Source organism: Ictidomys tridecemlineatus, chromosome 10 (genome assembly GCF_052094955.1).
Source record: "Ictidomys tridecemlineatus isolate mIctTri1 chromosome 10, mIctTri1.hap1, whole genome shotgun sequence".
NCBI classification, from domain to species: Eukaryota; Metazoa; Chordata; class Mammalia; order Rodentia; family Sciuridae; genus Ictidomys; species Ictidomys tridecemlineatus.
The window spans coordinates 126,078,435-126,219,124 of NC_135486.1; the positions used below are offsets into that span (position 1 = coordinate 126,078,435).

At 53.1% G+C, this 140,690-nt stretch overlaps 2 protein-coding genes and 2 long non-coding RNA genes across 7 annotated transcripts; 1 reads left to right on the forward strand and 3 right to left on the reverse strand.

The window, feature by feature from the left end:
* Positions 1-8,806: 8,806 nt before the first annotated feature.
* Positions 8,807-11,842, reverse strand: LOC144367515 (uncharacterized). 2 transcript variants are annotated; one of them, XR_013426975.1, is made up of 4 exons: positions 11,054-11,842; positions 9,782-10,102; positions 9,606-9,670; positions 8,807-8,939 (listed from the first exon to the last, which is right to left on the reverse strand). It is a non-coding gene; the product is annotated as an uncharacterized LOC144367515 (long non-coding RNA). The 2 variants fall into 2 exon arrangements; XR_013426974.1 differs by lacking the exon at positions 11,054-11,842 and having other exon boundaries at positions 9,782-10,393.
* An 18,491-nt stretch (positions 11,843-30,333) lies between these two features.
* On the reverse strand, positions 30,334-36,441 carry LOC144367516 (uncharacterized). Its single transcript, XR_013426976.1, has 2 exons — positions 32,751-36,441; positions 30,334-32,647 (listed from the first exon to the last, which is right to left on the reverse strand). It is a non-coding gene; the product is annotated as an uncharacterized LOC144367516 (long non-coding RNA).
* Positions 36,442-36,459: 18 nt separating this feature from the next.
* On the forward strand, positions 36,460-65,897 carry Nsmce1 (NSE1 component of SMC5/6 complex). Of its 2 annotated transcripts, none has more exons than XM_078024171.1 (8): positions 36,460-36,602; positions 43,604-43,750; positions 59,041-59,162; positions 59,355-59,432; positions 60,479-60,625; positions 64,265-64,381; positions 65,175-65,295; positions 65,698-65,897. In XM_078024171.1, exons 2-8 carry the CDS (start codon positions 43,615-43,617, stop codon positions 65,775-65,777), a joined length of 801 nt encoding a protein of 266 aa, XP_077880297.1. In that variant the 5' UTR covers positions 36,460-36,602; positions 43,604-43,614; the 3' UTR covers positions 65,778-65,897. The 2 variants fall into 2 exon arrangements, with proteins under 2 accessions (XP_077880297.1, XP_005323829.1); XM_005323772.5 differs by lacking the exon at positions 36,460-36,602 and adding an exon at positions 43,162-43,183.
* Positions 65,898-69,824: 3,927 nt separating this feature from the next.
* Kdm8 (lysine demethylase 8) lies at positions 69,825-90,057 on the reverse strand. 2 transcript variants are annotated; one of them, XR_005730299.2, is made up of 9 exons: positions 89,221-90,057; positions 81,628-82,155; positions 80,070-80,236; positions 77,880-78,012; positions 75,284-75,328; positions 72,578-72,727; positions 72,031-72,202; positions 71,820-71,912; positions 71,718-71,734 (listed from the first exon to the last, which is right to left on the reverse strand). XR_005730299.2 is itself a non-coding variant. In XM_005323771.5 (8 exons), the coding sequence occupies exons 2-8, from the start codon at positions 82,132-82,134 to the stop codon at positions 71,570-71,572; spliced, it is 1,260 nt and encodes a 419-aa protein (XP_005323828.2). In that variant the 5' UTR covers positions 82,135-82,155; positions 89,221-90,026; the 3' UTR covers positions 69,825-71,569. The 2 variants fall into 2 exon arrangements, 1 of the variants encoding a protein (XP_005323828.2); XM_005323771.5 differs by lacking the exon at positions 72,031-72,202 and having other exon boundaries at positions 69,825-71,734; positions 89,221-90,026.
* Between the last annotated feature and the right edge of the window lie 50,633 nt (positions 90,058-140,690).

Here is a 140,690-nt window from a genome sequence, read left to right on the forward strand (position 1 = left end):
GTGAGACGACATGCTGTGGGGACATGGGGGGCCCACCACCCTCCAGCCTTTATGTATGGACCCCTCCGTGTGCCAGGCCCCGGGCTGGGCTTCCTGGGCCTGGGGGTCGGCGGGGCAGCCCCAGGTGACATCACACCTGGGAGGGAGTGCAGTGACCCGGCTGAGTGGGACAGGCCTGGGGAGGGCTTTCCTTCCAAGAGGAGCAGGACCGTCCAGTCCAGGGGTGACCCCCACTCCCGTCCCCACCCCCACACCCCGCCCGTCGCAGCCCCTCCCCTCACTGCCCTTCACCTGTGCATGGGGACCCAGGCGGTCTAGACTGGACCCTGCAGGTCCCCTCCTTCAGATGGAATCTTCTCGGGCCCCGAGTCGGGGGTCTGAGTCGGAGCCCAGTCTCACTGGGAAGGCAGCCAAAGCCCCCCTTGGTCGTCCCTCTGTCCCCCTTGGTGGCTCAGGCTCGCAGCTGTCTTCTGAGTCTTTCAATCACCCTTCGCTACCTTCCCGTCACCTGTGTCTGGGTGCCCTCTCTGCCCCCCACTGGGCTGAGTGGCTCCGGCCCAGGGGGTCTCCCTCAGGGGGCCCCACCATCCTCTCTGTTCCGTGGAGACGGCGCTGGACCCATCTCCTGGGGCTCCCTCAGGGGGACTAGCGAGGTGCACGTGACGGTGCTTAAAACAGCGCCCACTGTGCATCGGGCCCTTGGTAAATATTTATTAGGGCAGGGATAAGAAACACTTAATCAGAGCCTCTCCTTGAGCCCGTGGCTGAGTTGTGAAATGACATTCCAAACAGACGTGGTCAGATAGGAAGACGTTGGGGAAGTCTGGGGGAAGGATTATGGGAATTCTCTGTGCTCTCCTTGCGACTTTACGGTAACCCCGAGGTTATGTCAAAATGCAGAGTCTGGGAAACAGGTCATTCGTTGTTCTGAGGTCCCTGGTTTATCTTCTCATAAACTGTTTCAGCCATCAGCCATCCAAGCTGCCTGTCAGGTCTGGAAGTAGGCCTGAGGCCTCAAAATAATGAAAACTGTCTCCCAATCCAGGGGCTTCCCAAGTTCTTGCCTCATCACAAGTTCAGCCCACTTTACATCATTACACAGTTAATCGTGTTGGAACCTATCTTTCAGTTAAAAAAAAAAAAATGATGAGACTCGCCAGGCACGATGGTGCACTCCTGTAATCCCAGCAGTTCAGGAGGCTGAGGCAGGAGCATCACAAGTTCGAGGCCAGCCTCAGCAACTTAGCAAGAACTAAAGCAACTTAGCAAGTACCTGTCTTAAAATAAAAAATAAAATGGGCTGGGGATGTGGCTTAGTGGTTAAGCACCCCTGGGCTTAATATCCGGTACAAAAAAATAATAGTAGACTTTATTTTTTGGTACAGTTGCAGCTTGATAGAATAATTGAGCAGATAGTCGAGAGCTCCCATAGGTCCATCACCCTGTGCACAATTTCATTTATTATTAACATCTTGCATCGGTGAAGTGCGTTGAGGTGCAATGTTATTATTAAAGTCTAAGTTGACGTTAAGTTTCAGTCTCTCTCTCTCGTCCAGTTCTGTATTGACAAATGCACTATGTCACGTATCTACTGACAAAGTGACATAAAGAATAGTTCCCCCTTCTTAAAAAATTCCTTTTGCCAGGGCTGGGGGCACCCGTGAGAGGTGGAGCACTTGATTATCACACACGAGGCCCTGGGTGCCAGCCCCAGCTCCGGAAACCAAGAAAATAGCCCTCATGATCCATTATGCACCTCGAGCCCTCAAACCAGTAAACGTTTTCCTGTCTCCACAGTTTTGCCCTCATTCAAGATGACTCAGGGTTGGAACTAGTCTGTAGCCTCTTGAAACTGGCTTCTTTCACGAGCTTTTAAGATTCCTTCGTGTCTTTTCCTGAGCTGTTTCACTAGCCCTGCCGTCCTGAATACTGTAGTTTTATAGTAAGTTTAAACGTACTTAAAAGATTAAAAGAAACTTTTAAGTTGGTTCTTCCTCCCATGACTACTCTAGGTCTTTTGATTTTCCACCTGATCTTTAGAATCCATCTGTTGGCACAAAATAACTTTCACAGTATGACTTTTATTCTCACAACCTGATCCAGGTTGTGAGAATAAACTTGGGAAGAAATATCAGCTGAACGATATGGAGTCTTTGTATCCATGAACATAGACTACCTTTCCATTTGTTGAGCTCTTTGGTTTCCTTCGTCAGAGTTTTATAGTTTGCCTCAGACATATCCTATAATATTTGTTAGGTTTATACTTAATGTGTTTTTCCTTTTTTTTTTGTATGTATGTTTATGTGACTGGCATTAAGTTTTAATTCAAATTCCAATTTTTTTGTCACTGGTATATGGGAAAGCAATTGACTTTTGTCTATTACTCTTGTAGCCTGAACTTGTGCTACAATGATTAATTCTAGGAGGTTTCTGGTTGACTCTTTGGGATTTTAGCATAAAGATAATAATATCATCCACAAAATGTGTGAGTTAGTCAGCTTTCTCTCACTGTGACAAAACACCTGAGAAAAACAGCTTCAAAAGAAGAAAGGTTTATTTTGGCTGGTAGTATCAAAGGCTTTTAGTCCACGGTCACTTGTTTTGTTGCTTTGGGGCCTATGGCAAGAAGAGTGCTCCCCATGGCAAAGAGAAAGAGGAAGGAGCTGGGCCCCCAAGCACACACTTAACACCCTCACTTCTCTCCAGAAGGCCCGGCCTCCCGAGATGTCCACTACTTCCCAACAGTACCACGGGCTGGGAACAAGCCTTCGACCCTGGAGCCTTTGAAGGACATTTAAGATCCAAACCACAACACAGAGACACTTTGGCTTCTTCCTTCTCAGTCTACAGACCGATTCCTCTTTTCTTTGTCTTGTGGCGTTAGGTAGGATTTCCAGTGCGATGGTGAAGCGCTGGGCGGGGACGTGGCTTTGACCTTGACGTTTAGGGGACAGCAATGGGGTTTCTGGCCACCAAGCCACGTGTGAGCAGCAGGGTTTTAGCAGATGGGTTTTTTGTCCGGGTGGCGTTCCTTCTTCTCCCCACACTCTCTCCTGGGTCCCTGAGGGTTCTCTCAGGATGGGGTTGGATGTCACCAAATGACTTTTCTGCCCCCAGTGACACCGGGTGACTCCTCTCTTCCTTAGCCTGTCCATGCGATGGGTTATATCAGCTGACATTTGGATGTCGAATCTGGCCTACAGGACTGGCATGCGTCTTGCAGGGGTGGAAGTCAGCGTTCAGTGCCCACGACGTTATTGGGTCTGACTCATGAACAACTTTGACGACTTTGGCATCTGAGTTCATGATGATGGTCTGTAGTTTCCCTTTCTTTTAGTCACTGGTTTGGGGTTTCAGTATTAAAGTAATGCTGGTCTCATGGAATCAAGTCAGATTCTTTCTGCTTCTGTTTTCTGGAAGGGATGGTAAAATAAATGGTATTATTTCTTCCTTAAGTGTTTGGTAGATTTCACCAATGAAACCTTTCCTTTTTGTCAAGTTATTACTTTTGTGAGGGGATGGAGGTACCGGGGATTGAACTCAGGAGCACTGGACCACTGAGCCACACCCCCAGCCCTATTTTGTGTTTTACTTAGAGACAGATTCTCACTGAGTTGCTTAGGGCCTCGCTTTGGCTGAGGCTGGCTTTGAACACATAATCCTCCTGCCTCAGCCTCCCGAGCTGCTGGAATTACCATGACACCGTGCCTGGCATGATTTCGGTGATTTCTTTTCTAATATTCTTTAGCTCTTCTTTTTCTATTCTCCTAGATGGAAATTTAGATCATTGATTCTAGAACTTTCTCCTTTTATTGGATATGTGTTAGAGTCTGTAAACAAGTCTGCATGGCGCCTGGAATTTTGCCAGAGGGAGTGGTTTGTGAGGTGGCGCCAGCGAGCCATTAAGTGTGGAGATTCCTTATTGGTTGACTGCTGTATCGAGTTTATGTTAATTAAGATAAGCTGTGTGGGATGTATACACCACTTCGGTCCTACAATAAACGGCTCCCTCTCCTGCTGTATCAATGTATACAAGTTGCTTGTCACCCCCCGGTTATTTTGCTGCAGCCAGACTGCGGCATATATGCATTCCACGCTACAAATTTTTGCCTATGCACCATTTTTGCTAGATCTTCCAAATTTTGAGAGGCTATATTTTCATTCAGTTAAAATGTTTTAACATTTTGATTTCATCTCTGCTTCATATGTTGTTACTTAGAAATAGGTTTTTAATCTCCAAATATTTAGGGACTTTCCAGCTATCTTTCTGTGATTGATTTATAGTTTATTATCATTGTGGCCTGGGAGCATCCTTGGTCTGGTTTCTAATATTTTAAATTTGTTAAGGTTTTTTTTTTTTTTTTTTTTTTTTTAAGACACCAGAGAATGGTCCAGCTTGTCGAATCTTCCATGAGAACTTGAGAAGAAGGCATATGCTGCTATTGTTGGATTCAGAATCTACAAATGTCAATTAGAACCTGTTGATTGACAGGCTGATCAGCTCAACTGCATCCTTACTGATTTTCTGCCTTCCGGATCTGCCAGTCACTCAAAGGGAGGCGTCAAAGTCTCCAACTTCCAACTTTATTATTATTCAATAATATTCTTATCCAAATAATCATGGATTTGTCTATTTTTTCTTAAGGTCTATCCATTTTTGCTTCATGTATTTTGAGTCTCCTCTTTTAGTCAGCTGTTTCGCTGCTGTGACAAAAAGACCCCGCAAGAACAATTTTAAGGAGAAGTTTATTTGAGGGCTCAAGGTTTCAGAGGTCACCATCCACAGTCAGCAGACTCCATTCCTGGGGCTCAGGTGAGGCTGAACATGATGGTGGAAGAGTGTGGCAGAGGGCAGCAGCTCACAGGATGATCAGGAAGCAGAAAGAGTCCACTCCCCAGATGCAGATATAGACCTCAAAGTCATGCCCCCCAATGCCCACTCCTCTAGCCACACCCCACCCACCATCGGGGTATTAACTCACTGATTGGGTTAAGCCTCTTATAACCCAATCACTCCACCTCTGAATGTTCTTGCATTGTCTCTCACATGAGCTTAGAGGGGACGCTTCACACCTAAACCATGACACTCTCTGATTTTTAGCTACATCTACATTGAAGACTTTTATTGGAGAAGGATTTGATTACTCTTAGTTTGGTATATTCCTCCTGTCACTTTTAATCCAACTGTGCCTTTATATTTACTGTTAGTTTCTTATTAACCACATACAGTTGGGTCTCTTTTAAAAATCCACTCTAGCAGTCTCTGCCTTTTACTTGGTGTATTTAGACCATTTACATTTAAAGTGATTATTGATATAACTGAGCTAATATCTACCATGTTGGCAATTGTTTTCTATTCATTGCATTTTTTTTGGTTTTGTTCTGTTTTTGAAAAACAATCTTCTCTTTTTTCCGCCTCTTCTAGTTTTAATTGAACATTTGACGTGATTCAATGTTCTCTCAACATTTCGGTTTCAGTTTACAAAATTCTTGCTCTCTGATCATTCTCAGCATGGCATGACAGAAAGGCAAGAAGTCTAAGAGATCATTCTGAAATTTGAATATGGACCTTAGTCATCCAGGAGAATTATTTTTTTCAGTGCTAGGGATTGAACTCAGGGCCTGGCCCATGCTAGGTAAGTACTTTACTAAATCCTCAGCCCTGAAAATGGAATTTTTGATTCTGGAAATTTGGGGTAACCTTCCCTAGTGAAGAGTCAAGGTTTTATTTCCTAGTTTTGCATTTTCCTATTTTAAAATAGATTCCTATTTAAAACTCATATGGGAGAAGTTTAAAGACAATAGAACCCCTGGAAATCTTAGGACTGTTATTCACGTTGAATGCTCCTAGATTAAAATCACAGCTGAGAAACAGTTCTCTTAAAGAGGTCTGAAATATCTTATCAAGAAATGCTTTAAGAAGCTGGGGTTGTGGTTCAGTGTACAGCACTTACTTAGCACGTGTGAGGAGTTGGGTTCAATCCTCAGCACAACATAAAAATAAATAAGTAAAATAAAGGCATCTACAACTGTCCATCTACAACTAAAGAACATTTTTTAAAAAGAAGTATTTAAGAAGCATAATCCTCATGATGGGCTTCATGTGACGATATCAGATAAGGAGATTTATGAATTCCGTCGCTTCCTCCTTAGTCAAGACAAGACGGCTCAGTGTCTGAGGACTGGGTAAACTCTCCTGCTCTAGGGTTTTGCTTTTGAATACAACAAATGAAGTCCACGTGAGAAAGAAACATCTAAGATGGATTTTTAGTTTATCAGTGAACAAAACACATAGTACTGACAATTTTCAGTGGTTGTTGTAGAGTTTGCGATATTTATTAACAACCTCGTCTGAAACCATTTTTCAAATAACACTATCAGGTCACAGAGTGTACAAGAGCCTTAGAACCAACTACTTCCCGTTCCTTCTTCCCATCCCTACACCATTCATTTTATTCCATTCATTTCATTCATCCATCTGCTGTAACCGCCCAATGTATTGCTATTATTATTATTTTGAATTAAAGGTGATTAGATCAATTAATTTTTTTTTTTAGAATTTTAGATATAAAATTTTAGGTTGGTGGGGTTTCTTTCGACACTTGAAATGATTCGCTCCTGGGGCTTAAACATGGATGTGCGCCTGAGGAACTTCCGGATCTGGTGGCCTAAACATGGAAGCCTGAAATGCTTCCGGATCCAGGGTCTTAAACACGGATGTGCACGTGAGGAACCTCCGGATCCATGGGCCTAAATATGGATGCCTGGGGCACTTCCGGATCCGGGGGCCTAAACATGGACGCCTGAGGAACTTCTGGATCTGAGCGCCCAAAGATGGACGTGCACCTGAGGAACTTCCGGATCCAGGGGCCTAAACATGGACATGCACCTGAAGAACTTCCGGATCCGGGGGCTTAAACATGGACGTGCACCTGAGGAACCTCCGGATCCATGGGCCTAAATATGGATGCCTGGGGCACTTCCGGATCCGGGGGCCTAAACATGGAAGCCTGAAATGCTTCCGGATCCAGGGTCTTAAACATGGACGTGCACGTGAGGAATTTCCGGATGCTACGGCCTAAACATGGACGCCTGAGGAACTTCCGGATCTGAGGGCCCAAAGATGGACGTGCACCTGAGGAACCTCCAGATCCATAGGCCTAAACATGGACGTGCACCTGAGGAACTTCCGGATCTGAGGGCCCAAAGATGGACGTGCACCTGAAGAACTTCCGGATCCGGGGGCCTAAACATGGACGCCTGAGGAACTTCCGGATCCTAGAGCCGAAACATGAACATCACCAGAGGAACTTCCGGATCCGGGGGCCTAAACATGGACGTGCACCTATCGAACTTCCGGATCCTGGGGCTTAAACATAGACGTGAGCCTGAGGAACTTCCGGATCCGGGGGCCTAAACATGAACGTGTCCCTGGCACTTCTGGGTCCTTGTGCCTATAAAGGGCAGGGTACGACTCTCACAAGGGACTGGCCCATGAAGGGGAGCTGAGTGGGGCCTGTTGGGGGCAGACTGAGCTGTCGCACCCTGAACTTGAATGTGTTGGGCCTTCCCCTGGGTGTCCCTTCGTCCCCTTCCAGGCGGTGCCGGGGAGAAAGTGAGACCAGGCGCAGGGGCCAGGCCCTGAGGTGGGACACCATCTTTCTCCTCGCTTAGCCAGGCGCCTGGCCTGGCTGGGGACGGGGATATCTTGTGACACTGGCTGCCTCCTGCATCCCTGCCCCAGGACCTCAGGGACCACAGGCGGGGACAGTCGTTGATTCCCCCCTGGCCGCTGACCCTCAGCCCCGGGGTCTGCCCAGGGAGAGCTCTGTCTCCCAGAGGGTCAGGGGGCCCCTGTGACCTGCTGCTCCTTACCCACCGTCATCCTGGGCGAGCACAGGTCAGGACACCAGACGCTACCGAGAGTGACATCTCCTGGTGGGCGGCTGGGGACTTTGCCTCTGTCCCCAGGCCTCGGACACCGGATGATCCCTCCCAGAGACAGACAATAACCCCACACCGCCCAAGACTTATTTTAAGCTTTGGATTCTGAAATTTTCCTGCTGCCACCTTCTTTGTGAAGCCAGTTTTTCAACAGAGACAATATTCCAGGGGAGAAAAAATACAACATGGAGTCCATCAAACCCAGCTGACCCATCTGGTCCTCCCAGAGAAATCTGGACTGGGGGGAGAAGAGCCATCCTCAACTGGCAAAATAGTGAAGTTCCCTTGTCCTTATTTTGTGTAAGCAAAACGAATAATCTGATGTTAACTCATCAAGTTATTTTTGATGAGTGCTTGGCTCATAGGAAAACTGATTCTGTTTTATGGAATGACGTGTTCCCTGATTTTAAAATGTAAAATGCAGCCAATTAGGACTGTTAAATTCCACTGTCATAAGTCTGTTCTTTGATAGCAGAAATAAGCAAACCTTTAAAAAAAAAAGAAAAGGAAAGGAAAAAAGAAATAATTCGCTCCTGTTGACCTAGACAAGTGTTTCCTTTTTAAGAAAGCTGTTTTTAGGTATGATTCAGTTTTGTTTGCCTTCGTTTTGATTTTCTGTAGCTTTAAACATGATATCTAGGGCGGAGACATCTTGGTACTTTTCCTGCACGGTCTTCTGGATCGATGTTTGTCATTCCTTTGGACAATTCTCACAGCCGTTATCATTTCAATTATCAATGTTCTTTTCTCCTTTTCTTCTCCTTGTGATATTTTTATGACACAGACACACCACTGCCCGCCCCCAACCCACGCAGGCAGCTGAACGAAGGTCCCTTGTGTAAATTCATGGCGACACAAAAGAGAACACAGACACAATTTACTTTGACCCAAGCTTCAGGACAGCTCCCCGCAACCCCAAGTCTGGGCCTGGTTGCACTTTTCTCCGCAGACTATGTTTTCTGTCTTGCCTGTTAGCAGGTTTTATCTTTTTAAATCTGAAATCCAATTGTGATGACTTGAGTAATAGGAAATGAGATAGTTAGGATCTTAGTGGGAGCTTTTATGTCCCTCTGGCTAGGAACTGGGCTGGGACCCCTGTTTGCTGGGGCCGGGCGATGTCAGAGGCTACAGCTTGCTCCTTGTTTCTCCTCCCCTCCCCTCTCTGTTTGGGTTTCCTGATAAGGCTCTGATAGAGTACTTTCCTCTGGAGGGAAGGCCTTTGTTAGGAGAATGCTTTGGGTGTATTTCCTAATCTCATTTCCCACCCCCTGGGTGTACTTAAAAGTGGTGATTCCCTCCCTTGTGTTTCCTGAGGCCTGAGGATATTTTTCTTTGATCTTTCACAACGTGCTAGACTCCTAGAAGTGGAAAACCATGCAAGTGGGAGGCTCCTCCAAAGAAGTTTCCAGCTTTCCAAGCTGGTTCACACACTCAGCCTCGTGCCATTTATCAAAATCGCCATTAAAGGTTTCCCACCAGTGATTTGGTTCTGATACCCTAGATTCATCTGCTTATCCTGGGTCCTCCATTCTCCAATGGATCTAAGAGAAGCGTTAGGCTGTCCACGTCAGCGTTGCTCCTGGGAGCGGGGCGGTGACCAGGGCCACCTCTGCACATGTGGGAACTGTGATGTTGTTTACACCTTGCAGTTGTGAACTTACTTGTCTTCGTTTGGCTTCCCCTGGTAGCAGACTCTGAGGTCAGGATTCTAAGGCAGGCAGCGATCCTGGGAAGACCAGTAGAGACCTGGTGAGCCTGGGGGAAGCCAGACCGGGAGGGCAGAGAGTCCCCCAAGTTGGGGTATGGATCAGGAATCACTCTTTCCCCCCGGGCTCACCTTTGCCAGAGAACTCTGGGAAACAGTGGGGAACAGGCACCTCAAACCTATTCCACCAGGCGGGACGGGAGCCGGGGTACTGAGACACCTACTTCTCTCAGTCATTGATTATTGGCTCAGATGATCAATGATGATCCAGGACGGGTTGAGCGTGGTTCTTGGCCCAGGAAATGGCAAAGCGGGTGGAATGCGGGCAAAGGAACATCGACAGCAAGGTTGCTCCGTCTCTCAGGTGGAGGAATGACGTCCCCGCGTCCCCCACCCCGAGAACCAGAGGTGGACAGGCCGGAGAGAAGGAGAGGGAGAGGAACAAGTGGGGATCTGGAGAAAGAAGTATTTCCAAGCGTATTTAAAAGCATCCCTCTTTCTCCACCCGACACGAGGCTGGGTACATTCAATTCCCTGGTGTCCGTCAAGGGGAGAGTGGCAGGGCACAGTTAACTGGCAAAATGTGTCCTGTCCTTTACCACCTCTCCCACGGAAAGGTACAGTCTGGTTCCCTCCTCTGCACTGTGCTATGGCCTCTGGGACTCTCCTAAGGAAGAGGATGCTTGGTGATCATGTGACTTCCAGGGCTGGGAAGAAGCTACACTTGTACCCGTGGTGCCCCTCCCCCTCCCCTCCCCCTCCTCCTTCCCCCTCTCCTCCCTCCCCCCTTTCCTTCCTCCTCCTCTCCTCCTCTCCTCCTTCTTGTCTCCCCCCTCCTCCCCCTCCCCTCCCTTCCCCTCCCCTCCCCCACCCCCTCCCGTCCTCCCCCGCCCCTCCTCTCCCCCCTCCCCTCCTCTCCTCACCCCCTCCCCTCCCCCACCCAGCTCCTCCTCCCCCTCCCCTCCCCTCCCCTCCCCCACTCTTCCCCTCCCCCCCCCAGCCTGTGAGAACTCAGCTCCCCTGGAGCCACCGTGCTGGACCCAGCACATTGGAGGGATGGCCCAGGGCTGCAGAGAGAGGCCTGAGGAGTCCCCGCTGTTGGGGACGGCCCAGCCCAGGCCCAGAGACGTGAACCAGCTCCTCTTCCAGATGCTTCCAGCTGCCGGCCCTGGAGTCATCCCAGCCGCCTCCGAGGGGCGGGCGTCAGAGGAGCGAGCCCTTGCACTCTGACCGAGTTGCAGAGTCCGCTGAAGTTCCGAGGAGCCGCGCAGCGGAGCCCAGACAGGCTGTCTCCGCTGCTGCCAGGCTGCGCCCAGGGCCATTAAGCGCGGCTGGTTTGGGGGCAGCTTGTGGTGCAGCCGCGGAAGCCGGGTCAGCTGGGCTCCTGGGGCGGGCTTCCCTCACCTGCCACAGACCCCGGGGCGCTGGAGGGGCAGCACGTCCTCCTGAGCCCGCGGACCAGGACTCTGGATCATGGGGACCCTGCTGCGGCTTCCTCAGCCTCCCCGGGGCCGGGGCTGGCTGCTGACCTTGTCCCACGGAGAAGACACAGAGATCTGAGTGGCGGGGGGGCTTCTTTGGGGGCGCTGTTGGCTTTCCTAACAGAACAGGTCCTCACACAGTGCCCTATCATCATGAGCAAAGGCCAAGTGACTGCAGAGGGGGACCCAGCATCGTCCCATGCTGTCATCCCAACAGCTCGGGAGGCTGAGGCAGGAGGATGGCAAGTTCAAGGCCAGCCTCCGCCACTTAGCGAGGTCCTAAGGTCCTAAGCCACTTAGCAAGACTCGGCCTCAAAATAAATAAATAAGGCTGGGGAGGCGGCTCAGTGACTAAGCGCCCCAGGGCTCCATCCCAAAATAAGACGAAAAACCAAACAACCCCCCCCCCAGGCTTAGCCCTGACCTGCGGGCCACCTGAGTCAACTGCCGTCACAGCCACAGCCGGCATCTAGCCTTCTTGTGAGTCCCGGTGTCTTTGAGCAGCAGAGCCACACCAGTTGGGATGGACCTGTGGCCTCCGCGTAACTGGAGAAAATGTAGATCTGTTTAGGCTTCTGGTCACGGAGCATTTTCAATTTTGCTTTGTAACAGAGCAGACCCGGGGTGGGGGGGCCTCCTGACGGCTGGAATCATCGGAGACCTCAGCTGACTCCGTTCACCGGGCGTTGGTGGGTGGCCTGCCAAGAACCCTGAGTCAGGCTCTGAGGACGTAGCCAGAGACTGGTCACAGGGGCCGAGGATTTGTCCCTTTTGCTGCTGTCCTTGGGACAGAATGACAATGGTTCCTATTTTATTATGTTAGGAAAGGCAGGTTCCACAAACGGGCTTTCTGTAAAGGAAATGGTGATGGTGATGGTGGTGATGATGGTGATGATAGTGATGATAGTGATGATGGTGGTGTTGGTGATGGTGTTGGTGGTGATGGTGGTGGTGATGGTGATGGTGGCTGTGATGGTGGTGATGGTGATGGTGATGGTGGTGATGGTGGTGGTGATGGTGGTGGTGATGGTGGTGATGGTGATGGTGATGGTGTTGGTGGTGATGGTGGTGGTGATGTGATGGTGATGGTGATGGTGATGGTGTTGGTGTTGGTGGTGTTGGTGATGGTGTTGGTGGTGATGGTGGTGGTGATGGTGGTGATGGTGATGGTGATGGTGTTGGTGGTGGTGGTGTTGGTGATGGTGGTGATGGTGATGATGGTGATGGTGATGGTGGTGATGGTGGTGATGGTGGTGGTGGTGGTGGTGATGGTGGTGGTGGTGGTGATGGTGATGGTGATGGTGGTGATGGTGATGGTGGTGATGGTGATGGTGGTGATGGTGATGGTGGTGGTGGTGGTGGTGGTGATGGTGATGGTGATGGTGATGGTGATGGTGGTGATAATGATGGTGATGTGATGGTGATGGTGATGGTGATGGTGATGGTGGTGATGGTGATGGTGATGGTGGTGATGGTGATGGTGATGGTGGTGGTGATGGTGGTGATGGTGATGGTGATGGTGGTGATAATGATGGTGATGTGATGGTGATGGTGATGGTGATGGTGATGGTGGTGATGGTGATGGTGATGGTGGTGATGGTGATGGTGATGGTGGTGGTGATGGTGGTGGTGGTGTTGGTGATGGTGGTGATGGTGATGATGGTGATGGTGATGGTGGTGATGGTGGTGATGGTGGTGGTGGTGGTGGTGATGGTGGTGGTGGTGGTGATGGTGATGGTGATGGTGGTGATGGTGATGGTGGTGGTGGTGATGGTGGTGATGGTGGTGGTGATGGTGATGGTGATGGTGATGGTGATGGTGATGGTGGTGGTGATGGTGATGGTGATGGTGATGGTGATGGTGATGGCGGTGATGGTGATGGTGATGGTGGTGATGGTGATGGTGATGGTGGTGGTGATGGTGGTGATGGTGATGGTGATGGTGGTGATAATGATGGTGATGGTGATGGTGATGGTGATGGTGGTGGTGATGGTGGCGATGTGCTAGGACCTGATGTGCTGCAGCACTACTATGTGCCTGGTCTGTCGCAGGCTCTTGCCATGTATCAATCCATCTCCATTTTGCACATGAGAACCCAGGGGATCTGGTTCATCCCCCACAGCTGGGCACTGTTGAGTGGGCACAATTTCTCGCTGGAACCTGACAGATTCTGGGGGTCCCCTTCGCTTGCTGCAATGGGCAAGATCCCCCCCAAGAGCAGTGCACCGCAGGCCTAGTGGTTCCGGCTGAAGGGCAGCGGACACCTGCCTGCTTACGTCACTGACTTCCAGGAGACAGACGGGGGGACGTTCATGAATTACGCTGGTCTCCTGTCCGGGCTTTCTCTGGGCCACCACCAGATTAGCTGGCACAGTTCCCAAAGGGGAGTGTGTCCCTCTCGGCTGGGAGCCGTCCTGGGGTCCTCAGCCTCAGCACCGTGGGCACCCCTAGGCATTGCAGGCCCTCCCTCCATCAGGAGCCTGGGCCTCCTCTGCCTACTGCAGCATCCCCCTTAGTTTCCACAACCGGAGTCACAAGCCGTGGCCAAGTATCCCCTGGAGAGCAAGGCGTCCCCAGGATCACAGCGACTGCGCTAAAGGCCACAGACTTTGGACCTACATGATGTCATCGACCTCAGGACTCCCTTCCAGACAGCGGGTCCCCGGGGGTGGAGACCCTGTCCAGTTTATCCCCCTTCGCGTCCCCTGGGGATCGCCTATCGCTCATAGCAGTGAGGGGTCAAGTAATAGTAGTGACATGGAACACAGAATTGGGACGGGGACCAAGCTAGAGCGTAAACAGAAAGCCTGGGAGGGCCCGGGAGGGGGACTGAATTGGGTTCTGTTATGATGGCGGCAGAGGGAGGTGGGCGCCCGCCTGAGCCAGGGTCGGGGTGCACAGGGGTATCTCAGGGAGGGTTGGGGGGGCGGGACAAGCCATGCAGCCAGGGCCTTGGTACAGAAGGTCTTTGTTCTAGTCTGGACGTGGGGTATCTGGAAAAATCTCCCGCGCGGGGCAGAAATGTTGAGCGCGGAAATGATTACATCAGGGGATCTGTAACCTGATCAGGGGATGGAGCCAGATGATGGATTAGTCATTTGAGAGGAGGGCTGTGCTGCGGGGTAACTGTAGGCAGCTGGGGTGGGGCTGGGGGAATTGGGTCGCTGGGGGCATGACGCTCTCCACCACGCTCTCCTGCCATGGTGTTCTGCCCCGGGCCCAGGACAGTGGACTTGGCTCACCATGGACTGAACCTCTGAGACTGTGAGCCCCCCATCAACTTGTCCCCCTCTAAGTTGTTCCCGCCAGGTGTTTTGGCCCCAGTGGGGCACAGTTGGCTCACAGGGTCTTGAGCGACCTCTGGAGGGTGCAAAGTCTTCCAAGGATTCCAAGCCAAGATGTGGGGTTTCAGAACAGTCCCTCTGGTTGCGGAGGGCGTGGACGGTGAACCCCGGGGAGACACGGCTGTGGAAGGACTGGCAGGTGTCACGGTGATCTAAAGGGAGAGGGGAGGCCCAGCAGAAGGATCCGAGGCATAGCCAGGCACCGGGGCTCACGCCTGTGATCCCAGAGACCCAGGAGGCTGAGGCAGGAGGATCGCAAGTTCAAGGCCAGCCTGGACCACGTAGTGAGACCCTGTCTCCAAATAAAGTAAAAAAGGCTGGGGATGTAATTTAGTGGCAGAGACTTTGCCTAGCGTGGCCTGGGCTCAGTCCCCAGTCCCACTTTAAAAAACAAAAGAATAAAAGGTAGCAGCACCCGGCGGTGGCGGTGGCGGGTGAGCAGGACTTCTCCAGCTCAATTCTGACACCAGGGACGGGGTGGCTCCAGGGAGGGGTCAGAAGCAGCAAGACCTGAAGGTGAGACCAAGCCCTGGGTCACTGATCTGAGCCTGTTATCCACAGTGAGAGATGGACCTTCTATTTTTGGCCTCCATCAATCAATCTCTCTCTCTCTCTCTCTCTCTCTCTCTCTCTCTCTCTCTCTCTCTCTCACACACACACACACACACACACACACACACACACACACAGTCCACATCCATCTGTCTGAAGCAAAGATCTACAAGGCCCTGTCTCCTCTGCCACCAGCTATTCACTTTATTTTCTATTCTGCTCTATTTTATTTTCAAAATGCTGATGATCAGGAGCGGAACAAGAGCAAATGTACGGATCTCACTGATGGGCGGTCCCCCACTCGGCCGAGCTGACCTCCGGGGGTAGAAACTGTAGGGGGGCTGCCTGGGGTGCAGAGCGGCTGGGGCTGGGTTGACTACAAAGAAGGCAGAGGAGCATCACAGGGCTCAGGCCTCATCAAAAAATAAATACATAAAAATAAATGCCACCAGGGGACTTCCTGGGGCTGTGGCCGCGTCCTCTATCTTGAGAGGCATTTGCATGGCACAGGTGAGCGCCTCGGGTCAGAACGCACCCAGTGGGCCGCTCAGGATGTGTGCAGGGCACCGCAGGCAACGTGTACACCAAAAAGGAAGAGACTGTGGTGGGCAGAATGTTCAGCCTTGGCTGACGATGGGCAGCAGACACCAGGTGGGGGCTTCTGGGTGGGCAACTTACTTTTAAAGTGCGTTAAGAAGCAAGATCGATTGAGGAACGGAGCCAGGAATGGAAGGATCAGTGGATGCAGGACAAAGTTAGTATTAGAAATGTTAGTTTATGTGAAGACAGTTCGCTCAGAAAAAAAGACCTTCCTTTTTTTTTCCAAATATTTTTATTTATTCTTTTTAATTATCCATGCTAGTAGAGTGTATTCATACATGGAGTATAACTTCCCATTCTTGTGGGTGTACATGACGTGTCATTACGCTGGTCGTGTGTTCATATACGGACACGGGAAAGTGATGTCCAGTTCATTCCACTGTCTTTCCCATTCCCATCCCCTCTCCCCACTCTGCCCCCTTCCCTGTGAGTCAGCATTCACGTATCAGAGGGAACATTTGGCCTTTGTGGGTTTTTTTGGGGGGGATTTACTCATTTTATTTAACATGATAGTCTCCAGTTCTATCCAATTACCAGCAAATGCCATAATTCCATTCTTCTTCATGGCTGAGTAATATTCCACTGCGTCTATGTACTGCATTTTAAAAGAAGTCTTTTCAATCAATGGTGCAGGGCCACGCCCACGCAGAAGAACAAAGTGGGATCCTGGCCTCATTCACTCTGAACGAATGAAGGACATAAATGTAAGAGCTAAAGTTTAAAACTCTTAGGAAAAATGTAGACATAAATCTCCCTGACCTTGGGTTAGACAAGGGTGTCTTAACTATGACACAAAAGTAAAAGCAATAAAAGAAAGTGTAGATAAGCTGGAAACCACTGAATTTAAAGGCTTTTATGCTTTACAGGACTCTGCCTGGTGGGTGTGGTTTGTCCCCGGGCTTCATGTGTTGGAGGTTTGACTCGCAGTGTGGTGGTGCTCAGTGGTGGGAACTTTATTTTATTTTTGGTACCAGGTTTGAACCCAGGAGTGCTTCACCACTGAGCCACATCCCAGCCCTTTTATATTTTATTTTGAAACAGGGTCTCACTAAGTGACTCTGGGCCTGGCTAAGTTGCTGAGGCTGGCCTCCAACTTGTGATCCTCCTGCTTCAGCCTCCTGAGCCACTGGAATGGTTTGTACCTCCATGCCTGGCCAGTGGTAGACCTTCAAAAGACAGGGTCTAGTGGAAGGTCCATAGGTCACAGGGATATGCCCTTGGAAAGGATTAAGGCAGTTCTTCTGGAGCCCTGAGTTAGTTCTTCCCAGAGTGGGGTATTATATAAGTGTTCCTCCTCACCCTGGCTTCCTGTCTCACCTTGTGATCACTTCCTGCCATGATACCATCTACCGTGATATTTGAGGAGAATCTGGCACCATGTCCTTGAACTTCCAGAACAATGAGTTAAATAAGCTTCTTTTCTTTATAAGTTACGCAGCCTCAGTTATTTTATGGTAGTAATAGAAAATGGACAAATACAGACACCATCAAAGTGAAAAGAAAATCCATGGAACAGGAGAAACTATTTTTGTAAATCACATATGGAATAAAGGACTTATATCTAGAATATAGAAACTGCTATAATTCAATAATAACAATGCAAACCACTGATTTTAAAAGGGGCAAAAAACTTGAATAGTTCTCCAAAGAAGAACAGTTGTCCAAAGAAGATACCAAAGGGGTCCAGAAAAAAAATGCAAAAATGCTTAACTTCATCAGAGAAATGCAAATGAAAGCCACAACGAGATCATATGGCACATCCACGAGGATGGCTATTAAAAACAAAACAAACAAAAAAACAGGTAATAACAAATGTTGGTGGGGAAGTGGAGAAATGACCACTGGGGTTGGAAAGGGTCTGGCAAGTGCTCATGTGGTTCAACCTGTAGTCCTGTGCTCCTGGGTCTAAACCAGGAGAAATGAAAACATACGCCCACACAAAGTTCTAAATACAAATGGCCTAGCAGCTTGACAGCAGGCGGAAGGGGAAAGGACCTGGATGTTCACCAACAATAAATAAAAGGTGATCTACACACAACAGAGATAGCATTTGGTGATAAAAAGACACATGTCATATGATGAACCCTTAAAACATCATACTGGGTGAAAGAGGCCAGAGTAAAGGGCCACCAGTTCTATGATCTTTTTTTTTTTTAATGCAAAATGTCCAGAACCGGCAAATCTATACCAACAGCTAGTAAGTTTGTGGTTACTTGGGCCTGGGAGAGTAGGAGACCAAGGTTGAGAGGTCCAGGACTACTTCTTGGGGTATGAAAATGTTCCAGCCGGGCGCAGTGGTCCAGTGGCGCACACCTGTCATCCCAGCAGCTTGGGAGGCTGAAGCAGGAGGATCACAGATTCAACGCCAGCCTCAGCCAAGTGAGGTCATAAGCAACTCAGCGAGACCCTGTCTCTAAATAAAATACAAAACAGGGCTGGGGATGGGGCTCAGTGGCTGAGTGCCCTGAGTTCAATCCCCAGTACCCACCCCACACCCCACACCCCCAAAAAAGAAAGAAAATGTTCTAAAATTGGTGGTGATGATGTGGACAGCCAAGGCCATTGAACAACCTTCAAAAATCAGTAAGAAGCGCCGGGTGTGGTGGCACACACCTGTCATCACTGCAATTTGGGAGGCTGAGGCAGGAGGATCTGAGTTCAAGGCCAGCCTCAGCAATTTAGCATGGCCCTAAGCAACTTAGAGAGACCCTGACTCAAAATAAAAAGGGCTGGGGACATGGCTCAGTGGTGAAGCACCCCCAGGGTTCAATCCCTGGCACCAAAAAAAAAAAAAAAAGAAAAGAAAAAACCCAAAACCAAACAAACACCTCCAAACTCAATAAGCAGAAAACAAAGAGTCACTTTTTTGAATGGGCAGAACTTGTAAGCCCAGACATACAAACATGGACATCCAGCAAATAAACACATGGACAGAGGCTCCACATCATCAGCCATTAGGACATTGAAAACACAGCAAGAGGGCAGGGGCTGGGGCTGGGGCTGGGGCTCGGAGGCAGAGCTGGCGCCTAATATGTGTGAGGCACTGGGTTCGAAACTCAGCACCACATAAAGTAAAATAAAGATGCTCTGCCCACCTCTAACTAAAGAAAAAATGTTTTAAAAATACAATAAGATATCATTGCACAAATATTCGAACGGCTAAAGACTTTTGAAATAGTGACAACACCAGGTAACAGTAAAGGACTGGAGGAACCCGAATTCCCATCCAGCGCTGATGCGGGTGCAAACTGATCCAGTTGTTAGGAAAAGTTTCTTACATAGTAAAATACGAGACCCTTGCCCCCTTCTAGGACTTACCCCGGAGAAAGGAAGACTTAGGCCCCTACACAAACCCTATCTGCAAAGGTGCGCAGGGATTTTAACTGTGAAGAAACGGGAACAATTCAGATGTCCCTTAGCTAGCAACCGGGACAGAGAAAGCGATCCATGCACCCAAGGGCATGCGACATGGCAATATAAGGACATTTGTGGTACAGAGGACACGCCACACGCACGCATCTCGGATGCTTGATGCATTACGCATTCCCGGGGAAGCCGGACTCACATGCTCCATACCATGTGGCTCTATTTATAGGCCAAGTATAGGGACAGAAAATAGGCCAGCAGCCGGGGGGTCAGGGGTGGGAGGCAGGGTCGGCTGCACAGGGCATGGGAGAACTTTCTGGATGCAGTCAACTCTTCTGGGTGCCCTACGTGGCAGCTGCTGCCCTGGGTTTCTCAAGACCCACAGAAAGGACTGTGCCTAAGAGGAGCACCCGGCTGTCTGCTCGCCCCACTTCAATTGTACAAATGCGCACTCACCGTGGGGGGTCCGGGGAGGGGACACGGGGACTCGCTGGACAACTCTCTTGACGTCTTAGTGGGTCTGAACACGTTCATAATCGTAGGTTTGGTGGGAAAACATCAAAAAGGTGTTGGGTGTCGGATGAGCATGGAGAAATGCCCGAGAACGCACCGGAGACCGGGAGTCACTCCGCCTTTCCCAGTCGTGGCCGTGACTTTGAAAATGACTGCCTGAGACCAGATGGTGGCCTCTGACCTTCCCCTGGGCTCCTGGTCGGTGGACTGCACTGGGCCGAGGACATCCCCCTCTCCAGGCCCCTGGATGGTGGAGGTCCCATGGGAGGCTGGGGCGCGTGCCCGACTCCTTCCTATCCTCCGAGGGGCGCACCTTAGAGCGAAATGCCACATCCTTCCTCCACGTCAGCCTGGGTGGAGCGCAGAGGGCAGGGATGTCCCCGGAAGTCACCAGTGTGGATGACAAGGGCGCGCCCTGTCCCATCAGCTAGGACAGATTTGGGTGTCTCCTCTTCTCTCTGGGTGGACAGAGGCTTCCCAACAGGGACAGAGGGTCCCTTTCTCCCCAGCCTTATCTCAGGGGACACAGGGCCAGGCTTACTTTGATGTATTGATGGAACCTGTCCCTGTATGTGCCACCTTATTGGAGGGGTGGGTAATGTCAACTCTTAAGGGGGACGTGAGCCAGGAGGTGTTCCCATTGGGGAAGCCCCCAGTGGGTCCATTTCTGCCTTTGTTTTGTTTTGGGGGTGGGGGGTGCTGGGGGTGGAACTCAGGGCCTTGCACGGGGCTAGGCCGATGCTCTACCATCTCGTTCCATCTTCAGCCCTATTTTTTTCTTTTTATTTAGGGTCAGGGCCTCCTTGAGCTGCTTAGTGCCTCGCTGTGGCTGAGGCTGGCTTTGAACCCACGATCCTCCTGTCTCAGCCTCCCCAGCCGCTGGGCAGCCCTATTTTTAAAAGCTGGTCTTCCTGCCAAGGATTTGCAGCCCGAGATAAAACCATGCCCTCCTCACCCGGCTCATCATCCCTGCACACTCCAGCCCTGAGGAGGAGCCGTACCTCTTCCCCTTCCCATAGACCTTTTCTCTGTCCCCACCCCCACCCTGGAGAACTCCTACGCACCCTCCAGTGCCCCTGCTCAAATGGCCCTCACCGTGGCATCTGGCTGGACTTCCCCTCAGGGCTGCGGCGGCGATCCTTTTTCTCTGCATCTCCACCAACCTGCCCTGGCGGCTGGGGGTTGGGCTGGGTTTCTCTCTAAATTCAGGAAACGCCCTAGGAACTTACGGCTCCAAATAAAATCAAGTCTGCAGCTAAGCCCGGGAGCCCCAGAGTATAATAAATGACTCTCGGTGCCTGGCTGGGCTCTCCGGTGTCGCAGAGGGTGAAACGGGGTGGGGGCAGGGCGTCATATTATTGAAACCCTTGGGGGGGGGGGCTCTGGCCACTGATCTGCCAAGGACACGGCTGCTGCAGTTTGGGGCCTGCTCCCCCCAGCGGAGGCCCTGCATGTCCCCTCCCCCCCTTCCTCCCTGGGAGGTTTCACTAGAAACAGACCTTGGCCTGGCTGCCCAGGGCAGGGGGCCGGGGTCACCGAGGCCAACACCCTGCTCCTGTGGCCCAGCGCTGACCTCACCACGTCCCTTGTCACCCTGCCTGGCCTTCTGCTGAACTGTGAGTCTTTTGAGGTCCAGGACGACTCATTGGTCTTGGTCTCCAAAAAGTCTTTCTCACTGTAGGACAAGGACACGTTCCATGAGGCTCTCTGGATGTCCCCTTCCTCGTGGTCAACATGGGGAGAACAATATCGGGCCGAGCGAGCCCTCAGAACCGCACAGCTCACACCAGTTTACACCACGGCTTTTTCTTTCCACGACTGTGACTCGCCGTGGTCTGTAGATACCTCCAGAGCAGCCATTCCCTCTCCCTTTCCCAGTATAGAGGCTAAAAATGCAGGGCGCTTACCTTCCCAGCCTCCCTGGCAGCTCAGGCACTAGCAGGTGGCCTCCATCTTGGGCCAAGAGGACTTGAATGAGACTGTGTGGGAGACTTCTGGGAAAGATTTTCCTCCCTGGTTAAAAAGAGACAGAGATAGAAAGAGAGACTTTGGGCATTGTTATGGAGGAAGGAAAAGCTTGGTGCTGTGGCATCCATTTTGTGACCAGGAAGGCAGAGGGCCCCGAGGGACACTGTTGAATTTCTGCCCCAACCCCGGAACTTCCTACCTTAGAACGTTTTTTTGGTTAAAAATGATCTGAAATGTCTTTATGATGAAGGCCAAAAGTATTCTTTGGAGCACATTGTCGTAGAAATTTATACTCACAAATGGTTGAAATTTATACTCACAAATGGTTGAAAGAAAGTGGTAGCACCAGGATGGAAATCTGGTCTCCGGGGGTCAGTGAGGGCCCCTGCACCCAGCCCCGCTCTCCAATTCAGGTTCCGAGCAGCACAGAGCCGGCTGCCCAGGAGTCAAGGCTAACACTTCTTGGTCCACAGACTCCTGCTTGGCCTCATGGGAAGTTCTGCAGTTTCTTCATATGAAAAGAGGGTGAATACCCCAAAAAATAAAGTATACAGCTGGTAGGGCGCTTGCCTAGCATGCAGGAGGCCCAGAGTTCAATCTCCAGGACTACAAAACATATATTTAAGAACAAGAGGCTGGGCACAGTGGCGCACGCCTGTCATCCCAGTGGCTCGGGAGGCTGAGGCAGGAGGATCGCGAGTTCAAAGCCAGCCTCAGCAACTGAAGGCGCTAAGCAACTCAGGGAGACCCTGTCTCTAAATAAAATGCAAAATAGGGCTGGGGATGGGGCTCAGGGGTCGAGTGCCCCTGAGTTCAATCCCTGGTACTTCAAACAAGAAAAAGAAAGAATAAAAGACAAAGGAGACTCAGAGACAAGCACCGTGAACCACCTGAAATCCTCGGGCTGTGTTTCCATCCAGTCCCGCTGGGCCACCTGGAACCTGCGTCGAGCCCTGGTGACAGTCTGCTCTTGGCCCACAAAGAAACCCCTGTCTGTCCCTGACCCTTGCTTGTCCTTCCTCTCTGCTGCAGACCCTGTGCCCGTGTGGCTGCGGAGGGGCTGCTGGGCTCTGCTTGGCTTGTTTCTGGTTAACTCTGTGGCTAGGAGGCATGTCACGGGAAAGACCCTCCACGGCATCTTTTTACCACAACAGCTGTGGTCCCACGAGGGGCAGGGGGTTCCAGCAATAGCCCGCGGGCTCCTTGCCCAGGTGAGTGAGGCTGACGGTGAAAAACAAGCTGGAAAGTGAGGAGTGTTTGGATGTGGTTTGAGAGTCTTGGTTGGTCTCCACCAGACCAAGGAGCAAGGGTCTGGGAGTGCGAGAACTACTTGCCTGGCAAGTTCAAAGCCCTGGGTTCCATCCCCTACACCAGAAAACAAAACCCAACCCTGACCCCTGAGTCCCTCTAGCTTCTCCCTCTTGCATATGCCATCTGCCATATTTTGATGCAAACAGGAAGGCCCTCACCAGAGGCTGAACAGATGGGGCTGCCCCAGTCTTAGACTTACAAAATTGAAACAAATCTCTTTTCTTTATAAAGTACTCAGCCTCGGGTAATTTGTTATAGCAACAGAAAACAGACTATAACAAATGGTGTCATAATACATTTAGAGCATCTGATGGGCCTCCTGGAATCAAGAAATGTCATTTCTCTGTTCTAAAATTTTCAGTGGCTGGTGTCCTCTCTTTTATGTCATCACACTTCTGTACCATGTGACCATAGTTCATCTCCTACACTGATGGGTGTCTTCCTGTCACCTCTCCTCCTGGACCATTCTACTCCAGCTGTGCTTTCTGTAGTCAATAGTGACAAGCATCACCAGATTTATTTTCAAATTCTCATCCAACCTCCTTCCCTCTGCACCCATTCATTTTTCATGAAACGGTCTCTTCTACTAATTCACACAATATGCGCTCTCTCTCTCTCTCTCTCTCTCTCTCTCTCTCTCTCTCTCTCTCTTTCTCCCTCTCTTTGATGGAGGGTACTGGGGATTGAACTCAGGGACACTTGATCACTGAGCCACATCCCCAGCCCTGTTTTGTATTTTATTTGGAGACAGGGTCTCACTGAGTTGCTTAGGGCCTCGCTGTTGCTGAGGCTGGCTTTGAACTCCGGATCCTCCTGCCTCAGCCTCCTGAGCCGCTATGATCACAGGTGTGCGCCACCGCGCCGGGCCCCCACTCCTGACCTCTCTAATCAACTCTTCCTCTTACTTCTCGTCTGTCTTCTAAATCTCATCATTCGCCACATCCTTTTCCTTTCCCTATAACATTCTCCTTGTTCTGCTCATCCGTAGGTTTACTTTTCCCGTCTTGGACACACAACCACTATCAAAGCCATCGCAACACACAGGAGATGGAGTCAGCGAGTGTTTCCCCCCCAGATCCACCCGCCCTGGCTCCTCTTCCCAGAATGAACCTCTGTGAGTGTTGGCTGACCTTGTTCTCCCAGGGCACGATTTGATGCTGTGGTGTTTGTCACGACAGCTTTGTGGGTAGTTTCTCCAGCCCCCTCAACCTCAAACCTGCCTCAGGCCAAAGTTGGTGTCTTCGCAGGCTCAGTTCTTTGTGCCAAGCCTCAGTGCAGTGTCACCATCCCATTGAGCAAGCTGGAGATAATGTTGTCATCTTTGACTTCCTTTCTCTTCCTCTTCCCTGTTCTCTCTCATGGAAGACAGTCATGGTCCCTCAGGGCCTGTCCATGATTTCCCCACCCTGCAGCCATGTCCTGGTCTAGTCCTTCACCATCTCTTACCGGCACTGGAGTCATGTCCTCCCACCTGCTTTCCCTACTTTTCATTGTTTTTGACAGCCTCTGTCGGATTCCTATGCAGTACCATGACTTAGACATAATGATTTGGGGGATGTTTGTTAGAGCGACATTACCTAGCCTATCCTGACTAACAGATACCCAATACATTCCAATAAACTCTTTTGGCTTAAATGATAAACTTTACCAGCACTGAACGGTTTTGTTCTTGAATCACAGTTACTCATGGCTTCTCTCCTTCTCTCACACTCCATTCAGGCTACGGTGGCGCCTGGGCACCTAGAGATCCTCCTGCCTCAGCCTCCTGAGCCACCAGAGTGACACTGTGCCCGGCAGAAGTTTTCAGTTCTGTTAACATCAGTAAATCCGCCTTCTCACCCACACTCACGCTGGGACAGGGGTAGGAGCCTGGGAGCTAACTCAGGCACAACATTCACAGTAGCTGTCCTGCCTGCAACGGTGGCCCCAGGTGAGTCTGGCGCCCAGGATTCACCCTCTCGGGCCTCCCCCCACTGTGAACCTGCACTGAGATACTTTAACTGATAGAACGCAAAGGAAATGCAGCTGCTGATCCGGACCAAAGCCTTCAGCAGGCCTGGTGGGTTCTGATTTCATGTTCTCTCCCGTACAAGACACCCGGCCACCTCGAGGGGACCACGCGGTGGGGAAGTGCACACTGGCCGCAGCCTTGGGGAGGAGAACCGAGAGTCCTGGCCGGCGCCGTGGGCAGAGGCTCCAGCTCCATGAGGTCATCTGAGCCATGCCCATGGGTCACACCCACTTGTGTCCCAACACCCAGAGGAGCCAGAGCCGCTGAGTGAGTCAGGGTGAAAGAACAACCGCAGGTCACCCCTCCTGCTCCAGTCCAAGAGCCTTCTCCTCCCCGCCCATGATGGCCACTCCTCTGCAGCCGCGCTTGGTGCACACTGCCCTCAGCCCGGGTCAGCTCTCCTCCCCACCAAACAGATCCTGTTCTTCAGGGACTCCTCTTGGCTGCCACTTCTTCTGGGGAACAGTCTGGATTCTGTCCACGCTGAATGCTGGGTACTTTGACCCGTTTGGGAATATTGGGTGTTTTCAGGCGCAATCCACTAGCTCGCCCTTTCTTATTTTAACAGCTCATCAATTTTGTTTGGATGAACCATCTCTTAAACTATGTATTAGTGGAACTGTCAATCAAGTTGTTCGTTTCGGGCCCTTGGGGTGGGACCTAAAGCCTGGCTGGGCCAATCAGCTGCTTTCTCTCCCTCTCTCTGGAGCAAATCCTAAGAAGAGGGGTCAGAGAACTGCAGACGGATTCCGAGCCTGAGCTGACCCCCGCGGGCTGCTGCTGGCCGGCCTCCCAGGCTCCTCTGACCTGTGGCCTTCCCTATGAGCCCGTGACGCGGTCTGGAACAGACAGGGGTGCTCCCCACGCACCCCAGTTATTCCTCTGCATTTCCCAGGCTTTTAGGTCGGGCCTTGTGACCAGTTCTGACCCATGATATCAGCTTTCGGGCTGAGGCTGTTAAAAACAAACCAACCTGGTACAAACTTGCCGTCTCCCCTGCCCCTGCTGCAGTCACGTGGGGCTGCGTGTCTGCGGTGGCGTGTCTGCAAGGTGGTGGTGGACCGTCCATGGGTGTGGGCCAGAGCCTCCTTGCTCTAGTTCCTAAGGCCTGGTCTCCACCGTGGTGCTCTCAGGAGGAGAGGGGAACTGTCAGCTGTGAGCCTCGTGGGAGATCACTAGGGATCACTAGGGGTATGTCCTTGAAGGCACAGGGGGACCCCACTCTCTTCCTCTTCCTCTCTTTTGCTGTCTGGACAGGATTCAGTGGTTTTGCTTCACTATGTGCTTCTGCCAGCTCTTATGCCTCACCATAAGTTCAAAGGTTATGGGGTCCAGAAATCATGGGTTGGGCTTCCAGAAATGTGAGCCAAAATAAAATGTTTCTCTTTATAAGTTGATTATCTAAGGTATTTGTTACAGTGAAGGTAAGCTGACCCACTTGGGCTATGTACCATGACTTACATATCATGACTCAGGGGATTTTTGTTAGAGCAGCATTACTTAGTCTATCCTGACTAATAGACACTCAATACCCTTCCAATAAATTCTTTTAGCTTAACTTATCTGGAGGCAGTTTCTTGAACCTAAAACAACAAATAAACTCTACCAGCACTTCACAGTTTCTTTCCTGATCTCACTTACTAAAGTGCATCTATTTCGTTTTTCCTTATCAGCTGAAAATGACTTGACCACAGGGGCTACTAAAGTCCATCCTCACAGGGCGGAGGATATTGGTCAGTGGTAGAGCACCTGTCTAGCATGGGCAAGGCCCTTTGTTCAGTCCGTGTATTGTAAATAGTTCTTCTTTGCATCTAACCAAGCTGCCGTAGACTTACGAGGCTCTTGGTAAATATTTATTGTGAAGAAGACAAAAAGTGAATGAAAATGAAAAATTTGATGAGTCAACTAGATACTTCCCTTTCAACTGTGGCTTCTTAATCCATTTTCAAGTGAGTTTTAATTAAAAGAGATTTAAAAATATGATTGTACTTCTACTTGTGTTATGATAAATGGCATACATAATAAATTAACAATAATTTTTTTAGTTATCAGTGGACCTTTATTTTACTTATTTACATGTGCTGCTAAGAATCGAACCCAGTGCCTCATGCGTGCTAGGCAAGTGCTCTACCACTGAGCTACAGCCTCAGTTCCCATAATAATTTTTTTGTGTGTGGGTGCAGGTACCAGGGTCACTAAACCACTGAGCCCCATCCCCAGCCCTATTTTGTATTTTATTTAGAGACAGGATCTCACTGAATTGCTTGGTGCCTTGCTTTTGCTGAGGCTGGCTTTGAACTCACAATCCTCCTGCCTCAGCCTCCTGAGCCTCTGGGATGACAGGCGTGCACCACCTTGCCTGGTCATAATAAATATTTTTAATCATTTTATAATTTTAAAGATTTTGTAAGAGATTACAACTCTATTATTATGATAGCAGCATTCATACATATATATGTATATGTACGTATGTATATGTATGTATGTATATATATTTGATCACATATAGTCATGACTTCAAAAAACTTTAAGTGCCAAAAGAGTAAAATGCTTTTGAAACATCAGAACAAAATTCACTGAGCTCTTAAATCTGTTGGACATAATATAGAGGGTTTTTTCTCTTCCATCTTCCAACCCAATCCAACTCCTAATCCTGATGACTATCTTATAATTATTGGCAAAAGGAAAAGTTTTGTTTTGTTTTTGTTTTTTTTGTTTTTTTTTTTTTGGAAAACTTTGAAAATCATGATTAAATCAGGAAACAAAACCCAGGACACTGAAACCATGAAGTTAATCCCTGGAGAAGAGGAAATTCTACATTTTTGTCCATTTAAAAAGAAGCACATGTAAAGAGGGAATGATTAACAACCTGCTCCCAGTGAGGAAAGAAGAGCGGAAAGAGACCTGGCTCGGCTAGAATAAGCTTTAAGAGCACGGGACTCGCGTCTAAGGGATGGGTGTAGGTGTGTTGAGACCAGTGCTTCCCCAGCCTTCACGGGCGTGACATTCACCAGCGGAGCCTGTTGAAACAGAGCAGGGAGCCAGGAGCAGTGGTGCAGGCCTATAATCCCAGTGGCTCAGGAGGCTGAGGCAGGAGGATCTCGAGTTCACAGCCAACCTCAGCAAAAGTGAGCCACTAAGCAACTCAGTGAGACTCTGTCTCTAAATAAAATGCAAAGTAGGGCTAGGGATGGGGTTCAGTGGTCGAGGGCCCCTGAGTTCCATCCCTGGTACCCCCCCCAAATAAAATAAAATAAAAAACAGAGCAGAGCCTCAGATTCACCTTGCTAGAAGTCTCTCAAGGTCACAGGTGAAGCCAATGCTGCTGGCCCATGGACCATACTTGGAAATTAAAAGCAGAAAACTCTTGTGATTATAGACACTGCATTCCAGGAGCTCTTCCAGGGCCTGATCCGGGCTCTTGATCAGCTTGCCCTAATTCAGCCTTCAATCGCTTTCTTCAGGTTGGTTAGGAAATCACTGATACCTTGTGTCTTATCTGCAAATTGATTCTCTGGAAACTTCATCTTTTTTAGATAAGAGGCAAGAACGCGGAAGTGGGCGAAACAGAAGTCTGAGAAGTAAAAGCAGACTTAACGAATTTTCTGCACTAAAACGTGTGCCCTTGACTGATATTGAGCTTTATTTTTTTGGCCACTTTTCTAAAAAGACCTGCCATTGGTTTGTTTCGTCCATACAGCATGAAAAGCAGGCAGATTAGTGGTGCCCCTCCCGGGGCTGAGGCTGGAGGCAGGAATCTCACTGCAGCCCAGGCGTTCAGGGCCGGCCTGGGCCACATAGTGAGACCCCACTTAATAATAATAATAAAAACGTTGTCGATCATAAGGAGAGACCAGGGCCACTGCTAGCTGGCGGAAGGAAAGAGATGGAATATTATCAGAAACTGACCCCAGAATTAAAAAGTCAGGTAATTTGGGGTATTCCCTGAGCCACTGTTTGGATTTGGAATGTCCCTCAAAGACCCAAGTATTAAAGACTTGTTCCTCAGGGTGCTGCTATTAGGGGACGGCGAAACTTTCACAGGTGGGGCCTCCTGGAGGTCTTCAGGTCACTGGGGTCATGACCCTGAAGACCATAGTGGCACTCTTCCTCTTTTTCTTTTTCACTTCCAGCTAAAGAGGTGAAGGGCCATGGGCTCTCATCAAGATGGGCTGCAGCCCCTACCTCCACCAGCAGAGGCCTAAAACCAGTAAGACCACCCAAACAAACCTTTTATCTTCGTAAGTTGATTATCTCGGGTATCTGCTATAGTAACGGAAAGCTGACTAGGACAACCTGTAAAGGCAAAATACTCTAGTTGTTTGTTCTCATCACGAAGAGATATTGTGTATTGACGTATAACATTTTAGACTTGTTAACACAGACCATTAAAAAGCTTTTTAAAATGTTGGGGCTTATAAGGGTATATGGAAAATTCACTTATGTTAACACTCAGAGGATACTAGGTAAATATGGCTGTAACATTATCCCAAATATACCTGTATCTATTCATCTATCCATCATCCATTTATCTGTGTTTATATGTATATGTACATATATAGTATCAATTTCTTTTTTTTTAAAGAGAGAGTGAGAGAGGAGAGAGAGAGAGAGAATTTTTAATATTTATTTATTTTTAGTTCTCGGCGGACACAACATCTTTGTTGGTATGTGGTGCTGAGGATCGAACCCGCGTCGCACGCATGCCAGGCAAACACGCTTGAGCCACATCCCCAGCCCATATAGTATCAATTTCTTGAAATTAAAATATATATGATCACTGACTCAATTACTTTAAAAATAACATATCTTATGATTATAAAATGAGACATGTTCTTGGAGAACAGTTAGACAATATAAAAAGGTAACAAAACATTTTGACCTAAGTTACTCTCAATCAGATAGTTGGCCTATAATATTTTGATGTATGCCCTTCTAATTTTCTTTCTCTCTTGAAGTTGCTTTTTTCTGACATCAAGTGGTTTTTTTGAAACACAATTTTTCATCTACACAGCGTTCCACAAGAATTTGACTCACACCAACCATTCTCCTTTCTGGACATTCTCCCAGGGAGACAGTTCCACTTCTGCCTGACGTGGCTAAGATGCGATGCACTTCCTTAGACACCAAACTCTGTGGGCATCTCTGATTGCTCGGATTCCCAGAAGTGAAATCACGGGGCCAAAGAACATGGGCGCATCCGGGCTCTTGATGAGCACAGCCCTGCAGAAACATGGACCCTCTAAGCTGCCTCTAGCAGTGTGCTTGCTTCTGAGCCCAGGGTTGAGCCTTCACCGACTCTCAACTCAGGAAGTGTGCTAACAGTTGACCTTGGGCCACTGTCACCATCCTTCTGAGATGTTAAGATAGGTTTAAACCAGAGGAAGTCATTGTGCTTGAGCCCTTCTGTAGCAAGGGCTTCTGCAGCCTGGTGTGGTACCTAACCTGGCAGAACCCTCTGGAAGCAAATGGCTGAGTCTAGCAGCCCAGCCCGGGCAACAGGCAGGCAGGAGGGCTGATTCAAATGAGCCCATCACCCCGTCCTAACCCGGGAGCTGCCTCTGGATCTGGTTTTCATCTTCTGGCCGTCATTGGTCTGACCTACGACCTTGGAGTTCTTTGAACTTGTTCTGCTTCAGAGGGCAGCTCGCTTTAGATCTGTGAATTCAAAGGCCTATCAGGATCTTCAAATACATTTTTTTTTTTTGACTTTTGGAAAAGACGGCAGTGCGTACCCAGGGGATAATTTCCCCTTCTTCCCATCAATTTGGATCCGTCACTTCTGCTGGATCAAATTTAAAATGTGCTGAATCCAAAATCATGTGAGTTACAGATACTGACCAGGACCGTCCTGGGGAGGGTGACCCACGCTGCAGCGAGAGCTGCTCTCCAGTCTTTCCTTTCCCATTTTCTTCTCTACTATTGGGCGCTTAGAAAATAAAAAATAAAATTTTCATATTTTCATTCTTCCTATTAGAAATTTACAACAAATGACAGAAGAGTAGAAATGGGGGGGGGGACTGAGGCTCCAATTTCTACCCTCAATACCAACTGCTGTTGACATGTTGGCCTATCTGCCTACATCCCCTTCCTAAATGCAAATTTGGAAAAATGACACAGACACTGTAAGAATAGTTTTATTACTTCAATTTAAAACTACAAATTACAGATAAGATAGAAGATATTTTATTCTTTATTCCGACTCGCAATTCCCCTAAGAGCCTTTTAGTTTGAATTCTATAACCATCTTTTCAAGCCTTGAACCTAATTTCATGTGTATGCACAAATCCACTGAAAATACCTAAAATCACTATTTTGCATTTTACCAAATTTGCATGAATGGTAACACTGCTTTATCATTTCTGTATTTTTCTGCCTCTCCACTCTGTGCTTCCAAGATTCCTTCAGGTAGATATCTGTGAGTTAACTCATTCTGTCGGGCATGCACATTTGGCTTTTTCGTTTCCTTACTAATGGGATGTAGAAGGCCCCATTTCCCCCTCCATTGCAGATATCATCACAGCAAATCTGGAGTGCGTGAGAAAGATTTTTCTCTCATTAAATTCCTAGAAATGAAATTGCTAGATGAGCCTTTTCAATTTCAATAACCCTGGATTGCAATTCAGAGTGGTTCTAAGAAATACTTACCACCCCAGTAGGTGCATATGAGAACATTGGTCCCACCTCACCACGGTGACATCGTGCCATTCTCGTGGGGGAAACATCGGTATCCTTTGTTTCCTTGTTTTATTTCCACCTAATAGGAAGGTTTGTTAGCACAAAAGGACCAGGCTGGGCACAATTTTTTTATTTAGCAAATGGAGTCACGACTCTGATGGACCCACTTTCCTTGTGGAAAATGGGCACCAGCCAAAGGGGGAGTTTATGCTTATACAGGTTACACTGAGGGGTGACTTTATTTATGAGCATGTCAGTTTGCGCTCTCAGGAATTTGAGATCTGTTCCTACTGGGCGAGATGGGGGTCTGGGGTCAGTGGTCAGCGTCTGAAAAGGATTTGTTTGGGGAAGAATCAATGCTTTGGCCTCTTCCAGGCTCGGTGGACATCTCCCGGGGGCCCGTCTTGTCACTGCCAAAGAAGGTATTGGGAAAGGATCATGTATCGCCTTCTCCCTCCTCCACACAGTTCCCCAGGCCACACTATCTGGGGGTCTGTCACTTTCCATATCCAATAAGGTTTAACAACCTTTCATATAAATATATTATTAGCCATTTGAAGTTCCTCTTCTGCAAGAGATTCTTTTGATACACTCGTCGACTCAATTTTTGGCAGAGTTTGGGATATCAATGGACCTGCCATTTCCCTTAACTTTGCTGTTGCTTGATCTTTGCAGCCTCAAGACTAGACTAGCCTCATAGAACGTACTGGAACGCTTCTCCTCACCACTCCAGGGCAGTGTGCACAGTGCCATCTCTGTGTTCGTGGATCACTGCTGTAAAACCTGACCCGGGCATTTTAGGAGTCGGCGCAGATCCTGGAAGATCGTTTCAATTTCGTCAAAGATTATGAAGTCTGCTTTTCTTCAAGCTTTGAAGTTGGTCTTTTGGTCAGAAAATGACCTCTTTAGGGCTGGGCTTGTGGCTCAGCGGTAGAGCACTCACCTTGCACATGCAAGATCCGGGGTTCAATCCTCGGCACCACATAAAAAAATAAACAAGTGAAATAAAGGTGTTGTGTCCAACACCTTTATTTTACAACTAAAAAATAATTAAAAAAAAAATTACCTCTTTATGGCTGGGGATGTGGCTCAAGCGGTAGCGCGCTTGCCTGGCATGCATGTGGGTTCCATCCTCAGCACCACATACCAACAAAGATGTTGTGTCCGCCGAGAACTAAAAAAATAAATTTTAAAAAATTACCTCTTTAGTCTAATTTGTCAAATATGTTAACATAAAGTTGCTCATAGTATACGCTCACATTTTCTAAAATTCTTACTTTATCTGGAATGTTCTCTTGGTCCTCTATAATATTGTTTGTTATTTTCTTGATCAGTCTTATAAGAGGTTTTTCATAGGCTTATTAGTCTCTAATAGAATACCAGCTTTTGGTTTCTATAATTAACTTCAGTTTTTTTTTTTAAACTTATTTTTGCTTAGTTGTTCTTACATCCTTCCTTCTGCTTTCCTTGGGTTTATTTAGTTATTTTTCTGACCCTTTACATTTTTTTTTCTGTAATAAGTACACTTCAGGCTCTAAATTCCGCTTTCATTATTGTTTTAGTTGAATCTTACAATTTTGGTGTGTTATGTCAGACTTTCATTGTTCTTCATTTCTGAGTATTTTGAAATTTCCATAATTTTGGTTTTCTTTTTAATCTGTATTTTTCAGTTTCCAGAGTATTCTATTTCTTTTTAAAATGGATGATGAGATCTTCCAACTTTCAGCAAAATAGAAAAATTAATATACTGAACCCTTGTGTGCACACCCCTGTGCTTATTACCTAGCTTAAGAAGGAAAACTCAAATGTATGCTGACAGTTTTTAGCCTTATTTTTCACGAGTTATAGATGTGCATAGAAAAACAAATCATCCTGACTTCCTGGCCCCTTCTTGAGAAGCAACTGCAGTTACTAATTTAAGGTGTGTTTTCTGTGTGGTGTAGGTTTCTCTTTGGATCTCGTCTTGTTGTTGATTTTTAACTTGGCTGTGTTGTGGTTCATGAGTGTGGTCGACGGATTCTTTGGAATTTACCAAAGCTTCTCCTGTGGCCCAACATGCAGTCAATTTCTGTGCACGTTCCAAGAATGTTTGAAACTAGATACACCAAGTTCTTGCTCTAAAATACGAATCCAATTTCATTATTTCTTCTCCGATAGGATAGTTTCTATGGTCCCAGGAGAAGGAACAACCCTCTTGGCGTATTATATGACCCTGACCTTCCTCTCCAGCCAGAGCCTTGGCCACTTCCCCAAAGTACAGCAAATTTATGTGCACGTGGCTCTGATGTTAGGGCCAGCTTTCAGAAGAACATTTAAACTATCAAGAGTTGTTCAGAAGCCGGGTGTGGTGGCGCATGACTGCCACCAGCAGCTCGGGAGGCTGAGCCAGGAGGATTGCAGGTTTGAGGCCAGCTTCAGCAATTTGGTGAGGCTCTGAGCAACTTAGTGAGACCCTGTCTCAAAATAAAAGATGGAAAAGGGCCAGGGGTGTGGCTCAGTGGTTAAGTGCCCCGGGATTCAATCCCTGCCACAAACAAACGAACAAAAAGAGTTGTCCAGGAGCAGGAGGACGATCTCAGGCCTGGTAGGTCAAAGCTCCTGTACATACTCACTGAGCCCACAAGAGTCACCGGGAGGCAGGACGGTCACCCTGCTGGAGCCACCTGCATTAAGAACTCCAATCCCTTCCCACCACCTCTTCCCACTGAGCTGGAGCCACCTCTTGGAGACCTCTGGCTCCACTGTCCCTTCTGGCGGTTTCTGCCTTCCCGTGCCCTGGGGGATCATTTCAAAAAGACATCCTCTAGCTGCTCTGCCTTCTGGAGTCAGCTGACACCCCACCGCAGTGGCTGATGAATTCAGATGAGCTCTGGCTGTGGACCCTTGGGATGGGGCCGCAAGCTGAGGGGGGCAGATAGCATCTCTGATGGCTGCAACCTCAGCTGCAGCCTCCCTTTTGCAGCTCCCCGGGCATCTGCCCCAAACCTTCCGCTCCCTCCCCTCCAGCCCAGCGCAGCCCTTTATTCAGCAGAATATGCCTGGCTCCTCTGTGGAGAAAACAAAGACACTGGGGTGAGCCTTTATTTAATCGTTTGTACCTACCTTCCTCTTTTCTCAGAAGTGTGTCTCTCTCTCTTTTTTGGTACCAGGGATTGAACCCAGGGTCGCTTAACCACCGAGCCCCACCCCCAGCCCTTTTTATATTTTATTTAGAGACAGGGTCTTGCCGAGTTGCTGAGGCTGCTTTGAACTCACGATCCTCCGGCCTCAGCCTCCTGAGTCACTGGGATGACAGGAGTGCACCAATGCACCTAGCTTAGAGGTGTCCCTCTTGCTCTTTAGGACAGGAATGATCCTGTGTCCATACACCCTTCAACCTGTCACTTTTCATTGTATCCATTTTCCCCTCTTTAGAAAGATAAGACTCTTATCTTCCTAAACCCTAGGAGTAGGCCGCACTCTCCCGCAGTTCCACTCCTCATTCCTCTTGGACTCCAGTCCAGCTCCCTCCCCTCTCTATTAACGCTGCTCTTATTGATATCAAACTCTAGATCAGTGACATTTTTTTCTAGACCTCTCCAGAGCATTGACAATCCTGACTACACCCTACCTGGGTGTCTCTGAAACTAGAACTGATTCTCTGGCTTCTCTCTTTACCTTTCTCTGGCCCTTGGATCCCGAAATGTCACTGTTCCCAGCTTTCCCTAGTCTTGATCTCAACTAGCCTCTCTCTCTACACCAAGAAAGCACAGGCTTCGAAATAAAGAAGGCAGCTTCTCCCACGCTCGGAACGAAGGCGGCCAAGGGAGGACGGTGGCCCATTGTTACCAGATTCCCCTGTTCTTTAAGAGCAGTCAGATCTCTCCAGGTTTTATGTGAAACCCCTCAACTTTAAATACTGATCCTTGGCAAACAAAACACACTTGTTCCTCCTTAGGCCCAGAGGGCAACTGGTACAGTGCTCTCTTAGTCAAGATAGTTCACACTTATTCAGGGGTCACCGTGCTCCGGACACCTAAGTGGTTTGTGGTTAATCTTCAGAACAACCTGATCAATAGGACACCGTGGTCATCCCTGCTTTACAGATGAACAAACCGGCCGGGGCTTGAGTGCTTTCTCCGGAGTTAGACATTTTGACTTCAAAGACCAGGATTCCATCTGGACCATCCAGCTCAGAGTTCCAGCTTTTAACCCACTTGTCCCCACTCAGCAGATGAGGAACGGAGGCCCAGAGAGGCGAGGGGGTTGTTGCCCCCATCACTGGGGTGGTAAGTGCCAAGTAACAACTGTCGAGCCATCCTCAGTGAGACAGATCCTGCACTTACTACCATTGTATAGTCATCTGGGTCCCCGCTAGGCTGCGTTCCTGGCTCTCAGACTAGGGTCTGGAATACATTTGTAAAAATGAATACCTTGGAAATTCAAAGCAGCTCCTTCACTTCCCTTTACAACCTTATTTACTTATTGCAACAGCCCCCAGGTAAGATGCTAGCTGACGTTTAACCAGCAACTTGCTGACAACACTTTCCAAGTGTGCGCTAACCACGGGCCACTAACCACGGGCCACTCAGTAAATCGTAAACCTCGGGGGCATCTTCAATAGGGACTGTTATTCCATTCAACAGAAGAAGAGCCTGAGGTTCAGAGTGGCTCGGTGACTTGGCAACCAGCAAGTGGCGGCGCTGGGACTCTAGCGCAGGCGGCACGACCACAGGGCCCTCAGGCTTTGCGACGAGGCCAGTGGGTCCCCAGATGAGGAAACAGAGGTCAGTTCAGCTGCGGAATCGTGGCTTTGAGGGGAAGCACAGGCAGCGAGCCTGCTTTCCCCGGCTCTCGGTCGGGGATGCCTCTGTGGTGCCGCAGGGCGATAAGTGGAAGCCTTTTCCCGTAAGTACCGGGAGCCGAGCGGGAAACCGCGTAACTCCGGACCCAACCCACTGCTCGGCGAAGCCAGGCCAGCGGCGCGGGCGGGAGAACCGGAAATGCGTCACTCAGCGGGCGGGGCACGTTTGCCGGGGTCCACCAATGGGAGAGCGGAGTTCGCGTTAGCCCCGCCTCATAGGCGTGTCCGAGCCCGCCTTCCGGCCGGAGCCGCCGGCGTAGTTGGGCTGCCTGGGGTGCTGTGGCGGGTAATTCGGGGCGCGCGAGCGGGCGGCCCGCGGGGAAGGAAGAGGGGAGGACGGAAGGTGGGGCTGGGTGGGTCCGGCGGCGGGGTCGGCCCCGGTGTGCCGTGACGGAGCGCGGGGCTGGGGGCGGGAGGGGCGGGGGCTTCTGTGCTGCGGAGGAAGCAGCCCGAGCGGGGCCGCCGACGCGGGGAGGCCCGACCGGCCCCGGTGACAGGTCGGTCCACGGCGGCCCCACCTGTGGCGCACCCGGCCGGCCGTCCCCGCCCCGCCCCGGGCCCCGCTCCTGCGTGCAGAGCTGCTGCCGGGCCGCGAGTGCGCAGCCCCGCTTGAAAGCCCCGCGGCTGGGCGTGTTCCTCCCCGGGGGCGGCCGAGGGCCGTGGTGCAAGTGCGTTTCCCCGTCGTGTCCCACCCGCCGGCCGCAGCCGCGTCCCCGCGCCCCACGCCACAGTCATTCCCGTGGCCAAGGGCCTTGCGTGTTCACGTGGTGGGGACCGAACCCTCCAGAGCCCCTCTTCAGGTCCGCTCAGGTTTTCACACAGAAGAAAGTGCTGTTGTCAGGCTCCCTGAGGCCAGACACTTGCAGATCAGGGACCTAGGACACAGTTTTATTGTTCACGCATTCACCCTTAACGTTCACCTGGACTTGCAAACCTCCAGCGCCCTCCCTGTCACCTGGGCCTCAGTCTCCTTACCTGTGAAATGGGGTCAATCGTGCTTCCCTAAGGTTCCAGTGAGGAGTGAAGGAGGCTAGGCGAGCACAGCGCTTTGTCCAGCACGCTTTGTGGCACACAAGCATTTTGATTTTTAAATTGTTTGGCTCGGTAGTACATGTCTGTGGATAGTCCCCCTGTCACAGTCTTTCATAAAGGCAGCTGACATGCGTGAACACGCATGTCTCTCCCGCTCCCACTTTGCCACCCCTTTCCCCCAGATGATAACATTTGAGCCCCGTCTCTGCTTCATTCTTCTCATGAACGTTTGTGTTGGCTGTTAACATAGTCACAACTTTTTCTTTATTATTCTATGTAACCATCTGTAAAAGCACGTGGGAGTGTCAGCTTGACGAACAAAAATGAAATGAACACCCATATACCAGATAAGGAAATAGGGTATCACATCCCCCCTTTTCTCCCGATCCCCAAAGAAAGCCACCACCATAAATATTTTGTTACTCATTCTGTTGCTTTTCATGTTAGTTTGTGTTTCTCTAATGAGTGCAGTATGTGGCTTTGCTGGTTGGGGGGTTTTATATAATGGGATCCTGATACACAGATTGATGTGAGTAGTTCTCCTTCATTCACCTGCATTGCTGTTTTGAATATCATGATATAGTGATTTTTATGCAGCCATTCTTCAGTGGGCAGCATTCATACTGCTTGCTGTCAGGCTTTTGTTGTTACATAGTGCTTCTAGAAACATATTTCCTGGGGCACAGGTGAAAGTTTCTTTAAGGTGTGTACCTAATAGCGGATTCCTGGGGGATATATCAGATTGTTAGTTAAGTGGCTATAAGAATTTGTACTCAGCCAGTAGTGGATGAAAGTTTGACCCTCAACCATTCTTTAAAATTTTTACCCAGTTGTTGGTGGGTGAGACATTACTCAGCTCTGATTTTAGTGCTCATTGGTGCGGTAGCCTTGAGATGGAGCATCTCTTAATGTGCTTACTTATCACTTGTGCATGCTTTTTCTGTGAATTTTTTGTTGCTCATTTTTCTCTTATAAGATTTTCTTTCCCATTCTGATTTGTGGGAGTCTTTTATATATGCTGAGTATAAATCTTTGTGGATTACATGTATTTTATATATCTTCTAGTTTGTGACTGTCCCCTGTTCTTTTCTTCCTCTCTCTCCTACCCTTTGGTGTTTTGGTGAACAGAGGTTCTTAATTTTAACAAAATAAAATTTTAATTTGTTTTTAGATATACATGACAGTAAGGGTGTATGTTGACATATTATACACTCATGGGGTGTGACCCATTACAGTTTTGATCCCATTCTTGTGGGTGTGTAGGATGTGGAGTTTCACTGGTCGTGTATTCATATGTGAGCAGAGGAAAGTAATGTCCCATTCATTCCATTCCACAGCTTTCTTCTTCCCATCCCCCACCCCTTCCCTTCATTCCTCTTGGTCTAATCCAGTGAACTTCTATACTGGCCCTCTCTACCCTCCCTTGCTATGGGTTAGTATCCTCTTATTAGAGGGAACATTCAAATTTATCAGCATATTTGTTTCTGGTTTGTACCTTTTCAAAGAAAATTGTCAAGAAATTCTTTCCTATTCTTGGGGCTGGGATTGTGGCTCATTGGTAGAGTGCCCGCCTATCGTGCAGGGACACTGGTTCGATCCTCAGCACCACATAATTGTAAAGTAAAGATATGTGTCCACCTAAAACTAAAAAATAAATATTAAAAAAAAGAAATTCTTTCCTACTCTTGAGACGTAAAAGATATTCTCCTATATTGTCAGCTAAAAAGTTTTATAGCTTTTCCTTTGTTTTTAATTTTCCAGAATCAATTTTTATATATAGTATGAGATCATATTTAATTTTTTTAAACATGGTTGACCAGTTGTCCTGACATTCCATACCATTGCCATCTCTATTCATTATTCCAGTCTTGATATCTTGATATCCATACAGTAACTATTGTATTGATACAATAAGTCTTGATATCTAGTAGGACAGGTCCTCCCACCTTCTTCCCCAAGAATGTCTGCTGTTTTGCCTCCAGGTGTTCCATGTACATTTTAGAATCATCTTGTCAAATCATATACTGACATATACACTGAGCCTTCTGGGATTCTGATTGGAATTTCATTGATTGAATTGTAGTGGATTAGTTTGGATTTTTAAATGTTTTCAACATTTTATGTTTACTGTAGGTTTTTTTGTAGATGTCATTCAGTATATAAAAGAAGTTTCCCTCTATTCCAAATTTGTTGTTTTTAGTATGAATAAATGTTGAAATTTGTCAATTATTTCTGCATCTATTAAGATAATTGTATGCTTTTCCCCTTATAATGTGGTGACTCACAGTGATTGATTTTCAAATGATAATCATTGCTGGAATAAACCCAAATAAATAATAATGTTTCATTTTCATGTTGCTGGAGTTAGGTTTAACATTTTGCTTAGGACTATTGTAGCTGTGATCCTGAAAGATATTGGCTATTTATGTTTTCAAATTTTTTTCATCACTTTTGAATGAGTTTCCTATGACTTTGTACTTATTTAAAATTTCAGATTGTTATAAATTGTTTTTCTTTTAAAATCTTTGTGTTATCTGCAATTACTTTTTCTTTTTTCATTCCAAATACTGCTTATTTATTTGTAAGTGTTCTCTTGGGAAATCTCATCAGAGTCTGTTCACTATGTTGGTTTTTTAAAGAATATTTTTGGTTTTGTCTTAGGTATAGGTTTATTTTTTTATTTTATTAATTTTTGCTGTGCATTATTTTCCTTTAACACTTATTGTTCTTTTTATTTTATTTATTTATTTTTTTTAGTTTTCGGTGGACACAAATCTTTATTCTATTTATATTTGGTGCTGAGGATTGAACCCAGCGCCTCCTGCAAGCCGAGCCAGCGTGCTGCCGCTTGAGCCACACCCCCAGCCCTTATTGTTCTTTTTATAGCTTATTTAGATGGATTCCTAACTCATTAATTTTTTAGCCCCCCCTTTATTAGTGCATTACACATGTTTTCATAGTGACATATTTGTAAATAATTGTACACAATAGAGGTGTTCATAGTGACATTTGTGTATACACATAATTTGTGTATACATAATTTCCTTCTTTTATTTTATTTTATTTATTTTTTTAAAAGAGAGAGTGAGAGAGGAGAGTGAGAGAGAGAGAGAGAGAATTTTTAATATTTATTTTCTAGTTCTCGGCGGACACAACATCTTTGTTTGTATGTGGTGCTGAGGATCAAATCCGGGCCGCACGCATGCCAGGCGAGAGCGCTACTGCTTGAGCCACATCCCCAGCCCCTTGTTATGTCTTCTTGATGAAACTTTTTATCACTTTGTGATGACCTTCTTTATCGCTAGTAATCTTTTTTTACCTTTAAATCGATTTTGTCTCATCTTTTTTTAAATTTATTTTTATTTTATTTATTTTTTTTTTAAAAGAGAGAGTGAGAGAGGGAGAGAGAGAGAGAATTTCAATATTTTTTATTTTTTAGTTATCGGCAGACACATCTTTTTTTTGTATGTGGTGCTGGGGATCGAACCTGGGCCACAGGCATGCCAGGTGAGCGCGCTACCGCTTGAGCCACATCCCCAGCCCCAATTTTGTCTCATCTTAAAAATCACACCAACTCTGTCAGTTTGCAGAGTATATCTTTCTCGACTGTTTTGCCTTTGGTTTTTCAGCAGTCTTATATTTTGCAAGTAGCTTGTAATATATAGCTAGATTTTATTTATTATTAACTTTAAAAGTTTTAAAATTGGTCTGATGGTCCTTTTCTTTAAATCAGAATATGTAGTCGATTTTTGTTCATTGTGATTACTAATCTAATTGGATTTATTTCGTCTATTTTTTATGGTTATTATGTATGCCTGTTCTCTGTTCTTTACTCCTTTGTTGTATTCCTTAGGATTAATTATATTTTTCTCCTATTATTTTCTTAATTTTGAAAATGTATGCTACTTCTGGTTTTTAAAACAGTTATGCTAGAAATTGTAAAATGCAAGTGTACAATTCATAAGTGTTTTGATTCTTCTCACAATCATCATAAGGATGTTAGAACAGAAATTCTGGTGGCCAGTTACCTCCCAATTTATATGATATTATTTTCATTTATCTTAATTTAAAAAGATCTCAAATCCTCTTTTTACTGTTTTATACACTTAACAATCAGCTAGAAAGTGGTCATACATTTACCACTTTCACTCTGTCCTGCATTTTAGACCTTTCAGCCGGTATCCATTTCTTCCTGAAATTTGTACTTTGACATTTCCCGTAGGGAGGGTCTGTTGGTCACTTACTCTTTCTGGTTTTTTGTTTTGGTTATTTGGAGATGTTTTTATTTCACCCTCAGTCTTTAGCTGGGTATCAGATGGTCTGTTGAAGGACACACCCTCCCAGCACATTGAAGATGTGACATACTCCCTTTTTACTGTTGTGAAGTCAGCTGTCAAGTCTCCTTGTTGCTCTTTTGAAAGTAACCTTGCCTACTCTTTGGTTGTTTTTAATCTTTGTTCTTCTGTACTTTTACTAGGATGTGCCTCGCTAGGTATTTTAAAATTCATCCTGTTTGGATTTGATGGCGATGTCATGGTTGTGATCATGATTCCTAGTCTTTGTTCCCTCTGTCAAACTTCATTGGTACCCTCGTCCCCGCTTGCTGGATGTGTTGGGCAGGTTGCTTACTGGGCTCTGTGTCTTCCCCGCTGGTCCACCTCCACAGGGTGGCTCAGTCGTCTTCCTCCTCGAAGACCCTTAGTGTGGAAGGCCTCAGTTCCGAGGTTTCCAGGATAAAAGCCCAAGTCCCCTGGCCTGGCACATCGAATCCCCGTGTGCCCTGTAAGCCAGAAGGTGCTGAACTCATGAAATCAGAACAGGTGGACGAAGGCTCCTGACCCTCTTGGTGGGTGATGCACCTGAGGACTGCTGGGTTCTGAGGCTGGGGGAAAGGAGGACAGGAGTCTGAGTTGAGGTCAGTGGACTCTAGGGCTGCGTGTCTGGGACCTTCCAGGTCAGATGATTGACAGAGAAACTCAGCGGGGAGAGGGGCTGAGGTGCTATGAGGAAAGCATGGTGCAGTTCATTTGAGGCGGAGATGCTGGTGAGGTATTCTGGAAGCCATCTGGCAGGCAGGCAGACAGGCAGGCAGGCAGAGACGCTGGACCTGGGCTGGAGGTCCAGCTGATGATGCAGCATTTTTGTGTATCTGTCACGTGCCAGATTCTTGGCAAGCCTTTGCTAGTCACCTCTGTCTTGAACCTCATCTTACGCCTTGAAAGTACTTAACTCTACTCCCTGCTTTATAGCTGAGTAGACTTAGCCTCAGGGATACTGGGCACTTAGCTGAAAATGTCTCTGTGCTGTCAATTCCCTGAAGTCACAGCGGATCTCTTGTCCTGAGTCATGGTCTCACCCAAGGTGACTGGTAGCACCTTAGAATTTTGAGTTCCACCACAGTCGCACCCTCCAGGACTGGGCCCTGGAATCTGCATTTGAATAGCATTTGAATACACAAGTTAGATGATTCTTCCAATCAGGTCATCAGGCGGGGCCTGGCCAACCCAGGTCCCAGGGCTGCCTGTCTGGTTCCAAGTTCTTGCTCTTGGTCCCTGCACTGTGCTGCCTCTTTGTGGTGGGAGCAGGTGTTTGGATCGGGCCTTGTGTCATTTGTTCTCTGTGGTTTGTGGAAAGCCCATTTTATTGGCGAGCAGGGATGTTAAGAATAGCCCACAGTCCAACCGTGACAGGTGATTTATTGCAGGTTTGTGAAGAGGAAAAGGAAGCTAACTTTTATTAAGTGTTTACTAGCAGTTTTCTAAGCAATGAATGTTATTAAAATTTTATAGGAAGAAAACAAGGCCTCTGCTAAGTTTCTCCAAGGCCATAAATCTGGTAAGTGGCTGAGCCAAGGGTCAGATTCAGAATTATAGTAAAAATGGCTCTCAGTGATTTAGTGCGTACTGTGTTCCCAGACTGTTATGTGTATGAACTCATTGAGTCTTGTAACAGTTCTTTGGCGGCTGTTTCTGACATGATTCCCACTTTGTAGATTGGAACGGAACCCGGGGAGACTCTAAATGGCCTAACTGCACACCCTAATAAGTGGCGGAGCCGGCTCTGGACCCAGGCCTCTGGCTCCAGAATCCCTGCCCGCTCCCCACCTTAGGACCCAGCCCCTGCCCCTTGTGTAGTAGTTGGCGTGCAAAGCTTAATTTCCAAAACCATAGTAAAGTTATATTAACATGAATTAATACAACCCGGACAGTGCTTGTGGAGTGCTTAGGGTGACTGGGTTCATTCGTTTCTTTCCAGCTCCTCCACACATGCAGGGAAGCACGAAGAGAATGGGCGTCATGACCGACGTCCATCGACGCTTCCTGCAGCTGCTCATGACTCACGGTGTGCTGGAAGAGTGGGACGTCAGGCGCTTGCAGAAGCACTGCTACAGGGTCCATGACAGTAAGTGTCGTCTCCCTGTTCCCAGCACATCCTGGTTCTGTGTCAGTTGGGACTGATAATACTTGTATAATGCCAGGTGACGAGTTGCCAGTAAGTCTGCCGGGAGCATTCAGGTCTCTTCCATCAGCTGTCTCTCTAATCTCCTCGCCCACTTCTCCACAGCCCCCCAAGTCAATTTGACATTCAGCTCAACAGAGGAGAACTTTTGGACTCTGAAGCCGTAAAGTTGTGGTTCACACCAAGGCACCAGCATGTGCTTGGCCTCAGTTTCCTGGACTCTTAAATGGGGATAGTAATTCTATGCAGCTCGTAGGGTGGTTCAGAGCACCAGGAGAGGTGATGCGTGCAGAGCACCACGGGAAAGTCCTGAGTGCTCTCTTTAGCAAGAGGGGAGCGTAGCACAGGCACTGGGCACAGCCTTACACCCAACAAGACCTGAAACGAGTGCCGTCCTTGCCCTGTGCCAGCTGGGAGCACACCTTCTCAGTGGGTCACTGGGAGGAGTCGGAGGGCAATGTGTGGCATTCTGGAGACAGGGCTTGGTTCATGTTCTCATCACCTGGAGAGAGCAGTCAACCATCAGGGTGGATCCTGAGGGATCAGTAGAATCAATATTGGCAGATCTCAGCCAGCTGTTCGGAAGGCTGAGGCAGGAGGATAACAGGTTCAAGGCCAGACTCAGCAACTTGGTGAGACCCAGCGCCTTAGTGAGATCCTGTCTCAAAATGAACAATTAAAAACAAAGGGCTGGCGAAGTTGCAGAAGGACATGAAGCACCCCTGGGTTCAATCCCAGCACCAAAACAAAACAACCAAACAAATACAAATGGCTGAGTGTCAGTATGAGTAGATCTTGTTGAAAAGGAAGTCGAAGAGTTATACTGATTGTGTGCTGTCAGTTTGTTACATTTTTTGTAAAGTACAAAATAGTTTTTGTTGTTTTGGAATTCATCCACAAGGGAAGGGAAGCAGAGACCAGGAGGGTGAGCGGGTGTCAGGAGGGCGAGTGGGCATCGGGGAGGGTGAGAGGCGTTGGAGAGAGTGAGCAGGCATTGGGGAGCCACTTGCTTTTGGTGAGAGGAGGGAGTGAGTGGGCAGTGGAAGTCGGAGGACTCTTCATCTTCATCCTGTTGTGTCTTTTATTAAAAAGAACACTTGAGGACAACGTGCCATCCTAGCACAGTCTAATGGCTGCCACTTCTGATTTGTGAGAATTAAGTGATCTTCTGCATTTTTGTCTTTCTGCATTTCTACTTTTCAAGAGAAAGTAGAAAAATAACAGCGGTGAGTCAAGGCAGGAGGAGTGAGAAAAAGGGGCTGGACCAGCACACAGGTCCCTGCCCCGTGGGAGAGGGCGCCAGGCTTCCAGAACTGAGTCTGTGCAGCATGGTGGGGTCAGAAGGCGGGTCCCAGGTGGCTGATCAGTGCAGGGTCAGCAGGGGAGCGGGCCTGCGGGCACAGAGACTGTTCCTGCAAATTGTGCAGAAGGAGGAGGAGTGTAAGGAGCTGGCGGAAGGTGTGTTATCCAGAGCTCTGGTCCCGCTGAGCCCCTCTGGGGGCCTCCTGGAGCTCAGCGATGCACAGGAACCTGGAGGGTCCTGCAGTAAGGAGCCCTGCTTAGCTGTGCTCACTTGTGTGTACCCAGATGTCGTTGACCCACTAAAAACATGCCTTGGGACCTGAAGAACAGTTGTGACCTGTAGGGAGGGAGTGCGCGCTCCTCAAGTGCAGGTGAAGCTGTGAGAGCCCGGAGCCGGGTAGTGGGCTGTGGCTTAATTCCTGGGGCAGTGCAGACCTCTTGGGGAACTTGAGGGAGGAGGAGGCATAACCCACGCTGAGGTAGAGAACTGTCCCCGTGAGGATCTATGCTGAATGCTGTGTCTGTCTGAACTGTGGGGGGGGGGGAGGGATTTTAAATGTGAGACTTTTATACTGAAAGAGAATATGATACTTGTCAATCTGGCTTCTCCTTCTCTTCAAAAGCACAATAGGATTTTAAAGTGGCCTCTCGGTCTTCCAGAGATAGCATGAGACTGACTCTTAACTCTTTGACAATTCATTTCTCTCCCTTTTAGTTTCTTACACAAGTCCGTTTGTGAGCTTCACTGTCGATGGGGAAGTTTCACAGTTCAGTGCAAGGAGCAACAGAGGCCTGAGTAGTCAGAATGAAAGTGTTTTTGCCTTTTCTTGACCTTTAAAATAGTTATGATCTAATTTAGGAAAGTCCTATAGACTGTGTCTAGGAACTGATTTATGGTTTGTTTCCCCCCTTATCAACAGGGGATACGGTGCACCATCCACAGTGGTGGATGCCGGAAACTAGGTGTCGTACTGAACTGTGTGTGTGAGTGTGTGTGTGAGTGTGATGGTTTCTCCTATACTGACATACACGTACACCTGTGATAACATTTATAAATCAGACAGTAGTGATGGACAACTGATGATAAAGACAGCAACTTGAACAGTACACTCCAGGGGCTGGGGCTGGGGCTCAAGAGAGAGAGCGCTCGCCTAGCATGAGGCGCTGGGTTCGATCCTCAGCACCACATACAAATAAAATAAAGATAATGTGTTCCCCTCAAAACACTAAAAAATAAATATTAAAAAACAAAAACAAAACAAAACAAAAAACAGTACACTTCAGTAAAGTTATGTCAATGTAGCGTCTCTTTCTCTTTCTCATGTTACCTGTTGTTTGTACTGACCCTGACTGTGGTTGACCTCAGGTGAATAAGACTGTGGAAAGTGAAACTGTGGATTGGAGGTGAGGACTGGGCTACTATATTTTTCATACTTTATGTTCGATTTCTCTGCCCCAAATGTGGTCATGGCGGAGTGAGCAGGACAGAGCAACAGTCTGTCTTCTCCTGTCCCTCATTAAATATTTATTCCCCTGTGGTTTTGTTACTAGAGAGATTTTAAAACAAGTAATGATGAGAGGAAGCTATTTAAAATCAAGTCAATACGTCCCAGACTCAGTCTCATTGCAGGACTCTCCTGTGTTGTGAAGAGCCGCCCTGGAAAATCCCTTCGAATCAAATGGGAAAACATCTCCCCTCTAGGAGAGCCGCCAGCCGCGGAGTGATTGAACCTGCAGGCTCACCTAAGCGCTGTTGCCCGGGGTGCGTCCAGCTGTCAAAGCACTTCTAGTTCTGGGATTTTGTAGGGGCTTTCTTCTTCCTGTCTTTCAGGGGAAACATTCCCAGATTCTTCGGGCCAGTGAAGAGTTTAGATTCTTTTCTGAAGTTCCAATGCAAAGCTTTGGGCCTGACCTTTCAGAACGGTGCTGAGGGCCTGTGTTCCTAGAGACTTTTGATTTTGAGCCAGAGCTAGCTTCTGTGCATGTGTCCCCTTAGCCAGCAAAGCTGTGTGAGAGCCTCATGTATCTGCTAGTTTTTGTTTCTCCTTGGGTCTCCTGAGTCACCAGACAAGGGGGGTCAGAGGGTTCCAGCAGAAGCCCTTGGTGGTAACAGGCCCAGGAGGTAGAGAGCAGTGGGTAAGAAGGCTCAGGCTTGGGCTGGGGATGTGGCTCAAGCGGTAGCGCGCTCGCCTGGCGTATGTGCGGCCCAGGTTCGATCCTCAGCACCACATACAAACAAAGATGTTGTGTCCGCCGAAAACTGAAAAATAAATATTAAAATTCTCTCTCCTCCCTCCCTCTCTCTCTCTCTCTCTCTTAAAAAAAAAATAAAAAGACTCAGGCTTGAGGATTTCCACTTTTGGCCCAGAGGGAATACAGGGACCAGTGTACTTACCTGCCTGAAACAATCCAGAAGTGGGCAAATGTATGGAATCCTGGACGTTAGTCAATGAAGGACAGTGGTCCCTTGAGAGGCAGGCAGTTTTCCCTCTTGACCTTAAACACACGATACCTTTTGTAACACCACTTCTCCCATTCTCCAGATACCAGCTAAGTATCCAGTAGTTTATTTTACTGTCCACCCAGAGTTACCACCAGAGTCCCCAAGTTAAAAGGACTCAGTCTGTAGATTGCCACAGCCTCAGATGGCAAGCCCTGGGCCATCTGTTCTTGTGGCTGACAATCTGTGAAGCTTGGGTTTCCACAGCCCCTCTCCTTGTGTTTGATAATTTGTTGGAATGACTCACAAGACTCAGGAGGACAGGCAACATCTATTTATTGGGTCATTATGAAGAATTCAATTTAGAAAGCTTGGAGGACTGGCACCACTGATTTCAAGACTCAGGTAGCTCCTGTGTCGTAACAACGGGACAGTGGTACAAAGAGACACATGGGTCAGTAGAACAAAATACAGAGTCTAGAAATGGTCACACGTAGTTTTTGAAGAAGTGCGAAGGCGAGTCAGTGGAAACAGGCTTTTCCATGATGGTGCTGGAGTAATGGAATCTCCAGATTTAAAAAATGAATTTGAGCCATGCTTTACCCCCTGTACAAAAATTAACTTAAAATGAACCAGAGGCCTAAAAATTAAACCTAGAACTGAAACTTCTAGAAAGAGTCTTTGTGACATGGTGTTAGGCAAAGATTTCTTAGACTCAGCACCAAAAGTATGATCCATAAAGGACAAATTAGAGGGCTGGGATTGTGGCTCAGTGGCAGAGTACTTGCCTCACAAGTGTGAGGCACTGGATTCGATCCTCAGCACCATATGAAAATAAATAAATAAAAGTATTGTGTCCATCTACAACTAAAAAAAAAAAATGTAAAAAAAAAGAACAAATAGGGGCTGGGGTGGTGGCTCAGCAGTACCGCACTTGCCTGGCATGTGGGAGGCACTGGCTTTGATTCTCAGCACCACATATAAATAAATGAAATAAAAGTCTATCAACAACTAAAAAAAAATTTTAAAAAAGAACAGGTAAGATTTTGATGTAAAAACTCATGTTCTTTAAAATATACTGTTTAGCAGATGAAAAGAGAAGCAAAATATTGGGAGAAAACCTTCACAAATTCTGTATTTGATAAATGACTTACATGCAGAAAATCTGGAGAACTCTTCAAACTCAGTAATAAAACATGCAACCCAATAAAAAATGGGCAGAAGATTTGAAGAGACACTTCTAGTAAGTTATACAGGTGGCCTGTGAGCACATGAAAGATGCTCAGCATTAGGCATCAGGGGGTGCAAACACAGAGGGAGACCCCGCTGTGCACCTGTGAGAGGGGTTGAAGTTGAATACTAAGAATTGGCAAGAAAGAACTCAACTTTCCATATACCACTATGAGGAGTGTAAAATGTGACAGCCATTTGGGGAAACACAGTTTCATATGCTCCAGCCATTCCTCTCTTAGGTATTTACTCAGAGAAATGAAGATACATGTCTGTGCAAAGTCTTTTTTATTTTTAATTTTTGGTACTGGGATTGAATCCAGGTGCAGTTAACCACTGAGCCACATCCCCACCCCCTTTTTATATTTTATATTTTATTTATAAAGGGTCTTGCTGAATTGCTTAGGGCCTTGCTAAGTTGCTGAGCCTGGCTTTGAACTCGCCATCCTCCTGTCTCAGCTTCTCAAGCTGCTGGGATTACAGGCATGCGCCACTGCACTCAGCACATACACAAAAATATTCAGAATAGGTTTACTTGTAATGGCCCCAGAGAAACGCTAGTTGCCCATCAGTGGGTGAATAGATGACAGATTATGGTATGTACATCCAGTGGTGTGCTACTTAGCAATAAAAAGCTACATGGTACCGTGTGAAAGAATCCCAAAGTGGTTTTGCTAAGTGGAAGAAACCAGGGGAAAAAAAAAACATATACCATATGAAACCCATTATGTATAATTCTAGGCAACGCATAAGGCTACAGAACAAAAAATAGTTCAGTGATTGCCTGGATGGTGGAGGGAGGCTGGAGGGAGGTGGGAGAGAGGGGTTACAGAGAGGCCCAAGGAAACTTGGGTGGTGACAGGTATGTGTTATCTTGACTGTGGTGTGGTTTCATGTATATATGTCAGACTTTATTGTACATTTTAAATGTGGACAGTTTATTTTGTGTCAGTTGTACCTCAACAAAACCGAAAAATCTGAGCTTAAACTCAGTCTGCTACTTGGTGTCTGTATAGTGTTGGTCAAGCCCCCATACATGGGTGCTTCAAGTCCCCAACTGTAAAGCAGGCAGGAACTGTCACTGGCTAGTTATGCTGTGGACAGCACTGACTGATAGAAATATAATGTGAGCCATGTATGTAAGTTTCCAGTAAAAAGAAACAGGTGAAATGAATTTCCAAAAGAATACCATTTCTATATATTATCAACATAAAAGGTTACTGATGAATTATTTCACATTTTAAAAAATATGTCTTTGGAACCCAGTGTGTATTTTATACTTCAGATCATGTCTGAATTTAGATAGGGCACATTTTAAGTGCTCAGTAGCCACATGGGATAATTCTAGAATGTCAAGCCCTATGCTGTCTGCATGGGACTCCAGGAGGACAGGTGACTTATCAGGAAATGGCTTTGTGCAGGCCCTGACCCAGGCCACCTGCAAGAAGCACCCTCCTGAAGTCTGCTCAGAAGAGAGCCAGTAGGTACAGTAGTTACCGGAAGTGCCTTCTGTTCTGTTTTCTAAGAATAAGAGACACGGAGGGCCTGGACTCTGGGGCCTTCCCAGGGGCTAAAGCTCCTTGGGGAGCAGGTGCTCAGGCCTGCCCATTCTGTGGTAGAATGTCCCTGCAGTGAGCTGTGTGGTGTGTCCCTGCGTGGGGTTTGAGTGTGCCCTCAAGCCTGAGCCCCACTCTTGATTGGAGTCTCTACTCCGTTTATCATGTGTGTTTACTGAGGGGCAGAGGCACAGAGTCACCACAACCCACAACTGGTAACAGCTCCCTCCAAGTTATTTGCCTTAAGATGTTTGGGAGCTGATCTTCCTGTTCTTTGATAGAACAGCTTGGGCAGCCAGAATTTTGTGGTGGGCATCATCAGGTCCAGTTCCCTCACCTTGCAAACCAGGAAGCAGAAATTCTCAGGGTTTGGTGTGCCAGCCAGTTGGTTCACGGTGCCAGGCTTACCACAAGTGTTGCTTCCTGCCTCCTGGTCCAGTTCTTGGGGGGCCCCCTTGCCTGATCCCTGGTGTGCTCCTCAGCTTAGGTTTGTCTGACGCTTCCTCCTGATTAGATTCAGGCTTTGCCTTAGGAGTCTGCAGAGTGGTGTGCTCTCCCTGCCCGGGGCGCGATGCTGAGGAGGATGTGCCTGCCAGGGTCCTCCACTGCAAAGCTCTTTCTCTGGGGATCAGTGTTTTGCAGGATGGTATTTTGAGACAAGGTCAAGTATTCCATTCTAAACTTGACCCACTAGTTTTAGCATCTGTTGGTATTTCTTCCTTTTAAGATGTGTTGCCACCTGCTATGAGGTGCCTGTTCATATTCTCCAGCCCTAATGTTTTGTGACTGGTTTTGCTATATTGTTACATTTCATGTTAATTTTAGTGACTTTTTTGAATTATCTAGTGTTCTAAAGACAAATTAGGTACCATATCTAAAAGTTTAGAGTAAAAAAAGTAGGATCTGGAATTTTTCCAATGAGTGTAATATGTTTGGACAAACCCAGCCACCTGAAGTGCGTGTGCACAAGAGTAGGTTGGTGAGGACAGTGTCACCGGAACATGGACGTCTGCAGATCTTTCTGGTCTCTGTGGGATCTTCCATCTGCTCTGCCCAGACCACAGATGCTCACTCGCCTGCCTGCGTTGGCTCCAGTGTCCTCGCGTGATTTTAGGCCTGTGAGCGTCATCAGGCTGTATGTGGTCGTGGTGGTGACAGTGCTGGTGACGTGCGGTTTACCGCGTCTGCCATCACATTTATAAGCACCTTCTCTTCCCAAGAAAGACTCAGTCATGATTAGAAGCTCTGTCCAAATAAAACCACCTTGTGTTTCACCATTCCATCGTTCATTTCCCCCTTTGGCCACGAGGAACACAGCTCACTACCGTCAGTGCCAGCTGCTTCTCTAGTTAATCGGGATCAAATCCAGGACCACAACTGAAAAGTGGCAAAAAATGAGCATGAAGAGTGACATCTGTGACTTGAATTTTTTAAATGCTCAATTTACAGCAGGCAGTCGTTACGTGTTGAGACGGGATCCTTTGGGTCTAGGAAGCCCTGTAAGCATGGGAGATGGGGGGTCCCATATCCCCAAGGCCCAGGTGACTTGGCTCTGCCAGACCCACCACCTACAGGTCCCACATCTCCCACGTTCTGGGGATCAGGCCTTCAGCAGTGGACCTTTGGGGGGCGTTCAAGACCCAAGCACGGGACGTGGTTGGTGAGCACGTCAGACCTTGGCTGTGCCCTGGTGTTCTCCAGGTCAGGGTGACCAAGACGGCAGCCCAGCCTCAGAGCCCTCGTGGCAGAGAGCAGAGTGGGCGGAGGGTGAGGGCTCTGGAGAGCAGGGAGGGCGCGGGTGGCCAGTGCTGGCAGAAGGCACTGGTGGTGTGGGAGTGTGCCTGGGTGTGGCCGCTGGTGGGCCTCCTGTGGAGGTGCCCTGGGGAGTGCCTGGTGACCAGGAGCAGCCTTGCAGATCCAGGGAGACCCTGTACCCCGGAAGGACACATGCAGAGAGGCTGAGATGGGGGGGAACCTCAGGCAAAAGTGACTAAAAGGTCAGTGTGGCAGTGGGAGAGGGACCCTGTGAAGGAGCAGTTGGGGCAGGTCGCACAGCAGTGTGCAGGGCTCAGGGAGCCACCGTGGCTTGCAGGCGGGATGCTGGCCTCTGTCTCTGCTTAGGCTGCCTGCGGAGGGCAGATGGAGGGGACACCCAGAGACCAGAGGAGGCTGTTGCACACTTTGGGCTCAAGGTGGGGACTCAGAAGAGGGCTGGGTACAGGGGCTGGCATGGAAGTGGCAGGCTGGCGCCATCTCTCCGACAGGGCCACACAGCTGCACTCGCAGGTCACTGCCCCTCCTGGGAACGGGCCTGAACTGGATCCTGCACGTAGACGGTGATTGAAGACAAGCAGAGGCCACCATCCTGAGCCTTCTCCAGCGGGGAGCCAGCGCACTCCTGTGTTTCAGTGGTGACAGACAGGCGGCAGGTCGGGGAGGCCTCCTAAGGGAAGCAAGGCTTTGGGCTGCTCTGATGCTGGAGGCAGGTGGGTGACCAGTGGCCATCCTGTGGGACTGGTTAGGGGTGGGCATTTGCCTTTGTCTGGTGGTCCTAGGTTGGGAACAGGGAAACGGTGAGTTATTCATCCAGTTATTATCGGGGCTCTCGTGGGGCTCCCTGGACTGGTTGCTGGAGGTGGTGGTCTGACTCCCAGTGGTCTGGCCTGGGGTGGGGAGCTGGCCTCCCGGCAGGCACTGCAGCCATGGGTACCTAGGCTGGTGCTGCGGATCGTGGGTCAGAGTTCTGTTTCTATGCAATCTGGCCATCTGCCTGTGTGTCAGTCCCTCCAGGGAACGAGCGCAGCCAGTCTGTCCTTTGAGGTGCTCACCTTCCGGCCTGAGAAACAGCCGCGCTTGCCTGGGGGCCAGGGAGCTTCTCTGACCACCTCCGCTCCTCAGAGCAGGGCCGGCCCACACCGGGACTGGAGAGCTGGTGAGGCCGGTACTGGAGTCTGGCCAGGGCATGGCTGGTTTGCCCTAGGGTGTTTCGCATTTTCAAAAACTACTGGCTGTGTTAAAAACAACCAATCACCAGGTTTCCTAAAAGCCTCCTGGAGAACCTGGGGGCAGAGCAGCCCTGCCTTTTGGGTGGGATTTGTGGCTGCTCGCTGTGCTTCCTGTCTGGCGCGGTGGCAGGGGTTGTTAATTTCAGCAAGTTTGGCGCCACTGGGATCTGAGGAGGAGCCGCGCTGCTCTGCTTTCAGCTGTCGGGGCAGCCAGGAAGCTTCTGACCCTTCACCTATGGAGTCCTCTCATCAGCTCCTTGAAGGCTCAGGGGTGGGCAGGGGCAGAGCATCACAGAAGGCGCCCAGGTGGGTTTACATTCAGAGACAGCAGGTATGTCCCTTCACCGGCCAAGCCTGGGGTGCTCTCCTACGGGCCCTAATCCAGGCCGCCAGGACGCAGGAGCCCTGCTGCGTGCTGCACGAAGTTCATGCCCCCGCTGCAGCCGGCAGAGAGCGGACTTTCCTACTGAAATGAGCTCTTGATTTTTCAACTAATGGTCTGTGTGCTGGGCTCGGAGCTCAGAGCCATGCCTCTGCAACAGGGCAGCCTGTAGGGTCCGCCCCTCCAGAGCTGTGGGCCCGAGCACGGCCACCTGGGCCCTGGTGCTCATCCTTCTCTCCTTTGACTGACTCCTGAGGGCTCAGAGTCAGCTTATGTGGCTGGTGACACCAGGATTTTTTTTTTAAGTATGTACTATAGAGAACAGTAGAGAGAACAGTACCCAGAGCCCTGTCTCCACCTCCCAGTCAGAGCCATGGCTGACCTGCCCTCCTCTGTCCCCTGCGGCTCACACCCTGGAAGTGATTCACCATTTTGCAGGAATTCCGGCATCATTGCTCATCTAAGTAAGATATTTTTTAAATGAGGGCCCAAGTCTTTGTCATTGCATTAAACCAGGGGTCATCTGGTCAGGACTGTTACTTTGTGGCCTTGTGATCTTGGGTGAGTTCTTCACCTCTCTGACACTTGTCCCCCACCTGCTGTGCTGGTGTCCCTGGGGGTCTGCTCCGAGAGTGAGGGCGGTGCTCACGTGTGATGAGGCGCCTGCTTCCACAGAGGGTTTGCCAGTGCTCAATTATTTGCCACACAGGAAGTGGCCCTCCCTCCAGCCCTGCCCCCATCACTGTGCACTAGCTGTGCTCTAAAAGTGCCAGTGGGTGGGACGCTTGCCTGCTCAGTGGGCCCAGAGTGCCCCCGCCAGCCTCTCTTCGAAGCCAGGGCTCTGCATCTTGGGGCCAGTTCTGCCCAGTACCTGAGTCCCGTGTAGGATCTGGCTTGCTCAATCCTTAGTGTGGAACTCAGCAGGGCCACCTGCCTGTCCAGTCAGATGAGAGGGCTGTCACAGCACCAAGTTGGCCTGCACGCGGTTCGGGCCCCTGGGGCTTATTATTTGCTCTTATTTTCTCTGCCTAAAAATAGCATTTTCCATTTTGGTGCCTGGTTGAGAACAGAGCCATTTTGGGGTCAGAGGTTAGGCCAGTCGGCCTCCTGATGCCTGCTCGAGTGGACGGCGAGCCCTAGGGAAGCAGGGCCCTGTTTTAACAAGTGGTTCACTGGTAACGTTAAAGTAAGGTTTGATTTTAAAAGAAAAGGAGAAAATATGTTCATAGCCAGAAAAAGCAGTGTGTCGGAGTGAGCGGAGCCAGTGCCCCTCCTGGAGGGCGCTGCTGGCACCACCCATCAGCTGCCTGGACCCTGTGTTCACTGCCCACTGCCAGGCATTTCCCCAGGCCAGTACCGCTGTCCTCTACTGGTGTGTGCTGACCACACGGGGGGTCTGACCCAGGGCTCCAGGCTGGACCCAGGGGAAGAGGACGTCACGGGGCTTGGTTTCTGGCAAGTCTCCCATCAAGTGCTGCCTCCTCCTTCTGAAGCCCTCGGGTGTCTGACCTCGCTGCTTCCCCCCCCCCCCGTCTCCCCCCCCCCCGTCTCCCCCCCCCGTCTCCCCCCCCGTCTCCCCCCCCGTCTCCCCCCCCCCCCCCCCCCCGTCTCCCAGCTGGAGTTATAGGAACCGGCTGGTGAAATGCGCCACTAATGAGTAACACCTGGCCCATGGCGAGGCAGGGCACGTCCCGTGCTGCAGGCCTGCCCGCTCCAGCCTGGTGCTGCTGCCCTCCAGGTGGTACCCCAGCCGCATAGACCCCGTGCTTGGCTCGGGCCCAGTGCTGGCTGCCCTAGTTTTGGTCTCTGCTCCCTGAGAAGAGAGACACAGTGCTCTTCTCTCCTCAGCTGGACCTGCAGGACGCTAGGTATTTTGGTACTTCCTGAAGCCTGGGTGTGTGTGCACTTGTGTGTGTGTGTTTTGATTTGGGATTCTGAAGAGAGGAGCAGTGTTACTAATTAATTCTCTTAAATCCCTCAAAGTGGCGTTTCTAGGACTGGAAGCAGTTGCCCCAGGTCACGTGACATTGTCTTTGTCTCGTGCGCTTGACATCTCTGTGGACTCGTAGGATATCAGGGCCAGATGCCGTTAGCCCTGTGTGTCCTTGCAGATCTGTACCCTGTAGCTTCTCCACCAAGGCCTCCAGGAACAAGGAAGCAGTGGGGGCCAAGCAGGGGACATTGGCTGGTCTAGAGACTGGAGGTTGGGCAGTGCCAACCTGGTGTGGCCTTGACATTTGTGGGCATGCCATGGATCTTGCTCACAGCAAGAGACCCCAATGCTGGCCAACTTAGAAAGGAATTTGCTGGGGAGGCTATTGGGCAAAGGACGTAGGGCTGATTGGCACCTGGGTGACAGGCTGAGGATGGACAGGAAGCATAGTGACATCTCTTTCCTCTCCAGCTTTGAGGCTGGAAGCAGCTCCAGGCAGTACTTTGTCCCTTGCTCAGGGTGACCTGGTTCGGAGCCCACTCCTGGCTGATGCTGGCTCTGCACATCTCGGCTCCAGCTTTCTGGGACCCAGGTGTGGGCGCTGGGGATTGCTCTCCCAGCCCACAGGTGGGGGAGAGTTCAAAACAAACCCAAGAAAAGCAGCCAGGTTTGTTAGGGCGGGAGCTGGCTGTCAGGCACCTGGATACTGACCGCCATGGGGGACACTGACACGGGGGACCTGGAGTGCCTGTGATGAGAAGGTGCTTGCCACCAGGGGAGGGCAGAGCTGGTCTGGGCAAGAAGGCCCTGGACAGGAGGAAGCTGAGGATTGGGAGATTGGGGTTGGGTTTCAGGGAAGAGGTTTAGACCCAGTTGAGGTTGGAAGTAGTGAGTTTGTGGCCTTCAGAGGTGACACGGGAGAGACTTTTCCAGGGCCCACAGAGGGAGGGCAAGACCAGGCTGTGCCACGGCTCTGGTGCTGCCCGCAGCACAGGCTGCCAGGATTGCCACCAGAAAGCCATCCAGGTGAGGGGCTGGGGGCTGCGTGGAGGAGCTCGTGCCTGGGCGGGGTCAAGGGGCAGTGTGGGGCACTAGGGCCTCTTTGAAGAGCCTCCATGGGTCACCAGCTGAGGAGGACACGGTGGACTGCGGCTCTGGCGTGGAAGGAGGGGCTGGAGCTGGAGGAAGGGGGCCTCTGTGCTGCTGCGGGTCTTGTGCAGGGCCCAGCCGGAGCTGCCGTTTCTTCTCTCTAATGAAGACGCAGTAAAAACCTTCATGCGGCAGACCTGGGGCTGGTCGTGAGCCAGAGGCGGAGGGCAGGGGCGAGGCCTGCGGCTCCTCTGCATGCAGACGCGAAAGCCCAGTGCCTTAGGTGCCTCTGATCTGCCCACGGAGCACATGTTTCTGCCCGACACCCCGGAGGGACCTCTTGGGTGGAAAATGTGAATTGCTACTCAGGATTTGCCACTGTGTCATACTGGGTGGACACGGGTGCTTCCTGCTTTGTGTCCAGTCTAGGTGGGTTGTGAATGCCTGGCTGCCTCTCTCCTGAGTTTCCAGAGCTGGGCGCTCTGTGGCCTTCTGCTCACCGAGGGGCGGAAGCTGTGTGGAAGGCTGCTCCAAGGAACGGCTGGGCACTGTGACCCGGACAGAAGAGCCACTTTCTGGACAAAGAGCCATTTGTGTGGCTTGTGATGAGGAGCAGGAATGGGCGCTGGAGGGGAGGGCAGCCCAAGGGAAGGAGCCAGAAAGCAAGGCGCACGAGGGAGGCGGGAGGCGGGAGGCGCGGCATGTGCCTCCGTCCCAGCAGTGTCCATCTGTGGGGCCAGGGGGTGTCTTCATGCTTCCTGCTCAACTTTACTACATCCACGTCCCACCTGTTTATTACTATCACCTTGAAAACAAAAGCAGCAAAACAAAATCAAGGCTTAGCAACTGTGCTGGGTGGGGCAGGTGAACTCCGGTTGGGAGCTGCAGTCCTAGACTGTGGGGAGCCGCAGTCGGCCCATGCTGGGGCATCTGGGCCTGGGCTGGTCCACTCCTCTACACGGCTGCGCCCTCTGCCACCAACATGGTCTTTTATTTTTTAAACTTAATTCACTTTAGGTATGTAGGTAGCTCAGAGACCCCTTCTCTCTGTAAGTAGCCAGATACGGACAGCGCTCAGGGTCCCTGTGAGGACCCCCATCGCAGACCCTCCCCCATGGTGGCCCAGTCATGGCTGCCCGCAGCTGCTGTGTTGGCGGTCCCTGTTGTGGCGGGAATGGGAGATGTCTGCTTTGTCCTGCGGTTGTTTTCAGAGGACCTTTTACACACAGATCTTTTTAAATGGCTTTAATACATGAAAACAGTAACGCATTCAGTAATGCGCCCAGTGTAACAGGGAGCCCTGCGCCAAGGGGGACTCCACGACAGAGCTGGCCAGCCCCCTCCTCTGCTGAGTCTTAAAGCAGCCTTCTGCCTGCAAGAGGAAGGGCACCTGTCCCGTGGCCCTCCGCAGCCTCCCTGTCCTTCCTCTCCAGCTGATGGATGTCCATCCCCCTCATACTGGGTGCTGGGGACCCCCTTCTCAGGCGCGTGGGCCCCGCTGGCTCTTGCTCCTGCACGCGGAGGCGTGGGCAGGCCAGGGCTGGGTCCAGACTCTCTGTGCTCACTGCTGGCTCTGTGGGCCTGGTGGTGTGACTCTGGACTTGTGTCTCCATCTCAGCCTCGTCACCTGTACTCAGGAGGTGCCAAGGCCTACCTGGAAGGGCTGGTGGGACCCATCGGTCACTGCATATGAGAGACGCCTAGAACAGGCACCCGTGCGAGCCTTCTCCTCACTTGGCAGCTTCTCTTTACAGTTGCACCCCAGGACGCAGCTCAAGCCCGGCCTGCAAGTGCTCTATGCATGTTTGGACGTTGAAGGAGGGGACAAAGGGATAAGGAGGTGCCTACCATGTGTGTGAGAATGTGCAGCGACACAGGCTTTGTGTGGGGACATGGTGACGATCTGAACACGATGCTGTGTGCAGTGGGAGGTCACTGCAGGCTCTGCACACACTGAGCAATGTCTTGAAGGGGTGCATTGGGGACAGTAATTGGGATCAGGGGACTGTGAGGGGATCACAGCTGTTGGCCGTGAGCAGAGACAGGAAGACCCCAGCAGTTGCGGAGGTCTCAGATACCAACTCCAGGCCCTTCTGCCTCCCTGCAGCCATCGTCCGGCCTCTACTTATCTGAATACTCCAGGAAGACAGAAACCACAAGGTGTGGGCGTCCACCCTGCAGGGCGGGGCCTACGCTCTTGTCTGCTGGGCTGCCTGTGTGTTCAGGTGCCATGGAATGGCGGAGACGGGCCACACATTTTGATGAAGCCCTCCACCTCTTGCGTGTTGATTCCCAGGCAGTGCCACCGTCGAGAAGCTGGAGGACTTCATCAACAACATCAACAGTGTCTTGGAGTCCTTGTATATTGAGATCAAGAAAGGAGTCACTGAAGATGACGGGAGACCCATTTATGCCCTGGTAAGTGCAAGGCGGTGCCCTCTGGTGGCGCTGCGAGGAGCTGGAACGGCCAGCTGGACAGGCTGCTTCCCCTGGGCGCTGGAGATCTCCCTGCTTGACGGGGCTCAGGGGGAGGGACGCGGGGAGAACTGACAGCACGTCGCCCCTCAGGTGATGGGCACAGCCTGATCATCGTGCTGACTTATTTTTTAGGTCAATCTTGCTACAACTTCGATTTCAAAAATGGCCACAGATTTCGCAGAGAATGAACTCGATCTGTTTAGGAAGGCTGTAAGTACAGCGGCTCCGTTGCCTGTGCTGCTCATGGGAAACTCCAACTCCACCTCTAGAAAGGGGACGACAGTCTTTGAGGGTCACTGGGGGACGCCACAGGCCACCGCAGCTGCCTGGGAAGGAAGCGCTGGCCTGCGTGAGCAGGGCCTTGCGGGAGTGACAAGTGCCGCCATCTGGGTGCTGACCAGGGATGGCAGCACCTGCACCCGGGGGCTTGGTGGGGACTCTAGACCCCTGGTCCACTCACACTGACAAACCTGAATTTGCCTGGTAACCATTGCCCACGGAGCCACCTGCACAGCCACACTTGAGAGGTGACATTCTCCAGGCCATGGAGCTGCTAGCTCAGCCCTCTAGTCACACGCCTGGCTGGGCACCTGGCTGAGACAGTGGTTGTCAGCCTCGAGCCATGGCGGTCACCGGGGAGGTAAACAAGGCCACAGTCACCTCCCTCCAGCTCTATGGAGTCCAGCTCTCTGAGGACGGGGCCTGGAGCCAGTCCTTTACAGACCTTCGGGGGGGAGTTGCCAGCGGCCATGGTTGAGAGCCAGGCTCTAGGACGAGAGGCACACAGCTGCGTGCGTGGGAAGCCACTTTCCTGTTGGCTTCTGTCCTGCTGTGTGCAGGAGTTTCACAGTACTTGCCTGGCCCCGAGTCCAGGTGGCCAGTGGGCTCCTGCGTGGCCTCTCGCCCTGGCCAGCTTGGCCCGCTTTCCTGCCTTTCCTGCCCACACACCTTTAGTGAGGAGAGGCGCTGCCCCATCCAGCACTCCTCCTTTCCTGCCTTTGCTCCTTCAGGGAGGTGGGTGGGGCATGAGAAGGAGGCGACCCTCCTGGGTTTCTGGACACGGAGATCATTGATTTGGGATGGTTACAGGAGTGGCCCTGAGTCCGCAGGACTGGACCTGCTTCTGGCTTTGGATATTTTGGAACTGCCTTCCTGAGGGCTGTGTGCAGGTGGCAGGGACGGAGCGGTTGTCCTTCCAGAACTGAGAGTTGTTCTTCCAATTGAATCTGTGACTGAGGTGCCTGGCTCTCTTCCAGCTGGAGCTGATTATTGACTCGGAAACTGGTTTTGCATCTTCTACAAACATCTTGAACCTGGTTGATCAACTGAAGGGCAAGAAGATGAGGAAGAAGGAGGCGGAGCACGTGCTGCAGAAGTTTGTGCAGAGCAAGTGGCTAATCGAGGTACTGCCCGTGGCCTCCACCTGGGCACTTTCTACACTAAATGACGGTTTTTTCTTTAAAACCATATTTGTGTCCAGCTGATGTCTGTTGAGCCTGGCCCTTTTGGGTCCCTTGTTGCTCTAATGTCCTCGGGGGCCCTGTGGGAGGGACTTGGGCCCTCATGTTCACTTGATGCCATAGCCAGAAGTGCTGGAGCAGGGAACTGCACCCAGGGTTTGGGATCCAGGGTTCATTTGAGTTTCTGGTCCACGGACAGTGAGGTGGGTAGGTCAGGGACAGTGAGGTGGGTAGGTCAGCAGGTGTGAGCACAGTTGTGGCGTCTGACCTGAGCCTGACCTCTGGTCCAGGTGACTTACTTTACCACTTGTGACTGGGTGTGGTACAGTCCCCTCCTGGGAGGACAAGAGCAAGGCTTAAGCAGGAACAACGAGAAGGAGGGGCAAGAGTAAAGGGCGTGGCGCTGGGAGCAGGTGCAGGGTCCTGTTAGTGTCATCGTTGGCGTGTGCAGGGCTGGCGCTCTTGGCACTTTTATTGAAGCCGGTGGCTCTGAAGGAGTGGAGAGGAAGTGTGGGCACGCTTTTGGAGGTGACTGGACACCTGGGAGAGGACGAGTCTGGTACTGAGGCCCCCTGGGGAGAGCTTGCCCATGTGTCACTTCTTTTTCTCGGAAGGCAGCACGGTTTCCCAGGTCACCTGAGGGGCTCAGTGGCCAGTTGCCACAGCTCTGCCACGCATGGCCTGCCCCGCATCTGGGGGCTGAGCCCACGCAGCCCCCGCTTCCTGTCTGGTGGGAACTGTGGCTGGAGGCTGCCGTGGCCTCCGCAGTCCTCCAGTTCCTTCCCACAGAGCCGCCCGTCCCGTCCGAGTGCCTCACTTCTTGGTGGGGAGTGGCCATCCTCGCAGTCCGAGCTGGTTCCATCTCTCTGGTGCCTCTGGAGAACAGGGCAGGGGAGGCCCCAGGGGCCGAGGGCAGGGCTGAGGGTTCCTGGAGAGTGTCTGGGTCTGCTGGGCACGTACTGTGCGTGGCCCCGAGAGTCCTGCTGCCCCGACAGGCTCGTGAGCTCAGTGCTCGCGGCTGCAGCTCTGGGCTGGTTGCGCTGGCACCCTGCCAACAGCAGCCGTGTTCAGGCCTGGCCTGGCGGGTGCAGCGCTGTGTCACAGTCGTCCTTCCTCTCTGGGTGGATTTGGCAATCAGAGATTGTCATGGGTGGCTGGCTTGTGACCAGCGGTTGTGTCTGGTGTGGTTTCTTTTCTGGTCAAGCACTGTAGGGGCAGGGCTGGGCGTCCTCGTTCCCGCCATTGCAGAATGCACTGCAGACGCTCAGGAACTGCTGCTGAGTGGGCGAGGGGACAGGTGGTGAAGTTCCAACTCACAAACCTGGTAGGCAGGTGCCCGCTCGCTGTGTGCAGCTCTGCCCTGGCCTGGCCTGTCGCCTGGCAGCCTGCGGGCGGGAGCAGAGGCGTTGGGGCCGCACTCTGGACCGGGCTCCTGCCCTTCCTGTGCCTTCCCCCGTTGAGTGGAGGTGGCTCCGAGCTGGGGCGGGCACGCGGGGAGTTCTGTGAGCTTCCAGGTGGGGCCTTGGCCCCGGTGCCCCCCCAGCCCCGGCACTCTCCTGGCATCTCAGCTCCTTCTTGTCAACCTGGCACTGGACAGTCCAGGTGGGGCTTGCTTGTTCACCGTCTGGCCTGCAAAGAAAGCTCCAGACCCCGGGGATGGACGAGCTTGTAAGGGACCCTCCAGGTTCCTCTGCCGCCTCTGGGCCTGTGCTCTCACTTGGACGGCCTGGCCAGGGTTCTGTGGGGACGGCTGAGGGGCCTTCATGGGGCCACATTGGTCAGAGGGACCACGCTTCACAGCCTGATCCTCAGCCTCAGAACTGGGACTCCCCCCAGGAGTAGCCTGGCCGGTGCTGACTGGAGTCCTCCTGTGGGGGGCGTCTCTCCAGGGACACTTTATCCTTGGTGACGGGAGGCTCTGTCCAGTGCCAGGAGAGTGCTGTCTTGTGTGGAGGCCGCAGCAGCCGGGCGGTTGAGCAGGCATCTGGAGCAGGGGGAGCCCTGGGAGGAGGCCCTGGGGGTGAACTTGTGGACCGGATGCGTCTCTGAGCCCCCGGAGCCCCCCATCTTGAGGTGTTCTGAGGCCAGGGAGGTCACTTGGAGTTCGGTCTTCTCTGGAGGGTTGGGGTAACCCCATTATCCCCCCTGACTGGCCCCCGGGCACTGCGGGGAGGCGTGAGGAGGCGGCGCCGGTTCGCCACGTGGTGGCTCCAAGTTAGGCATCAGGTCATGTCCGGGGCCTTGGGCGTGGCTCCTGGGGTCCAGGCGAGGTTCGCTTAACCTTCTGCAGGTGTTCCTCATCCCAACTCGGCTGTGGCCCTCAACATGGCCCCGCCCAGGTGCCAGGTGCCAGGAGTGAGCAAAACCAGACCGGGCCATGGCGCTCAGGGGACTGTCTGGCGAGGACCCCAGAGACGCTCGCTGATTGCCTCACTGAAGTAGTGACAGGTGGAAGGGGGCTAGGGTTCTCTGACAACTCTATCTGGAACTGGCCCTCAACTGAGGAGTGACACTGGTGCTGAAGTCGCTGCAGTTCCCTGTGGGGCGCCTTGCCAGCCTGTGCCAAGGCCCTGGGGTGGGGGGTGGTGGGCCTGTCTGAGCCTAAAGACCGGGGGACGGGCTCGGTAGGGACTAGGCTCTTCAGCCTGAGCATGGAGGGCAGCTCTGGGAGGCAGAGTAGGGCTGCTGCGGGGTGGACAGGGGTGCTGTGCCCCTCCAGGTGTGGGGGAGCTACTGACTGACCCCCAGGCCTCCTCAGTCACAGGCTTTTCTTTCCTCAAACACCCACCCGCAACGCCACCACCCTCTGCTGCCCCCTCCTGCCATCTGCAGCAGCCTGTCGCTGGGCCATAGGCCCTCCCTCAGGTTCTGCCCACCCAGGGCTGCCCTTGTGCTCAGGCTGAAGAGCCAGCTCCCTGCAGCGCCCGCCCCGGCTCGCCTTGCCCCCCTGCAGGGCTCCCTCCACCTGGCCTCTTCCCCGTGCTGATGCTGAGCTGCCACACCTGGCTCTCCCGGGTCCTCGGGCTGTGCTGTGTCACTGTGCCCAGGCGTGGGGCCCAGGCAGCCTGCCTTCTTTGGAGGTGCTGCCATTGTGCTTGGGGCCTGGATTCCTTCCAGCTGCATTTGTAAAGTGACACGGCTGGGAGTGAGCCCAGACGTCCCTGAAGCGGTCCTGCTTTCAGATCGTGAGGCGGGTGCTGGTGCGAGGGTGGGGGCAGCAGGTGCTTGGCAGGGCTGGTCTGTGTCCATCCCGGGGAGACGCGTCCCTCTGCCCAGCCTTGTTCTCCCCTGCCGGAGGCTGCCGAGACTCTTGTCACAGGGTTCCTGCGAGGATGCTGTGTCTGAGCACAGCAGCACGGGGACCACACTTCCATTGTCTTGTGGGTTCTTGGCCTCAGTTTGCCTTTCCTGTCCAAAAGGACACCGCTGACCCTGGCCGGCTGGGTGGTGAAAAGCTGCTGTGGTCACGGGTGTCTGACCTTGGTGTCTTCCTGGGCTGCAGGCTGTGGGCGGCAGAAGGACAGAGACACTGAGCCAGGCAGGCCCTGGCTGAGGTGGCCGCCACCCCCTCTGTCCCTGCAGAAAGAAGGGGAGTTCACGCTGCACGGCCGGGCCATCCTGGAGATGGAGCAGTACATCCGGGAGACGTACCCCGACGCCGTGAAGGTCTGCGACATCTGCCACAGCCTCCTCATCCAGGTACCAGGGCTCCAGGCCCGCCCCAGGCCCTCCTGTCCTCCTGGTGCCGGCTCTGGCACTGCTGGACCTCCTCCCACAGGAGTGCCCGGAGCTGAGGGAGGCCGCCTCCTGGACGGGGCGCGGTGGCCGTCTCTGCTGCCCGTGGGAACACAGCTCCTCCCCCGTCCCTTGCTCTAGCCCAAGGGCTCCTGCTTAGGTTTCTTTCTCCAGAAAGGCTGTCACGATTCTTGGGTGACAGGTGCCTCTTGCAGGCTTTTGGCAAATGTCTTTCTGTGTCAGCGTCGTTTTCTGAGTTGTCTGTTCCCGCTGTGTGCGCTGCAGGGCTGTCCTGCCATCGATCTGGGCTGGACGTCGGTGCTTCCTGCCCTCTCCTCCAGCATCATTCTCAGTGCAGTCTGTGGTGCCGCCTGCTATCTGTCCACGGCCCTGGGGACACTGCCAGAGCTCTGACTCCTGCAGTGTCGTCTCTGGGACAGAGCATTCTTGTGTTTTGGCTGTGGACACACATCGCCAATTTGCAGAGCTGAGGGGACAGGCCTCCCCTGCGGGATCTGCGAGCAGGAAGCCCAAGTGCCACAGGTGGCCTGCAGGGACCTCAGCCCTCTGCCTGGGTGTATGTGCTCAGAGTTCCCCCGTGGAACCCCGGCAGGACTGGGGTTATTTTCAGTATTCTTTTGGGGCCTGGACGCTCAGACTGGACAGCCTGCTGGCCGTTCGTGCACAGCCTCCTGAGGTTGGTGAGACTGGAGGTCTGGGGGGCCTGGGCTCCATGGAGGCTGGTCTTCTGTTGCAGGGTCAGAGCTGTGAGACCTGCGGCATCAGGATGCACCTGCCTTGCGTGGCCAAGTATTTCCAGTCGATCTCTGAACCGCACTGTCCCCACTGTAATGACTACTGGCCCCATGAAATTCCAGGTTTGCAGCCCGGAGGGCCCGTACGGAGGGCTGGGCAGGCAGGGCTGACCTGGCGCTGTAGGCCTGCACTGGGGGAGCCCTGGGAGGGCATGTGCAGGGCGGGGTGAGCGGTGGGTGGAGACAGCAGGTGGAGGCCCCTGGGCACACATGTCTCTGGGCCAGGCCTGCTGCCTGCAGCCACCTCAGGCAGGGATGTGACAGCAGTGTCTGCAGCTCCCTGAGGCGGTTGCTTTGTGAACGGGGCTAATGCCAGCCTGCCCCTGGGCAGGGGGAGGGACGCAGGGAAGTGCTTTGGAGAAACAGGCGGCGTCCTTGGAGTGGGAAGCACAGCGTAGCCGCCGCTGGTGGTGACCGCGGCCAGCGTTGCCGTTCACCGTGCCTTCTGGTCTCTTCTGTGCACAGAGGTCTTCAACCCTGAGAAGGAGAGGGAAGCTGGCGTCTCCAAGTCCAACAAAAAGTCCCTGCGGTCCCGGCAGCATTAGCTGGCACATCCTGCTGGAGGTCCCTTCGAGGCCCGGGTCCGTGGAGGGCATCAGCGTTTCCCGGCTTCTCTGTTTTTTATGTTCGTTGGTGACAGGTTTGGAATAAAATTGTTCCCAGGAGTTGCTGCCACCTTGCCTGTGGCTCGGCCTCGGTGCGTGGGTCCTGCGTTCCTGGCCTGTCCTCTCTCAGAGCTCACCTGCCTTGGGTTTGCATTCCAGCTGGTGAGGATGGCCGGCTTCCCCGCCTGGTGGCGCACTGTCCAGGGCCACCCCTGCCTGGCAGCTCTGTCCTTGCTCGGGTGGCTTTGCTTTCAGCCCCCGGCTTTGGCCAGTCACCCCTGCCGGACTGGCCAGCCCCTGGTCTGCACTTGAGTCTTGGCGACCCGGCTCCCCAGTTTGGACCCTCCTCTGACCTGGGGTGTGAGGCCTGCGGCCTGGCTGGACTCGCTCTTCCCCTGGGGCTCCTTTGTCCCCTCTTGGTGACTGGCAGTCTGCCCTTCCTGTGCTCTGAGTGGGCCCACATGCCCCCTCCTGCGTCCGGCCCCTCGCCCCACCTCAGCAGCTGCTCTCCCCACCCGCTCTGCTGGAGCCTGTGCTCCTGTCCCCTGCGCCAGACCAGCGTGGTCTCCCCGAATGACAGGAGGGCAGCTGGAGGCTCCAAGGTGGCCTCTGTTCCTTCCTCCCGGTGCCTGTCCCCTGCCTGCTGTTCAGGGTGTGCCTCCCGCCTTCTGGGTGCCCCCTCTGCTCTCCTCCTTGCCCTCCACCCTTGGGTCTCAGTTCTCCTCACCACCATGATGCTTTGTTCCCTTCCCTGCATTTCCTTGGTCACCACACTGGCCACGCTGCTGTGACTTCCTGTCCACCTGCCTCCTTTCTACCCCAGCAGGCCGGGACCCTTCAGACCGGCTCCAACTAGGAAGGGCTTGGCCACAGCAGCCCTTCAGGGGAGGCTTGGTCTGTGGCCTCACTCTGGTGGCCCAGGGGCCTCACTTGGCCCCTTATTTCTACTTCTGCTCTGTGAGCTGGCCTCGTGCCGCGGGCCTGCAAGGTGCTCTCCCAGAGCAGAACACAGCCACTTCATGGTGGCAAAGTGCGCGCCGTGCTCTGCCCTCCCACCTCAGTGCCCCGGTGCCAGGAGGGGGAGAGAGGGTCCCATTCAGTGGCTCTGCGCCTCTGCACATGTCCTGGCTCCCGTGTGGACACTGCTCAGCTGGGATGAGTTCCAGCCGATGGGTGTGGGAAAATCCAGGCTCACCTGTGGGCCATGGGAGGGCGTCCTGCCAAGCCTGGGGCAGAGTGGGAGGGACTCCCTCAGCCAACACCAGGTGCTCTGCCAGACCAGGGGAGAGGACGAGGACACCGTGTACAGATGGCCTCCCCCAAGGCAGAGGGAAGCTCCGCCTTCTCCCTCCACAGAGCAGGCACCTGGACCCGGTGGGAAAATGACATGTGGTGGGAGAGGCTCGCGCTTCAAGTGCCAAGTTCTGTCTCCTGGGCCCTGTGTCCCCTCCTTGTCAAGAGGGAGCCGGGCTTAGTGGTGCCTCAGGCAGCAGGGCAGGGGCCACTTGACCAGCAGGGGGAGGGGCTGGGGGAGACGGGGCTGGGCTAGAGAGAAAGGCCTTGGCCTGGCCCCTGTGGGGAGGGGGCCGCAGCCAGGGGGTCACAGCCTGCTGCAGAGGCGGGGACGGCACCCAACATGCATTGGCAGGAGTTTGGTCACACGGTTCCAGTGGTCACATTCCTGCGACAAAGGTCTGGAGCACCTTGGCCTGGGTCGCTGGCTGCCTGGTTCGCTGGCCCTCTGGTACCCTGCCTGCAGCCTCCCCCATGACGCATTCCTGCCAATGTGCCCGTCCCCATCCACGCGGCACTCCCTGGCCAAGCCCTCAGTGACTCCCAGCTCCTGGCTGACGTCCCAGGCCCCGCCCCGCCCTTCGCTGCCCTCTGCTCCCCTGGTGCCCTGACTCACTCCAGGAGTCATGGCCGGGACCAGAGTGACTCACTGCTCTCCTGGTCCCCAGCCTCCCCCTCTGGGCCTTTGTGAGGTGCCGCACGATCAGGCTGTGGTACCAGCTTGGCACTGGCACTTCCCTGCTGGGCCTTCCCAGCCCCTCCCGTCACCAGCACCGTCACCCACCGGGCTGGGCTTTCCTTCCCACCATGGCTCCCTGCTGCGCCCGCAGGCCTGGGTCTCTGCCCACTCCAGCCGCTTCCTGCTCCGTCAGCCACCAGTAAACCTGTCACCCAGTGCCCGCCTCGTGCTGCGTTCTCCGCTGCCCTCTGCTCTGAGGTCTTTGTGGACCTTACCACCGACACTCTTGATCTCCGTGGCCACTGTCCCTGTGGTGGGCAAAACCTCCACTCACTTGTCGCTGTGTCAGTGAGGTCCTGGGCAGCCCGCCGGGATGGGTGACGGTAGGAGGCCAGTCCCCGTGCCTCCCGTCTCTGAATGCTCTGTGGCACTCTGCTTCCCGGCCAGCCTGAGGCCCTCTTCCTCAGAGCTGAAGCCCACCCCGCGTGACTCCAGCCACCCTGCGACTGCCCCGACCTCTGCCCCGGGCAGGGCTTCCTCTCCCAGCCCGCTGTCCGTCATCCCCCGTCCCCGCACATCTGCCCCGCCAGCCCCCACCTGCGGCATCCGCTGGCCTCCGGTGCCCGACTGTGAGTCCCACTATTACAGGCTGCTCGTCCTAGCAGGGGCTCGGGACAGCCACAGGCCTTCCAGCCGCAATAGGGGACGCCGCAGGTTGGGCCACTGGTGGGAGCTGGAGTCCAGGCCTGTGTTCCTCGGCTAGGAGGGGGAGCCAGGTGGCCACACTGCTGCCGCCAAGCAACCGCTGTCCCTCGAAATGGTGGCTTTCCTGCCTCATTCCTCAGGACCTTCAGTGGCCACGTTCGGTGTAAATTTCATACGAAAACAAAGAATTTCCTAAGTCCCAGGTAGGGGATGAAGAGTCTCCTTGGGAGCAGCTCATCAGAGCTGTGCCAGTGTCACCTGATGTCAGGTCGCATGCCTCCCCTCCCCCACGCCCACTCTGCCTGCGCCGCATGACTGTGTGTCCCCCTCACGTTTCCCTCGGCCTCGGAGGCCTCTGCCTGCTCCCCTGTTTCTGGTTTCTAAAATGCATATTCTGATGGCCTCTGCTCAGAGCTCTGGGGCCCAGGACCTGCTGACAAAGTTCAGGTCCCTTGACCCTCACTGTCCGGTTTCCCATTTCTCCTAGTGGCCACCAGTGGCCTGCGAGCTGGGCCAACCAGTCAGTGGACATCCTGTGGCTCGGGGTTGTGCCAGGCTGGGGTGGGTCCCGGGCCTGGCACAGCTTCTTCCCTGGGTCTCCTGGTTAGCAGGAGCAGCTGCTGAGCCTGGTATCTCAGTGCCGAAGGGTCAGGGTGTCCACCCTGCTAGGCCACCCTCCCTGTCGAAAGGGAAGAATGGCACCGAGGAGAGAGCCGGAGAGGGGGAAGCCGGGCGGGTGGAGGCCTTGCGCCAGGCCTGTTCCCAGGCGCCCTGCTGGTCCATTTTTCTTTGTTTTTGCCTAAACCAGTTCCAGTTGGGTTCCATCCCGACCAGATGGGTTCCAGACCCCTTGGCGCCCGCCCGGCCTCGCCATCTATACTTACTGGACCTTTAATTGCTTTTGTGTTTATTTTTCAGTCCTGGGAACACTGCACTTTCCCACAGAGCCGCATCCCAGCCCTTTTTATTCTGAGACAGGATCCTGCTAATTTGCCCAGGCTGGCCCCGGACTCCTGATCCTCCTGCCTCAGCCTCCAGCTGCACCCCTCACCATTTCGATCACCCTGTCCTGGGCTCCGTGGTCTCGACCCATCCGTCATTCCCTCGGCACTCCCTGCCCTGGCCCTGCTTCCCGCCTTCCTCCCTCTGTGGGGCTCTCCTGTGGCTCCCCACCCAGCACTGGGGGCCACAGACATGCGGGGCTCCCACACCACGCGCCCCCTGGTGGCTGGGACCGGCTGCCTCTCTTTCCTCCTGGGGCCTCCTACACTGCCCACGCGGGAATTTGGTTGAACAAATGATTTTTAAAATATATTTTTCTTGTTTATTTATATTACTGAAAAAAACTGAAATCACCGAGAAATGTTATAAAAAGTAAACACCCACAGCCTTCCTGCCGGCCCCGACGTGCCCACAGTTCACCTGGAGCCTTTCCCTTGGGACACGCGCACACGCACACTGTCATGCCCGCAGACACACGCCTAGACAGGTATGCACGTGAGGTCGCTAGCTAAAAGTGAAGAACACTGCATCTCACTTAACATGACGCCTCTCTCCATGGCCTTAAAAATTCTAACTGTTCAGAACAAAAAGCAAAAATCAAAACCAAAAAAAAAAAAAAACAAAAATGGGGGGGAAAAAAAGAAAGATCAACAAAATTACAAAGAAAAGAAAAACTGTCCTAGGTTCCAGGGGTGAACAACACTCCTTCCCTGAAGGCCACTCTCTACCCCATGATGTCAGGCGTCTCACGTCACCGCAGGATGGACACCTCCATCCTCCTGCTGCTTCCTCAGGTCGGGTTCCCAGCGCTGGGCGGGCCGCCCACGGTGGGCCTGAGTGTTGGAGGCGCTCGCTTTTGCTGACCTGCTAAGGCCCACCACGGGCACTGTTCCCTCCCAGCACTGAGCTCGAGGTGCAGATTTAGTCTGTTTTAATTTGCCCGTCTGAGTATTAGTTGTATTTCTGTAAAATACATTTTTAGATGTATGGACCTTTATATATTTGTATGTGGTGCCGAGAATCGAACCCAGTGCCTCACAGGAGCTAGCCACGTGCTCCACCACTCAGTCACAACCAGCCCTGTATTTTTTTAACTCCCCCCACATATTGCCACCAAAAACTTAATATGATTAACATGTTGGCATCACACCTGGAGGTTTTTAGTGGAAGGAATGAGATGTTTTACATAAAGGTTCGTTGGCTTTTAAGTTTCCTCTTATGATTGGTTTGGAGGGGATCCTCCACTTCATGGTCACCTGGTGGACGGATGCTGCGAGACGCCCACCCTCTGCCCTTCTCCTGTCTGAAGTCAGAGACAGGAAGTTGGTGGTGAAAGGAGTCGGCCATCGGCACACACAGGCGGGAGGCCCGGCTCTGCTGACCTGCTGGCCCGAGGGAGAGCAGGTTCTCCTAGGGGTGTGGCCCTGGTCCTTCCCTGGGCACCTGTCCTGGGTGTGTGCTCAGGAAAACCCTCCACTAGCACTGAACTGGCAGCAGTCTGCTTCAGTAAGGACACAAGTCTCCCACTGGGTTTAGGCTGCTATGTACCCAGGGCCTCGCCCACCTCTCCAGAGCCTGCAGGCTGTGGTGGTCCCCGGGCCTGGCCATGATGAAGTCCACATCACAGCTGAGTGCCAGAAGCTCTGGCCACGGCGTGAGCCTCTGCGGCCTCTGGAGGAGGCCAGTGCCACTCTGTGTTCTAGAGGGGCGGGCACCGGGGCCAGGCGTCTTGGCCACCACGCAGGTGCAGCAGTGGGACCAGCTGGGACCCTACAGCTACACTCACCCCCACGCTTTCCACCAGACACACCGCCTGCCCTTTCCTAGACGTGTCCAGCTTCCCAACATGGGCAGCTCCGTGTGGGTGGACAGCCCAGAATGTCCTCCTGGGCTCCTCCCGCCTCCCGCTGCCACAATGGGCCCGGGACATAGCCGCTCATCCCAGGTTCCCGCAGCTGGGCGCCCTCTGCTCGTCCAGAGCCCGGGGCTGGAACCACACCAGGCCCAGGCCCAGGAGCGAGCGAGCGGTCAGCGGACGCCGAGTGGCTCCTGACTACGACCACCAGAAGCTGACGGAGAAGCTCAGGTCCAGGGCCCGCACGTAGTGCCAGTGTTTGGCGGGGATGAAGAGCATCTCTCCAGGGGACAGGGTGCAGGCCAGGAAGGGCGCCTCGGCAAACCGGGGGAACCTCTCCAGGTCGGGATCCTCCACGTCCACCTGAAGAAAGCAAGAGATGTCATTTTGCTGGAGTCTGGGGACCGCAGCAGGGACCGCCACATCACCCCGGTGCCCGTGCGCCCACCTGGCTGGTGTTGTGAAGAAGGTGCGTTTCGTGTGGGTACAAAGCCGCCGAGTCCCGTGGGGAGTAGAGCCGGATGTACTTCCTCCCCATCACCTGGAAGAGGCCCAGGGGCTGCTGGACGGCCTCAAAGCGCTGCAGGCCCCTTGGTCCCTGTCTCCCTGACCCTCCCCGCACTGCTCCCTGGGCCTGCACTGCCCCTCCTGACCCGCACCTGCTTAGGTGCCCAGAGGCCAAGAGCTGTTGTCCTCGGAGCACACGGTGGGTGGCAGCTCGTGGCTGTGGCTCAAGCCTGGCTGCTGCTCACAGCGCGTCACCTTGGCTAGCCCACACAGGCCTCGGGGGTTCTTCTGCGCCCCCGATTTCCAGGTGAGGAAAATGAAGCACTGAGAGATTAAGCCAACAGCCCAAGGTCACAAAGCCGCCTGCCTGGGGATGGCGCTGGTGGCTGCTGGGCAGGCTGTCCACCTCCCCTGGGCAATGCCAACCTTCCCACCCATTCAGCCCGTCAGAGCCAGGGGGCTTCCTGGGCAGCACCGTGTGCCCCTCCCCTCGCAGGACCTCCCAGGACCAGCCCCTGCACCAAGGCCCCAGGTGGAGGCCATCCTCCCTGGAGGGGACCCTCCTCAGGCCTGCAGCTCTCGTCCCTTTCAGGGCCCCTGCATCTCTTTGAGGAGCTGGAGTTTGAAGGTGGACCCTGAGGTCAGCCCCATGCCTGGGCCAGCAGGAGGCAGAGCCACTGGTCTGGTGGCAGCTCCTACCTGCACCAGGAAGTTCTGCTGCGGGTCTTGGTGCAGTGGGGACACGGTTCCTTGGGGACCGAACCAGGCATTGATGGTGATCTCGTCCTCCTCCCCGTCGCCCAGGCAGCAGTAATCAGGGATGCCGATGTCCTGTTTCAGCTCCGGGATCTGCGGGTGTCAGAGCAGAGATGGGGGGTCGAGGAGAGGCCGGCACCTACAGCCGGAAGTGACTGACAGGTGGGCACACGCCACTCCTAGCTAGGGCCATATTTTAAAGGAAAAGAATTTAAAAACAATGAAAAAACAAATATGTAATCAGCAGATAATAGTTGTAGTCTTATTTTCATATCGTTTGCCATGTCTATGGATTTCTTATTTATTTCTTTTTAAAAAACCTGATATTAATGCTTTATACTAAAAACAAAAAACACACAACAGCTTGTCATACTCTAGCATTAAAGTTAAAAAAAAAAAAAAAAAAAAAAAGAAAATAGTTTTAGGAAATCCAGAGAGGATTTCCTAAAATTCACTACTGGTAAACAAATCCCTATTGGCTAGGTGCGGTGGTGCCTTCCTGTAATCTCAGCTATTCAGGAGACTGAGGCAGGAGGATTACAAACTTAAGGCCAGCCTCAGCAACTTGGTGAGACCCTTTCTTAAAATAAAAAGGGCTGGGGATGCAGCTCATTAGTAAAGCACCTCAAACAAACAAAAACCCTATGTTACATTATATAAATTAACGGCTCTAAAGACTGAAACGCCCGAGCCCCTCCCTGCTGGCTGAGGTGGGAGGTCAGGACACAGTGCAGAAGACACGGAGACCTCAGTACATATGTCACACAAATAAATCAAAAGCCAGAAGCAGATGGACACAGACATGACAGAGGGCTTCCGTCTCAGCAAATAAATCCAAGTGAAACTAAGAATGAGTCATCGTTCCTCGTTAATCAAATAAGAAAGATTGAAAGCAGGATAACCCAGCCGTGGCGGGACGTGGTGTCTGGTGTGTGGGCAGGGCGCGGGCACGGAGTGGAAAGAGTGGTAAACCTGTGTGACGGCGACAGGCTCCTGATGAGGGCTAAAGAGCGTCTGCATCTGACCAGTGAGAGTGGCTTGGTGCCCGGCCCCTTGTGGCCAGCGGGACCTGGAGGAGCCCGTGATGGGAGGGCTTCCAGGTGGACGGGGCCACACTGTCAGCGCACCTGCCTGGTGGCCCCAGGACAGGCAGTGCTGAACACGTCCCAGGCAGAGCTGGCTAAGGCCACATGCTGTCCCTGTGGTGCTTCCTCATGAACCCTGTCCCCCCCAGTCCCTGCGCCCTCTGGGACAGCGAGGCGCCCCCAGAAGAGGCCTGGCCTCCAGGGAAACGGGCCTGGGGTGAGCACAGCGCGGTCGGGGTGGACCTCCCAGAGCCCCACAGGACTGTTGCCAGCACATGGGGTCACCTCGCAGGCCCAGGGTCTCAGAGTGAAAAGCCACTCGCTCAGAGGCAACCGCAGCCTGACCAGCCCTCAGCAGGCACTGGGCCAGCTCAGGGCAGGGCCCAAGGGAGAGGCCAGCCGACCCTGGAGGCTCCGACCCCAGACCCTGTGGGAGCTGCTGGTATTTTTCCAGCTTGAGAGGAATGAAGCAGGGCCGGGCCTCGGCCTCTCCAGGGAGCAAGGCGTCACCTGCCACTTCGCCAGCAGCACCTGGGAAGGCGGGAATGGCCCTCTGCAGGGAGCTGGGCCCAGACGCTGCCCTCTGTCCTGTAAGGGCCCATCTCCTGGGGCCAGCGTAGAGACGTGGAGTAGTGGTGTCCCATGCTTTGAGCTAAGACCCAGATTCATGGACTGAGGCCCCCCAGTGCCACAGGGGGGGTCTTGGGCCATTTGCAGGATTCTCAAATGCTTCCAGGAACCTCAGGCTCCCTGTCACATCACACTGCTGCTTCTGACTGGGGTGCCATCAGCCCTGGCCCTGTGGACACTCAGCAGAACTCTGATTGGTTCCTGATGACATCATCAGGATTTCTGAGAGGTGATTGGTTGAACCCATCCTGCAATCGAATCACTGACCAAAGACTCGGAGACCCCTAGAGAACCAAGCAGTTGGAGACAGGCCTGCAGCGGGGGCCAAGCTTAGAAACCAGTCCCTGCGAGGAAACCAGTGAAAGGTCCTGAGGCAGGAACCTGGGGGAGCTGGGCCTGTGCTGCTGGACTGCCAGACACCTCTCGGCTGGCTACTGCTGGCCCTGGGCCCCGCTGCCCCCACGTGGGGGGCATCTGTCACTGGGAAAGTCCTGCCCTCCTCTGGTCTTCAGCAAGTCTGCGCTCAGGGTCTATCTGGCCTGTCAGGGCTGGACCCAGAAGCAGCAGGCCAGGTGCAGGCAGATGGCCACAATCAGACACCTGAGGTGGGGACGGATGAAGGCGGCAACTCGCCCCCTCCTGGTGGGCTCAGGTCCCGTGGCCTTGTGGCCTCGCTGGTCCTTTGGGATGTGTTCCTCGGCTCTGGCCTCACCTAGACTTGTGACAGTGTCCCACCCCCGGGGACTGCCAGTGGCTTCCCTCTCCCCTTGCTGCAAGCTGGAATCCTTCCTCACTGGGGGTCCTGGGACTCAGGCCTGCGGCCTCACTGCCTCCTGCTGGCCCTGGTGAGGAGGGGCAAGTGGGCAGCAGTGAGCCAGCAGGCTTCTCTGGGGGGAGGGGAGAGGGTGAAGGACAGGAGCGCAGCCTCACTCACCTGGTCAAAGAGCTGGTGCTGCGCGAGGTACCCGATGTCACTCGCCTGGACAGACATGGAGGAAGAGAAAGCGCTGTTAGCAAGAGCCTGGGGGCTTCTTCCAGAGGCTGCCACTGCTTCTAGAAGGCTCCTCCCCGCCCCACGAGGCTCCGCCCCGCCTGAGCGCCTGGTCCCCAGGGCGGCTGCTGGTGGGTAAATGGAGGCAACCATGTATATAACGATTTTTGTTTTTCTGTTTAAAAAATCATTTAAAAAACGGATAAATACACATAATTTCCTATTTTAATCTCTTTAAGGCCCAGGGTCCTGGTGTTCAGCACACCCCATGGCTGCACAGCCATGGCCACCACCCGTCTCTGAACCTCCTCCACCCTGCCAGGTAGAACCGCATCCAGGGAACACTGGAGGAGTTACTTTGACTTTTTTTTTTTTTTTTTTTGGTTCCGGGATAGAATTCAGGGGCACTAGACCACACACGGGCCCCATCCCCAGCCCTACTGTGTGTTTTAGAGTCAGGGTCTCGCTGAGTTGCCTAGTGCCTCATTAAATTGCTGAGGCTGGCTTTGAACTCATGATCCTCCTGCCTCAGCCTCCTGACCTTGACGTTTCCTTTTCACAAGTTTTTTGGTCTGCTGATGAGAAGCTGGGGCCCCCAAGTGAATCTCTCCCAGGTCAATACGCAGGCAACTGCTCCTGCTCTTAAAGACTCCACGATGTTTTATAAACAGGATTTGAGGTCATGAATTTGGGGACATCCAGGGTGTTTTGCTACAGCATTTCGACTAACAGCCCCAAACACTGTGCTTATGTTTATGGGACACGCGCTTCCAAAACTACCGTTAGTCACACGTGCGTGTATTTAATTTTTCACACTTCTGCCAGGTTCTTTCCCCGAGTTAGACCCTTCCTGCTCCTGTTGCCCTCCAGTCGGCCCACGCTGGGGGCCATCACACTGTGACAATTTTGCCAATGAGCTGGAGATGAGGGCTTCACAGCCTGGGCCCCAGGGCTCGGGGTTCTGCTCAGATGCCAGGCTCTTCAGGGGTCCCACGGCAGGGGAGGGACGGGACTCAGGGCACCTCTCACCCCGCTGCAGGCAGGGCGGAGGCAGGGAGCTGGCAGCTGAGGCCAGGCAGTGCCACAGCAGGGAGGCCCCTCTCCAGGAGGCCCAGGGAGCCTCGTCCTTCCGTCCTTCCACCCTCTGCTGCATCTGTCCTCTCCACAACAAGCCAGACCCAGGCTGAGCACACACAGCAGCCCTGACGCCATCTCCATCCTGGACAGCGGGTCAGGAGGACACCGGGTCAGTGCTGGCCACGCACTGTGCTCTAATCCCCACGGGGACACGGGCATCGCCACCCGCAGCCCTGCGTCACCCACCACACTAAAGCCGAGCTTCCCAAAGTCGGGCCCTGAGGACAGGTGAGGCCCAGGACACCGCCAAGGCCCAGGCCAGCGAGGGACAGCCTGTCTAACCCTGCGCTGCTGCTGCCTCTGCCCTGGGCCTAGCCACGGCCTTCCCGGCCAGGCTGACCCTGAAACATTGATGGCCACGGTGTCACGGGACTATTCTAGATGCTCCCTCCCAGGCCTCAGGGATAGCAGGAGGCGGGCTGCCAAGGCGGCCGAGCCCCCGAGTGCCCACGGATGAGGCTGGGGCCCCGGTTGAGGAGATGGGGCAGGAAGGGCACCGAGGAGGGGCGCTGGGGTCCCCCAGGAGTTCACAGTGAGCAGCGGAGATGGACAGCGGGGATGGGGACGGGCGGCCACAGGTCTGCAGGCTTCTCTGAGACGATCCATTATCCAGTCTGCTCGGAGGCAGAGGCTGGGCCCCTCCGTGCAGCCAGAGGCCCACAGGCCACAGCTGTCCCCTCACTCTAAGGGTCTCGGCCCTGATCTCAGCCACAATGAGGCCACAGTCACACTCTCTGCCACCCATGGGCCTCACTGCCACGAATCTCTAGTGGGAACTGGGGACAGCTGGCTGGGAAAGCTGACTGGTCCCTGTGCGAAGCGTCACCTGTGGGATTCACTGCGGGAGCCTCAACTCCCCTCCTAGTGCACGGACGGGGATGGAAGTGACAACCCACGGGAATTGGCATGTGAACGAGGAAGGGACCCGGCCCAGAGCCCAACAGTGGGCGGAGGGCGAACCCGACGTGGCTCACACGATGGGACTCCCAGCCGCTCACAGGGACCACGGCTGGGAACGGCACGGCCCGAGGGCCTTGAGGCGTGAAGGAGAGGGACAGAGGCCACCCCAGCGGCCACGCGCTGTGCCATCCCTTGGTGTGAAGTGCAGAGAATGGAGCGTGCACAGGGACAGGAGCTGACTGGAGGTCACAGGGGTCGGGGAAGGGAGACGGGAAAGGACACCGAAGTGCAGGGGTGTCCCCAGGGCGGGAGACTTCTGGAAGGGGACTGGGGGGTGGGGGTGGGCACCATCACGCACGTCCTCAAAACCCCCAGGACGAGGCGGCCTGCAAAGAGGAGCCTGGTGCAGCCATCCGCCTGCCCACCCGCCCACTGTGGCCAGCCGCCCCACAGCCCAGGGACGCCCCCCCCCCCACCGCACCCCAGGGAGAGCCGTGCACACCTCGCTCGCGACGTGCTTGCTGATGAAGTCCCCCACGGTCATGAGCCTCTGGGACCATTCCTCATCTGTGTACCGGGAGCCGACCTCCACGGGCACCGTCCGGCAGCCAGCCACCTCCTGGATGTACTCCAAACTGTCAGACACACAGGCATCGTCCTCGTCAGGGTCGCTACCGCCCGCTGGGCATGGAGAAGAGCGAGCTTCACCTGTGGTTTCCTTTAGTTCCCACGAAACCTCATGAGGCAGAGACTACTCAGGCACAGAGAGGCGAGGTTAATTGCCCAAGGTCACACAGCCAATGCACAGAGCCGGGTCTGCTGGGCTGCTCCGCTCCCCTGTGGGCTGTGGTCCCTCTGAATCTCCCTCTGCTCATCTTGTCACTGAGCTAACAAATGGTGGGCAGTATGAGGTGGTGGTGGGGGTGAGGTGCCCAGCTCTAAACTCTGGTGGCCTGAGATGGAGTCCGGGCCTCACCAGCAACAGACCAGGGGACCTTTGGCAAGTTGCCCAGCCTCTCTGAGTCCCTGTGCCCGTGCAAGGTGGAGGTGACAACAGTGCCTGACCCACAGGGAATGAGTCGAGGCTAAACACACCACATGCCTGACACAGGGACAGAGGGACTGCACGCGGGAGGCCTGCTGTGGGACGGCTCCGGCAGCCCAGCGCCCCTCGCCAGCCTCAGTGTCCCCCAGGACTCCCCCAATGCCCACTGTGCTGACTGGACCTCAAAGCTCAGGGCACTGGAGGCCTGGTCCCCCGGACGCCGTGGTGACTGGGCCCTGAGGGCTACGACCTCATCAGTGGGTGATTCCCCGGGGGATCTGCAGCGTAATGGGCTGCTGGGGGTGGTGGAGGCCAGGAGGGGGCGGTCGGAGGAAGCGGTCAACTGGGGGCGTGATTTGTATTTTGTCCCCAGCCCCCTGCTGGCTCGCTCTGCTTCCTGCTCCACCATGTGCCCCTGCACGATGTCCTGCCTCCCCACAGGCCCAGAAACAACAGAGACAAGTGACCACGGACTGGAATCATAAAAAATTTTTTTTTTCTGGGCTGGGGATGTGGCTCAAGCGGTAGCGCGCTCGCCTGGCATGCGTGCGGCCCGGGTTCGATCCTCAGCACCACATACCAACAAAGATGTTGTGTCCGCCGAGAACTAAAAAATAAATATTAAAAATTCTCTCTCTCTCTCTCCCCCTCTCCTTTCTCTTTAAAAAAAAAAAAATTTTTTTCTCCTTTAGGTTGATTTTCTCGGCTATTTGGTCACAGTGACAGAAAGCTGCCCCAATCTACTTCCCTTGAGCTACATAGTTGGACTGTGCACCACAGGGGATTGGTTCCAGGTCCCCTGCAGATGCCAAAAATCCAGTGATGCTCAAGTTCCTTATTTAAAAAACAAAAACAGTGTAATCCCAGCGGTTTGGGAGGCTGAGGCAGGAGGATGGAAAGTTTAAAGCCTCAGCAAAAGGGAGAGTGAGACCTGTCTCTAAATAAAATATAAAATAGGGCTTGGGGGTGTGGCTCAGTGGTCAAGTGCCCCTGAGTTCAATCCCTGGCCCCCAAAAAACAAAAACAATAACCCAGCATAGACCTGCCCCCGTAGGTCACTTCCTCACTACTCAAGACCCGGCATGCGCTGTAAAACCTGTCGGTAGTTGTCCCGCTGCCTGGCTTGGGGAACAGTGACAAGAAAATAAGTCTGTGTGTGCTCAGCACAGAGGCGACACGGTAGCTCTGCGTCCAGTCCTGACCCGTGGTTGGTGGACACTGAGGAGTGGCACCCGCGGCCATGAGGGCCCACTGCGCCACCTCATTCCCAGGGTAGGCCCAGCCAGGGCGCGGGGTCACTGCCCAGCGCCTGAGTCTGGGTAGTGGCTGCCTCTGGGCTCTTCTGGGCTGGGCCCCGGGGCCCTGAGGAGGCTGCGGGCCTCCTGGGCCCTGCGGGAGGGCAGAGTGGGCCTATCTGGAGACCGCCACCTGGACCTTGAGGAACTCGGCTCAGGGCAGAGCGAGCTGTCGCAGGGCCATGGCCTGGCCTCGGGCAGCCCCTCGGGCCTCCTGTCATCACCCCGGGGCTGCTAGTGAGTGCCTGTGGGGACTCTGGTGACGTGTGGGTGGCTGGAGGAGTGACTCAGGGAGGCCTGGGGACACTGGTGGGAGGGAGGGAGTCCCCGTGGTGCCGCGGTGACCACCCACCTCCACTTCTTCATGCAGGGCCAGTGGTCAGCCACGCCTTCCAGGACCACGGGCCTCTCGGGAACCAAGAACTGCTCCCGGAAGTGCTGCAGGGACGGGCGGCGCAGCCGGGGCACTGCGGTCTCGGGCTCCAGCTCTGGAGTGGGGACGCGGTGGCGCCTGGCTCTCTGCTCAAAGTCAGAACACAAGGCTCCAGCTCAGGCGGCGGCCAGGGACCCACACGGTGGCAGCGGCTGAGGTGGCCTCGGTGACACCACAGCCACACAGCCCTGATCGCTGCTGCTGCTGTGGTCACCAGGAGACCCAGCGCCACCGTCCCCCACATCTCAGGACAAACGTCTGTGGACTCGCAGGCTGTGCTGCCTGCGTGGACGCCACCTCAACCACAGTGTCCCCGTCCTCACAGCCACCCCTGGGAACCGCATGGTGACAGCATGATGAAGAGTCCCCTGTCACCAGCACCGGTCACTAGCATGTGGCCACGCAGCTTTCCTTGGCCTCTCCCACCTGGGGACCTGACAGGAGTGCTGGGTCCCTGGGCCTCTGTCCACATGTGCTGGGCAAGGTCACAGTGCCCAGACCCGGGACCAGCCGGGGCACACTCGGCTCCCGGCTCCTTCCGCCACACACCGCCCGCCCCAGGACGACCTTGGGCAAGGCCACCTCCACGTTCTCGTGGGACAATGGTGGGCTGGGGGCTGCACCCGGGGTCAAGGGGACGGACACTGGTTCCTGATCTGTGCGCCTGTCCTGCTGTCTCGAGGCCAGGTGCCATGCCCGGCCCTTGGCCCCTGGAACCCTCAAGGACATTGAGACCTGCGTGGCCTCGCGGCTGAGGAAGAGCCCGCGGCTGCCTGGCTGCTGTGCCGGCCGCGTCTCTCTCCTCTTTAACCAGAGGTGGAGGCGACCCCTTCCTGGCGCGTGGTTCCACGGCTCTGGTCCTGCTGTCAGAAGCGTCCCCTGCCTGGGGTCCCGCAGGCTCCCACGCCCTGCTGACCTAACTTGGCAGGTGACAGGGACGGCCCCTCTCTCTTCCCAGTGGGATCTCCTTTTCGTTGGGCTGTGTGACAAGGACATCCATTCACTTACCTGGCGTAAACCCTGCTCACGTGGGGAGTGTCCAGGCCACAGGGCCAGCCACGAGGCCACTGCTGGTGCCTGACAAGCTGGCCTTCCCTTCAGGACCCTAACTGCCCCTTCACAACCAGGAGGGGACGCAGGCTGAGAGCGGAGCCGTCCTGGCTCACCCAAGGTGGCCCGGGGTCTGGGACGGGCTGGGCTCTGACGCCTGCTGCGTGAACTCAACCGCCTGGGCCTGGGGGACCTCGCCCAGCCCCCCTCGGCCCCCTCAGCTGCTTCTCCGACCACAGGGTCCCCACCCCGTCTCCACGGGGCGCTGCTCTCGCAGAAATGGGAAAAAGAGGGTTTTTGACAAAACAAACCCGGGGGCTCGTTCCCATCAGCCGAGAGACTACTGTCAGGGCGCCCAGGACCCGTGGGGGCCTCACCCAGGGGCAGAAGGGGACAAGGAGAGCGGGGCAGGCGGACGTCCCTGTACCTTGGCTCCGGGCGGCTCCGGGCCGGGGCGGGCGGGCCTCTTTCCAGAGCCGAGGTGCGCCTGGAGGACCGTGCCAGCCCTAAGGAGGGCGTCCCCCAGGATGGCCGCCCCCATCAGCAGGCCCATGTCGCACACCCGCAGGGCCTCAGTGACCGCGGTGGCCTCGCGGGGCGCCCGGCACAGGCACAGGGCCTTCAGGAGGCAGCCGAAGGCGTAGACCCGCCGCCAGTCCTTGTGCACGTCCCGCCAGGGCCCCGTGTTGAGCCTCTCCCAGGCGACGTCCAGGAGCGCCTCGCTGTCCTGCAGGCACTCGGCCAGCCGGTCCCCGTAGAAGTGCTCGGTGGCCTGCCGCAGCAGCAGCACCACGCTCCTGTCCACCGCGTCCCCGAGCTCCAGCCTCAGCTCCTCCCGGGTGCCCGGCAGCAGAGCCCTGAGGGCTTCCCAGAGCGCGCCAGCTGGCGCCCCGGGGCCTCCGTGACTCTGGGTGCCTTCTGTCATCTGGGCCATCCAGCGGGGTCAGATCAGCGCCTGACAGGGACACACAAGCGTTAGGGACCAGGAGGGGCCTGGCCGCAGCCCACAGGGGCCCTCTTCAGAGCAGCCTTCTCTGCAGCCATGGCCCTGCAGCCCCCGTCCAGGTCTGCGATTTCCAGGGCCTAGTACACAGTCAGCACTGCATAAGTGCACGCTCAGGGAGGGCGGGTGCAGCGGAGCCTGGATCCCCAGCAACCCCCAAATCCCCACCCACCTCAGGCCCACCTCCACGACCCCTGTGAGGCCTGCAGGGCCCTCCAGGTCCCTGGTCCCCACTGCCCTTGCGCTTACTTACACCCCACCACCGCCAGGCCTTGAACCCCCCGGGTGCTAGCACAAGACCCCCCCCCCCCGGGACTGCAGTCCTCCCTCAGTTCATGTGCGTGATTGGCACGTGTCCACCTCCCAGAGGTCCCTGCTGGCAGCGTGGTCCCTGCGTGTCGATGCTCAGGTGGTGGACCTTTAACACACTGGGCTCCGTGGGAGGTGACAAGGTCACTGGGGACTCCCATTGCAAGGTGGGCCCGTCACCACCGGGCAGGCTGTTAAGTGAGGTCCCTTGCGTTTGGCCCCCTGCACCTGCTTCCCCTCCACTTGTCCACCATGCTGTGATGCAGCCAGGGACCCTCACCAGATGCTGGCATCATATTGTTTGGACAGTCACTAGCATCGTGAGCCAGATGAAAACTTTTTTCTTCATACATTCCCTGGTGTCAGGTATTCTGTTACAGCAACACAAAACAGAACAAGACGCATCCCTCATCTCATTTGAGCTAAGTGACAGGGGCCATGATGTTCTTTGCAGAGAGTGTTTTAGGCTAGGGGTGCCACGCACTGTTGCTGCTCCTCTGCACAGCAGCATATAAATGGCCATACACCATTTATGAACCGATAGGCATCACTGTGTTCCAATAAAACTTTATTTGCAAAAGCAGATGGTGGGCTAGAGTTGGCTTGCCAACCCCTCCTGTATGCTGCAAAGTTCTTCATCTTCTTCAGGCACAGAGTTAGGCTGTGTCTCCCAGGCTCACTTGCAATTAGTTGTCACCTGCTGTGTGCTGGTGACTGTGAATGCAAGGATGTGCCGCTCCCAGGCCTGGCCCAGAAACAGGTCCCACAGGATCCCACACACTTTACCTGTCCTCTGGCTGCAAGTGAAGTTCCCTGAGAGAGCCACAGGATGGCAGGAAATTGGCACTTTAAGAAAAGAAGCCTGGGAAGGCCACCCAGCCAGGAACAGACAGGCTGGAATGGTTCATGAGCAAAAAATTAACTTGTTTAGGCACAAAGGTGCTGGTGATGCTTGTTACAACAGCAACCCTGCCCTGATACAGGCTTATTATTTCTGAAAATGGCCCCCTGCAGATGTCCACACCCACCTCCCTAGAACCCACGATGGCCCGTAGGTGATTAAGAATAATGACCTGGAGATGGGGCAACTGTTCTGGGTTATTTGGATGAGGCCATCCTAATACCTGAGGCCTTAAGGAATGATTTCTTTAACTGTGATTTTGGAAACATGCTCAGGGTCTCTACAGGGGTACCTAGCAGCACTGGCTGTGGACACAGGAAGAGGCCACTCCCCACAGGAACGTGAGCAACTTTCAGATGCTGGGAAAATCAAAGAAATGGATTGTCCCCTGGGGCCTGCAGAAAGGAGGTCCTGCTGGGTCCTTGATCTTAGCCCAGTGAGACCCACGGCACACTTCTAACCCACAGGTGTGACAGGTGATGAACCTGTGCTGTTGGCAGCACCAGGCTTGTGGTGATCTGCCCAGCAGTCGTGGAGTACGACTTGTTTTAACCAGCAGGACTGGGTGAAGCTGGGGGCACCACTTCCGTGATGAGTTCCATGAGACTGAGGGGCACCCTGTCAGCAGACCGTCTGCCCACCAGCTTGCACACGTTGATGACACAAGAGGCCACGTTGCAGGGGCCTTGGTGGCCACAACTGGGGGAACCTATGGTCAACAGTGAGGCGCTGAGGCCTCTGCCCAGCAGCCCTGCAGGAACGGCACAGCCTGGGAGCTGGACCCCTGCCCAGTTGAGCCTTTGGGTGGGAACTGGCCTTGACTGACACATGACTGTAGCTCTGCCAGTGCTCCCTGTGCAGAGGACCTCCTGACCATGCCACACTCCCGACCCACACACACTGAGGTCCCGATGGTTGCTGTTTCAGGCCACACAGTTATGACTTGCTGCGCAGCGACAGAGTTGGTCCAGATTTCGGGGACACCTGGTCTTCGTGTTCTGTCGCGGTGACTGAACACACGGTGGGACATTTAGAACTAGGGGTGCATTTAGCTCCTGGCTCGGGCAGTTAGAAGGTCCAGGAGCAGGGCCCAGCACCTGCAGAGGGCTGTCCTGCCGCTGGGGACTTCCTCCACATTGGAGAAGGGCAAGGCCACCAGCCACAGCCAACTGGCTTTTGTAGCAAACCCGCCCTGGAGGTGACTGCCCGCTCCCTCCCTGACCCGTTCACCCCAGGGTCCATGAGTAGGTCACTCTGTGCACGAGTGCAGAGCTTTTGTGCGCCAGCCTCCATGAGAGGTCCTCCCCTCCACACCGCGTCTCCAACACGTGGACTTTCAGAGACATTTTTTCCCCCTGTGGTGCTGGGGACAGAACCCAGGGCTTTGTGCACCCGGGGAGCGCTTGCCCACGGCGCTGCTGCACCCAGCCCAGCCACATCCCTCTGCAGCAGCCTGGGCCTCTGCAGTAGCCCGGGCCTCGGGCCTCGTGGGCCACTCACAGAAGCTCGGGAAGGCGTGGCCCCCTTCAGCTCACACGGGGAGCAAGGACAGTGAGGGCGCTGCAGAGGTCCCAGAAGGTGCCCCCCCCTCCTCAGCTCGCTCCCCAGCCCCAGCTCAGGAGCAGCCCCCGCGGGAAGGGTTCTGAGCGCAGCAGACGCCCTCCTTCAGCCTCACCGTGACCCCTCACCGTGACCCCAGCTGGTGACACACACAAGGCCAGGGACTCGGAGCAGTCGCTGAAGCCCTGGGGAGAATGATCGTCCCCACGTCCCAGATCAGCTGAGGCGGAGGAGGACCACGGGGGCCGCAGAGACTCCACACAGGTGGCACGTCCCCTGGACCCGCGACCTGGCGGATGAGGAAACCGAGTCGTGGAATCTGAGGCGCAGGGGTCAGCTGCACAGGGGCACCCCGCTCCTCACCGCAAGGCCTCCGTGCTCTGCAGTCCCTCCTCCTGTCCCAGTCCCAGGGGGCGTCAGGTTGCTCCGAGCCCTTCCCTGGGGTCTAGCTCCCCGTGCTGCGGGAGATGGAGAGGCCGTGCTCACGTCCCCACCCGTCACCTTGCCGAGGGAACTGAAGCCAGCAAGAAGCGACCTGGCGCAGCGCGGCCAGCAGTGCGTGGAACCCGTCGGCACAGCCCACAGCCCTGGGGTGACACCCGCAGAGCGGCAGAGACGGCCCACAGCAGCCCTCGGCCTCAGAGGGGTGTCAGCGTCGGGCACCTGCATCAGGGCCTGTCGCCGTCCTGGGCTCGCAGTGGACGGGCCTCCAGCTGGCGTGGCTGGATGGGGGCCTTGGGGAGCGCCGCTGGCCTGGCCAAGCCGCCAGGATGGGTCTTACTGCCAGGCCCCTGGGAACTTCCCGGGGTCTGGTGCTGGCCCCATTCAGCTTTCTTGGGGAGAGTCACACCCAAACCTCTAATGTGGTGTCCCCTGGCAGGACAAGGGGACCCACCAGCTGGCCTCCCCAGGCCTCCTGGCTCACGGCCTGAGCGCCTCACACAAGTCTCACCTTGGGCCCAGGAGCCCAGAGGCCTCACCCCCAGCCTCTCCTAGACGTCTGTGAGAAGGTCCCCAGGAGACCCCGCCTCACTACAAAATCGGCCCCCACTGGGGACGCCCCGGCAGCTCTGTGAGCTGCTCTGCAGAGCCACCGTGAATGGTCTCCAGAGGGTTTCCCATGGGCTAGGACTAGTCCCCTGGATGCAGACTAGGGGCTTTATATACTGGTGTCACGGTGGCTTTCTGAAATGGCCCCTTACAGGGTCACATGGGCCTTACAAAGCCAGCTTCCCAGGGGCCCGTGTCTTCTCACTGGTCCTCCCCAGGTGTCCTGTGCTCCTCTGCCTCTGGGAGGACCTTGCAGACCACATGAACTGCCCTCTGGGACAGGCGTCCCGAGCTGGCCATACAGGTCTCCTCTGGACCAAATAAGACAGTCTTTCTCTTGTAAATGTGGAGACGCATAGGGGGTGTCTGCCAGCGGTAGGCCCTGTTGGGCATTAGCCCAGAGCTCCAGGCCAGGTGAGTCGGTTTTCAAAATGGCTTTCAGAGCACCCCTGTGGCTACCTGGAATGGTCTCCCAACAGGCCTCACGGCTGACGGAACCCTTGACCCCCAGCCAGGGCTGTATGGTGGCAGCACGAGGAGACAGTCACAGTCAAGTGGCACGGTGGACCTGCCAGTCTGCTTCCAGGGTCTTCCCACAACCTCTCATGCTGCCATATCAAGAGGTGCCACAGCCTGGTCGGTGGAATTCCTCCAAAGTGGCCTTGTGACCTGTTTTTAAAACTAGCCTCCTTATAGATTGAGGCTTGAGGACAAAATCGGATTTTGTCTTCACTTTACAAATCACTCTTTCATGGTTGCTTTATAATCAAACACCTGAAATGTTCCATTTGATTTTATCTATTGAATCTCCAGTCAGCTTAACGAATGGCCTTACAAGGAGCGTGACGGGCAAGGTGGCACACATCTGTGATCCCCGCAGCTTGGGAGGCCTCATGAGGCAAGAGGATCGCAAGTTCAAAGCCAGCCTCGGCAAAAGTGAGATGCTAAGCAACTCAGTGAGACCCTGTCTCTAGATAAAATACAAAATAAGACTGGGGGTGTGGCTCAGTGGCTGAGTGCCCCTGAGTTCAATCCCTGGTACCACCCCCAAAAAAGGAGGAGCCTTAGACTATAGGTTCAACACTTTCTTGTTGGCTCTGAGAGTCTCCCAGAGGAGCCAGCCCCATGTGGGCTGCAAGAAGCAGGCTCTGCACAGGCAGCTGCTTGGACTGGCCCCACAGGGCAGGGCAGGGCAGTCCAGGCTCAGTGGAGCTGCCGTTCTGAACGGTCTTTTGTGCAGGCTTCAGAAACAAACTCTGAGCAGTCTCCATGTGTGGATCTGGTAAAAAGATTTCCTGATGGTTGAAGCCGTTTTCCAGAAGGCACCAGCCTGAGTAGCCTGGTGAGCTGGCCTCATGGATCGGCTTCCTGGATCTTCTCAGTGAGATCCTTTTAGAAAAGGTCATAGTCACCCAACAGCCCTCCCCAGGAGGGAGACGGGTGTAAGATGTGGAAGTCGTTTTAGAATGGCAGTGCGGCTGGTTCCCAGAGCTTCCCATCAAAGGGTTTACTGTGAGTTGCATAAAGAGCCAGGTGCACACTAACTATACGACTTATCATCTAAACCAGGATGTTATTAATTTAAGTGTCTGGAAAAGGAAAGAGCTGCGGTTACTCCAGGCAAAATGATACCTCCATCACCCAAGAATGTAACCTACGAAAAAGCATCAGTGGTCCCATGTCCTCGCTTAACAAGTGGTCTCCCAGAACTCAACAGGTATTGGCCTTGAATACCTCGAGTTTTGTTTTTTTTTTTTTTGCGGGGGGGGGGGGCAGTGGTGGTGTCTGTTACAGAGATAACCTGAGTGGTCCTGTGTCCTGGCTTTGCACACTGGCCTGCAGGTACCACGTGTAATGGGGAAAGGTCAGGTACAGGCTGCATCAACAATTTTTCTCAATAGACTTAATAATTCAGCCCCTAAAAGGCCTTAAATAGAGGCTTGTTGGCGTCCAAACCTTTTTGTTAAGAGGGTCAGATAAAGAAGGTGGGAGCTGGCCTGAGTGGTTTTACTGGGCTTTATAAACAGTGGGGCTTTGTATTAAAACAAGGAGCCAAGGGCAGGTCTCGGCTTCCTAAATCCGCCATCCAGAGTTCACGGTGCTGCTGGAACTCAGTCAAAGCAAGTTCCGGTTGATTATAAGGCACAGCCTTCTAGGAAACCACTGGGGCCATTATTTTTAAAACCCCACTGCTCTGGAGCACCCGCCCCCCGCCCCAGCAGCCTTGAAGCAGGCTGGTGAGACGGCCTGGGTGGGGCTGCGGGGAGAAGCCCACCAAGGTTCCGGAGGTCTCAAGCCGGCCTTATGCAATAGCCAGCACCACTAGGCCACGAGGAAGCCTCCCAAGGGGGACTTCCAGATCTCGCAGCCTCGGCCTGGCTTTCCAGGGGCCGGTCGGCTTGGTAACGTCTTCAGTTCCAGGCCGCATGGCACAGGCAGCGCTCGGCGACACCCTGCAGGGAGGCCTGCACTGCGGGGCACCTCCGGCTCTCTAAGGGCCACGCAGACGTCTCGGGTGTGCAACGTCGTCGTCCTGGCCCTAACACCTGCCGTGACCTTGCTACCTGACACTCGAGGGCAGGGGCCTCCCTTGGCTGGGTCTTGAGTGGACAGGGCGACACGATGCTGAATTAACCCATCAAGTGACCAACTGTTGTCTTTCCTCCCGGGGCTGCGGGCGGGCTCCACAGCAACCGTCCGCCTCCTGCTCCCCAGCGCCTTCCCGCGGCTGCACTGCTCGTGGCTAGTACTCGGGGCCGAGCGCAGGGTCTTCAGTGGGCCTGTCTCCACGCGGACAACCACCGCCCAGCACCGCGAAGACCCGTTTCTATAGACGCTAACAAACAGCCGCGCAGGCGCACTGGCGTTCCACCCAGGCAACCCACATCGCTTCAAGAACAGCGCAGGCGCACAACAATGCAGTCGCGAGGCCGGTCTGGCGCATGCGCAATTAGACTGCCACGGGACGCACACTGCGCACGCCTAGGTTTTTTCCCCAATCCTCCCGCAGCACAGGACAGCGGGATGAGCAAGCTAAACTGCGTTCTCAGAACGCACGCGCTGCGTCCAGAGGCTTCGCGTGCGTAATGCCGTACCTCTACCCCCTTCGGTTCCTTATCTGGACGCCTGCGCAGTCTTTCCCAACCCCATTTCTTAGAAGCCGGAGGTTCCGGCGCTTCCCAATGGCTCAAACTCACCTCTCTCGCATGTGAACGATGTCTTGTCCTTCTTGGTCCGGACACTGCGGCCCTCTCCCGGTGGTCAGGCCGGCACACGGACTATCGATCGCTCACTGCTCCTCTGATCACGACCGACTGCCTAGGAGAGCGCCGAGCGATGGATGCGGCGGCCCCGCCCCCCCTACGGAAGGCGGGAGGGCGACTTCGGGCCTGAGGTGCGGCGTCGTACCGCCAGGTTCACGCCCTCCGTTTACTCTGACTCCCGCAACGAGGAGTATTCTCCATTTTATAGAAAAGTAAACAGGCTGGGTGAAATAAAGAGGCCACAGCGCCAGAATTTGAACCCTCAGTGGGGCTGCGTCCGCGGCGGTTCCGCGGGAAGGACCCGGCAGATGGCCAGGGACCTGAGCCCCGCTCGGCCTCGGGCGCGCTCCCTGTGAGCAGAGGCGGCTCGGAGCGCGGTCCGCAGGGGGGACCCGTGCCGGCTGCCCACCCGAGAGGTGGGTTAGCGGGCCTCAACTAGCAACGGGGAGCCGAGGCTCCAGGCCAGCGCAGCCGCCACCGCCGCAGGACACCTGGGAAGTGTCCAGGTCAGCCGGGGCGGTGGCGCACACCCGGCGTCCAGGGGCTTCGGAGGCGGAGGCAGCCAGCCTCGGAAATTAGGGAGACCTTGTCCGAGAACCCGCTGGGAGGTGGTCGGGTGGTGTGTGTGTGTCTATTTACACACAGAGAGCTGCTGTCCTCAGGGCTCCCGGAAGCGCGTCCCCGTAACCTGTCAGGCTCAGTGGGAGCCGGGGACGGATTCCAGGGTCATGCAGCCAGAGTCCCCGGGGGATGACCCCACCATTGAGCGGACAAACAGGGCAGGCAAAGAGGAAGTGCTCTGCGCCACCTGCGAGCCAGAGGAGACTCGCTGAAAGCACAGCGTTGTTCCTGGTAGGATTTTGGTGATGACCCGGGAAGCCCCGCTCTGGGCTCACCTTCCTGCGTCTAGGGCAGACACAGACCATCCCGGTCACCACACTTCGGGTTTTAGTTGGCTTTGTTACTGTGAGCAGAAGACCTGGCAAGAGCGATGCAGAGGAGGGAAAGTTCATCTTTGGCTCATGGGTGTTCAGAGGTTCAGTCCACTGTTGACTGACTGCATGGCCCTGGCCCAAGGGGAGGCAGATCACGGCAGAAAGGTGTGATGGTGGGAAGCTCAGGACGTGACAGCCAGAAAGCAGAGCGAGCTCAGCTTGCCAGGAATTAAATATAAATTTATACCCCAGTGACCTGCCTCCTCTGGCTATACCCTACCTGCCTACAGTCACCACCCAGTTAATCCATATCCATGGATTAATCCAGTGATTTAGGTTACAGCCCCCATAACCTGATCACTTCTGACCCTTCTTGCATTGTGTCACCCGTGAGCTTTTGGGGGACACCTCACATCCAAACCATAACACTGTATCTCACAAGTGATGCACAGAACTACTTGTCCCCACAAGTCAGAACAAAGTGCTGGTGCACCAAACTCTGGTTTAGCTCCTCTCCTTCCTCCAGGCCCCTGGACCTTGGCCCACCCTCAGCCTGGGACAGCAAGCAGCCCCAAATGTTTTAGCTCTCAGGATAAAATACTTAATGGCCTTCTAGCCCACAGCTCTTTACCTCTCCTGTTCTTCTGTTTAATCCCACTAGCCTGTTTGTAAAGGTAAAATTTCTAAGCTGTTTCTAAACTGCAAAGCCTGAGTTAAAGTGTAAAAGACCGGGCATTGTAAAGTTTCCAAGCTGCAGGGCCTGAGGTAAAAAGTGAAGGACCAGGTATTGTTAAATTCCTCTGTTAGGACAATATCCGAACTGCCCAGTAAGTATTCTCACTGACTCCCTGGTTGTCTAATAACCTGGGACTCTATGTAGTTTGTCACGTAGTTATTTAGGCCCTAAAACCAATCAGTTTGAATGTGTACCCCGCTTAAAAGTGACCAATCACCCCTGCCCAAACTGTTCCCGCCAATGAATGTACTAATCATGTCTCAGAGTTGTTCAATTTTCCCGCGTCTCATGATGATTTGTTCTGCCCTCCCCAAAAAGTGTACTTAAGCTCTGCTTGACCTCTGCCCTGGGCTCTGGGCTGCTCTGTCTTCCTGAGTGAGCCTGGAGCCTCAGCATGCTGAATCAATAAAACCCCTTCTGCCAATTGCATGAAGCCAGTCTCTTCCTCCGACGCTTCGCCAGTCCCTTACATGTTCCCTATAAAAGCAAAGTTCTTTTTGCCTAAGTCTCAGGGCGCTTGCAGACCCAATGGCCACAATAGTGTCGCTATTCCAAGTTTCCCTCCCCCAAAGCATAGACCCTTTCCCCCTCGTAATAATCCTCTCAAATAGAAATCTCTCTTTGCTGAGTCTGAATTTGGTGTGTACTGGACAGTTCAGGGCTTTTACTTTACAAGGATCACCCAGTCGGGTGCACGTTGGCCCCCACGTTGCCAAGACAGGCCTCATGATGGGGGCCACAGGAGGTTTGAACCCAGGACCCTGTTTCCAGGGCCTCCTTCCACAGTGCTCAGGAAGGGAGCCCGGCTGTTTACAGAGACAAACCCTTTTGCGGATTTCTTTTGTGTTTTTGTTTGGTTTTTCTGGTGCTGGGGACTGAAGGACCTCAGGCAGGCTGAGCCTGCCCCACCACTGAGCTCCGCCCGCAGGTTTGCTTGTTTCCAAGAGTGGCTTGGTGAGATGAATCATGGGCACGAGTGAAATGTTTTCTTAATAGAAAAGAACCACGATTTTTCACGGTTGGTTTTCACTTCCCACAGTCTTGTTGCCACCCCCACCCACCCCTTCCCCTCATTCCTGGTGGCTTGGAATTGGCCATGAAGCTCACGGACCCATTTGAGTGCTGTGGAAGGCACCACACACACAAAGAGCCATCGCTTTGGCCCATATTTGTGATTTTTCTCCATTAGATCAAAAGCTTGTAATTTAAATATATGCAAGTGTGCTGGGAGCATGTGTGGCTTAATTATCAAATTTATTCAAAGTATAAAAACAAGGCTCCAGACTCGAAAACAACATTTAGCTTGCCAGGGAAGAGATATTGGATTCATTCCAATTGCTTAAAGAGGAGAGTGAGACCTCCCACCTCCAGGATCCTCCAGCTACTCCACCCAGACCTTCCATTGCACACGCAGGGCATGGCTCACCTGTTCTGTGCCTTAATTCCTCTATGGCATGTGACCATCCCTGCTTGAGCTAGGACCTGGTGACCTAAAATGACCTTTGTTGTTTATTACACAAGGTACCATATTGTGTGGATTCCTCTAGGGTGCAAGCAAGACCTTCCAAATGGGATACTTGCTTTGTCTCTGGGGCTCAGTATCTTCCTGAAATGGGTGTGACCACTACCTTCCTAAGGACGTTGTGAAGGTTAGATAAGACAAGCTCTTCTCCTTGCTCTGTCTGTCTCAGAATGCACACGATCCAAGCCTCCATTTACCTGCTGGTAGCGGCAGTCTGCCCTTCCTGTTCCAAGTTCAAGGACCCCCCAAGCAAATGCAGAACTTCCTAAAATACAGGTTCTTGGGCATCTCCTCTGGAGATTTTGATTCAGGAGCTCTAAAGTCAGACCCAGGATTCTGAATTTTCACTAACATTTTAGGAAGCTCAGAGAGAGATGGCAACCATATCTTGAGAAATAGTCCAGGGGATTATGGAGGTCCAGAGACGGGGAGTCAGAAGGTCTAGAGGGTCTGGCAACTGCATCAAACTGACCTGAGGTTCAGGCCTGGAGCCTTGTGGCCAGGGCTGGCTCCTAGCTCTTCCTGTTTCTAAAACTTCTCAGGTAGTACCTCTTCGTGTTGCACACAGAGCCCTTACCTGGGCCACAGCCGGCCCAAAGCTCCTGGTCAGACAGGCGCAAGCATTAGTTTCCTTCTAGATGAATGATACTGCCTTTCCCTGCTCAGATATTATTTTAAGCCCTTGAAAGACAGATCTTCTTTGATCTCTCTCATCCCCATCCCACCCCACAGTAGAACCCTGTAATCATTCTCTACTCATTCATTCAACAAATATTTATCAAAGACTGTATATGGTGTTGGAGTAATAACGACCAATAAGGTGAATGTATTCCTTCTCCTCATTCATTGAATCATCTGTGTTGCAAATTTTTATTGAGCATGATTCTATACCAGGAATGGGGCTAAGTGTTTGTATCAGTTATCTAGGACCACAGGTGATGCTGCGTAACAAACCACCCCCAAACTCAATGGTTTAAAGCAATAAATCTACAGATCACCTTTGTGGCAGGCTTGGCTGATCTTGGTGGGACTTGCTCACGTGAGTGGCCAGCTAGTTGTTGGCTAAGGCTATGAGTCATGAGCCTGTTATCACCCGTTATCAATCCTGTTCACATGAATGTGGCAGGATTTCAAAGAAGGAACAGGTGCTATATCTCTCTTAACTCATCCATGACCTGAACTACTTCTGTTGGCTAAATCAAACCACATTCTACTGGACTGACAAGTCACAAGGGTGTGTTAGCCAACTTTCCACCACTGTGCAAATACCTGAAATGAATCAACTCTTAGAAAGAAAGGTTTGTTTTGGCTTACATTTTGAGAGGTTCAAGTCCATGGTCAGTGAGCCCTGTTACCTTGGGGACTGTGGTGAGGGAGCACGCTATGGCGGGGAAGAAATTGGTGCAGCAGCGATGCTCACGTCAGGCCAGCCAGGAAGTCAAGAGAAAGAAGGAGGAAGAGCTGGGGTTCCAGCATCCCTTTTGAGGACACGCCCCTCCCCAGTAACTCAAAGATGGCCCTCTAGGCCCCACCTCCTAACTGTTCCACCGACTCTCAGTAGCCCAAACTAGAATTAACCCTTTAACACATGTGCCACTAGGAATATTCAGGATCCAAACTCTAGCACAATGTTAAAAGAGAATCCACTGCTGGAGAGCAGAGACGCGAAGTCACAACGCAAGAATCTCAGCTACAGAGAAGTTGAAGAGTCATAACTATGGTCACAGTGAGCAAACAGACACATCCCTGCCCACATTCTGGCAATGGGAAACAGGAAGTTAAAAAAAAATTGTTTTAGTTGTCAATGGAACTTTATTTTATTTATTTACTTATATGTGGTGCTGAGGATGGAACCCAGTGCCTCTCACAAGCCAGGCAAGTGCTCTATCACTGAGGTACAGCTGTAGCCTGGGAAACAGAATTTTTTAAAAAATCATAATTATATGTATAATTATCTACACAGTCATCTCTTGGTATCTGTGGGAGATTGATTCCAGGGACCCCCTTTCCAGATACCAAAATCCACGTTGCCCTAGTTCTTTATATAAAATGGTGTAGGACTTGCATACTCCTTATACACCCATCCAGTATATTTTAAATCGTTTCTAGATTACTTAAAACACCCAATGCAATGTAAATGTTATGCAAAGAGTAATTATTCTACATTGCTCAGGGAATAACAACAAGAAAAGAATTTGTTCAGTATGGATGCAATTATTTTCTCCCTGAAAACCTCCTTCATGAAGTTTTTTACCTGAGGTTGGTTGAATCTGTGTACGCAGAACCCATAGATAGGGGGCCGGGCGTGGTGACACATGCCTCCAGGAATTTGGGAGGCTGAGGCAGGAGGATCACAAGTTCTAAGCCAGCCTCAGCAACTTAGCAAGGCCCTAAGCAACTCAGTGAGACCCTGTCTCTAAATAAGATATAAAAAGAGTTGAGGCTGTGGCTCAGTGGTTAAGTGCCCCTGGGTTCAATCCCTGGTACCAAAACCAAACAGAACCCTTAGATAATGGAGGCTGGCCATAGTATAAATAAAGTGGGAAGGGAGGTCAGTAGTGTCAGGTGGGTCGGGGAGCTGCACTCACCACACAGGACGCTCAAAACCTCTCTGATAAGCAGAGACTGAGGCAGGGAGAGCCTAAGCCACGTGCTCATCTGTGGGAAGAAAGACTCCGGCCAAGGGAACAGAAGGACATTCACTGGGCCTCTAAAGGCACAGCGCAGAGGCTACTAAGGTTGGAAGAGAGCCTGGGAGAGCCCTGGGGATGGCGGGAAGCTGAGGCCACGTGGAGTTTGGGAGAGAAGAGCAACATCCCCGCAGGTGTGAGGAGCTCACAGTGTGGAGGAGAAGCCAGGTTCAGGAATATTTAATAAAAGAGTCCTAAATAGCAATACCTGCACGCAGTTGTTCCGGCAGGTGACCTAAGGGGAAAGTCTAAAGATGAAATCAGAACAAATGTCGTTTAAAGTCCTTCGTTGGCTTCATCTGCCGTTTAGAATTGGGCCACTCTTCCTTCCCTAAGAAAGAACACGTGTTCTGAAGAGGAGTTTGGTTTTATAGACAGAAAGGCCGGAGAAAGCAGAAGCAAATAGCAAAGAGTGGTTGGTCACTGCGTGTCAAAGCCGCTGTCCTGCAAGGTGGGACGGGGAGAGGAGACCACAGCCGCTGGTTGGTGGACATCAGGATTAAAGCAGAGGGGACCTCATCATCGTGCCCGTGAAACGGGGCTGTTGGGAACCTTGATTCTCATGAGATCAGAGGAGAGCTTCGTTTCAGCCTGGAGAGCTGAACTGGAGCGTGAGTGGCTCCATGTTGATTTTCAGCCCAGTGGGTCAGTGCCTGGTGAAGAACTTAGTCCAGACCATGCCTCCTGCGATTTTTTTTTCCCAGCAGCAACCACGAGCTCACATCACAGGTTCAGCGCAGATGATGGCCAGGAACCCTGGACAGGGCCTCCCCGTGAGAGGTGCAGCCTCCGTGCCTCCCCCAAGCTCTGCAGGCTTGCGGCTGCTTCAGCCAACAGAACATGCAGAGGTCATGCGTGGGACCTCGGAGCTGGACCATGGGAGGAAATTCAGCTTCTGCTTTGTTCACAGGCCCTCCAGTCCCTTAGGAAGGCTGTGACAGTCTCTTAGATACCCTTTGTTTTGTAAAATGTCCCTCAGTAGGAAACTTTTGGAACGTTTTTCTCCCGGTTAGACTGGAATGATGGGGAGGAAGGGCACAGAGAGGGACGCCATCTTCTCACAGCAGCACAGCACATCCGCCGAGGATTCTTATCTTAACATATCTGTCGTCCCTGTCTGGCTTGCATTTTGCTGCAGAGACACTCTTTCCCTGGTTGGGATTTTCTGGAAGGTATTTTTAAATTGAATCAGGGACACACATTAAATCACCCTGAGTCACACGGTGAGGAAGTCATTTCGGTTTTGATGATTTCCTAAATCCTTTCACGGCGGGTCAAGGAGAAAATTTCAGCTTGGGGTTACGCACGTCTTGAACGTATTTATGTCTCTTGCTATTTCTTCTTTTTTAATGTTCTGGCCCAGAGCGTTCTCATAAAGCTTTCTGGGGAGAACTTAGTCACATTGTCGGATTGACTCTGTGGTCACCCCCTGCAGCACAGACATCTGCTGTGCACCTCCACATCTCCTGATCCTGGTGCCCTTAGGCAGGATCATGTGACTAATCTTGGCCATTGGGTTCTGGGTACACGATTTAAAAACCATGAATCACCCTCTAGTGTTCTCATCTGCTGTTCTGTGACCAAGGAGGCCACATGTCCTAAAATGGCCTCACCTCCCTCTACCCAACTCTCTAAGTGGACACTGAATATGAAACATTGATTATATATTAAACCTCTGAACTCTTGGGACTGGTCGTTATTGCAGCATTGCTTAGCCTTTCCTGACTAACACATCTTCTAAATAAGGCAAGTGATACTAGATTTATTCATTTAAGTAATGATGCCAAATTTGCCAAAAAATTAAAAAGTGAGTTGATTTAAAATAAAAAAAAACCCAAGGGGCATAATTTGATAGGTGATATTCAGACATGGTGGAAATACTGAGCCCAAAGACCCACATGACCAATATTTTGGAACATAACTACCATCCTGTCCTCATCTTACTCTCTGTAGGAGAACTCTGGACTTCTTCAGAATTGCTCAGAAAATAAATCTCTTCTCATTCCCATGTGTTCACCGTACATTCAGTGGGTTAAACAACAATCAATCACCAAAATCTCTTTATTGAAGCTGATCAGTCAGAGGTTACATTAAGAGATTCAGATTTTCTATTTGATTTTATTGCCCAACAACGTGCGGTTGCCTATAGTGTTCCACAGACATCAATCAAGGGCATAAACCTGGCGAGAAGGGGCTTTTCAAATCTTTCTGAGCATGGGGTGCTCTTGAAAGGCAGCACAAATGACAAGGGACTTAGAACGAAAGCCCATCGAACACTGCAGCCACGAGGGAGCCGTGGGGCATGGTTCCAACCTGATGTAGCAAAGCTGGGCGTGTGCTGATGAGCAAGCAATTGGGGCTTGGCTCGGTGATTTGCAGGTTGGAAACTGCTAAAATATTCATGTACTTGACTGTGTCTCTTCCAATTAGATGTAATAAATGCAGATGTGGGTGACCATATGCTTTATTTTGATGGAATGGTTTTAACCTTTATGAAGTGTGTGTGTGTATGTGTGTGTGTGTGTGTGTGTGTGTGTGTGTGTGTGTGTGTGGTTTGAGTTCTCTAAGGCTGGCCTATTTTGAGATGAGCTGGTATTTTAAGATGCAATGTAATTAACTTTTTATTAGAGACTCCTTTTTGGGATCGAAAGAGCAAGCAGTCTTAACTTTGTAGTTGCTCAGCTAAATTTTATTTATTATTTAATAATTAATGAATTAATCAATCTTTGTGGTATTAGGGATTGAATCCAGGGATAATCTACCACTGAGCTACATCCCCAGCCCTTTTTATTATTATTTTTTAATATACATATATATTTTTAGTTGTTGATAGACCTTTATTTATTTATATGTGGATCTGATTTGATGTCATCATCAGGTGGAGGAGAAGGGGGGGGGCAGGTGCGAGGACAGGCTCTGTGGTCTTGGAGGCTGGGAGTCCCCGCCTTGTCCTTGTCCCCTGCTCCTTTGGACACCCCCCCCCACCCCCACCCCCCCACCCCCACCCCCCCCCCCCGCCCCCAGCCAGCTCCGTCAGTGTTTTCCCGATTTCATTAACATGCCACCAAGACACCGGCTCTGCGGTGTGCCACTTCAGCCCTAAGTGGGGCATTTTGCGAGATGAATCTGTCCTTTAGATGGAGCATCTGTCTGTGCGCATTTACCTCCAAGTCTTCCCTGGGCCACTGCGGCAGGGGCTGTCGGGATCCGTGGGGCGGGAGGGGGCGACTCCATCTGGGAAGGGGCACCGCGGCCAGTCGGAGGCAGTAAAGGGGACAGCTGCCCACCCCCCACACAACCCGGGAGAGGCTGGCGAGTCTCCAGCGCTGCCGCTGCTGGCCCAGAGAGAGGCCCACAGGCGTGTCACTCCCAAGCCCCCAGGGACCTAAGGGCCCCGCTGCACCCAGGGAGGCAGCCGCTGAGGGCAGGGGGCCCTGGCTAGGTGGCCCCCTGATGAGTCCCAGTGTCACCCAGGGTGAAAGCCAAAGTCCTCTCCATGGTGCAGGGGGCCCTGTCCTCTCTCCTGGTCCTGGCTCCTGCTCCCTCCCTGTTCCTGCCCCACGGTTTCTGTGGCTCCTGGATCAGGCCGGGCAGGACCCCTCCTCAGGGCCCCGGCTGTCCCTCTCCTGTGCCGCTCACACCCTCACCCCCTTTCAAACCCAGACTCAAATGCACTCGCAGCCTTTCCAACAATACACAGCTTTTTCCTCCCTGGATGATTTTGTGTCTCGTGGAAGCCTCACGATGGGGTCTCATCTGTCCTGCTCGCTGTGGAACCTTGCTTGGCCCACAGTAGGTGCTTCACTACTTACTGAATCAGTGCATGGATTTTTCCTTTGGGGGAACACACTGTCCCATTTTTGTCCCTCTTCTGAAACTTGGAGGTCATAGAAGGCCCAGGTTCTTGAGGGTAGCTGCCTGGACACCACCCCATTTCCTAATTGCTGTAGCTCCCCAGGACTTATCCCAGTGACTGGCACAGAGTAGGTGCTCAATCAAGAGAAGACTGAAGGACCCCAATTGACACGCAGCAGTGTTCAAGGTGGGGCCCTGGGGGGAGTGGCTGTAGGGTATAGTTTTTGTACTGAGGAGTGGAGTCTCTGCTTCCTGACCATCATGTGACCCGCTTCCCTCCAACACACTCTGGGCCATGATGTCCTGTCTCACCTTGAGCCCTGAGGAATGGAGCCGGCTGTCTGTGGACTGAGACCTCTGAAACCAAGAGCCCCCAGATAACTCTTCCTCCTCTACATTCCACAGTGAAAAAGCTGACTAAGACAACGGGCAGGGCTGTGGCCATACATCACTGTGGCAGCCAGGCTGAGTGATTTCGCATTCCTTTTCCCTGAGTGGCGAGGCTCTGACCGTCACTACATCTCAGAGTGACCTGGACACTGCCCCAGTCCCGGAGGCTGAGGACGCATCTTCAGACACAGGCACGTGGTCCAGGGATTGAGCTACGCTCACCTGTTCCTTTGTGATATTACCCCTTTGCTCAGTTTGGAATAGAATGTTCTATGGAAACGCCTTTTGTGTGTCCCCTTCTCTTGCTCTGCCCTTCGGTGTGGCCTCCCTAGATGTCCGTCAACCTGCTGACAGTGGACATCATGAAGCTAGACTCAACCCCTGAAACCTGACCCCTTGCCTCATTTGAATAGCTTCTCCCCAGTAAAAGGGTTCAGCAATGTGAGTGTCTCTCTCTCTCTCTCTCTCTCTCTTTCTGTAGACCCTTAAGGTCAGAGGAACCGTCACAGGACCCCAAAGAAAAAGGTCTCTCTGCCTCTTTATGGTTATTTCGTGCAGCCCAATTCCCCTGGAGTGACCCTGAGGGTTTTAGTCTCGAAGATCGCAACAGTGATTCATTCTTCAGGGTCAGTGCACCCCTGTCAAACTAGACCTTTCCAGGAGGACTTGTCACATAACAAGCACAATGGCCTGCGGGGCGCTTCCCCAGAAGTCCTTTCACCAGTGTGCAGATGGCAAAGCCCAACCCCAGGTTTGGATGCGCCCAAGAATCTGCATTTTCCACAAGTTCCCAGGGAAGGCTGGTCTGCGGACCACACTTTGAGAAACACTCTTTTATAGAGAATCCTCTTAGTTTTTCTACTCTTCTTATGCAAAATTGGTCATTTTTAAGAAGAAAAAAAAGCCAAAAAGGTTAACTTGCTCAAAGTCGCAGAGCCCTGAGTGGCCGAGCAGGTTTGGATGTGGGTCTGTTCACCCCGGTTCCTAACCACAGCCCACTCCCTGTGCCTTTCCAGCGAGGCCCAGCCCAGCCACGAGCAGAGCACATCCCTGACCTCCCAGCCCTGAGCAGAGAACAGAGGGAGCGTTTGCATTTTTACGGTGCTCACGAGGTGGCATGCGCTAAGTCCTCATTGTAAGGACCCTCACAGCCCTCTCTACCCCATTGCAACAGCAGCAGGGCAGACAGGAGCCTCCTCATCCGGGAGGTTTCAGTGGGCGGGGCCGGGAGATGGTGACATCACTTCTGCTCACTCCCATTGGCCAGAACTCAGTCACAGGAGCAGAGCTGACCGCAAGGGACGCTGGGAGGTGTTCCCAGTGGAAACCGGAAGTGGGGCTTGTGGGCCACACCACGGCCTCTCCTTAGGGTTTTCGAGAGCGGGTTGTCATTGAACCTCAAGGAGGTGTTAGCATGACGGCTGGATTGCCGAGCCGGGTGCGCCCGGGCCTCCTGGCCCCTAGCACGACGCTTCCCAGCCTCCCGGGGAAGGGCAGGGAAATCAAGGGCAGGAAGGCGGATGGTGTGGAAGGGCCCAGGTCGGGGAGCAGCTGGATGGCGGCCCTGGAATGGGGGCTGCCACGTCGGCCGCACGACCTGGGCAATCCCTTATCTCCGAGCCTCGGTTTCTACTAATCCCAAGATGGTGACATGGGTCTCGCAGGTTGTTTGTAGGAGAAAGTCATCTACCCCGTGGGCCGAGCAGGGTCGGTCTGAACTAGCGTCCGAGTCCGGGCTTCGCACCCACCGCTGCACCCGGGGACGTCACTTAGGATGTCAGGTCTCCATCCTAAGGGTCTGATTCATCTGATGGAGGTGAAGTCCGAGCACAGGTGGGTATTTTGTACAGATTTCCACCTCACTCCAATGTGCTGCCAAGCTTGAGATCCACCCTCGATGACCTTGACTGTCAATCAGAATGGACCCATGATGCCAGCCACTCGGGAGGCGGAGACGGGAGGATTGCAAGTTCACAGCCAGCCTCAGCAACCTAATGAGGTCCTAAGCAACTTAGTGAGACCCTCTCTCAAAAAAAAAAAAAAAAAATCTGAGGGGTGGCTAAGTGGTTAAGCACCCAGGGTTCCACCTCTAGCACCAAAACAAAACAAAAAACCCCAACGGATTAGTAAGAATGCACCAATGAAGAGCTTCTCCTTTATTTTGAGGGAAGGGATCCAGGGTCTCTAATGTGGGAGGAGGCTTCTAAGGTTGGGCTGGGAGTGAGGTTGACCTTGAGCCCCTTCCTGGGTTACCCCCTACCCCTCCCATTGCATCCGTGGTCTGCAGCAGGGAAGGCTCCATACACTTCGGGTGCATCTCAGGGAAAAGTGCCGCTGTACGCAAGGCCAGCTCCTCGCCAGCCTGCCTGGTCCTGCAGTTTCCTCTCTGCTCTGCCAAGAGTGGACGGCGCCAAAGCTGACAGATAGCCCTGGCCCCCGCCTCCATGCAGAACAGGGAAGCATGATAATTTCTGAGTGATTACCAGGTGGAACAACTTTCTGCCAGCTAAGGTGACATGTGGCAGTTGGCATTTGAACAGGTCGCTTTAGAGGAACAGCAAGAGACAGTAACTGCCACCTCGGGGCTATTACTTTCAGAGAGAGAAGGAAAGCTACAAGCTGATGACTCTGGTTATTCATGCGGTGTTTCCCTGGAGGCCAGGAGAGACTGGGCTTTGCGGCAGCAAGAAGAAGCTGGGGACGAGCTATTTATTTGACAGGATATTCACTGTGAGCCAGGCACAGCTCTAAGTGTTTTACAGATTTTAGCTCAATTAAATCCTTGCCACAACCCCATAAGGTAGTCTTATCTCCATGTTACAGATGGGGAAACTGAGGCACAGAGGAGGCTAAACCAAATGCTCAAGACCCCACGGCTGGTGTGGGGCAGAGCTGGGATTCAGATCCAGGTGATCTGGCTTTAAGGTCACTGCGCAATGCCTAGGGAGACCACCAGTCCCCTGTCCCCACTTGTTAGGGTGTATGAAATGGAAGTTCATATGCCCTCTGCTCATATTTAGAAGTCATAATTCAAGCTAGCAATGCTTTTCAAAGAAACATGTTCTGTTGGGCGCGGTGGCGCACACCTGTCATTCCCAGAAGCTCTGGAGGCTGAGGCAGGAGGATCGTGAGTTCAAAGCCAGCCTCAGCAAAAACCAAGGTGCTAAGCAACTCAGTGAGACCCTGTCTCTAAATAAAATACAAAATAGGGCTGGGGATGCGGCTCCGTGGTTGAGTGCCCCTGAGTTCAATCCCTGGTGCCCCCCTCACTCCCCACAAAACAAACACGTTCTGTCATACTGACCTGGGGGGTATCTCTTTGTCGTGACCTAGAAGGCCAGCCTGGCATCAGGGGTCCGTGCTGGAGCAGGCTGGTCAGAGGAGAACTGTGCACGTCTCTAAGGGGTGAGCCCCACTTGCCTGGACCCAGGAGCTGTACTGTGAGGGGAAGGGAGCCACCAGGCTTCAGCACGCTCCCCTTCTCGTACAGGTGGCCTTGTCACTGAACTTGGCCAGTGGATGGTGGACATGAGCAATTCCACGACTTCCTGCTAAGTCACTTGGGTGTGAGCTGCTTCTTCTCACTCCCTGTCTGCTGGCTGCGTGGAGGATCGGCATAGGCGCTGACACCCTAGACAGGGGCTGGAAAACTGTGGCCCCTGGGCTGGATCCTGCCCCCACTTGTGTTTGTAGGCGAAGTTTCACGGGAACGTAGTCACGCCCAGTCCTTCCTGTTGCTCTTGCTGCCGTCAAACAACACAGAGCTAGACAACTGTGACAGAGACCACAGAGGCAAACATATTCACCATGTGACTGCAGGAAAAATGTGCCCTGGAAGATAGAGGAGCTGGTTCTGAGTAACACCCAGAAGGCTGCGTGGCAGCCAGGCGTCTCCAGCTGCAAGAAGTCCATGTTTTTTCATGTAAATCTCTGATGTCTTGGGGTTTACTTACTAAGGCAACCGGTATTATTTATGGCAGTGAATATAACGCCTGGCAGGTTGTGAGCAAGCAGATGATAACTCCTTTCCTGTTGCTGTAGTTTTATACTCACGGTATGCTCTCGTGGTATCAGTCAGCTTTCTGTTACTATGACAGATGGCTGAGATGATGATAAACTTATAAAGAGAAAAGGTTTCTTTGGGCTCATGGTTTGGAAATTTCAGGCCATTTTCGGCTGGCTCATATACTGTTGGGCCTGTGGTGAGACAGCACATCATGGAGGGAACGTGGGGTGAAGGAAGCTTCACCTCGTGGCAGCCAGGAAGCCAAGTGAGAGACAGAAAGGGGGATGACTCCCATTATGTCTTTGGGGGGCATACCCCCAGTGACCTCTGACCTCCTTAGCCCTGTCTGGCACACCACACCACCTTCCAGTTGTACGAGCTGAGGACTGAGAGGGTTTTGTTTGGTGCTTTGAGCGGGGTCTTGCTAAGTGGCCCAGGCTGGCCTTGACCCTCCTCCTCCTGCCTCAGCCCCCAGGGGTGTGCTGGGACGCATGGCCCAGGACCAAGCCTTTACCTCCTGGGCCTAGGGTGACATCCAGATGCAAACCGTCGCGGTCACACTTGGAGTGGCTCAGGGCTGCCTCGCACACAGCCGCAGTTTCTTCCGCCGAGAACATTCTTTCCCTTTCTCTTGGGTTCACTGACCCCCGGGACTCTTGGGGGCCTCGGGGGTGGCCAACTCTCCCTCCTCTCTGTCCCTCAACACGGGGTGTTCTGTTCTTTGTCCCCAGATAGCCTTGGACAGCAGAGTTCCGTGGACGAGCTGAGCTCGGGTTGGGCTGCGAGGCTTCAAGTCCTGGTTGAGTGACCCCTTGGAAGCGGTCGGTGACGCACTCCTCTCTGTGAAATGGGATCAGGATCTGGTCCCCCCCTTGGTGTGGGGTGGGAATCAGGTGAGTCAGGAGACTGCGGAAGGGCGCCTGCCGCAGGCGGAGCTCAACAAGGTCACATGACGCCATCCTCAGGGCCTCTCTGTCCGTCTGTCCTTTTTGGTGTGCCAGTCAAGTGCTCGGCCCCCGAGCTGCACCCCAGCCCTGGCCTCCCTGTTCGGTCACTGCCCTGGTCCCAGCTTGTGTGACACGTGGCCGTGGAAGCCCCTCTCCAGCGCTGGGCCGGGCCCTGGAGGACCCGGCTCTGGGAAGTTCTGGATGAAGCGCTGCCCGGGCCCATCCTCTGCCCTGGGCGGTGCCTGGGGAGGGTCCAGGGCTAAGGGGAAGCCCTGTGGCCTGGACCAGGCCAGCGACTGGTCCGAGGAGACAGACGGGGAGCTGCGAGTCCAGACGTGCGGCCCAGGGTGCCCGGCGGACCCCGCGGCCAGCTCCCCACGGAAGAGGGATGACAAGGCTGGGCAGGTGGCCGGGTTCTAGAGCGCTGCAGCCAGACCGGGGCTGTCCAGGCAGGTGGCCCGCCGCCACATGCTCAGGTGGACACCTGTTCCCACCCTCCGCAGCCAGGGGCCACCCAGCTGCTCACGGGGCGAGGAGAGCCCTGGGGTCTCCTGACCTGTGGGGCGTGTTCCCGCCGACAGGGGGCGCCGAGGAGCACAGGGCTGGGTGGGGAGAGCCGGTGGCCAGCGCCCTTGCCCCCCAGAACCTGGAGTCTGGCCCTGGGTCCAGGCCCAGTTCTGCTCGTCTAGCAGCTCTGGTGAATAATAACAGTTATAATAATGGTGACCAACACTGTTGAATCCCCCAAGGGGCACTGAGGACAGGCCACCTAGGTCTCTCCTCATCCCATGACAATCCCGGGAGGTAGGGGCAATTATGAGCTTTATTTTACAGATGAAGAAACCAAGTCTCAGAGAGGTTAATTAGCTCATCCTAGGTCACACAGCACAACCAAAGATTCAAATCCATGTGGACTGCAGAGCCCAGACTCTTTAACTGAGCACTTTACCCTGTGGGCACTTGCTGATTTAGACACTGGAAGGAGGGAGGGCGCCTGGGCATTCATGACACTCGATTTGGCCCAATCTTCCTACGAGGAAGTGTATTGTCTCAGGGACGGTGCAAGGTTGTGCATCCCAGCTGAAGTGGTGGCAGTGGAGAGATCCCTGGCCTGGAGAATATCAGCTTTTTCTCTCTAGTGATCAAAGGGAAAGAAACAGAACTGAGCTCCTGTCCACAGGCTGAGGAAAGAGCCCGGCAGAGCGGCGCTCACTTGTGATCCAGCGGCTTGGGAGGCTGAGGCAGGAGGATCGAAAGTTTGAGGTCAGCCTCAGCAACTTAGCAAGGCCCCATGCACCTCAGTGAGACCCTGTCTCTAAATAAAAATCAAAGGGTCTGAGGAGGGGCTCAGTGGTTAAGTGCCCCTGGGTTCAATCCCTGGTACTAAGGAAAAAAAAAAGATAAAATAAAACACAAGGCTGGTGAGACATGTCCCCTCCCCCTTTGTCACCCTCCTTATTTGTTTTGCTCACTGCGGTCATCGCTGCACCCCACCCCGTCCTTTATGACCTCCTGCTCACCATGGTTCCCATGGTGACCGCTGGCTCACCGTCCCTACGTCATGACCAGGACGCTGCCCATCAATGACCCTGGGCAGCACCACCAGCAGCCCCAAGCCGTGGCCAGGCTGTCCGTGCCACTGTGACCCCTCACACCACTCCGTGTCCCCAGGAGCCCGGCACACGGCCCTCACTGTCCCTCACAGCACCAACCCGCGGCCCTCTGGCTCACTGTGCCCTTCACAGCGCTGCCCGTCTGCTCTGCCCATGGTCACTGCGGCCACCTCGGCTGCTCGGGTTTGGATCTGGACGGTCCCCAGAGGCTCCCGTGTGGAAGGCCTGGTCCCTGGTGCCGCGGGGCTAGAGGTGGCCTTTGGAGGGTGACCTCAGCAGTGGTTAATCCACTGGAGGGCTCCTGTGGGAGGGGGCGGGTTGGAGAGAGCTGGAGGTGGCCTGGGACGGCGTTTCCTGTCCCTGGTCCCTTCCCTTCCCCCCCCCCAGCCGGGAGCTGACCAGCCTCCTGTGCACTGGCTCCTGCCTCCGCCATCACGTCCTCCTTCACTTGGGCCCAGGAACAATGGAGCCCCGGAGCAGGGTCGGAACCTCTGCAGCCCCAAGCCAGCCCACCTTCCTGCTCTGAGGGGCTTTTCTCAGGCATTTTGTCACAGCAACAGAACCTGACCGGCCCACCCCCTCTGCCCCCCCCGGGCCACGCCACCACTGCTGGGATCTGATGGTCACCAACACAACTCGGTTCCAGTGGCGGAAGTTTTGAGTCTCTTCTGCCGCTCGAGGCTGGTGCTCGATGTCCAGTGTGCGAATGGAGCCTGGGACTGGGCCGCCCTCATTCCCAAGGCCACTTGCTGGTGGCCCTCTTTCATGATGTACTCGTGGACACTCCCTGCTGGTGGCTTTGGGTGGCACAGCAGCCTGTGAGATGTCTGAGTCACTCAACACCCAGACACGCCACAGGACCCTGCTGCTGCCCTCTCTGTCGTCCCCAGGGAGCGGAGCCTGCAGACAGACCCTTGGGCCCCTTCCTTCCCAGAGCTTTGAAGCCTGTCTTTGGCCGTCCTGCCCCTGGCTTCGGGGCCTCCCTGCCCAGCTCGGTGCTGTCACTGATCATCAGCACAGGTGTGTGTGTGTGTGTGGCGGGTATGAGCCTTAATTACATACACACCTCTTGGCTCCAAACAGAAGAGGGGAAGAGTGTGCTTCCCACGGCCAGGTCGTGGGGGCCTCTGGACGGCCACTGTCTTTGGGGGACTGGGTGGGGATTCGGAGGAAAGCAGCTGACCTCCCACCCGGGCTTCAGGGGGGAGAGGAGCCGAGCCCCGCCCGCGCCTGGGCCGGGGCCATCTCAAGAGCTTGCAGCTGAGGGTTGGGGGTGGGGGGTGGACCCTTCTTGGCCTGCTCCCCTCTCGTCCCTGCCCTATGCCTCTGTCCACTGCTGGGTACTGAGCTGCTTTCCCACTACCCAGCTGCAGAGCTGACTTTGGTGCCTCGGTTTCCCCAATCTGCTCCCAGTCCTGGTAACCGTGACTGCACCAGCACCAGCCCCCCAGCGCTAGTCGTGACAATCCTCAGCGGATGCAGGGGCGGGATTCAGTGGCCCTGTGGCCATTCTGACACGTCTTGAAGAATGAGTTAACGATGGTCCTTTCCACCGCTCCCAGAGCTCTGGGAGGGCCTGACAGGGCAGCGGGGAGACTGAGGTCCAAATCCTAGCTTTGCTGCTTACTAGCTGTGTGACCTCGGGCAAGACGTACAACCTCTCTGTGCTAGGAAAACCAGGGGCACCACAGGAAGCAGGGCCTGGAGCAGGGAGAGGCAACTGAGGCAGAAAAGGGGACAGCACTGTCACCAACCCGAGGGTGAGGGCCTCCTTACAGTTTGCGTCCTGAGGGGCTCTTCTGTGTCACCTTGGTTCCTAAGAAGCCATGAGTGTCCAGGCTGCTCCAGGGGTGACAGTCCCATCCCAGGACCCTGTGGGGCCCTGAGGGGGGTGAGCGGCGTCAGTGCTGGGCACGCAGCCCAGGGCCTCTCCCCTGCTGGGCAGGGCTCTACCTGAGCTCCACCTTGACCCCAGTTCCCTGGACCCTCCTTCTCCTTGGAGCCCCCCTCCTCCCACTCCAGAGGCAGGAGGCTGCTCAGCGCTCCCCCCCCCCCCGCTGGGGTGCAGGACCTGGACCCCAGCACGGGGCCAGGGAGGGCCTGGCAGTGACCGGTGGCCGCGGTCTGGGTTGGATACGCTCCTTGCAGTGGAGTTTGGGGACCGTTCCTGGTGTCGGGGACGCCAACCTCGATGCCTGGGCTCTCCTGGACACTCCGGGGACATCTTTGGTGCATGAACGTCTTGTGACCGAGACCAGCCGTGGTGCATCCCGTGGCTGGCCACCGGGAATCTTATGAGCACAGGGGACATGAGGACAGGGATGTCCCCGAGCCGTGAGCCGGGGCGGCAGCGGGTAAGTGGAGGCCCTCTGTGAGCTGGCCCTGGACCCCCCAGATCTGCCCGACCCCTCAGATGTGCTCTCTTGGGATTTTGATGAGACCTCCGCCCCCCGCGGCTCCCAGTTCCAGACCCCGTGGAAAGGAAGCCGTCTCCTGACTTGGTACCAACTTCCTGTGAGAAGTCGATCGGCTGAGCCCAACTTGGGACGCGTCAGGTCCCGTCACGGTGGGTCCCCTCCCGTCCCCTGGGTGGTTTCCAGGGAAGGGTTCACGGCCAGCTGGGTGGACAGGCCCCCGCGTCGGCCTTGGCCACACACGTTTCTCTTTGGTGGCTCCACCGTGTGTCTGGAAAGACCCAAAGGGCAGAGCCTGACCCGCTGGGCCCTCGCGGCTCTGATCGAGGGCACAGGGACAGAGCGGATTCAAGGGGGAATCCGTTTTCCTTCTCTGCGCTCCCCTCGACATCCCAGCACACCACCCACCTGTGACATCGGGGTCTGACGGGGGCCTGTGCCTGGCGAGGTCCCAGCTGCTCCCGGGGCCTCTGGGGGGTCTTGGGGTTGTCGCCAGCACCCGGGGAGACCCCAGGGTGCCTCTGACGGGAAGCCAGAGAACTCGGAGGCCAAAGGTTCTTTTAAAAGAAAGTACACTGGAGTCCCGGCTGCTGACCAGGCCACTAGGGCTGGGGACTCCAGGTCACATGGCCATCTACTCTGCATCCAACCAGGTGGGGGCTGGAGAAGCCCCGCTGTCCCCAAATGCCAGATCAGGGCAGATGGCCACTTTCTTGACCCTCAATGGTGTGCTGGGCTCTAGGTGCGTGCAGAGTCCCAAGCGGGAACTTGCAGCGGGAATGGGGCTTTTCACAGTTTCCGGAGGGAGAGGCCACACGCTCTGATGAAGAGGAGGCTGGACCGTGCCTCACGGGCCTGGGGACGGCCCTGACCCAACACCCCGCCTCTCCACGAAGCATCTACTCGCTCTGGGTGGCCCGTGTGCCCCATCACGCTGAGGTGCAGGCGCTGGTAGGAGCAGTCACGTGGGTGTGCAAGGAGAGCCCTGGGCTGGCTTCCCTCCCTCTCCAGCCCCCTGCCTGATGGGAAGGGGAGTGTCCCCTAAGGATTCCTCAGAGAGCTGCCCAAGACCCTGAGCTTCCGGTCCTTCCTGTGGTCTGGCCTGCAGCCTGCAGTCACCCTCTTCCTTTTCTGGATCTCCAAAGCCACCAGATGCCTTCTCGTGCTTCTAAGCACCCTTTGGTCTTTCCCACGCCCTTGTCCATCTGGAACATTCCAGCACATGCTTCCTCTCTGGCAGCCCCTCTGGGGTGCCTTTCCAGGCTCCATTTCCGCTTCTGATGCCGGAGTGCTGGGGGGGGAGGAAGTGGGCGAGATGCTCCGCGGAACCTGCGGAGCTCTGGGGGAGGGAAGGCCACGTGACGCAGACTCGGCCAATGAGATGTGAGCCCGGCTGCCCCTTCCCCTCCGCCCAGCGAACCATCTGGAGCCTGGAGACGCCTGGGGCAGAGGGGAGGGACTGGGGTCAGGACCTGGTTTCCTCCTCCCCCTGCAGATGGGGCTTTGGACTCAAGCAACCTGGGTTCAAGCTGGGCTCTTGCACAATCCGCTGGAGGTGTGACCTCAAGCCTGGGAACAGAACAGCAAAGTCCTGGACTCCGTAACCAGAGCCCCGCGGAGCTGCCCCAGGCAGAACTTGCTGATCCTTCTCCTGCCTCACAGTGAGGGCACACAGTAGGCGCTTAACAGATCTGTATGCAGTGAACAGTTGTACAGGTCTCAGCAGTGACGCGTCCAGGAAATCTGGCTTCAAAATAGAATGAACACCCGGCGCAGTGAGGCACACCTGTACTCTCAGTGGCTAGGGAGGCCGGGGCAGGAGGATCGCGAGTTCAAAGCCAGCCTCAGCCACTTAAGGAGGCCCTCAGCAACTCAGTGAGACCCTGTCTCTAAATAAAATACCAAATAGGGCTGGGGATGGGGCTCCGTGGTCGAGTGTTCCTGAGTTCAATCCCCGGTACCCACCACCCCCTACCCCCAAATAGAGCAGTGTGCAGGGGACAGAGACGTCTCCCCACGAAGCAGATCAGCTTTTGTCAAATTTACGCCGGGGCTTCCTTCTTGAAGCTCTGCATTATTTATGACTACATTTCCCAGGGGCATGAAGGTAAAGCAAGATCTGTATTATTTCAAGATCTGAGCATACAGAGAGTCTCTGTGAATATCTGTAAATCGCCCCATTTCCAAATCACATCAGGGAAATTGGCCTGGACTGGGACGTGCCGTTTTGGAGGGGGCTGTAGAGACGCTTGGGTGGACGGGAAGGTTTCTGAGATTTAAAAAAAAAAAAAATTTGCAGCCTAGTACCTGCCTCCCAAGTGTGCGGTGTGGCTGCACCAGAGGTGCGTCTGGTCACGGTCATTAGGTGTTAAAAGTGGTTAATTGTGTCAACATTGAAGAATGATTTGCTTTAACAAAATTGCAGCTGGTTTCAGGGTCATTCCAGGGACCGGCGTGAATTATTGAAAAATTAACTGGGGTCTGTTTTCCCTTTTTCTCCCTTGGGCACTTTTCCCTTCCAGGAAAGGTTCCTGGGGTCTGGCTCTGGGAAGACCAAAGGGCATTGCACATGGATGTGAGCACATCCGTAGAGACAGGTCCCCAACTGCTCACTTGAAACTACTCTCACTTGTTACGGACCCTGTTTTACAGATGAGGAAGCAGAAGCACAGAGACGTTTAGCAACTTGTTCAAAGTCACACAGCCAGTGAGTGACAGGCAGAGGCAGGCTTTGGGTGCAGGCAGGGAGCTCTCAGTCTGTTCTTGGCTCCGTGCCTCTCTACAGCCTCAGGCAGAACGGGAAGGATGCTGACCACAAAACTGAAGCCTGAGCCCTTTCTAATTAGTTTGGACCAAAATCCTGGGATGCGTGGAAGATCCACAGAGAGGAGAGACCTCGGAGCAGGCCCGATTGCCTTCACTGCCCGCACTCACAGGGCTGTGAGTCGATGTCGAAATATAAGAAAATGGGGCCTCTCTGGCTCCCCAGGAGCTCTGGGGCCCTCCCTGTGGCCCTGTAAGAATGCCCAGGGCTCCTGACTGTGTTTTGGTACGCATCCTTTTTAATTTAGTTTTTTTGGAATTAAGTGCGAGGCTGTATGTGCATAGTTTGAAATCAAAATACCCACGGACGCGTCTATAAAAGCACGACCGCTCGCTCCTTTTTCTTCATCTGTTGTCCTCCTCCCTCTTCTTCTCTCCCCACTTTTTTTTTGGGGGGGGGTTAGCAGGGACTGAATTTATGGGTGCTTAGCCACTGAGCCACATCCACAGCTTTCTTTTATTTATTTATTTTTAAATTTGAGACAGGGTCTCGATGAGTTGTTTAGACCTTGCTAAGTTGCTGAGGCCGGCTTCGAACTCGCGATCACTCGCGATCCTCCTGCCTCAGCCTCCCGAGCTGCTGGGACGACAGGCATGTGCAACCCCACCCTTCTCACATGCAATGCTTTTTCTATTTTCTTCCAGGGCTCTTTATGCAAATGCGAGCAGTAGACATCACGTTCTGTCCTTTACTGCCGGGCTGGCTCTGGCCATACTCAATGCATTTTTGACTTAAGATGTTTACAACTGTGGGTTGGTCAGGGGGTAACCCTAGGCTACGTCAGGGAGCCTCTGCACTAGGGTTTTACCGCGAGTTCTACAGTTGACTGAAATATAGATGCACATGTGTGTATTTATATAAATGGGTCGTCTTCAGTGGATCACTAAAGGGAAAGGAAATGGATACTGTCGCAGCCACCAGGATGGAAACTGCACACAAGTCCCCACCCTGGACCCATCCAGGTCTCAGGCCCCCTGCCCTCTGCATTGAACAGCACCCCCCGCGGCTTCCTGGGCACTGAACAGTTGAGTGGCACTTCCCTCCTGGGCGGCAGGGAGGGAGTCTCACCCACCCTGAACCGCAGAGGAGAGGCGTCTCTGTGACTCTTCAAGGTCCTGTCACCCAGTGGAGGGGAGGCAGCCTCCAGGGAAAAGAGTCACTTGGCCCCTCGCTGTCACTCATCCCAAAGGGCGTTGGCTGTCAGGGGCATGGTACGTGGGTGTGAGCACATCAGTAGAGACATGTCACCCATTTGCTCACTTGAAACTAGTCTCGCTTTTGAAGAATACAAAGTCACCCACCCCCAGGATGCCCCAAAGCAGGGGACCCAGGCTACCTCTTAGCAAGCAGGTCTAGGATCCAGGACTTGAGTCAGGACTGGGAGAGGAGGAGGCAGGGTGGGTGTGTGTGTGTGTGGCGCGGAGCGGGCTGGGAGGTCGGTTTTATGGAAGGCGAAGGTGGCATCCTGTGGTCCACAGTCCCCTGGGCCCAGCGCCTGGCCGGGAGGGAGAGGACGCGGAGCCGCGGCGCCCCCTGGTGGCCAATCTGGGTACTGAGTAGAAAGGCGCTTGGGTTGCAGGGATGACCCAGGAAATAAGGAGAAAATTGCAGGCTGCGGAGGGGCTACATACCACCCCACTCCCCCCACCCCACCCCCGCACACACACATGCAGACGCACATGCATGCAGACCCTGCCCAAAGTGACCTATTCTTTAGCCAAGGCCACACCAATGTGGGGCCCCAGAGCAGAGGCACATTTGACTTATTTGCCATGACTTCCCCTGGGCAGTGATGGGTTTGGAACCAGATTCTCCCAGGGCATCGTCACCCGGGGAAGAGAGCAGAGCCAGCCTCTGGGTTCCCACTTGCTGAAGTCCACCTCTGACAGTTAACACTTATGGGGCACTTATGGTGTACCGGAAACTGACTTTGCTTTCTCTCTTGATTTAATCCGGACAACAACCCTCCGTCTGATGGAGAAGACTCTGAACTGGGTGTTATCACCGAAGTCTGTACTTACCTGCAGGAGACACTTCCCAAGTCCCAGTGGATGCCTGAAACGGTGGCATCAAACTCCATGTAGATCCTTCTACCTCGGCATTGTCACAGAGTGCTACGTTTCCTCTGCCTGTTTTATACCCTGGTGCCTCCGTGGCATACTACTCTTTCACTTTGGGGTCATTATTAAGTAAAATAAGAGTTATTAGACATGAGCAATGTGACACCACAGCAGATGCTCTAAAAAATGTGACTTAATCTGAGATGTTCCTTGGTGACTAACGGGTGGGTGCCATATACAGCATGGATACATTGAACAAAGGGATGATTCTTGTCCTGGGCAGGATGGGGCGTGATGGAGTGAGATTTCTTTATGCTTCTCAGAATGCCACGTGACCGAAAACGTGTGAATTGTTTATTTCTGGAATATTATCTTCTGTATTTTCAGACTGCAGCTGACCATGGGTAACTGAGACTGTGGAAAGCGAAACCACGTATAAAGGTTGAGGACTATATTTCCCTCTTAGCTTTCTGCCTTCATTTCTTTCTAGTCTCCCAGATCACCATGCTGCAGGCACACCTTATGTGGGCACTTATTGTGTATTCGGGGACCATTCTAGGCATTCTTCTGCCTCAGGACCTTTGCACGTTCCCTTGACCTGGACACTCTTAACCCAGATACTTTGTGACTTGCTGCTTCCCTTTCCTTCAGAACTTTTCTTTAACCTGCCTTCTCAGTGAGACCTTCCCTGAGCATCTTATTTAAAATCATAATATGCCTCCTTCCTTATTCCCTTTCCCTATTTTATTTTCCCCAAAGCATTAATTATCTTCTCCTGTTCTGTACTCATTACTTCCTGATCTTGTTTCATTATTCATCCATCCTACTGGTATATACACTCCTACCAGGGTCAAGTCAGGACTACAGGAAATCCTGCCTGTAGGAGTGTATATACCAGTAGGCTGGATGAATAATGAACAAGATCAGGAAGTAATGAGTACAGAACAGGAGAATAATGAACAAGATCAAGCAGCCGGTTCACTGCCATCTCCCAGGTACAGGGCTTCCCTGAGGGCAGGTGCTTGGCACCTGTCAATTGAACTCAGTTCCTTTTCACAGAGGTTCAGAGAAACGAGCCAGTCACCTGTGTAGGGTCACAGTGCAAATAAACGGCTGATGTGGGATCCAGCCTGGAGGGCAGGGTTGCCTGGTCTTTTTAAGTGGATCTCACAGTGCACTGATTTGGGGCAGAAGTCGACCTTTGCAGTCCCCACAAGCAGGTGCCAAGAGGCTCCTGTCACCCTGCCACCCTGCCATGGAGTGGAGGTGGCTGCAGGTGGCCACAGGCAGTGGGGAGAATCGCTGGGGCGGCCCCCTGGCTCATAGCCTTTGACACGATTGTGTGGGACGGGAGCTTCCTTTCTGAGCCCGTCCGAGGGACATCTGCACAAGTCCCCGTCCAGCAATCCCCTCCCACCTGGACCCCGAGGTCTGAACCCCAGAACCCCAGGAGCCAGCCCGGGGCTGTGTCTGGGGCAGGGCCACGAGGGGTTAATTGCGTCGCTGTGTCCATTAGCGGAGGCCGTGGGGAGGGATCCACTTCTGCTTTTCTGGCTGTACTTTAAAGGCATTTAAAAAAGGCTTTCTTTCTTTCTTTTTCTTTTTTTTTTTTTTTGAGCCTATGCACTCTTCAGAAATTAAATCTAGACTGTGATTTTATTACCCTTTTTATTTAATTTATCCTAACGGTGGCATTCAAGCTGTGAACCAGCTGTTGACTTTGAAAAAACATTGTTCAATTTGAAGGGAACATTTTAAAACTTAATGTAACGGCTGTGGGTGATCAATGGCGGCGACACCCAGCGCCCACCTCCCGGGGCGGAGGGGAGCCAGGCAGGGGCGGGCCTCGGGGAAGAGTTCACAGGGTCCAGGTTCAAGGGAGCCCATGGGCCTCCCAGCTTCCGGCCTCTGCTGACTTCTTTCTGGTCACTTAGTCTCATTTTTTGGGGGGTGGGGTGGGTGTGGGGGATTGAACCCAGGGGCACTCGACCACTGAGCCCCTTCCCCAGCCCTATTTTGTATTTTATTTAGAGACAGGGTCTCACTGAGCTGCTTAGCGCCTCGCTGTTGCTGAGGCTGACGATCCTCCTGCCTCAGCCTCCTGAGCTGCTGGGGTTATAGGCCTGCACCACCACGCCCTGTTGCCAGGGACAGAGGTCGGTCTCTCTCTCTCTCTCTCTCTCTGGTGGTAAGAGAGGTTCTGAGGTCACACGGAACTCAAGGGCTTACCTTGACGTCACCCTCCGGCTCTTCCTTTCTGCCTTGGCTGCTTCAGCGACCCCTTTACTCCGTCCCCCAAGACACAGACTCCCCCCCAGGCTGGGTGCCGCCCTCTTTCCTCCCCCCAGGAAGTAGAGTTGTTTGGTTTTCCAAATGGCAATTTTGGCCGAGTGACAGGTCAGCCCTTGGCCCACGGGATGGCGGCAAACCCCACGGAGGTGAGTGAAGTCCCAGGTGTCCTGGCTTCTCTCCTCCGGCACTTAGTGCTGTGAAGCGGCGATGCCCGTGGGGGGGTGTTGTGTCCCCACCACGTCACGCGTGAAGCCCTCAGATCTAATGTCGAGCTGTCGGAGCTGGACTTTAGGAGGTGGTTAGGCTACGTGGAGGGGCGAGTCCTGGAGAAGGAGATCACCGACCTGGTAGGAAGAGACATGGAGAGATGATCTCTCTAAGTCCCAAGTTTCCTCTGCGGAGACTGGAGGTGAGGCACCCATCCATAGAGACAGGACACGTAAATCCTTCCTGCAGGAGCTCCGTGTCACAAACACTCACTCACTGTGCCTGAGAAGCGTCACTCCTGGCTGTGTGATGTTGGGAAAATCACTTTACCTCTCTGTGTCTCAGTCTCTCCATCTTGGAAATGGGCAGACATTATGCCACCTAAAGCTCACAGCCACTTCAGGAGGGTGTAAGAATAAGGCACGATCAACATGTTCCAGCACTGGCCGTCACACATGGGAGGTGCCCTACAGACACCGTCTGGATTTACAGTGTTCCCCACCCCAAGATGCTCATGGGAGACGGTGGAACCTTTAACTAGGTCACTGGGGTGTTCCCTGGAAGGGTATAGCAGGACTCTGCCCCTTCCTCTTCCTCTTGTTTTCACTTCCTGTTCAGGAAGTGAGGGAGGGTGCTCCTCCATGTGTTCCCACCATGATGTGCTGCCACAGGTCCAAAGCCAAGGGTTAACTGATCATGGACTGAAACCTCCCAAACTGAGAGCCGACATAAACCTTTTCTCTTAATAAGCTGATTGTCTTCAGTATTTGTTATAGTAACAGGAAACTGACTGACACTCTTGTAAATGGCAAACGTCATCGCTTTTTGTTATTAATATTCTTACTGACCAATCCAGTTGGATGGCCTGGGCAGGCTTCTGGGATAAGGGTAGCTTTCTCCCTCTTGGCAGTGAGCACCCTGGGGTTTTGGGTAAATTTCCCTCTGCTCTGCCTACACCTATGTCTGTACCACAAGGTCAGTTGTGTGGCCAAACAGACTGACCAGGGGGCCTCTATGATTTTCTTCTTTGGCCTCACTTTGTTTTCCATCTGTAAAACCACGGGTTTCAGAATAGCCAATGGTCTCAAAGACCTGCATCTTCTCGGTCTGGTCATGCCTGTCCGGAGCTGTGGATTGAGATTCTTGCCCGGCCCAGGCTCATCAGGAGAAAGAGCCACGATTTACTAAAGGCGTCGGCAATGCGTGTGAGCTACAGAAGTGGGGAAGTGGCGTGGAGCTGGATGAGACGCAGCTCTTCAGTGGGGGGCGAGTCCAGGAGGGGGAGGATCCTGGGGCCTGGAGGTTGGCCGCCCTCAGCCCAGGGGAGCAGGTTATCAATGCTGGGGACTCTGTGAGCCAGCCACTAGATACAGCCACCATGAAAACCTGGAAGATGTAAAGCAAAGGGAAACAAATACCCCAGACCCATCACTTGCTCATTGTTCTGATGACCTTTCCCCCTAACTTGTGTCCTTGGGCTTATTTACAGCCACCAGATCCCGAGGGTGGGCCCCACTCCTTTGTAGCTCTTCTTGCAGGGATCTTCACAGCTTGCAGTTCACCACCTCGAAGCATTTACACCTCGGCAATCGGCACGTGCTACAACTAAGGACCGTCTTTGCTATTTGGATGGTTGTACGGACCTGAGAAAGAAATGGAAAAAGGACACATTACACGGAGGAGTGCCATACTGGAACCTGTTACACTGTGACAGACAAAAAGTGATTTGTTGGGCCAGAGTTGAATTGCAGCTATGCATGGACTATGGCTGCAGGAGTTCAGTGCAAACCAGCGAGAGCATTTTGTAAAAACGCTTTGGCTGTACTGAATGTACGATGAAGACTATTGTTTATTTTACTATGTATAATCTATGCACTGTGCATCCTTTAAATCAGTAAAATGTATAATAAACACACACACACACACACACACACACACACACACACACACACGAGTTTTCCCCTAGATGATTGTTATCAACATTTTTCAGCCATGGAATAGACCAGATCCTTCAATCTTTCAGGGGTTTTCTCAGTGGTGGAGAACAGTGGCCATTAAAGAAGCTCAGTGGAACAGTCCCTGCCAGCCCTCCACAGAGTATGAGAGTTAATCATCTGCCTTCTCTGTTTTATGCCACCAAGATATCTGGGGTTGTTTGTCGCTGCAGCATGACCTAGCTTATACTGACTGATACACCTGGGCAAAGGCACTTAGTTCTCTGAGTTGTGGTTTCTTTCCCACAATATCTCCTTGTAGAGACTCAGAGAGAACCAGAAATGATGTCTGTGTGTTTTCTTTGGCACATGGTAGGCATTTAACAATTGTAACAGTCTTAATCCATGATTTATTTATCTGATAGAAAATGATCTTGAACCAATTCACACATATCATCTTCACATAGTTTGGATATGGGTTGTCTCCCAAAGATTCATGTGCTGGAAACTTGGTCCTCAGGGTAACAGAGTCAAGGTGGTGGAACTTTTACAAGGTGGGACCTGGTAATTAGGTCTTGGGGGCTTTACCCTCATGAATGGATCAATGCTGTCTGGTCGGAGTGGGGCAGGTCTCCTGTGGCTGGATTAGTTCTTGAAAGAGCAGATTGTTAGAACACTATCCCTGGGCCCCTTTTGCATGGGACCCGTTCCTTTTCTGTTTCTTTGTTGTGTTGTGACACACATCATTGCTAGGAAGCCATGCAATGGTGTTTGGACCTCCGGCCATCAGAATTGTGAGTTGAACAAACCTCTTTACTTTATAAGTTACCTAGCCTGAGGTATTTTGTTATAGCAGCACAAAATAGACAAAAGCAGTTGGGGATGAGGGCATAGCTCCCTTTTCTATTTCTTTCCCTCTTCTCTCTGTTTTTCTCAGTACGAGTCTCCATTCCCTCTATCCTTTTCTGCATTTGTGACCAGCTTCAGGTCACAGTCTTGGGGCTGAACCCAAAGCCACCAGTCCCTCTGGGAAGGCTAGCCCTTTGTGGGCCCTGGAGTTTTAACAGCCCAGTTACTCTTGCGGTAGCAGCCCCGTCCCCAGGTCCTACGAGCGGAGTCAAATACAGTCCCGGGGGATGGTGGCAGATGAAGACCATAAAGGTTAATGTCCTGAGAAATGGCCTGGAGATGGTGGTGGCCGTCAGGGACCGAGACTTTAACACAAATCAGAGACTCGTGGGTGGGTCCTTCAAAACCCGGGGGTGCCTTCCGCGGGCTCTGAGCTGTTTAGGCGGCCGCTGAGGCCACTGAGGGGGGAGGCTGTCACTGTGATGGCACCTTGGGGACGGGGGGTGCAGCCTGGCTCCCTGGGGCATCCTAGGGTTCAGCCAGGATGCAGGGTCCCCACTGTAGGTACGCAGCATGTGCACTGCCAGCTGTCGTAAGTAATCCAGACAGGATTTAAAACACACGGGAGGGTGTGAGGTTCTCTGTGAACACTACGTGCACTTCACATAAGGAACTGGGGCATCCATGGATCTTGGTATCCGTGAGGGATCCTGGAACCAATTTCCTGTGGATACTGAGGCAGGGCTCCCTTTGAGTGCCCCATCTTCACCGGCCTCAGAGTTGAGAGGAGTAAACATGGCGGACCGCGGCAGAGGTCCATTCCAGTCTCTTGGAACTGCGTTGAGCTGGCCTGAGACGACCTGTGGAGGAACTCCCTGGGATGTATCTCCGTGGCCCATTTCTGGCCTTGGCTCTCACCTTCCCTCAGTCTCTTCTCCTGACCTCAGGCACCATCTTTCTGTTTCCTCCTGATTCCAACAACTTCATCCCAAGAGGCGTATCTGGGAGCTTCCATACTGTGTTCCTGAAAGAGCCTCAAGGATCCCTGGGAGAAATGGTGCAGAGGATTCTGGGATTGGCAATCCAGCTCCATGCGCCAGGGCCAAAGTCTCCCCTCAGGAATTAAGGAAGCATCTGGGGAGAGAGAAACTTTCTGGATCTTGTCTTGTTATGTAGCTAGCTGTCCTCTGGGTGGGGTGTTTGGCCTGTGTCTTTATAAGCTAATTGCCTCGGTCATTTTATTACAGTAACAGAAAGCCGACTCATACAGAGACAGAGAAGGGCTGTAAAATCCAACTCCTGTGACTCCAAGCCTGCACTCTCTCCATTCCTCAAGGTACAGGACGTTGCTCCCAGGCCACTGGGGTAAGGAAACCATGCAGACCATGGGGACAGTGGGCATAGAGAAGAACAAAATGCTGTGGAGTCTCAAAGGAGGATGTTCTGCCTCCTGGACTCCAGGGAATGGCTGGGCTATCGAGGAGGAAAGGTTGGGGTGGAGGCTGGGGGATGGTACACTAAGAGTCTTGGCAGCATCTGGCACATTCAGAAAATGGAAAAGGGTTGATGGCATCAAAGAGTGGGGGGCTGGGGCTGGACGGGAGGAGGGGTCCCTCTTGAATAGCCTCAAATATCAGGCTGAAAATTGACAGGGTATTTAAGCAGGAGAGATCCTAAACATAGACCAGAGTTTTCTGTTTGAGAAATGTATCTGAGAACAGAACAAAGAGGATCTCTCCGAAGGGATTTCTTTTGGGGATTGACTCTTGTGGTGACGGAGCTGAGGAGTCTTCTACCATGGGCTGTCTTCTAGCTGGAGATTGGAGGCCAGTGGTGCCACTGAGCTGGAGACCAAAGACCCGAGAGCCAGGTGATGGGGAGGGGGAGATGACCCCAGAGGGTGCTGTGAAGGGTAAAGAGGGGGAAGGTGAATGTGGAGTCCAAGAGTCCAGTTAGGAAGTGCTGTGGTCACTCAAGTCAAAGAGGAGGTTGACTGGAGTCAGATGGTAGCAGTGAGGGTCAGAGTGTGGAGACCAAATCAAGGGGACTTGGCGATCAGAGGTTGGGGAGAAGCGGGTGGAGCCAAGGAGAGCCCCGGGTGGTCTTTGGGCAACTGAGTGGACAAGGTGGGGAAGCCGGGAGAAGCTAGTGAAAGTCAACAGAAAATCGTGAGTTGGTTGAACCCAGGGGGGACCTTCAGGTAGAAGTGACCAGTGGGCAGCCATATGTAAAGCTCAGGGGAGAGATGGGCTTGAGGGATCATTGTAGTCAATGACCAAAGGAACCTCCCAAGTTGAGGCTGTAGAGGCTATCGGGAGAACGACCTTCGCTGAGAACTGCTTCTGTACCAGGTGGGCACAGGGGGCTCAGGACGATGGGACATGTCCATGATAACCCCCATGAGCCCAAGGATCCCACCAGGCGGATCACTGAACAAATCAAAGACAGAGACCGTGGCCCAAAGCTTCAGATCTTGGAGGCCACTCTCACCCACCAGGTTCCTTAGCCTCCCTAAGCTCCTTTGCTCTGGCCACAGGTTCTGGGTCAGCTTCCTTGGCGCGTGCCACTCACGTTCTTGTTGACCTCATGACAAACATGCCGGACCTCAGGGTGGCCCTCAGAGATGTCTGGAAATGAGCACGTCTTGGCCCCTTCCTGGGCTCGGATGTCAGGGTGGACTAAAAGCTCACCGTCTTCTTTCTAGTTCTTTCTATCTCCGCCATCTCCAGGACTTTCACAACACGTGGGTGTGAAGAAATTCCCAAACAGAAAAACCACCACCCAGACTTACGTTCTGAATCGTATAGACTTGACCTAGAAGGGCGTATCTGGCAGAGCTCAGGGTAGGGCCCCATTGGAAGCAGGTCCTAGGGTCCTATTTTTAAAAAGTTTGTGGGGCTGAGACCAGAATTGAGTAACCCCCCCATCCCCCACCCCCATCCCCCACCCCCCCATCCCCCGTCTCCTCCGGCAGCAGGAGAGTGACGCCTCTGTCGCGCCCAGCAGGAGCTGCCTCATTTACATGCATCAGAAACAATTTTTTGTGAATTTAATTAATCACAGTTTACATGGTAATAACCCTTGAAATATTTTTATGGGTAAATAATGGGAATTTCCTGCTGTGGGGTGGGGGAGTCCATTGATTTCAGCATTTGCCTCTAATTTAGTTTCCATCAAGTGATTAGAGTGATCACCAGAGTCCTGATAGGAAGGGAGGGGGAGATGCGTTTCCGGGACGAGGCCTCGAGGTGGTAGGATGTACCCTATCAGGGTGCCTCATGACGGGGTCGGGCCTAGGTGGCTAGCTCTGTTCTAGGCCTCCTGGTTAAAATAGGGTGATGACTCGACTGTTGTCATTATCCTCGTTAATTCCACCAAAAACAGCGCCACCACCACCGATATCTTATCAATACTCGAGACAGTTATATTGCCACCACACCATGCAGCATTATCAGCACCACCATCACCATCACCACCATTAGCACCACTATTACCATTGCCACCATCACTACGCCATCGTCACACCATTACCACTACCACATCACTGTGATATGTGCTTACATGACCCTATGACCACCATTATCACCACCACCATCACTGCTTCAACCAATATCACCACCGTCACCACCACCATCACCACCACCATCACCATCACTACCTCCATCACCACCATCACCACCATCACCACCATCACCATCACCATCACCACCACCATCACCATCACCACCATCACCACCACCATCACCACCATCAACACCATCACCACCACCATCACCATCACTACCTCCATCACCACCATCACCACCATCACCACCATCACCACCATCACCATCACCATCACCACCATCACCATCACCATCACCACCATCACCACCACCATCACCACCATCACCATCACCATCACCACCACCATCACCACCATCACCACCACCATCACCATCACCACCACCATCACCACCATCACCACCACCACCACCACCATCACCATCACCACCATCACCACCATCACCATCACCACCATCACCACCACCATCACTACCATCACCACCATCACCACCATCACCATCACCATCACCATCATCATCACCACCACCATCACCATCACCACCACCATCACCGCCATCACCATCACCACCATCACCACCACCATCACCATCACCACCATCACCACCACCATCACCATCACCACCTCCATCACCACCATCACCACCACCATCACCACCACCATCACCATCACCACCACCATCACCACCACCATCACCATCACCACCTCCATCACCACCATCACCACCTCCATCACCACCATCACCACCATCACCATCACCACCTCCATCACCACCACTTTCAGTACCTGTATCATTGCCGGGACCATCATGGCCACACCACACCACCTCAACCTTCGTCACCCTCCTGTGCCTTGGGGACGCTGCTCCCTCCATCTCTGTGTCCCTGTAGGTTCTGTCCTCATCTTCCCTGTATTTTCTCCAGTTAGACCCTCACAATTCCTCACTCGATCTACTGCAAACTAGTCCTTGTTTCAGTCCAAAATAGTGCTAGAGCATCTGAGTGACAAGACCTTCTGTCCATGTCACGTCTGTGATGGAGCCTCATTGCCTCGCTGTCATCAGGGACACCCCAGCTTCAGTGTGATAGAGACAGTTTTGGTGGAAAGCATCCTGTGGACCGCCATATTGACTTAAACATTTTTAATTTCAATGTCACTTATTCACAAAAAATAGATATTGACTCATTTTGTGCACACTCCAAATCTACAATGCCATCGATTATAAGACGCATTATTATTGTAGGTGCATTAAGAGGGCTACAGTGCTGTCGGGTGTAATTGTAAGAGGCTGTGTATGTTAGCGTGCATGCCAATTTCAGGGTCAAATGTGAAAAAATTGTTTAGTATCAAGGACAAGAGTTCATAAGCAACTATAAGACTAAAACAAATTGGAAATGAAGCAACGAGAAGTAATTAAATTCAAATTAGCGTTTTTTTTTTTAAGGTGATAGACGATGTCGGTTTGCTAAAACTTAACTGCCCCTGACTCCAGGTGCATTGCTGCTCTAGCGCAGGGTGGCGCTCCATTGCCTTTGTTTCTGGGGTGGTGGGGAGCCTCAGTTCCCCACTTCCTTTCTGAGAACTGTAACTGGCCGTGTTAGCCATGAATCAACTGGCTTTGGTGTGGCACAGACACATGGTCATGTCTTACATGTACCCACCATTACCGCCACCACGGCACTATCCCCACCACCGCCATCTTGTTTTCCCCCTTGTCCTGGGACAACTGACACATTTCCCCTGGACCCCAAAGTGACGGCCCACATGGACATCACCTGGATCCCATTGCTGCTGGTCAGAGAAACGATGCAGAATGTGCCATTTATTTAGTGGGCACGCCCACATTTACTGGGTTCTTGCTGACTCATGAGTTCCCAGGTGTAGCTCAGCAAATTCTCAGGGTCCTTCAGGGCCAACGGGACTATGGTCTTCAACCCAGGAACCGTCTCCAGCCCGACCTGTTTCTGGTCCTGTCCTGTCTCAAGGCAGCTTCAACCCAGCTCCATGACGTCCCTCAACCCTGCCCACTCTCTTAGCGTCCCACGGCCTTGCACGGGCCTCCCCCTTGGTCTAGATTCCTCCCCCAGGTCCACACGGGGAGGTGTTGCTCCCTCTCGGTCCCCCACCCACAGCTGGAGGAAGACCCACCTGACGTCCAGGGACCTTGGATCCTCCACATCAGAGCACTGATTCTGCGCATTTAGCAGCTGCTCCTGTGCATGCCGGAGAGGTCATATTTCAGTTGTGCCATGTTTGCTACAGAGACGGGGCAGATTAGGAACCGAGTTCATCTAACAAAGCAGTTTAACGTCTCCTTCTACCTTAAGTCACGCATCTTCACACCCCAGGTGCCTCCTCCCTCCTCCTCTGTCTCCCTCGCCATGGCCACCCGCCCTTTCCCTCTCTCTCCCCTGTTCCGTCCAAGTCCTCCTGGTTCCTCTGAGTCCCCCGTCTCTGTGCTGTCTCTTTACCGCTGCCAAGCCTGGAGGGACGATTGGAGCCCATTTGTCTCTGATCTGGGATGGGAGCCTCTTTGAGAGCCCTGGAGCGTGCCCAGACTCGCTGCCTGGGAAATGAAGGGCAGGCTCCGAAGTGTCTCCCGAGAGTCAGGGTGACAGTGTGACGGGGAGGCTCACCATCCCTGCTGAGTGGGGAGCTCAACTCCTGGAGAAGAGCCAGGCTCCTCCTTATGCTGAGCCTCTTCAGAGAGTCCAGCTGGAACTGAGACCAAGGGAAATGTGCCTCACCTTTTTACACATCCATTTCTCTCCTACTAAAGTAGGGCGATATCACAGCAGCCCCATGGAACTTGGGGGGGGATTGAACAAGTTGTTACCTGTGCAAGGGCTGAGCACCATAATAAGTGTGCAATAAGTATCTCTTTTTGACTACTGTTTTTGCGAACAAAAGGCCTTTGTGAAAATAGTAGGTGTGGGAAGTATGGGGAAGCAGGAAGTCTGAGCTGTAAGTCCTCGTTCCACCATAATGTAACCTTGGGTATGTGTTAGTCCGTGTTTTGATGCTACAACAAAATACCTGAGGCTGAGTGCTTTATAAAGAAAAAAGTCTTATGTAGTTCATAGTTTGGGGGGATGAAAGTCCAAGATTGGGTGGCATCATCTGTCTGGACTCTGGTTACATCACAACATGGCAGATAAGTGGGAGGGTAAAGGTCACGGGCAGAGGAGGCCACACATGTAGGGTGGGCTCACTTTACAACAAGCTGCTCTTGTGAGAACTAACAGGGGTCCTGAGAGACTGCACTAATCTCTTCCAACGGCAGCATCCACAGTGACGTAATCACCTCCCACTGAGCCCTCACCCAAAACCATCACACGGGGGACAAAGCCTCCTGCAAAGGAACACGTGGGGGACAAACCATAGCAAGACCTATTAACTTTCTGAACCTTTATTTTTTTTTAAAATAATAATGTGGGAATGAAAAGCAATGCTATCTGTCTCCCAGGAATTTCTGAAAGAACTGAACTACATGCAAGGTTTCTTGGAGCAGAAGATGATCCTGCTACCTGGAAAGAAACAGCCGCAACAGCATTCACTACCTATCAGAAATGATCCCAGGAGCTCGCGACCCTGGTCTTCATCCATGAGCCCTCAAACTCGAAGCGTCGATAAAGCTGAAGCCCTTCCGTTTTTCTGATGGATTGCTTTGGCACCTCCTGCCTTACTAGGCCATTGATTACCTGTCTCCCAATGCTCTCTCCTCGCACCCTGGGGGGATCGGTGGAGCCTGAATTGTCTATGAGGCTTTCTGAGTCAGGAGGGAGTCTGTCTGTCTACCCAGAGCCCAGATACAGCCTGGAGGTGGAGTCTGGGGCGTCCACGGCTGCAGTGGCTTCTTGTTGCCAGAGGGGTCGCTGTGGAAGCTCAGTTCTGCGCAGTCTTGGGAGCGCCTGATTCCGTGCTGGTCCGGCTGCCGACTCCTTCAGGGCTGAGCTTGGCCAGAGGGATGCACGTTTGGCCTCCGATCTAAGTTTCCTCCATTCGCTCTGTCCTTCGACAAGCACAGTCACTCCCTGGCTGTGAGTGGCACCCGGGAGCACGGGTCTGGGGTCAGTCCCAAGGTCAGGCGACATGACAGGCGGATACCTACTGCTTCCTGCCTTCCTCGTGGCCCAGTTTTTTGACAATGTGACAAATGATTCCACAAACCCGAAAGCACTTGTGACTTCCATCAGCCATCATGGAGTACATCCCGGGCCACTTGCTTCGACCTGTTCTGAGGCTACCCCCAGTGATTACAAAATGCCATCTGTCCCCAGTTATGTGCTGCTGTGGTTGACGGATCTTTTTAATAAAGCTGAGGGAGGAACCCACAAGTTGGATATTCCACAGGGGAATTGGATGATCCTATTCTACTCTCAACAACGGGGCACAGAGGGCCTTGCTGTACCCACAAATCTAAGAGTGGGGTCAGGAGATGATGTGGGGAGAGCAGGTCCTGGAAACAGGCAGAAGTCATATCTGTGGTGGATATTGACCTGATTTTTCATTCAGCTCTCAACAGAACCTAGATCATTTTGGGGGGATCACCTCACCCCACCTCTCAGTCTTACTCTTTGGCTAGGGATTGTCCTGTTCTAAAGGGGAGGGTCTCTGATCCAGGTCTAGCCAATCAGTGGATTGAAACACCCTGGAAACAGCGATTGGTTCAAGGATCAGCACATGACCTGAGCAGGGCCAATGAGAGGCTGGCCTGAGATGTTTGCTAGAACTTTGGCAGAAGAATCACTTCCTTTCTGTTTGGGATGCTAATCTGGTAGGGTGTAAGCAGCTAGGATTCTGTCTTAGGAACTGGGTTGAGAAAGTGTTACTGGAAACAAAGTCAACTCTGTGGATATCAGAGCCAAGGGACAGAGATTCTACATGATATTGAGCACCTGGATACAACTGTGCCTGAAGCTAGTGCTATTGATGACCAGAAACTGACCCATTTTTACACTTAAGTCAGTTTGAGTTGGGTTGAGTGTGGGTCTCTTGTCGTAATACGAGGATAAGAAGTTCTCACTGGAGAAAGACGTCAAACAAAAAGACAGATGTTGGGGGCTGGGGCTGTAGCTCAGTGGTAGAGCACTTGCCTAGCATGTGTGAGGCCCTGGGTTTGATCCTCAGCACCACATAAAAATAAATAAAGAAAATGTGTCCATCTACAACTAAAAATAAAATAAAAAAGACTGATGCTCTCTGAGAGTTGGGAACTTTGTGCCACCTCTTCACAGGACACAGCCACCGACCCCTCCCCTCTGGACGCGGCAGGCCGGGTGCCAATAAAGACAGGCTGTGAGTGTCACCAAACAGCGTTGTTGGGGGAAGCCGCCTTTTCCCGATTTATGATTTCGCTCTCCCTCCCGTCCTCTGCATTCTCCTTTATATTTAAGGCCGTGTTCAACGTCGTAATTACTTTTTTAATCGGTGGCGTCTGTGTCTGGGGCACGCGGTCCCCCGCCGCGGCGGGCTTGGCACATCCACAAGCCCTGGCACTTTAGCTGGGAGGCCACTGCTGAAATATTGCCCCAAATAAATAAGAGGCAAATTAGGTGTCGGAAAATAACTTTCAATCACATCTGAATTCTCGGGGAATGACATCGGCGTTAGGGACAAATGAGTTGTCTGTGGATGATGTCTCTGGAGTGAGCGCCAAGGGACAATGGCAGAGTCGGCCAGCGGCTGGGAGGAGGGACAGGGCAGGGTCTGTCCAGGGGGGGAGCGAGAAACAGGGGCACTTTTAAGGCAGAACCACGGGAGTGAGTCAGGGTGGGGACAGGTGTAAATCCTGAGACCGCGGCTCTGTCTGCTGGTTGACCTGGGACATCTGCAAAGAAACGTCAGTTAACTCAGCTCATTTTCCTGGGGACAGAGGATGTGTTGCCATGACCATGTCCCTCCATGTACCAGGTGCCTGGGAAACACAGAGGCCATGTCATCGCCAGCTTTGGTGAGGGGGACCTGGGTATAGATGTTGATACATCTGGTACAGATGTCGCTCCTCCCAGCCGCTGGCCAACTCTGCCACTGTCCCTTGGCGCTCACTCCAGAGACATCATCCACAGACAACTCATTTGTCCCTAACGCCGACGTCATTCCCCGAGAATTCAAATGTAATTGAAAGTTATCTCCCTACAACTGCTGACCAGCCAGTGGACAGGGGATGTCGGGGGCCTCCAGCTGTGTCACTTTGCTGTGAGTAGGGAGGTACCTTTGTCCCTTTCTGTGGCTAAAATGGAGCCTTTCTGTGGGCCAGTCACGTACCTCTCTGACCCTCAGTATCTTTATCGGTAACATGGAGATCGTAACCACACTCACTTGTCTCTAAGAGTCGCCGCGGAGATCACATGCGATAATGAGCATTATTTTCCTAGCACAGTGTAAAGCATGAGATGATAATTAATATGATTCAATCTCATTATCGGCACAACAGTCTTGTGCAACAGGATGTTTAAATTGAAGTTTCAATTAAGTGCCAAGATAAGAGATGTGAAATTTCAGAGGAGGATGCCAATTCACTCACTGGATGTGGATTTTTAAATGAAGTACTTGGAAACATGTACCACCTCTCTCACTGCCCTTCCACCGGCTGCAGAAATACAAAACGTTAAGAATAAAGAGGAGGACAGACGATTTGTGAGGAAGGCATCTTTACAAAATGACTGTCCTGAGAGCCTTATCCTCTCTCTCTCTCTCTCTCTCTCTCTCGTCTTCGAGAACCAAGAGTGTCTGCTTTCTTCAGCTCAAATCTAGAGATGAGGGTGGAGCTCAACCTTAGGACTGGAATATGGAGTGTATTAGTCAGGATAAGACAGTCTTTGCTTCAGTAACAGGTAAACCCAGAAACTTCAGTGGCTTAATCCAACAGTGAAGGATTTCCTGCTCAAGTTGATGTCTGGGTGTCCTCTTCTATCTCAGAATCATACTTCCGTGGAATACATTACCTTCATGGGTGATGGGATCAAGGATGGTGGTATCTGGCTCTTTACTGCCTTTGTCCGGAAGGAACACATGGCCATTCCATTTACTTCATGGGCCAGAACTTGATTCATGGCCTCATTCTAACTGCAAGGGAAATTGGGAAACAGAGGGCCACATAGATATTTGTTGAGCGTGATCAGTTCAATTCCTAGCGACTCTTCTGCTAGGTGAACTTGGAGTTGAGTGGTTTTCTGGGTCCAGTGCCCGACTCCTCTCCTCCCGGGTGAAGCAGCCCTGGGTGAGTCTGCACTCCTGGAGTCCCTCAGGGCACACGAGGCGGTCACGTTCCCCAGGGGACAGCCAGGGGAGGGAGAGCCGGGTGGGATCACTGCGGGTCCATCCCAGAGGCCTCCTGAGCATGGAGGGGGACACACAGCGTGCAGAGAGGCACCCTGGGCCAGAGATGCATGCAGTAGGGTCTGGGGAAACCGTTTCAGGTGGAGAGACCCCATCAGGGAACTCCAAAGAGCTGGCGAGTCCCCCGTGAGACAGTCAGCGTCCAGCACCTGCCAGCCCCGAGCAGGTGATCCTGTGTAACACATTCACCGAGGGGCTGGGGGGATAGCTCAGTGGTAGGATGGCTGGCCCAGCGTCGTGGGACCCTGGGTTCCATCCCCAGTCACACCAAGAAGTTTCTGGAGCATCGCTGTGTGCCGGTGCCTGGTTCTGTCATCAGACCAGACAGACGCCTTCCCTTCTGGGCTGGCGTTTCCCACGGGGGTGGCCTGGGGGGATCTGGAGCCATAGAGCCTTGGGGGTCCGGGGGCAGTTTGCAACCCGGGCAGGAGAAGAGGGCCTCCGTGCAGGAAGCTCAAAGGCCCAGGGACGCTTCAGCCCCATCCTGAGCCACGGGAGCTGCAGGTACCAATTCCACTTGTTGGGAGGCCTCAGAGGAGAGAACGAGGTCCCTCGAGGTCACAAAGCCAGAAAGTGGCAGAGCCAGGATTCCAGGTCCAGGCCGCCCGGTTCCCACCGCAGCACAAGCTGACGGCTCGCAGAGGCAGAGTTCCACATGGTCTACAGTGGCCGCGGCCCTGGGAGTGCGGAGACCCCAGACCACGGTCTTCCCTGCAGGACAGTTCCCAGGTGGCCGTGGACTGACCCAGGTCTCTTCCCGTCTCCCCGGCAGGTCTCAAGAAATAATGGTGGAATGAGATAAGGAGGGACTGGCCCGGATGGTCGGGGCTCTGCTCCTGCCCTTTCTAGAATAGGGTGTCCGTCCGTGCTTCGGTCCAGGGGGGTCTGTGATAGCCAGGACATGAGATCTAGGGTGGACGGCCTTCTAGGGCCCCTCCGCTGTGGTGTAAGTCTGCTGGACGAGATCCCCCCCACATTCCCGGCAGCTTCCCTTGGGGACCTGTCAGTAATGAACTGTTTTGTATGATTTGCAGTGGCAGGAACTGGCACAGCCACGGGTACAGCGGGTGACAGCTTCAGAGTCCTCCCCTGGGACGATACTGCTGCACAGTGACCCTGTCTGGCACCACCCCGTCACAGAGTCTTAGGGACAGGGGACAGGTGTGTCTGCTGGACACAGACAGGCATCTGAGTGACACGCCCTGTGAGATCCTTCTCCTGCCTCAGAGCTGGCAGAGGGTCCCGAGCACCGCAGAGGACGGCTGCTCCCCGTCTCCTTGCTGGGTAGACCCAGAGTCCCGAACCCCCGCCTTCCATTCACATTCACCTTTGCATGTGGCGCCATGTCATCCGCCTGGATAGGGTAAGTTCTGCTGCTGTAACAAATGTTCCCGAATCTCAGTCCTCCATGAGAGAAAGGCTTTGAATGCTCCCTGTGTTTTGTGGCCACTGTGGGTTGGCGGTGACTCTGCTTGTGTCCTCCCCCCTTGGGGACCCAGGCTGAAGGGACGGCCTCTATCTGAACAATCCTGGGAGAGAGAAGACAGGAAACAGTGAGCCATGTGCCCATCTTTACGCCCCTCTGCCCAGCTGGCTGTCAGGGGACAGCAGTGTGTCCTCACCCCCAGGGGAGGGCAGCCGGGGGGCTCCAGTGACAATGCTGCCTGCCACACTGCGTTGTGCAAAGGGACTTCCTCTTTCACGTCAATAAGTTCTTATAAATGTCGAGCCTGGGTCCACCCGCCGGGAACAGAGGGGACACGTGACAGTAAATGAATACTGTCACACAACCAACACCACCGATGACCCAACAGCAGCCGAGTGTCACAGGATGTCCTGGAAGGGCATCGTGATGCAAATCAAAGGCTTTTCGGGGACAGCCACCCGGTGTCAGAATCCAGCTTCCTCTCGCGGCCGCCTGCGTGGCGTTGGGCACGTCGACGAACATTCCTGAGCCGTTTCCTCGTCTATAAATTACCAATAACAGGGCCAGGTGTGGGGGCACACGCCTGTAATCCCGGTGACTCAGGAGACCGAGGCAGGAGGATGGCGAGTAGGAGGCCAGCCTCAGCAATTCAGCGAGATCCTGTCTTAAAAATACAAAGGGCTGGGATGTAGCTCAGTGGCAGAGGACTCTGGGTTCAATCCTCAGGACCCCTCCCCCAAGTACTTGTAATGAGACCCGCCCCCCAGGTTCTTGTAACACCTTTGTGCTATTGAAAAGAAAGATGTATACGCAGCCCAAATAGAAAGTAGGGTGATACTATCTTCTTTTCCCTGTGGCACTGGGGACAGAACCAGAGTCCTGTGCATGCGGGGTGTGCTCTACCTCTGAGCCACATCTGCGGTCCCCAGGACAATGCAAGTGAGACCTCACATCTGTTGAGCTTTCCCACCCACCTGTTCACCATCTCAGTGTTCAATCATCTGATCTTCAGAAGAACTCAGAGAAGCGGGCCTCATTTTTGGTTCTTATTTATAGAGAAGGAAGCTGAGGAGACAAAGAGAGAGAGGGGGGGGGAGGATTAATAGATTGATTGCTTATTATTAGTCACTGGTCTAAAGCCACTCAAGGTCACAGCCAGGGAGGGACAGAGCTGGATGAAGCAGGCGGTCTCCATGCTTCTAAACGTTCTGTCCTTCACCTGCCCCTCTGTGAACGGGAGCTGCGATGGACATAGACCAGGAAAAAATGGATATCCGCATGCCAAAGAAGGAAGCCGGACCCCGGACATAACACCAGATACAAAAGTGAACTCCAGACAGGTGCGGTGGCCCACGCCTGTCATCCCAGGGGCTCGGGAGGCTGAGGCAGGAGGATGGCGAGTTCAAAGCCAGCCTCAGCAAAAGCAAGCACTAAGCAACTCAGCGAGACTCTGTCTCTAAATAAAATATAAAATAGGGCTGGGGATGGGGCTCAGTGGTCGAGTGCCCCTGAGTTCAATCCCTGCTACCCACCCCCCCAAAAAAAAACCTCAAAATGGTTTAAAGACTTAATATTAAGATCTGAAAACAGGGCTGGGGGTGTGGCTCAGTGGTAGAGCGCTCACCTGGAATGCATGAGGCCCTGGGTTCGATCCTCAGCACCACACAAAAGAAACAAAGTTAAAAAAAAACTGAAAACATGAAAGTCCTAGAAGAAATCAGCAGAAAGCTCCTTGTCATTGGTCTCGGGAGTGACTTTCACATACGATACCAAGAGCCCAGGCGACCAAAGCAAAAATAAACGAGTCAGAGGACATGCAGCAAGAAAAAAGAAAAAAAAAAAACCCCTTTTGCACGGTGAAGGAAACAATCCGAGGAATGAAATGGGAGAAAATATCTGCAAACCACATCTCCAGCAAGGAGCCAGCAGCCCAGTACGTGATGGACTCTCGCAGCCCAACAGCAGAAAGCAAGACAAAGCTCAAATCCCCACTCAAAACCCAATGACCCCATTCAAAACATCTAAGTCGGTCTCCCCAAGTTGCCCAGGCTGCTCGGCAACTCCTGGGCCCAAGGGACCCTCCTGCTGGGGCCTCCCTAGAACCCGGGATACAGGCCTCTGGAGCTGGGCCCAGCTCTCAGGTGAGCTTGTGTGACAAGCACCACCAGCCACCGAAAGAAGGAGGCCCTGGCCCTTGTGACAGGCCTGGAGCCCAGCAGGCCAAGTGGAACAGGCCAGGCCCCGAAAGACGGCTCCGTGTGATCTGGCGTTTATGTGGGATCTAAAGAAGTCTACTCTGCAGAGATAGAGGCTTCCAGAGGCTGGGGAGTGGGGGACACGGCATCTGGGGTGGGGACAGAGGTAGTGATTAATCCGATTGTGGTGATCACGATACAATGCATGTTGTGTACATCAGCTGATCACATTGCGTATTTTAAACATTCATAATCGCTTTTGGCAATTGAATACCAGACAAACGAACAAACAATCCCAATATACGTGAGGCAGTTTGACTTGGAGTGGAATTTCCCAGGCTCAGTCCTTCACACTCCCTTCCCAACATCTTGTTATATGCGTGGGTCACCTATACTATTATTAACATTTAAATAAATTCCACTTAATTAAACAAATTGATGGATTTAAAAGGAAACTTTGCCATCCTGTCTAGAAAGCTGTTGTCATATGCCCTAAAGAGGAGGTGATCCAGAAAATTAAATCCCAGTGTGGTGGCTCACCCCTGTAAACCTAGCGACTCAGGAGGCTGAGGCAGGAGGATGGCAAGTTGGAGGCCAGTCTGGGCAACTTAGGGAGACCCTGTCTTCAAATAAAATAAAAAAGGGGCTAAGGGTGTATCTCAGTGTTGGAACACCCCTGGGCTCAGTCCCTAGTACTGCAAAGAGGGGAAAAAAAGATTTTGATGGGAACAAGGAGAGTTTTGTAGGCTTAGCAAGACACTCATTCTTCTCTTGAAAGTTCTGAATCTAAGGCCAACTGTGTATCTCTTTATCTGCTGATAAAGGAGATGAGTGATACTAGAAGGCTGGGTGTTAAAGACGTCACCAAGCTGAGACTTTCTCATTGTTATAAGGCTTTTGAGATAAGGGATTTGGGAACACTTTTCTCATTATGCAAATCAATGTCCTTAGTTGCCCCTCCCACATTCACCAAAATTATTCAGGAAGCCATCTTCAAGTACTCTTCTGTTCCCTTATTGGTCTGTGTCACTGGTAGAAAAACACGAGTGCTCTCCAAATATCTGTGCACCCCTCCACATTTCCCAGCTTTCTCTGCAGACGGTTGGGATTGTGGAACCAGTTCTGGGCAGTGGCCTGGAGCAGGCGTGCTGTGTGTCCCTTGGGGGCTGTGGCAGTCAGAGCTGGGGTCCTTGGTCCATTTCCCTTCTCTCTGGAGGCCATGCATTCCAGATATCATGGCTTGGGCTCGTCCAGGCGTTGTAGGAGTGGGAACTAAGCCGATTGTCAAGGCACTGAGATTCCAGGGTTCTTTTGTCACTGAAGCATAGCTTAGGCTATACTGACTATGGTGGCCATGGGGCCCATCCCTGGGGAAATGCAGATGCTTGCTGATTTAGGATGGTTTGGCTTACAATTTTTCAGCTTCACCATGGTGCTTAAGTGATAAGTACTCAGTAGAGACTGTACATTGAATTTTGAGTTTGGGTCTTGGGCTACCCTTTGGGGTACACCTGCCATACTGTTGTCCGCAAGATGTGGTGCTTTGTGTTTTGGCATTCCGTCGTGTCTCCAAAACACTCATCTGCACACGTCCACAGGATATTCCATACTTTATATAAAACAGGCTTTGCGTTAGGTGAGTTTGCTCTAATGGGCACTAATGGGAGTGTTTCAAGCACATTTAGGGTCATTTGAGCTATTACGTACGGTGGCTTAGGTGTCAGGAGTGCATTTTTGAGTTAAAATATTCACAAAGGGTTTATTGGAACATAATCCCTCATGAGTCAAGGAGCATCGGTGCCGACCTTGAAGTCTTTATCCACGTTGACCTTGCAGAATCACACTACCTTCCTGGCTAGTCGATAGTTATCTCTCCTCCTCCTCCTCCTCCTCCTCCTCCTCCTTCTCCTCTTCCTCCTCCCTCTCCTCCTCCTCCTCCCTCTCCTCCTCCTCCTTCTCCTCCTCCTCCTCCTCCTCCTGCTTCTCCTCCTCCTCCTTCTGCTTCTCCTCCTCCTCCCTCTCCTCCTCCTCCCTCTCCTCCTCATCCTCCTCCCTCTCCTCCTCCTCCTTCTCCTCCTCCTTCTCCTCCTCCTTCTGCTCCTCCTCCTCCTCCTGCTCCTGCTCCTCCTCCTCCTGCTCCTGCTCCTCCTCCTCTTCCTTCTCCTCCTCCTCCCTCTCCTCCTCCTCCTCCCTCTCCTTCTCCTCCTCCTCCCTCTCCTCCTCCTCCCTCTCCTCCTCCTCCTCCCTCTCCTCCTCTTCCTCCCTCTCCTACTCCCTCTTCCTTCTCATCCTCCTCCCTTTCCCGTGCATTTAACCAACTCATTCCTGACCCTGATTATCCATCATCACCCTGGACTTTGGTTATGAACCCAAGGCCTATCAAGCTTCAAAGAGGGCTCCATGTTACTCTATTCTTATTTGATTCCTTTCATTTTTCTTTGACACATTCCTCATTTACAAGGGTATTGTTAAATCTCCATGTGCTAATGTGGTTTCTATAATTTTTCTTGTGGTCAATTTCTAATTTCATTCCATTACAACCTGATAAGATGCAAGGGGTTGAACTGATTTTTTTTTTTTTTTTTTTTTTTTTGCCAAGGCTTGCTTTGTGACCTAAAAAATGGTCTATTTTGGAAAAAAGTTCCATGATCTGCTGAGAAGAAAGTGAAGAAAGTGTCCCTTTATCATTATGTAAATGGAGAGCATCTACATTCAACCTTATTATGTAGAGGGGTTTATTATTGCCTACCATTTTTGTTTGCTTCATATATTTAATTTTGTCTCAATTTTTACTTGTTTGGTTGCTCTTCTAGTGAGCTTCCTCCATTTTAAGGCTCTGGGGGTTGGTTTTTGAGGTCTTCTGTGAGTAGCAATTCTTTAAGTACTTTCTGTAGTGCTGGCTTAGTGGTCCTGGGTTCTTTTCGTTTATCCTTATTGTGGAAAAGTCTTCTTTTTCCTTGGATTCTGAGTGATAGCTTTGTGGAATATAACAATCTTGGTTGGAAATCGTTTTCTTTCAGACCTTGGGTTATTTCATTTCCAGCCCTCCTGGATTTTAGAGTCTGAGCTGAAGTCAGAAGTTGGTGTTATTGGTTTAAGTCTAAATGCAGCCTGACATTTTTCTCTTGAGTGTCTACATATTCTATTCTTATTCTCTATGTTACAAATTTTGGTTGTGATGTTTCTTGAAGAGCTTCTCTTTTGATCCTGTCTATCTGGGGTTCTATGTGCCGCCTGTTAGTGGATGTTCATCTTTATTACTAAGTTTATAAAACCTTCCATTTCACTGAAGAGGTTCTTGTCATTAGTGTATCTCCAGGTCCTCTTCTCTCCCCATAGCTTTTTTTTTTTTGGTATGGGGGATTGAACTCAGGGGCCCTAACCACTGAGCCCCATCCCCAGCCCTATTTTGTATTTTATTTAGAGACAGGGTCTCACTGAGTTGCTTAGGGCCTCGCCATTGCTGAGGCTGGCTTTGAACTAATGATCCTTCTGCCTCAGCCTCCTGAGCTGCAGGGAGGACAGGCGTGGGCCACCAGCTGATGCTTAGCTTTGACTGGAATTCTGGGACCTTGTTGGGTGGTGTCTGCTCCAGAGAGATTTAGATGACCACACTCCAGGGATGGACAGATGCTGATCTCTGCTGGGCATCTGGATCACAGGGGCCCCTGAGAACTCACCTGTAGGGCAGGTAATCAACCCTCTGTGGGCCTTGCACACACCACCACCCACAAGTGATCAGTCCCAGGTGCAATCGCGCCTGCCTGACCAGCTTCTGGACTCTGCCTGGCTGGTCCTGTGAGCCTCCAGACTCAAGGAAAGCCAGCCACACCCCTCTGCATACCCCGTACCCGAGTCCTCTCTCTGCCTATTTTGGTTGCGCCCCACCAGGCACACTCTAGGCCCTGCGGCAGGTGCTTGCTGGGTCAGTCTGGCAAGCTTCCCATGACCTCCAGGCACCGGCTGCAGAGAGCCAGGGTGCGTCCCCTCCAGGATGCCCCCACCCCAGGTCAGTGCTGGCAGCCAGGGCCCTTGTCCAACGCCAGCCTGCTGTGCAGCCTCTGGCTCAGTCACGATCCCATGGCCTCTCTGGTCCCTGGTTCTCCCATGCCAAGTTGGCTCACCATGTTTCTGCCTGTGTCACCCTCCCCTCTGAGGTAAAGGTGCCCTTGGTGCCACGGGCCTGGCTCTAAGTACTGTTCTTGTGAATCCCCTCTGTCATCCACCTCGATGAGAACCCACTCCTGCCGCTTGAATCCTGAGCCACAGAGTGGCCGGAAGATGCCCCTTCCTCTAGTCCGCCATCTTTCCTTCTCACAGTGGAACTTTTTTTTTTTTTTTTGGTACTGGGGATGGAACCCAGTTAAATACTGAGCCACGTCCTGAACCCTTTTTATTTTTTATTTTGAGACAGGGTCTTGCTAAGTTGCTAAGAACCTCACTAAGTTGATGAGGCTGGCCTTGAACTTGAGATCCTCCTGCCTCAGCCTCCTGAGCCACTAGGATCACAGGCATGCACCACCACGCCCAGCCTCATAATGGACCCTTTAAGAAGTGGGACCTGGTGGGAGGAAGTGAGGTCACTGGGGCATGGCCTGAAGGGGATCTTAGAACCCTGGTCCCCCCTCTTCCTCTTTGCTCCCCAGTTGCCATGAGGTGAACAGGTACCCTTCACCCTACCCTCCTGCCATGATGTACTGGGCCACCACAGACCCAAAGGAACAATGGACTGAAACCTCTGAAACCATGAGCTAAAATAAACCTTTTTTGTATGTTAAGCTTATTTTTTCAGGTATTTTGTCACAGTGATGGGGAACTAACTGATACAGGTCAGGACAGTGTGGCAGCGTAGAAGCTGTTTGGATCGCTCTGCTGGGTGATGCCAGTAGCTCATATCAAGATAGAAGCAATGAGGTGGAGAAGAGGGCAGGAGCCTGAGATTTACATTTTGAGGCCAGACAAGAAATTCTGGAGGATTGCATGTAGGGTGAGACAAAGCCATGTGACAAAGGTTATCCCAACCTTGGCCTCTCTTGAAGTTCAGGAAGCTCCAAGTCATGAGTGTGAGATGACTTAACCCTCTGGTCTCTTTGCTGATTTGTGCTACTTCAAAGGGAAAGAGGACTGGGACCAGAACTTTAGGACATTCCTATCTGGCAAGTGTCTTTTTTGTTGTTGTTGTTTGAACATGATCCCTTTTAAAAGAATTCATGCATCAGAGAGGTTAAGCCATCTGCTCCAGGTCCCACAGCAAGTAAGTGGCAGTTGGTGGTTGTGGTGGGGATTTGGACCTGGATCTGTGTGATTCAAGAACACCCTGTGTGGAATGGCTCAGTGAGAATCTTGCCTTAGATTTGAGCCACAGCTGGTGCTTATACTGCCTGATGAGCTCAGCTCTAGAGACAGGCTGCAAGTGCATGAGGCATGTGGCCAGGGTTGGGGATGGTCACCAAGACATGCAAGGTAGGGGCAGAGCTGGAGCCCAGCAGGAGTTTTTATTTTTGCATCATTAAAGAATTAGAGGACTACATTTTTGGGGGACTCATCTATTTATTCTTTAATTAAGCAACCCATTCCTGAATTCCAGGCTTCTTGCTGGGAAGGCAAGTTATTTGCATTATCTCATTTAATTCTCCCAGTGACTCCGCTAAGGCAGACAAGCAGTTTCACCCAACTGGAGGGGAAGTGATTGGCTCAAGGTCACAGACTCATGTCCCTTCTTCCTTGAAGCACTTCCTCCAGGTGTAAGGTCGGCTGCTGGACTGTATAGAAGCACAGGGCTAAACTCAGACTCTCTGTTCAAGTCTTGGTTTTCCTTTAATAAGGAAACGCACTAGTAACAGGATCTACTTCAAAGACCTGTTGCAGAGATGAATGGAGAGGAGGCCAACAAATAAATGCCTGGGCAGGGCAAGGCCTCAGAGCTGGGGACAGTTCACTGTGATCTCCCTCCTGAAACCAGGGTCAAGTTCAATGCCTGGAGCGAGATGCGCCGGCCATTTGTGGGCGCAGCAAGCACCAGGTTAACTGTGCTTCCTTCCCTGCCCTGCTGGACCGGGAGGCCACCGGGTCCTAGGAGGTCAAGGCACAAGGATGGGAAGATGGCTCTATCTTGCAGCTGTCACACCTGGGGGTGGCACTCACAGGAGGCAATAGGCGAACCCTGTCCCCTGGGCCCTGACACAGCCAGGATCATAGAGGATGCTGGCAGGAGCCGCAGCCCTGGGCCATTCTGGAGGCCGACGCCCAACACTACACACCAGCGCTGGCGTCTGTCTGAGGTCCCTTCCTGCAGGTCACGGGAGAGCTTGGGGTGAGGGTGGGGTGGAGGGTCTGACGAGTGTCTGGGGACCCCCGCGGCTTTACTTGGAGAACTAGAGAGGTCAGCACCACCCCTGGCAGTGGAGCCCCGAGGTCTGCGAGCTCTGGATGGACCTGAGCGTTTAAAAGCCCAGCATGGGTCACTGTCACTGTCCTTCATTCCTGGGGGACCTCAGTTTCCTATCTGCAAAGTCAGGGTCCATGCTTCCAACCTCAGGGCTCACCAGGGAAAAGTGCCTGGCAAAGAGCGAGCCCCAGTCGGTACTGGCCACGCTGTCCCCAGGGTTCCCCGGGCACCTGGGGACCTGGGATGCCCCCTGGCCGCGCTGCCTGGGTCGTTCCGAGCAGCTTCCCGGCTGCTCCGCCAGCGGCCGCTGGGCGGCAGCAAAGAGCTTCCCCGCTTCCTCGAGGCTCGAAGAGAAGAAAAGGGAAACCTTCCTCGGAGGCCGCCCGCGGCGGACGGAGTTTAAATTAACTTAAACCATCGCCTTCCCCGCCCCCACCGGGATCCTGTTTCACGGAGGAGGGAAGAGAAGCCCTTTCCAGGAAAAAGCCCCGGCGAGCACTCTCCTCCTCCTCCTCCCCCTCCCCTCGTCCCTGCGGCGGCGGCCAGGCCCCCGGGCGCTCAAGTTTGCAGCGGGCGCGCCGCCGCGGGAGCGAGGGAGGGGCCTGGAGGGGGTTGCTAGGCAACGCGCGGCGGCGCGCCCTGGCTCCGGGGGGCGGGGGGACCACCCCGTCCCGCCGCGCCGCAGCTGCAGTGCTGCACGCCGCCGCCAGGGGGCAGCCGGGCCCCGCGGCCGCCGCCCGCCCGCCCGCCCGCGCCCAGCCGTGGATGCAGGACACGTCCCCGGGCGGCGGCCGCGGCTGGGAGGCCACAGGGCGAGGCTCGCCGACCCCGCGCTCCGCGGTGGCTGCTGCGCGACCCCAGCTCCCCCAGGGCGGCAGCTGGCGCTCCTCATCCTCCCCTTTCATGCCACCTGTGATCGGTCCGTCCGCCCTTCCTTTTCCTGCCTTCTGTCCGTCACACGCTACCTTCCTGACGTTAGTGGGGCCCCCACGCTCAGCCCCTGGCTCTCTGTCTGGCTGCACCTCGGAGTCACCAGGTCTTGGCTGGGGGTGGGCCCCTGCCTGGGCACTGCGCAACAAGCCTCCAGACTTTTAAATCATTCTGATGGACAGCCAGGGGTGGACAGCCGCTGTGGCTGGGAAGGTTTTTCCTGACTGATGCTAACTAGTGCCAGGGGCAGGGGACGGGGGACTTAACTCTGCCCTCTGCCCACTG

Coding starts and splice junctions, on each gene's coding strand:
- Nsmce1 (XM_078024171.1), top strand. CDS start 43,615: ATGCAGGGAAGCACGAAGAGAATGGGCGTCATGACCGACGTCCATCGA. Junction 43,751..59,040: donor CTGCTACAGGGTCCATGACA/GTAAGTGTCGTC, acceptor GTTGATTCCCAG/GCAGTGCCACCGTCGAGAAG. Junction 64,382..65,174: donor GCCACAGCCTCCTCATCCAG/GTACCAGGGCTC, acceptor CTTCTGTTGCAG/GGTCAGAGCTGTGAGACCTG.
- Kdm8 (XM_005323771.5), bottom strand. CDS start 82,134: ATGGCCCAGATGACAGAAGGCACCCAGAGTCACGGAGGCCCCGGGGCG. Junction 80,237..81,627: donor CGGAGCCGCCCGGAGCCAAG/GTACAGGGACGT, acceptor GACTTTGAGCAG/AGAGCCAGGCGCCACCGCGT. Junction 75,329..77,879: donor GCAAGCACGTCGCGAGCGAG/GTGTGCACGGCT, acceptor ATGTCTGTCCAG/GCGAGTGACATCGGGTACCT.